Raw genomic sequence first — 144,179 nt, forward strand, 5'->3', positions numbered from 1 at the left:
GGGTATGTATTTCCAAGTGAAAATGGTTAGCTGGCTCTGGATATTAGGTGCCCCAGTAGATGAGACAAGTCCACAAGCCCGGGTCTTCCTGCTTAAGGGAACTGCCTGGCCTGGGTAGGCAGCTGAGTTCAGGCCCTGAAGCAAATGAAGAGTACTCCAACTAGCAAGTAGCTACTGAGCATCCTCTACCTATGTGCAGATTCTAGTATGGAACTTTCCAGTGAAATCTTTCCATAGCTGTTGCCAACACAATAAGGTTCAAATTCTTTGGCTTGGAATGAAATCTGCCAACTTTTTGCTCTCATTCACTAACTCTGGGTTCTCTTCCTACACTCTTCTCACACACAGGAGAGTGCCCCGTCTTCTCACCTTGCTGCTTTGTTATTCCTCATTGGCCCGCTGCACCCTTTCCTCTGAGCTGATGCTGCTGATCATCTGTGATCCTCCCACCTTCCACGTACTTGGCTGTGGAAATCCTCCCTGTCTGCAAGGCCCAACTTAAGCCTCCTTCATCTAAGACAGTGCTTCTCAAATTCTTTGTGAGGAAAGGCCTGTTTCCTTCTCTCTTCCGTCTTTCATTTCCTTTTTTGATTTCCCATTTGTGGAAAGACATATAAAACACAAGTTGTAATTTTTTTATTAGACTCAGCAGACATAATTTTTACTTTGTCAATTGCTATAAGCTTTTCTGCATGCTTACTCTCAATTTCTGAATTTATCTCTTATGTAACCAGCACCAGTCCTTGAGCTACCCATTTTCTTAGAGCTTTTGGGTGAATTCATCTCTTCATTACCTGCATTCACAAAGAACTGTGTCTACACCTTTATCACAGCTGGCAGTATCAGAGCTGTTGAGCTCTCTCTGCTTCTTCCATTTTAAACTTCAGGAGATTAAGAGCTCTGTTGAACCTGTCCCTCTTATTTCCACCCCTCTGGGCCTATTTGCAAATGGAAGGAGCTCAGTAAATGTTGAATTTCAGAGGTGTTGTCTAGAGGTGTTCTAGGTAGAGAGAGAGGATTCAGAATTGTGGAGCCTTCAAGGAGCTTATGACAATATGAATAGAGGACTAGCCTGCATGAAGCCATAATAAGTAATATACAGTAAATAAGTTCTGAAGTTTGTGATACATCTTATGAAAATGGTATACGTAAATAGAAAACAAGGTGCTCAGTGAAAGCTGGACTGATCTTAAAAGATTTCAACTAGAACTTGAGAGAGATCTTCCCATTTAGATGGCAGCCCTGAGTGACGGCTCATCTGGGCAAGGTGCTTTGTGCTTCCGATTGCTTCTCTTTAAAGCAAGGGGTTGGGTTAGAGGATCACTCTGATCTCTGTTTTTGTATGATTCCCAAACACTGGTGCCAGCACGGTCTATCTACAAGGCACAGGGTTGGTAGACAATATAATGCACGTATCCTTTCAGTTTTTTCTCCCAGTCTGCCATTAGGTGAAAATCCAACTGTGACCTATTTCTTTATAACAAATCTTGAAATAACACCAGTGACAATGCAGACCCTAATTTATCACCCACTCATGTTAACTAATGTTCACTCTAATCAACTGTAGTGGAAATGTCATAGGCATTAAATTCCTGAGAGGTTGTGATGATGACATGTGACTCGTTATGTCTTTGGTCATTCCTATATTTCTCTTCATTTTATGCCTAAGAGATAGGGGGTTTTGTACATAGGCCTGAAGGTTTCTTGCAGGCTCTGTATAGCACCAATCAACCTAGAGAGTCTTTTGTTTTGTCCCTCGTTTGACCTCCTTCCAGGTCCGGTGAACCCAGTTCCCTGCAATGGCTGTGTGCCATACCTCCTTTTCTCCTTTGGCTGCTGCAGCCCGGGAAAATGGGGCCACACTCCCACTTCACACCAACCACTTCATTATCATATTTTTGAGGATGTTGGCCAGAGGAATAGGCAGGCCAGTCAGTAGACTGGGAAGTGAGAAATGTGTGTTTATTTTTCTCTTCCCTCTCCTCCCCGTGAGCTATTAGAGCTGGTGTAGAAAGGAAGAGTAACACACAGCTGCCCTTTTTGGGAGACTAAAGAGCATGCGAGGGGTGAGAGTCGGAGGAAGAAATGTTTGTATAGGCATTTGATAATCATAATAAAGAGACCATTAGAAGCTCATTGATTAAAAAGCCACTGCAGATTTCAGTGACAACTTAGATACTTAGGTATTTTTGAAGGGAGAGCCAAAACAGACAAATACATTAAGTGCTTATCACTTATGACGGGCATTGCAACTGAAGTACTTAGTGTGAAAGGAAATCAAATTAATTTCTACACTGTCAATGTGTGTTGTAAAGCTACAAAATGCTATGTAAATAAGTTTTTGCACCATTTTCAATGCATAAAGATTTATCTTAGACTTAATAAATGTTTAACACACGAAGTATGACTGCACATCATTCTATCAAAGCGGCTAATATACCCTGGGATACATACATTCTCACATATCTATGAAACAAGGTATGTGCTTCATTTAATGGTCCTGGTCCTATATGGTGACCTAATATATGGCAATCACTTGAGTCAATAATTATAGTGTAATCAATAATGACTTAAAAAAATTTTTTTTATTGTTATTCAATTACACAATAATGACTTTTTTGACACCATGGTTCACATGCTGTTCTTATGTGGCATTAATTTATTTTACCTTTATAAGTAGTATTTGTTATAGTCCCCATTTTACAGATGAGGAAACTAAGGTATAGGTTAGTGGTATCTCAGACATGGTTGAGTAGTGGAGCTATACGTTTCAACAAAACTGTGTGAAAGTGTAGAAGGGAATCTAGCAGTACTTTACTAAAGAAGCGATATCCGACTTGGGTTGTGAAAACTGAGTAGGAGTTTTCTAGACACAGGATGTAATAAAGTATATTGAAATGACGTCACTGTCATTAACATTTCTGGTCACTTTTCCAATATATACTTTAAAATTGCCTTCAATGTATGTGGCATATTTTTTAAATATTCCCAGTTTTGTCAAATCTTTGAATTTAAAGGTATATCTGAATATTAGAAACCATGAAATATCATTCAGATATAAGTTTGGTAAATGAAACTAATCATTTTTTCAGTATTGGCAAATGACTTTAAAAATACTAAGTTCTTACATGTGATTTACATGTAAATAGGCCCTAATAAAAATTCCCAAATGTTTAAAAATCATGTTAACCCTATCGTATAATTAGAAGCCTAAATACTAGGAATATGAATCTACATGTGCAGAGAGGAAACCAACTTCATTTCTTAAATAGGATGTGTCGGACAGACGTGTGTGAATTCTATCATTTCACTCCGCGTTAGAGGTGCCGTGGGTTCCCCTCCAAGCTGTGAGGTCCCTCTACGTAGTCACCCTATATCCTCAGAACCTGGCTCAGTGCCTTTGAAGAAGTAATTTCCCATCAAATGCTTACTTAAATGAAATGAATTAAGTAAGTGGATTGTGATCTCGATGCAATGAGATTAATATAATAGTAGCAAAGAGACGATTGCTTTTTATAAACACCCTTCACAGGCAAAATGGGAATGTGTTTACCAGGCTGAATAATTCAGAGTCTCGTTCCCACATTGGTTTTGATTAGTGGATAGCTCTACTACACTACTAGATTTCATGGGTTTAACCTGTTCCTGGTAAAGTTAACTTAAGGAGAAGTTGCCTTGAGACGATTCAGATGGAAATGATTAATTATAGCATATGAAGTGAACTGACTCTACAGAGATGTGAGATTATATTCAACTCAATTTTGCCATGTGGCCAAGAAATGTGTTCTCATGATCAGTTTTGGTTTTAGGGTTCAAGTGGATTTTAACATGACCCAGGATGGAAATGAGCAGGTAGAGCATTTCAGGCAATAAGGCAGTAAATGAAGCACCATGATATCCAACAATTTTCTCCACTTTGTCCAAATCCCATGTATCCTTTCAGACATAGGTAGCTGTCATTCTGCCTTCTCCCTGAAATCTGTCCTCACCTCTTGCTTGTGGGCAGAGTACTTACTTTATTTCACCTTTCCTATAGCATATAACGTTTTCCATCTTAACATTTTTTGCATGTGTCTCTTCTCCCTGCCTACCACCATATATTATGCCCCATGAGAGTAGAGTCTATGTATCTTCGTCTTCGCTTTTTCATATGGTGACTGACAAAGCACCTTCTTCAGAGTAGGTTTTCAATACACAGTTGTTGAAAAACAAATGAATGATGTAACCATGACAAAGCAAAGGGGTAATATCTCCCTCCTAAGATATAACAGACAGATTTTTGCTTCATGAACACACAGCCATGCACGTCTATAACTAGAAAGAAATATAGGTTCATTTTTGTTGTGTTTGTTTTTATTTAGTCGAGGCTTCTAATCCACCACATTGATTCCTCGTGCACAGATGGAACCTTATGATGCACACAAGTCTCTGGAGGAAATAATTTTTGCTTAAACTTTGCCTTAGAAACTTCAAGGGAATCCACAACAGTATTTCTTTAATGATCTGGCTGTATTATATTACCAATTGCCAAGCCTAAAAATGTTTGGCAGTACTTTTGGCTTCTGAGGTTTTGGATGTCTTCCAGGTAATCTGCCTCAGAATTTTGAAATACAAATAAATGAGTTTCAGTTCAAACTTTTTTTTTGAATTTGAGCTGCCAGACCTTTATTCCCCTCCCATCTGAACATTTTGGTACAGAAATACCAACCATGCAGAAAGAAGATAGTCAACATTTTCAGAGGTTATTAATGGCCTTGGTGTTTAGAAGGACAACATGAAAGTGAATAGTTTAAAACTTTATGTTTCTTAATAGTAACTGACTTTTGGCTCTTGGCATTTATTTCCCAGGATGTTTTCCCTGATTTTTATTTGATCCTGCCAGAAGGAAGACTCTGAATGTTCCTTTGTTAGAAATGTTACACACTTAGCTTTGTTTTACTTTTCTTGTGTGGGAGCCAAGTATTTTTCAAGTCACTCAACATCCTACTGAGGCATGCTAGTCACTGAATGTGGTTATAAAGCAAAGTTTAACATGCATTAAAGAGACATGACTGGAAGTTTCGGGTGCCCTGAGCACCACGCCTAATAATGAAGGCAGGGGGGTAATTTGGATGGGTGATATAACTTCAGTCATCTCTATAAACCCCAGAGCTAGTTCCTGGTGAGTTCTGAGGGAAACAAAAATTTTATTAAGGGGAAGATAAAGCATCCACTCCCACCCACTCCATTCTCTCTCTCTCCACATGTGTGCCCATACTCAGTAGTGGACGCGGTCTGTATGACTCCTTAGTTATAACCCATTTTTCATGTCTGGGGATGCCTGGTGACCTAGCAAGTGCTCTGAAGGGTAGAGGCCAGGTGGGAGGCACAACAGCTTTAATTTTAGGAAATTCCTCTTTCCAATCCTTCTATTAATGTTTTTTTTATGATTACTATGCATTTACAATAGAAATACAGCCCCAAAATAAAATGTACACTGTGGCATTGAAGGCAAATAATATCAACTTCAAAATGTTCCTTCCAAGTTTCAAATTCAGTGAAGGTTTTTTTTTTCCCCCCTTAACTTTCTTTGGTTTGGGGGAAGACCAGCATTACTCACCATAGAATACAAAGAAATTAGATTTAAATAATCTTTCTCACTTCGATACAATTTTGAATTACATGCTTTACTTAAAAACACTTGTCAGTCCATGTGGGAGGTTTTCATAGGAAAATACATATTTTTAGAGTTTCATATAACCTTTGTCCTTTAGGGTGATGTTGAGCCCATCTCTTCTATAAGCTCTCTTACAGGCTCGTGTGAGCAGAGCAGCTTCGTCTCTCAGCCACACACTGAACGGGGCCTGTGCTGGCAGGATAGGTGGGCAAGTGCCCTGCTGCCTGGAAGTGGCCCTGGCCTTTCCACTCTGACAGGTCTGAGACCCACTCAGCTTGGTTTCACCAGCATTTCCTCTGACACCTCAGGATACAGTAACCCCTGGGAAAACTACATAAAGCACAAAAATATTTCTTTGAGGGACTTATTCTCTCTTCTGTCTTCTTCCTGCCACCAAGCTCCCCTTAGCCCCCCTGAAAGGCACCATTGTTCTGGGCAAGAGCCTTCTCTCTAGGAAATTCATGACTCTCCCTCTTCCCTTTGCCCGCTGTCCCCACACCCAGCCCATTCCTCAGTGTAGACTTAGTGTTAGATGGTGAAGTCACTGGTGTGAAAACAGGGAGCGCTCACACGCATCCCATTCTTCCTGTGTGCCACACCCTTTGCTAAACCCGGTGGTGGACCTGTCTCATTTAATTACTACCTTGAAAGCTATATAGGGTTTTTTATTCCAATTTTATTCATGAAGAGATGGAAGCACAGAGAGACAAAGGCCATCCAATGGCTACATGGGACCCGGATTCGAATTTAGGCCCTAATCCAGATTTAGTAGTATTACAGCTGAGAGTGTATAGTGGCCAAATTGGGGAGAATTTGAGCATTAAAAAAGTGGCTGTGAATGTATGAAATGCCACAGTCCATAATTACACTGAAAAGGAGAACAAAACTCATCTCCCTAAACAAAACTCATTTTCCACCATTGGAGGTAATTATTTTATCAATTCCTTACTGTGATAATTGGCAATTAAAAGTAATTAAATATTTAACATGTCTTACCAGAAGAAACTATATTTCAGCACAACGTAACAGTCCCAACTGACAAAGGAAAACTTTGCCTTAGAGAAGGATGTCGGCTCTGAATGTCAGTGGAATAATATGGTTGGAAAGTCACCATTTAGCAGCCCTGGTGGGATGATAATGTAAGCCAAACATTTTAATAGATACTGAAACCACTGAGTAAAGGTTTGACAGGGACCATCGGCAACACAATTCCTCAGGTTACTTGCTGATTGACGGGGGAGGAACAAGGCCTTGCAGTAGAAGTACCTGGCTGTCATCACCTTGGCTCCGTGGGTGTACTTGACCTCACTGTTGATGGAATGGCTGGTTACTGTGAAGGTCCAGATGTGGTGGAATATGAAACTGCAGTATCATCTATGAAGTATTCTTGGCACCAGTGAAGCTATTCAAGGTTTAGGTATAACTTCTACTTCACAGGGAATCCAAAAGCTAGAGGAACAACTCAACTGGCACCACAAGGAAACAAACAAGTTAAGGAGGCAAACCATTCTGTAAAGACACTGGTCTGGACTTCTCCACGGTCAGCACTGTGGTGTAAAAAGAGAGTGGGGAGGTTTAGAGTTGCGTAGTTAGAGAATGCCATCCCTGATACTTCAAAGGGTACACGTTTGAGCAAAACAACTGTGAGAAAGAGATTTGTGGAACAATTGGGGCATTCTGAATATTTTATATTGGCAAATTACTATTAAGTTTTGTCAGGTGTGATAATGGTGTTGCAATTATATAAGAAAATAGCCTTATTTAGATATTCATTTTGAAGTACTACGGAGTGAGATATTATGAAGCCTGCAACTTAATTTAAAATATTTCAACAAAAAACTTGAAGCAAATATTATGAAATGCTAATAATTGTTAAATCTATAGATGTACATGCTCTTTCTACTTTTAGTATTTTTGAAATTTTTTATAATTAAAAAACTATACAAATTTTAGAAAAACTGGGTTAGTCTTGAGTTTGAGTGCCCAGGGTTCCAGTCCCAATTCTCCCACTTTTTGTAGGTTTCAGGCAAGTCATTCACTCTGTGCTCCGACATCTTCATTGGCAAGACAGCAACAATAACAGCATCAGCTTCGTAGGATTGTTATGGGGGCAAAATGAATTAACACAGGTGAAGCGCTGAGAACAACAACTGGCATGTAGTAAACTCTCAACAAATATTAGCTATAATTGCTCTGTGTAGGAGGAGTCGGACAAATTCGGTTTCACTCCTGGCTCTTTTATTAGCTGTGTGGCCCAAGGCTGTTTGCTTAACCTCAGTAAAATTCAGTTTTCATTTTTAAAATGGAGGTAATAATACTGCTAAGATTGTGATGGGATTAATCACGTAATACGTATAAAATGGGCAGCAAGTAGTGACCACTTCATACATAGTTGCTTGGACTATTAGTGCTGGCAGATAATAGCCATTCTTTTTCAGAGGTCTCCAGTGCCTTACCCCAATGCACGACTAATCCTGGAATGTCCTGGCACTGTAGTTACAAGGGTAGAAAGCTGACCACTGGGCACGGGGAGTGTGGGGAAGTCGTTTTAGTCTCCATTCATCTCAAGACAAATGCTGTGTCATGTGGGTGCTGCCACTCCGTGTCTCGGGTGGGGGTCTTGCAGCAGATAAGCATCTCTGCTCGGACAGGGTGGGATGAAGCACCTAGGGCAGGCGAGTAGAAGGTCAGGGCTTTTTCATGGACACAGAATGTGGCTAAGATCCAAAAGCAGGAAAAGAAAATGAACTAGGGAGTTTGGCTCATCTTTGTTGATACCTTAACCTCTTTTAAGACATTGAAGTAGTCCAGGAAAGTGAAAGCACTTTCGACACACTCATCACCGACTGTAGGCATTTGTGGCATACAGAGAAACAAATTTCTGTAGATGTTCTGTGAGGTTTTGGTCAGCACTAGTGGTTTTCAATGTGGAACTTAATAAGCTCAGAGGATTTAGGGACTATCAGGCCTTTAATGTCACCCTAGAAGGTAGCATTTCTAATGCTTAATTCTTAGAGTTTTATAGATTTTTGATGACCTCCTTAGGGTAATAAGAAATTTATAATTTTCTTTTGTACTCTGAGAGTCTCTATCTTTTCTTCTTCCTTCTAAGCAGCTATCTTTTATTCCTATGTTACATACCAAGGGACTTATGGCCTGCCTCTTTCCCCATTATTAAATTCTGCTCATAAGAGAAATGTACTCCTAAGAATTTAAGTACGAGGCAAAGGCCTGAAAACACATTTAAGCATATGCACAAGCAATGGGAAGTTAACAGTTAAGGGGAAAGAAACTTGAAAAAATGAATCTCGTGCATTTTTATGGCTCCCGAGACAGAAATGTATGCCCGGGTTCATCAACATCTTTGTTTTCATCTCCCCGGGCATGCGACAGCACTGCATTTTCTAGGTAAGGCTGTTCAATGGAGTTTTGGCCAATTGAGTGGGAACCGAAGTGACATGTGCCACTTCTAGGAATGGCTCATAAAGCTGCCGTGTGTGATCATCACTCTGTTTTTTCTCTGCCTTTTTTTTTCCCCCTCATCAGCTGGCTTGAAAGAGAGAACTTTAAGAGTCAATAGGATGGTGAAACCACGAGATCAAAAGTCTGGGGGTCCATGATTGGTCCTGTGGAATTGAGCCCCCCAATTATCAAACATTGGGTTGTGGTGTGAGCAAAAAGTAAAATTGTATTGTGTTAAGATGCTATGATTTGGGGGTTGATCACTATAGAAGTTAAGCAACCTTGAATAATATAGTCCTTTTGGCTTTTTTCTCCAGCTATTAAGTATGACAGACATTATTTACTTCCTAAATTACATATGTATGGGTATTTTTTTTTTTAAATCAGGGAAATTTTAAGTGAGAAAACCAAGAAGCAACTTTCTTGGTAGTCAATCCTTCCCCATGTAAATGGTACAATCAAGGCATTTGTTACCTCATTTAATCTGCATGTTGACTGTGAAGGTCTTGAGAGATAAGGGAACCCGGACTCAGAGAGGCTGAGTAATTGGACAAGATCACTCAACTAGTTTGCTTTGATTCCAGGATTTAGACTCACAATTTTCTGATCTTGAAGTTCTTGTTCTTTTCACTACAGTGTACTCCTTTTCAAGAGCAGCCATGAAGGATAGTGTATACAGAAGGAGTGTATAAGGCTTTCTAGAAAGGTAGCAAAAGCTTGACAAAAATATAATAACTGGGTACCAGGTCATACTTCAGAAAGTTCATAAGATGTTAGGCCATAAAATGAAACAATGGCGGGGGGGGGGAGGAAAGAGGGTAATTATGCATCTAGACCACAACATTGCGTTTCTGGGATCCTAGGTTACTATTAGATATCAGTGACTCACTGGTTGTTTTCACAGAGCAGTTTTCGGAGCCCAAGATTAGTGCAAGAAATATCGGTGGGGAATTCTTTTCTAATTATAACTATACAGATCTCAAGAAATAAGCTTCAGACAGAGGACTTACAGTCATTCTAGTTTTTCAGAAAAAACTGAGAACACCTCAAGACTTAAATGCTTGCCCATAATTTTATAACAGGTGAGAACAGAGGCCTGCCCCAGGGCTCCTTCTTTCCCAGGGCAGCGTTTATTCTCTTACTCTGGACTCAGTGGGTAGTGATGCCGCTGCCACAGTTCTCTTGAGTGGGGCACCATGGACCAGTGTCTATCAGGGGTATCAGCAATAACCAAGGTGTCTCTACTGAGGATCCAGGGCGGCAGAAGCAATGAAAACCACCCCAGAGAAGGGGAAAAGAAAAAAAAAATAGAAAAGTAAAAGAAAGAGCAGGAGGAACAAAGAGGGAGAAAGAAGAAGATACACAGATAAAATGTTAATTTATCTAGAATGTTTGGAAATGTTTATGTTGGTTCATAGAAAGGAATCCTTCCTTTCATTCATTATCAAAAAAATGCTTAAAATATCACGTAACACTAAAATTAAACTGAACATAATTAATTTTTTATGTGATGGTTAAAGTCTTATGACTTTCAATTCTAATTATTGTTGTGGATCTTTAAAAAATCTAGTTCTCTTGAGTCCGGATAGATGGACTTAACAATGTATATACCTAGCATACCAAGGACAATTATTCTAGATGCCATTTGTTGCCACCCATTGTCATGCCCTATCCTGTCCCACTTACTCCAATGTTTTACTTCAACATTAAAAAAAACACATTTAAGTGAAAGAGAAAGCAGGAAATTCCAATGGATCAGCAACAGTTGAATGCTAACCTGTCATTGGGATGGGAAAAATGCTGTTGTTGATACATCTTTCCCTTGTTCTTGACACAAATTAGGTAACTCCCTGACTTACTGTCTCTTTGTAAAATTTGGTGGGTGTGTGATAAATGTCTATGCAGTATATGAAGACATTTGTAACAAAGAGTTATGATATGAAAAATGTCCTTTTCTCACAATAGAAAGAATAACTCATGTTCTACATAATTTGCACCTATATATTTTGTTGTAAATCCTGGTTTGCTCAATACACTGAAGTTCATTTCTTCGCCATGAATCTTGAGCCCAACACTCCGATGAATCAAAAAGGATCAGATAGAAGCAAAACTTCCACACTTTGTATCTGGTAGACAGTTCCACCTCAGTGGGTCTGTATTAAAGCCACCACTTTAATTAAGGGAATTGTTTCTTCCTTTTAAGAATGGTTCGGGAATTGTTTTGATACTTAGGAGTGTATGACTCAAAGGGACTTTTTATTTGTGGTTTCCTGAAAAATATCATTCTAGATATACAGATAATAAATAACCTCATTTTTAATTACTCATTCAAAAATATTTACTTTTCATTTCATAATTGTATTGGTGCTCTAAGATGTTAACATTAGGGAAAGCTTGGTGAAGAGAATAAAAAATTAAAAAGAAAAAGTTTATTGAACTCCCACTCTGTGCCAGACACTGTGTGAAGCACTTGGTATACAGTGGTGATTAAGCAGGCAGAATCCATTCTCTCCTCAGTTAGTTACAAAGTTATCGCTTAATCATGCCCAAGTCTTTTTCACTGCAGCTGAAAAAGCCTGAGTACTCCCTGAGCACTTACCATGGAGTGAAGCACTCATTCCTAGGCGTCTTCCCCTTTCCATCGCTTTGTGCTTACCATGCACCCACAGTGTAATTACTCACAACTTGCAGATGTGGAAACTGACATGAGAATAAGTTCAAAGTTGCCCCGTATTAGAGTGGCCAAACTGAAAATTCCACTTGCATTTCTCTAACTCCATTAGGTGTTCTTATCCCAACTCACAGCCCTCCTTAATAATCCCCTCCACGCCATGTCCTTTTAGACTCAAATTTCCTCTCAGGATAAGGCCCGTCAGACCCTTTTCTCATAGCCAATTCTTACAACATTTGTTACATACCTGAGAGCTGTTCTCCGTCCTCTTACCAGGGTTAACTTAGCAGAACAAAAGACTGTGCGTGTGCCTTAATCATGATTCGGCTGACGTAGAAGGGGTTACAAGAGCGATACAGATCCAACATTAAAGATTAAGCAAGGCCAGTGCCTTCTGATGGAAACTATGGTGAGTGATGACAAAGGCTCTTTGCGCCTGTGAACTGTCTCTACTTTTCTGAAACTTCCAGCATCTCTTGATAACTTCTTCTCAAGTCACGGTGATGTAGTTTCCAGTTACCATTTAAAGTCAGAAAATAAACAAATCCTTGAAGATTCTTCATCAGTTAAAAATTTAACTTCTTAACTTTAACATGCAATGGTCTGACCTAGAGCTTCCTAGGTTGTGTGGGCCGAGGATACATTGGTTCTTTTTCCTCTACAAGTTGGAAATTTGGAAATACCAAAGGGACCGAGAGAAGACAAGGCACTTTATTTCCAAGGAACGCAAAGATCTGACAATGCTCCACTCTTGGCCTCTGCATGGAGGTGGCACTCTCAAGGCTCCTGGGCCCTGGAGTGGTTGTTGCTCATTCAGTGATTGGGGCAGGTATTGCCAGAGGGGTGCCTGTTGGTGGTACAGTCCAGTCTCTGGGCCTAGTAGGAGGGTGGACAGATTTTGTTCTGAACGCCGTATCAGGCAAGGTATGGTTCTTCCGGTAAAGGAGAACTTCTCCTGATGCTTCTCTCAAAGACATTGTGAATATTTTCTCCTTTTACATGGCTGCTAAGGAGCTTTGCTCCAAGATTAAGCTGTCCTCAACTTATTCTGGCTTCATCTTACTTTCCCATCCTTAGTTTTCATTAATCATGATCTCTTTCTTTTAAAAATGCTTTCTGTATTTTACACATCTCTGAAAGCAGCCTCAGATCCTTTTGAGAGGAAGGCTGAATGTAAATAATAAATGCTACCAAGAAATATTTCAACAGCTTTATTCTAATCTATTGAGCAAAGTCTCTGTTTTCCTCCAACTAATTATACTGTAACAATTCAATGAGAGGTTTTGTTGTGTGGACAAAGCCAGGGTCCACCATGGTAAAATCTGAATTCAGTGATCCTAATAAAAATTTTGCAGGTTAATTTTACATTTGAGAAACAGAACCTACAGCTATTTTAGACATTTTTATTGATATCCAATGTTTTTTCCAAATCAATTATAACTGCTGCCAACGATAAATGAGACGGCCAGAATCATTACATCTTTGCCAGAACTGAGGCTTATAACTTCACTTCTCTCTACATTAAGAATACATGCCAGTCATTTCTCAGATTGGTTTCTCAAATCAGGGACCATAAATTTCTGGAAAACTCCATAGATCCTGAGAAAGTTCTTGGTTTCAAAAATGATTTTCCTGGAAAAGAGTCAGGTCACTATTATGGTATCAGACTTTAGCTATACAGTTTAAACATGGATACCCCAATTTAGAAATGAAAACAATAATTAAAGAGATGCAAATGAATGCTAAGAAGAAAGGCTAATTCTTCCTAGTTAGGAGACAAGGCTAAGGTGTAATATATGACAAAGTTTTATGTAAGACATTTGATACTGGGTAAATCAATAAATTTAATAATCAACTAACTTATGCTATTAAAGATTGAGTGCAAAAAAATGTTTCTGATGAAAGTAGGTAAGACCAGCCCTGGCCGGGCAGCTCGGTTGGTTACAGTGTCATCCTGATACACCAAGGTCACATGTTCGAGCGCCGGTCAGGGCACATACAAGAATCAACCAGTGAATGCATAAATAAGTGGAACAACAAATTGATATTTCTCTCTCTCTTTCTCTCTTCCTTCCTCTCTCTCTCTGAAATCAAAAATTTTAAAAAAAGGTGAGACCAAGTGAATCTTGTTTTGCACAGAATGCCTTAACATTTAATATTTAGCTGCTTTGCTTGCAATGGGAAGGTCGTTGCACAATAATACAGGACCATGACATTTCAAACCCTTACGCATGAATACTTATTTTTAAAAATTCACTTTCACCTAAATCATTGCAGTGTTGCACAGTAAAAACTATTTGATTTCTAAAGAAGAGTCTGGATTTGTTTTCAACAATTATTTCTGAGTTTCTGCTAAATGAGTTAGTGAAGCAGAGGTTTTACAAAGGGGAGCCAAGCTTTTCGAACCGGTTGTACATTTGGTGTAGTAAACCCATGTTTACCAAGGTGCATCTCTGCAAATGAAAATACAGGCTACTTAAGACATGACAGCACAATGGAAAGAGAAGAGGAGGCCCTGGGGCTGGGGTTTTCATCCTGTCATCACTTCTCAAAAAAAACACCAATGTATCTTCTCATCTTTCTTCTGCACTTTCTCACAGAAGGATTCTACTTGTGAAAAGGTTGACTGAGCTCAATTGAATATGAGCAGGAATGTGTGTCTACTGCCAAAGAAAACTTGTACCTGGTAGGGAAGACAAACCAGAGTCAATACATTGTGAATAAGTACAGTATTAACTCAAGTGTAGGCTAGAGCATCAGAGTGCTGTGGGCTATGGACAGGGAAAAGATTGATTTGACAGAGAACAGAAAAGGTGAAGTCATTAAGATCTTACCAATTTTAACACCTTAGCTGAAATAGTTAAGTGCACAGCTTTACCGTTCACTCAGTGACCCAGGAACATGAAGTACTATGGACCGAGTTTGGGCTTCTGCCTGGAACAGGCAGTGGAATGAAGACACACACATACATATATGCTTCTGGCAGGTGATAAGAGGGATTAAGGACAAGCAAAATGGGGACAAAAAGGAGCTAAGAGAATGGTCAAGGCAGGTTTCTTTTCTCTGATTTTCTCTCTTTAGCAAAGAAGAATATCTTTGTGCTTTTTCCCCAGTCCTTCTGCCACCAGTAACAATTTTCTCCCTCACCCACCTGAATCCTCTGAGACTCATTCCTTTAAGGCTAAGTTCAAAGACTGCGTATCCTATGAAGGCTTCTCTTACCCTCCAGGCAGAATTTTCTGCTGGCTCCTTGGTGGTTTTAATAGCACTGTAGATTTTTGTTTTTAAGATCAAAAGCATCCAAATCTTGGAATTATTCCAAAAGGATTTAAAAAATAAACATGATTTTTTCAAATATGGCACTGTAATAAATGAAGACTCATTATGCCAGAATTTCCAGCACACAGTAGCGGTGATCCTGTGGGCTGCCATAAATACTGGGTGATGGGGGTCCAAATCCAGCTGTACAAGAGGGTGGGGAACCTCAGCAAGGCCTTGGCAGTCTCCCTGATGATGCTTGATGAGTAAGGTTCATGGTCATTCTCAATTATAGTGTCCCTTTGGAATTGAGATATCTCAACTCATTCATCCAGAGCAGGTTAACTCCTGCATATACCATTAAACCATCTTCTACAATATTTTACTTCAACTTTTATTCCGTCATAGCAGTTATTAGATTGTTTACAGTAAGGTCTAGAATAGTCGCCTTTTATATGTGTTCAACTCATGCAATGTGACCTGTACACCAAGGACAAAGAGGGAGGTGCTGAGAAGGCACGGAGAAAGAGCAGATCAAAAGACCAAGAAAGGGGAAAGCAAGACAAACGGAGACAACACTACAGAAAAGGCAATATATCTATGGAAAAAAGAGTGGGTTTAGGTTGGGAGACATAAATCTCAGGCTATGTTATCTGATCTCAGTTTCTTAGGTGGGTATCCATGTTGAAGAAGAATCTAGCACTTAAATATTTCACTTTTTCACACAACATGAATCTGAACATAACAGGAACCTTGTGTACTTTGCAGCATGACAACTACTTTACCAGGGACCCAGTCAAAGAATAATCACTTCTCACACAGGAGGAAAACCTAGCCCTTTCTTAAAGGATCATGGGAAAATTTTCATCAAATTTGTTCCGATTTTTGTCGTAAGGGTTGACTCTAGAGTACAACCCCAAGTTAAATGCAGTTCCACTCCATGACGTTATCCATTTGGCCATGAGTGCTTCAAAGGCAGGGCCCAGAGCTTGTTATTGGGCATTGTTGTCTTTGGTGTTCCCAGAACATAAAAGTGCTTAATAAACACTGGCTGGATTAACAAACTCATCTTTTCTGCAACTTCAGAACAGCCATTCCCCCGCCCACCCTGCTCTAAGACTTATGATAGATGTTGACCCAAATTGCCTTTTATCGGTGCATTGGACCCCGTGCCCTCTAAGAGGGCAATTTTCTCCCCATAGACTCACCCACAGGAAATGAATAACCCCTTTCCATTAGTGTCTTCAATATGCACGGCTATACATGCTGCTTGCTTGGACCACACCTGGTCCTCTCCTATTTGCTTTGGTAAGAGTGACACTCTGCTTTCCAAAGACCTAGGGTCCACAGCCTTTCCTTCCAAATGAGCTGAGAGAGCAGGTGAGTACAAGGCAGGAGGGTGTATTTGGAAGGACTGGGGAACTTCTTTTATCTCTTCCTGGATCTCAGCTGAAATAAAGCTGTTGTCTGGGGTATGGAAATGGTTAACTGGCTTTCTGCCCCCCTCCCTCCCCTCTCACTGTGAGATGATGATTGCTGTGGGTGCACGCTCAGCCTGGGAGAGCTTCGTGCTCCTGCTTAATTGTATGGGAGCTAAAAACACACCTGGAACAGTGAGAGGCAAATTGGATCCTGGGTGCATGTTGAGTGGACTGCTTAAATCACTCCAAGCCTCCCCCAGTTGTTTTCGAAGCGAGGTGGGGCTGAAGTAATTAAGTAAATAAATGAAATCAGGCAATTCAGAGGAAAGAAAACAGCTTTTCCTCACAATTCAAATTCTTTTCATACAGCTTATGCATGAAATGTGAGGCAGTCACTCCTTTTTTAGCTTCTTTCCTCTTTAGTGCGTCAGTCCCCAGGCTGTGGGGCATGAGGTGCTCCAGTCCTATGCTCTTCATAAGGGTGATTCGGTCTGTTGAGCCTAATCCCCTCCACTGCCTGCCTTCACCCACCCCCTGTGCCCCTTCCCCCAGTGCCAGCAAGAGCACGGGCTGAGCCTAGCAACCCAAACAAGAGCGCTGGCACAGGGACTCAGACAACTGCTGGGGTGGGGGTGCGGGGTTAGGGAGGGCCACAAACATCCACTTTGGGTTTGTCTAGAGCTGCAGTTTTCGGAGGCTCTTCAGCCCAGCAACACCTATCAGAGATAATTTCCGAAAACAACTTCCCACAAAAGGTTCCCACTGTAACATTACCGGCGGTCTCTGTACATCCGGTTTGAGAACGGTACTTTGTGCCATAATGTACCTTGATGGCAGGGGCTCACGTTGTCGCATCCCGTAGGAGCCAGATAAGGAACGCTAGTACTTGCTGTGAGGATGGTTTTGAAACAGGAAATGCTTTGGCCATACGAGGAGATGAAATGTATGCTAAAAATCAAAACCATTGCAGATCTCAGTTATTAAAGCCAATATTATATTTTTTAAAAGCTACACAAACCCAAATAACAGACTTTAAGAAGACCAAGTGTTTCTTAATGTCCTTAGATACAAAGAACAATGTAACCGTGAGTTAGCATGATGTTAACGAACCAGGGTTGCTCATTTTCTGTCTGTACTTTTCGCATGTTGGTTAGGGGATAAAACTTTCACTTATTTAATGTTTAACATGGGGAAAAACAATAGGCTCAAAGTATATGGAAAAATCAGGTGATAGTCATTAATATCTATACCACTATTCATTTTCATTAGACAGCACAATAAAACTCCACAAGAAATGAAGCAAAAGTTTTATGTTCTTTCATAAAGAGAAAAGAACATAAATGTTTTGTTTTGAGAAAATGTTTCATAATTCAGTCTTTTTTTTTTTTTGTATTGGTTTTCACATCTTTCAGAAGCCACGATCGAGCGAACCTGTACCAAGCATCTGCTTTTGGTGCGCGTTTATTGCACAGGGTGAGAAAGCCATTAGTGTAAGAACTCGCAGGACTGAACAAGAGGGGTGACTCCAGATCCCACCCCGACAGGGCTGAAAGGAGCATTCGGATTTGGTTTTAAATATGTCCTCCATGGGTTCAAAGGGACAGGAATTCCTTCACAACTTGGAAGACATTTCTATGATTTTTTTTTTTTTTTTTTGCCTTGGGATGATATCCAGTGGTAAAAACGAAGTAGCCAAGAGGAGAAGATACGTATCTGCTTTCCTTCTGCTCCAGGCATAGATATTCTCTCGTATGTGTAGTCGTTGTCTTCGATCCCGGAAACACGAGTGTACAAGTCTGTCCAGCGCTGCTCTAACTGATACTGCCGTCACAAGATGGGGAAAGGCGAGGAAAGACACATTGAAAAAAATTAGTGCTCCAACAATGGTCTTAAAATCCAGCAGCAAGACAGGGTACAGTGAAGGATTACACTAAATTAGCAAGTGCCAAGAATGGCCAAGTATAATTACTAAAAGTTAAAACATGACTTCCATGCAAATATAGAATAAACGCATGCCAAAGATTTTTATCAAACTCATTAATTAATGAGGAAAACAGTAACATCATAAAGCTGGTTCAAAGAGCATTTGAAGAGCTGAGTATTTATAGGCAATGTAATAAAGGACTGTAATAAATTAGATTGCTACATTAACAACAAACTGTTTTATCTGCAACAGTACAACAAACCATAACATTTGGGCTAATTTTTTTCTCTTGGACAGAAATATTGCTTCTGTACCAAACACAAGTCTCTAAGACAACGTGTAACTTCACAGAACCCAAGCCTTTAATTTAGATTTCAAACAGCGAAGTCAAGCTTTGGCACAATAGATTATTTTAGAAAATTAAGTAATCCTGGAATGGTCCTGTTAGACCCTGTTTCAGTGTGACATTGAAACAATGTGCACCTACCCTGTTGTCCTGGTTTATAAGTTATGGATAACTTTCTTAAGTGACATCAGGAAACCTGGATTTACCACCTAATCATCTTACATTTTTTTTTGACAACCCGATGCTTGGTAAAAATGAAATTTTAATCAAGTCTCCTGCTATAACAGGGAAATAGGAAGAGGTGACCTCTAAGGTTCCGTTCCATACAGAGCCTGTAGTCTATTACCTACCTAATCAAGAAACTCAAAGGAAGGTAGCTTTGTCAAGCCTTTGTCACTTCCGTGACACTTTCAATACTGGTAATTAGAGCTTGTGTACTTTGCAGCTTATGAATTAGGCTCACTGACGGTTTCCATTCTTAGCAGCCTGGCTTGCCGAGCAGGTAGGTCAGTGACAGTGAGAACCTAGTCTACTGTGACGTGCAAAGTAATAGGATATAGTGATGTTAGCTCCAGCCACTATCCCAAATTCATTCATATCTCTCCCCCGCACTCCTCTTTCTCACACACAACAATGAAAATGATGAGTCCAGACAATTTTATGAGGAAAGGAAAAGTGCAAGTCCTACCAGAAGAAGCTACCTTCGTTTGAGTTTCTTGATTAGGTAATAGACTACAGACTCTGTGTGGAACGGAACCTTCGAGGTCAACTCTTCCTATTTCCCTGTTACAGCAGGAGTACCCAGGACAGTCTTGCCTGTGATCTTTGTAAATCCAACTTCAATTCTGTCACTCTTCTGTGACACCAGCCAATGGCTCTCCATGGCCCTCAGCATAAAGTCCAAACTTCCCTAGTATGATCGAGAAGGTCTACCCCTCTTCATCTCTGCAGCCTCAAATCTCTCCCCTCTTCTCCCCTTGCATTTTTCCTTCCAGTGTAGGGTTTTTAGTTTTTCAAATGTGTCCTGTTCTCATTAGCTTCTGTGCACAGGCTTTGTCTTCTCTCTGGGTAATTCACAGTCATCAGGGCTGGTCTGAAAAACCAAAGGTTCTTGGTTGCCTCTTAGCACATTATTCAGTATCATTTACCCTTGAAGTGGAACTATATGTGAAACAGCACAGTGAGGCTGGTAGATCAAGAGATTCCAGGGGTCACAGAAATGAAGCACACTGAGATTTTGGGCAGCATCTCAAATTTAAGGTCCCTCACAGTATCTACGAGACCAATGTGGAAGTAGGCATCCTGGGTTATAGTGCTGAACACGATGGTAACTGGTTGAACACAGAACCTCAGGGGGACATAACGGAGAGGTAATAGAATGCTTGAGGGAGTCTCCATCATTGCAGGCCATTATTTCATAAAGGCTTTGGAGGTAGACCTCAATAGCATGCTGATAAAATTTTCAAATGGATCCTAGTTGGAAGAAGTTAATGTTTCAGGTGATGAGTTGACAACATATTCCTGACATATTGACAATAATGGGTTATATCTAACCAGAAACATTTTAAATGGCTAGTCATAATGAAACAGCTCAATGGTAGGGTAGCATGGCAAGGGGAAAGGAGGTTTGGAATAAATAATTGGTGAGTCTAGTTGAGAGTAAGTTCCACATGAGTTCACAGGGTAACATGACTTCCATACAAAGGCAGGATTTCGTGGCTAAATTAATGAAAGCCTAGTATTTATATCAATGAGGGTTTTTGTGTCATTTTTCCCCTGACTTGCCCAATTCAGAGATCAGAATTTGGGTTTAGATTCAGGTATTATATTTCAGGAGGCTGGCAAGCTGGAGCGTGTCCAGAGGAACACACACGCAGGATGGAGAGGTGACTGAAAGCTTGGGGATGGCGGGGTTGGTGGAAGACAGCTGCATTATTTAGCTTGGAAACAAGGATGGGAATATAATAACTCATTTCAAATATTTGGAGGGCTAGCATATGGATGAAGGATTTATTTTATTTGGTGTGGCTCCACAAACACAACTGGGCCCATAGGAGAAAGTAGTAGTTAGGAAAAGTGGCTTGCTATATCTCCCTTCTGAGGGGGAGAGCTTCACAACAACACGTTGCTTCAGGAAGCTGTGAGTCCCTTGTCCCTGAGAGCAATGAGAGGAGAGACAGCCAATGACTTGTGGGAAATGTGGAAGTATTAGGGAGAGGGTGTTGAACTGTCACCCTTTAATATTTTTTCAACTTGTATATAATTACTGCCTCTTTATTAGCACCTGTATTTTACATAGTGCATAAACTTAAATAAATAAATATGTACAAGGAGCAGCTTTCTCAACAGCTCTTTGTGTAACTGGTGTGATGTAATGGGAAAAGCCCAGGCTCTGAGAACAAGCCGCATGACACTGTCTGGCTGTGTGATCTCGGGCAAATCTTGTCATTTCTCTGAATCCCTATTGTGTAAACTGAATGAAATAGGACTAATATTGACTTCTAGCTGAGATAAGGCAACAGAAAAACACATAAAGAGGTTAAGACCATGATGTTGTGAAATAGGCTAAGTGAAAGGGAGTGGTCAGACAGTGAGGGCCAGAGAAATTCAGATGGAGGCTGGATCACTGTGAGCTGGGTAGTAACAGCCATGAACAATTCACAGTGTTTGCTGTATGCCAGGTTCCGCATAAAGTGCTTTTGCACTTATTAGCTCATTTTATCCTTGCCAGAACCCTATGAGGCATTCTATCCACAGACTAGGTAAGTGACTTCCAAAATCCCATGGCCACAGCCAAGCCAGGAAATGAGCCCAGGTGGTCTGGCCCCGGGCGCCTGCACTTATTTTCTTTACTGCCTGTGAAGGAGACGCCCCAGGTGAGCAGTGTTTGACGGACACTGGCTGCAGTTGAACCCGAAACCAATCCTACCCGACGTTCTGCAGCTGGAATAGCCCTGCATGGTTGTCCCACATTTGGGCAAGGGGGCTGGGCTTTTTTCTCCTCACCAACCCAAGGTTGCACCTAGAGGCTACCAATAGCCGATGACTGGCTGAGCGGGAGGGTAATTCCCAGTGAGGAAAGAGTTGGGAAAATCCAGCAGCTGATCTTCCTAGCGTCTGTGGGTGGGCACATGGGGGAACAGGGGATCGGGGCAGAGAATCACAGAATTCACCGCACCTGGCATAGGCCAGGCATGATGGTGGTGATGATGGTGACAGTGATGATGATGACTATTATTTATTGAGGCCTTCCGCTGTGGCGGACTCTCTTCTAAGTGCCTTATTTGCAACAATTCATTTAATCCTACTAATAGTCCTATGGAAATGGTGCTTTTATTTCTTTGAAGTAAAGAATCTGAAGCACGAAAAAATTTAGTAAGTAGGGTAAGGTCATTTAGCCATTAAGTGGCAAAATGAGGATTTAAAAAAAAATAGATTATTTTAGTATATGTCCAGTAAAAGTCACTATTTTTGCTGTATGTTTCTATGAGTTTTGACAAGTGACTAGTGACAAGTAAATATTGAGCAGTTCTATCACCTGCCTCCTGTGAACTCTCTGGGCCACTTCCTAGTCCACCCCTTCTCCTGCCCCCAGGTCCAGCAACCACTGGTCTGTTTTTGCTGCTATAAATTTGTCTTTTTTCACCCTGGCTGGTGTGGCTCAGTGAGTTGAGCAACAGCCAGAGAACCAAAAAGTTGCCAGTTGGATTCCTGGTCAGGGCACATGCCCAGGTTGTGGGCTAGGTCCCCAGTTTGGGGTGTATGAGAGGCAACTGATTGATGTTTTTCTCCCTCTCTTTCTCCTTCCTTTACCCTCTCTCTAAAAAAATAAAATCTTTAAAAAATTGCCTTTTTCAGGATGTTGTATAAACGGAATCACACGTTATGTCGTCTTTTGAGTGCCGGCTTCTTTTACTTCTCACAGTTAACGCGGCCGAGGCTCGCACATGTGGTTCTGGTATCAGTGCAGAACTGGACTTGGAGCTCAGAACCCACCCCCAGGGTTCTGACCACTACATTCTGTAGACTCTCTGTGGCAAGTTCAGTGAGTAGACTGTGATATTGCCTCGTCTGATGTGGACACAACTGTTATTTAGCTTCTAACACTTCTATTACTAATTCTACCAGAAATTTCTGTAAATTACTCATTTGTAACAAAAAGTTGCAGTGAGGAAACCCTGCAATAGGCTTTGACTGAATTAATTAATCACTTTAGTTTCTTATTATGAACAGCTTGAGTTGCTGGCCATTCCTATTTTTGTATGTAAGGTACCATGATTTTGCCAAAGTACTATTGAGAAAGGAGATAATTTGAATTTATGGTATGTCTCTTAGAATTTAGTCTGATCCTGCCATGTGCTGTTAATACATTTTTTGGGGAATATGTGTTCTTTGGTGCCAGTTAAAAAAGATTGCAGTTTTATAAGAATGATAGTCCCTACACTTGGATGTGCAAAACTGAAACTTTGAATTTAACTCTCTGGTCCCTATTTTTGACTTTAGTGAAAAACTTTGTTGTCACTTCTACAACTTTCACTTGTAGTTCACTAAACTACACTTGTAGTTTAAACCATAGTCTCTTTTGGTCTAAAATTCCATCTAATCAGAATTTTCCTCCCTTTCACTGAGTCGCTGGCAGATCCCTTCGGCGTAGGGAAAGGGCGTGGCTTTGCCTGTCCTCCTCTGACCTCTCCGATTCCCACAGTGCGGTCTCCTTCTATTTGCTCTTCCGCCTCCTGAAGAACCACACTCTACACACTCCCTGTGGCAACTCCCTTGAGTAGACATGGGAGTGGTGTGGACACAGTTATTTAATTCTAACACTCCTATTACCAACTCTCTTAGAAATTGTTATTGATTACTCATTTGTAACAAATGAAGACGGGGGTATGCCATCTGTATCCTCTGCCCAGAACCATAGGTGATGACTCCCTTCTCAACCCCGTCTGTGGCTTTTTTCGGTGGGGGGATGTACCTCCGGAGAAACTCCTGACTGTTTTCCATGTACCACTCTGTGGAAGCCAGGACCTTGAGGACTGTCCCAGGGCTCTGCTGCATACATTCTTTCTTCTTCCCTTTGGACCTACAACTTGGCATGTCTCAGGGCCTTCCTCTCCCTGAGGACCTCACTTCCTATCAGAGCTTACCAGGGTCTTTCATTGTGCGATGTGTTCTTAAAGGTGCCGTCTCGTACCAAGAATTGATCAGGGGTCATATCTCCCTACATTCCAGGGCACTCATTCTTTCCTTTTGTCCTTAATGAATATGAGGACCATGTCTGCCTTGTTTAGCATTTCGTCTTCCAAACCTGGCACAGTGAGTCCCAAGGTAGTGTTCTGGAAATTTTTGTTGTATGAATGATTGTGAATGCTGAGGACAGCTAGGATTGGCTTTGGCAAAAACCAAAAACATAAAACAAAAACCCCCAAAACCTGTATACAAAACAATTGAGGAAGTGATGCCATTATGATTGGGAATAATTCTGGGTTAGGAAAGGGAAGGGGAAAGCGGGGAACAGCTTCTACTCAGAGAAGCTCATATTTTGAAACTCAGGAAGGCCCAGTGTATTAAATTGTGTTTCCTTGGGGATGGGAAGTTTCCAGGATCTGATGTCTAGTACTTTGCTGCTACCTTCCTGTCTTAGCCTTGGTGCAATAAGGTACGTCCTGGTGGATCTTTGGATCACTGAGCAGAAATTTTCTGAGCAATCCAATCCTACATCAGCAGTGTTCATTGGCCATCAAATTGGAGACTAGATGGGCGTTTGTACAACAGCCTTTCTTGCGCCCAGGGTCAGCTTCCCCAGGTGAGTCTCCTTCATACAGGAGACACCCACACATCTCAGACAGGTGATGTCACATAACCTTACTCCATGGAGACAGCCACAGAAGGAGGAAATGATTCCAAATAAGGAGTTTATTTTCCCAACATAAGGAGTTTGTTTCTCTTACTGATTTTCCCAATATTTTCTACTCTTTTAAAAACCGTGATAACCACGGAGCTAAAATGTCTGCCTGGTCAATTTAAAATCAGTTACAGGACGTTGAGGGCCACTGTCCACATTAGAGGAATAAGGTGAAATTCAGAGCACATTAATTTAAATTGTGTAATATTCTATCTTACATTGTCTCTGTACTTCTTGGTTTTTGAAAGCAGCAAGGTGGTGACTTATTGGCTGTAACATCTTAATCCTATGTCAGACTTTCTTGAATTTTCCAGTCAGGAAGTAATAGAGCATGTGCCACTGGTTAATGCCAGATTGGGCAAAAATGGAAATTTAGTCCAGTTTTTAAATGTTTTATCTACTTGATACCTTTAAATATTATTCTTTTTTATATTTTGATTACATAAGCAAAGATACTTTCCAATCTTCCATTTTTACTTATTTATAACAAAGTGTTTGAATATAATCTTTTCTTTCCATTTATGGTTTTATGGGAAAATGTGTTACTCCTTAAGATCATTGGTGCTTAAAATATTAGCTTGAAACTACATATCAATGAGCTGTAATATTTTGTCAAAAGCTTTTTTAGTATTAGGAACCAAAAATTCAAGAACGTGTAGTGAAAAATACATTTCCTCGTTATGATAAAAAATAGTTGTAAAATTAATGATATTCTAATTTGGAGCTTAATTTGATAGAAAGTACACACTCAAATCTTCTTAACAAGTATTTAGTGAATGCTTACTGTAGAGCAAAGCTAAACTGTACAGAATAAACTCAAGAGAATAAATAAACCGTTTATTCTCCACAATCTGTTTCCTGCCGTCAATGAAAGTACAGTTTAAAGGGAGACAAGGCATAAAAGTAACTAATCAAAAGCAAGGTGGGACATGGAAAATACCTTAAGGAATTTGGAGAAAGCATGTACGACTTCTAGCAAGAGATGAAGAAGAACCTGGGAAGTGTTTGTGGCCTTTGAGTTATTTCTGGGAGGCTGACGTTCAAAGAGAAATCCTTCTATGTAGAAGAAGAGCATAGTATGTGAAGTCTATGTAATTTAGAGACTGCTTGTACTACACCTGTACATGAAATCAGAACATTTTGAGGTTCATCCTAGGGACTTAACACAAGGTAAACCCATTTAACAACAAAATCCCCTTTAACATTTTGTCCCATTCTGGCTCAAGGTATTTATGCCTTCTACTCCCTCTGCCTAAAATGCTTTTCCTCAGAAGTCTGCATGGCTTGTCCCCCACCTGCTTTAAGGTCTCAGGGAGAACTATGACCACACTATTGAAATTTTTAGCTGCCACTCCCATCCCTCTTCCCTGCTTTGTCCCTGCCTTACTTAGGACTGTACAATTTACTATATATTATTTTTATTTTGGCTGTTGCCTTCACTGTAATATATGCTCAGGCAGAGATGGATTTTTGTATTTGCAAATCCTGCATAGTGTGCATTCAACAGTATTGGTGACTCGGTTGAGAGAGAGAACAAATAGGGAGAAACAAAGGGGTTCCGCACAGTTTAAGATAATTTATAGCCCGACACATTTCTGAGCTGAATATGCATATTCTTTCCTGGTGGCAAACAGCTTTTGTGTGACATAAATAGGCACCTAGTGGCTAAGGGCACACCTCTTTACTGAGCAACTTTGGGCAAGTCACTTGACCTCTTTGTGCCTCAGTTTTCTCATCTATAAAATAGGGACAATAACTTCCTACCTCGTGAGATTATTGTATGTGTCGAGCTAATATATTTCTATGTGTCTGGCATATAGCAATCACTATGTGTGTTTCCTATAATCTTCTCTCTGTTTATAGATTTGAGTTTGGCTTTGTTGTCCAATATGTCACCGAAGACTCTGAGGACAGAAATACTTTGGGCTTTTCTTCAAACTTGGATAGCTCCGGTTTGACTCTTTCCTTCTGCATTGGCTGTCAACTGCCTCCTTTGTCAGGCCCTTCCCTAGGGCCTGCCTTGAAGCCTCCCTGACTTTAGCACCTTTCTCTGGCCGCCTTTAAGGTGAACTTTTCTCACCTTAACTTCCCTCTTCTATCCTTTGGGCCTACAGTTCTAGGCATGGAGTACATACTCAGTCAGATATCCGTTCATCATTATCTTAATTAGCTTTGGTATTTCCCCTGGTGTTCCTATTCCAAGGCATGATTTATTCCTTCTGTTTTTCACAGTGCCACGCACAACTGTATTATCTGAATTTCATCATTTTGTAATATCCAACATTGCCGTATTCTTTTCTGCTCCTGACTGTGCAATTCATTCTTTATCTGTCATGCAAACAACAACAAAAGGGGGGGGAGCCTTATTTAAGTGCTTTTCATGGACATTTTACCCACTTATTCTGAGGATGAGAAAATGCTGCTCTGGGGAGTTGGGGTCAGGGGACTGGATGAAAAAGGTAAAGGGATTGAGAAGTGGAGAGTGGTAGTTACAAAATAATCACGGGAATGTAAAGTACAGCATAGGAAATATTGTCAATAGTATTGTAATGACTATGTGTGGGGCCAGGAGGGTACTGGAAATACCGGAGGGAATCTGTAAAGTATATTGCCCTCTAACCACTATGCTGTAAAACTGAAACTAATACAAAATAATATTGAACGTGAACTGTGATTGGAAAAATTCTAAAAACTAAAAAAAAAAAAAAGGCACTCTCTTTTTATTTGATCCACTGCTTTGGCCTCCCTGCTTGGCCGTTTTCTCACTTTAGACCAAAGAACCTAATGGAATCTGACAGAGCCTTTTAGGTGTCGGAAGAAACTGTTTCCATGAAGTTTAGTTGCTTGAGTATAGGGGTGTCTGGTGGCTCTGAAACAGCAGTTTAAGCTTTGTCTCTTTCCTGTCCCGGGTCCTTGAGGTCTAGCACAACAGGTCCACAGAGGCTCGCCTTCGGGTCAGGTCCTTCCGGTGGAGGGAGCTGGACGTGTGCCTAGGACCCTTCTCTCTTTGGACCCCCCTTGGGGAACTCAAGGCTGCTGCTGCCCACTTTCTGTCCTTAGGGCAGCGGAGAGAAGCCCCGTCCAGGGAGGAAGCAGCCAGTCTCTATTTAGTAGCAGAGACTCACTTTGGGCATTTTGCAAAATGGAGAAAAATGTTAAAGTAACCAATATTATTTTTACATTGCTGTAATGCATTTCTGAATTCAGCAGTCAAAAGCAGAAAAGTGAAAAATGGGCTCTTTTTTCCTTATAGACTCTATGTTCACTCCGTAGCTGACAGTAAGTTAAAAATACTTGGCTGGTGAGAAAGGTGAGAAATGGATGATTCAGTCTCTCCAAATAAAGAATCTGCTGCTGAAACAGAAGGCTGGGCAGATCCAGCATTGCAAGGAGGTGTTTTTAGGTAAAATTTTAGGCAAAGTTTAAGCTAGTGAGAAGCAGGGGCAGCCTGTATTGAGACACAGAAACCTTTATAAAAGTGACAAAAATATCAACATGACAATTTTGTAGAAAAAAAAAATGTAGCTTTCCCTCCTAATTAGAAACACCAAGGAGAACACATAACACAGAGATCTTGTTAGAAACCTGGACTCTGTTTTCTAACCCTTTCCTCTCCTTGGTCACCTTGCCTGCTTTAAGATGCCCTGGCAGGACCTGTTTAGGACCTGGCCTGAGCCTCTCCTACAGCCTGCGTATTCTCGGCTCCCAGTCAGTCAAGGTGCTAATTGTGCTTATGAATACCTCCCAGCTATTCTTAGCACATTGTTTCAGTCTCCCTGGCATTTAGAGATGAGTTTTGACTTTCATTTTTCCCTCAGTATTGACTCTCCAGGCTCTACTGGGTTGAGAGATTCTACTTCTGATTATTAACTTCTAGCTCATATATATATTGGGCCACAGCCAACTTTTTATTTTTTAAAAGGAATTTTAATTTTAGAGTAGTTTTTTTTAAAAATACAGGAAAAAAAAATATAGTAGTATGAGAGTTCCCATAAATCTTCCAGTTTTGCCTCATATTAGAATCTGAAATTAGTATGGCATATTTGAACAAGTATTGATATGTTACTTTCAACTAAAGTCCATCCTTTATTCAATTCTCCTAGTTTTTTTCTTAATGACTATTTTCCTTTCCAGAGTGCCATCCAGGATGCCACATGATGTTCAGTACTCATGTCCCCTTAGGCTCCTCTCCACTGTGACCGTCTCTTATACTTTCTTAGTTTGCGAAGATCTTGACAGTTCTGGGGAGTCCTGGTCAGGTATTTTGTAGAAGATCCCTAAATGAGGATATCACTGATATTTTCCTCACTAGTAGACTAGGGTGATGGGTTTTGGGAAGAAAGCCACAGAAGTTAAGTACCATACTCATCACATCTTATCAAGGATACCCGCTATCAGTGTGACTTACCACTGTTGATGTTTGCCTAATGACCCGGCAGAGGGAGTGTCCGATGGATTTCTCCACTGCCAACTTATTTTTTCTCCTGTTTTTATACTGTACTCTTTGGAAGGAAGGTACTGTACACAGCTCATATTCAGTGAGTGGGGAATTTGCTCCACCTCCTTAAGGGTAAATTATCTACATGAGTTATTTAGAATTCTTCCACAAGAGAAATTTTTTTTTGATTTTTTTAATTTTAATTTTTTTGAAATCCTGATAAAATAGCAAATGTTTAACCTGGTATTAAACATTTTCACAAGAAAATCTCTTCTAAACCGCCTCATGGAATGTTTATAATAACTAATAGTGATTAATTATGTGCCAGGCATTATTTCAATCACATTAATTTTATAATTTGAATTAAATTATTTGTCATAATAATAACTTCACATGGTAAGCACAATTATTATCATCACTATTCATTTGACACACTGTTATGATCAGACTGATGGTTTGAATTCAGGCTTCCTGGGTCAAGTGTGTCCTTTATCTGCACTATAGTGCCACCCACCTTAGGGTTTTTTTGGTTTTTTTTCTTCTCTAATTTTATTGTTATTCAAGTACAGTTCTCTGCCTTCCCCCCCCCCAGCCTAACCCCCAGCCCTCCCCACCTCCCTCCCATTTCCACCCCACCCCCCACCATTGTCCATGTGTCCTTTATAATTGTTCCTACAAACTCTTCACCATAGATTTTTTTTTGATCTCTGAATGCTTATTTGTCTCGGTATGTCCTGCATTTAACATGCATTCCTTGCAAGTTTCCCCCTATCCAAGTATATCTATCTCTGAAAAACAAGTTGAGGAATCTTTGTAAAGTCTGATCTTACTACTTTGCCCACAGTGTTCTCTTCCCTTTTTTAAGTTGTGCCTATTGTCTGTAGTAGTCCCTTGTTATCATTCTGATGCTATCTTTTGTAGGAATGCAAATTAGCACAAGAGAAATTTGTCAATTCTTCTCCATTTATTTATTCATTCAACCTTTTAAAATGGAATATCCATGTGTACTCATGTGTTTTGTATTTTGGGTTATAATCCAATACTGCATTGTTTATTTTGTTGCTCAAATTGGGAACTGATTTTATTTTTAAGAAGTTTACTCCTCCCACTCTGGCCCTTAACATTCTTGATTATTGTAAGATGAATAATAGGGTTTCGAAAGTTTAAACCATATTACTCAATTGTAGACAGCTATTTACAAAGGTTTCTTCCAGATCCTCCCTTTCTTTCCTCTTCTGTGACCTGGAGATGTTTGTGCTTCCTTCTGATGGGATGCTTCCAGTTTTAGAAAGCTGCCCGGCTCACGGGATGCCTGCACTGGTCTCTGCTCCACTCTGCCGATTTCAGCAGTCGCCATCACATCCCTGTGTAGCATCTTGAGCACTGGTACTTGATAACTGTGACCCATGCTCAGGACAAGGCACTAAGTATTCTCAGTTGAGAAGAGAGTGAATTGAAACACAAAGGTATCAGGCTGTAATAAAATTATCTTTTTCTTCATAGTTGGTTGTCCACTTGGAACTTCCTCGTTATAGAAGATAGAACATCATGTTGTCTAAAATACAATAAAAATCTATTTCTGGTAGGCTTTTTGAAGGCAAATAGACATTATAAGTTCATAAATCTATTGCTCATTGTGTATTTTTCTTTATTATATTTTAAAGTTCATCCTGAGCCAGAAATGCCTGTGTAACTATGTGATTCAGGTTCTGAATTTTCACTTTTGCGCCACCTTCAGCCAGTTGGCTCCTTTTGCCTAAGGAAGGAATGACTTGTTATTTGACTAAAATTCTCCATCTATTATAATGGGCTTTTGGCTACACGTGCCATCCCAATCATGAGAAATGGAGCTTAGAAAATCTGTGACTAGCCTCCTCCCCCAGACAAAATGCCCTTTTAAATGCTGGCTTACTGGCTCACTCGAATCCAGTGTTCCTTAGAAACAGTCTCCACTTTGTTCAGCAGCCCTCCCTGGAATGCCTTCTGTAAGAGAGGAGGTGATGAATAAGCACTTCTTGATTATTCTTGTTTCTGCCTGGCTGCCGTATACAGGGTCTCCTCGGTGTGACTGACGTATGATGTGTGCAAAGCCAGAACACCCTTCTGTGACTCCACGGGGGCTTCTGGGTGCTCTGATGCTCTGGCCTAGGCCTCGCAAAGTTCAAGGATGATGTATGACTCATTAACCTGCTCTGTGGTCTTGCAATAATCTTTTATTCATTTTTACTCTGTGGCTCATTTCACAAAGTCTTTGAAAGTAACAGGCTTCTAGTAGGTGTGTTCATATATGTAAATGTTATGGGACTGATATCTGGTTACCCATTGATGAGTCTAGCACTGTGTGGTCAAGTACACGAGTATACAGGTGCTGTGTTTATTGTGTGTCGCGAAGTGGGAACCAATTTTATTTTTAAAGATAAAATGCTAATTTTCTCATAACATTTCTGATTATTCTGAATCGTACGGTGTAGAGAGATGTGGTAGCGCCAGAGATAGCCCTGGAAAAATGGCAGTGGTGCTTGCAGAGGGCACAGGTGTGGTGTGAGACCGTCCCACGCACAAGAGGCTAGCGGCACCCCCAGTGGGATGGCCTCTGTGTTAGAGGTGCATGGACCTGCTCTCAGTCCTGGGAGCACTGGGGAAAGACTGAGCTTTGGGGGCTGATGTTCTGAGCTTCGGTTCTAGCTTTGCCTCCCACTGGGCGTGTGACCCATTACAAGTCACTTAAACTCTCTGGACCTACAACCTAGACTCTGTCCAGCAAAGCTATCATTTAGAATGGAAGGGCAGATAAAGTGCTCCCCAGACAAGGTAAAGCTAAAGGAGTTCATCCTCACCAAGCTATTATTATACAAAACGTTAAAGGGGCTTATTTAAGAAAAGAAGATCAAAACCATGAACTTTAAAATGGCAATAAATTCACAACTACGAATCTAAAAACAATGGAATCTAAAAACCAAACTAAGTAAACAAGCAGAACAGAAACAGAGCCATAGATATGGAGATCATTTGGAGTGTTACCAGTTGGGAGGAGGAAGGGGGGGAGAATAGGGGGAAAGGTGCAAGGATTAAGAAGTACAAATTAGTAGTTACAGAATAGCTAGGGGGATGTTAAGAATAGTATAGGAAATGGAGAAGCCAAAGGACTGATATGCATGACCAATGGACATGAACTAAGGGGGATTGATGGAGGGAATGGGGGTACCAGATAGAGGGAGGCAAAGGGGGAAAAATAGGACAACTGCAATAGCATAATCAATAAAATATATTTAAAAAATAAGCTCTTTAGACCCCTGTTGCCTTATTTGCAACTAAGGTTGATAGATTTTGAAAAATGTTTACAAAAATGCTTTATTTGCCAAGATTTGATTTTGTGGATATAAAAAATACAGATAGGTTTAACCATCTCTCTTTTATTGAAAACACAAGCAGGATGCAAGGATAAAATGGATTTGAATGCACTTTTTTCCACACAGCTTTATTGAGTTCATGGCACTAAGAATATAATAGTGAATAAGACACAGTCCCTGCACTCAAACTTGCTAAAATTTAGACACAAAACAGCCCCCCCCCCCACCTCCTCTCTACACTCCTACCCTATCCTGAAGGAAACCCAAGTCTGGCATCAAATCTCTGCTCATCTTTCCCCCAAAGCTCCAGTATGCCAGGGTTGCACCTGGGTGGGGCAGAGACTCTGTAGAGGCCAAAGTGAATTCAAGAGACTTTGTAAAAGTGACAGTCCTTCTAGTCTCAGCATTGTCAGGTTTTTGGACTACGAATCATTATCCAACCTAGTTATGACCCAGCTTTCAATCTGTTGGCATATGTGGTACTTTTTGCAGATAAGGAAATGTATCCCCTTTAGAAAAATTGCCTAAATATGGGCCCTCTGTGCACTAATTAGGGAAAGGCCCCGCCTTCCTGCAGACTGATTCGGCCCCTCGCCAGGATATCCTGTGCCTCCAGCACGCAGAGGGATCTCAGCCCCCGGTCCTGCTCATCAGTGGATCCCTGTAGAACTGAGCACGCTGTCTGCTGCAACCTTGCCAAGGAATCCATTAGAGCCTTCCTCAGAGCAATGTTTCTCTCCCAGCATGCAGCGGGAAAGAAGGGCTCTCCTGGAGCGGCTACTCGAACAGGACCTGGCTGCTAAGACAGCGTCTATTTCTTCATGTTTAAAATACAGCATCATATGTGTGAGCTGCCTCAGGGCTTGGGTGACAAGCCATCCTATTTTTGTCAGATTGCCCTGTTTTTTGCTATTTTTCACCCCCACTGTGGTCTTGATAAGTCCTTCCACTTGATAAGTGGAAGGACTATTTTGAATGTGTCCCCTTCAAAAATTCAGACCTCCCATGCAAGATCCCAGCGCTTGCCATTGCAAGCGCTGGGATCTTGCATGGGAGGTCTGAACGTGTACAAGCCCACTTGGGGACGGCCCTGTCAGAGCACAGTGGGCCTCATCCTCGACCACATCAGTCTAATTTAATTGGCCTAATGAGTTCAGGCTGATGTGACCAAGCGATCAATCAGGTTCAAGTTATGAGATATTGAAATATGGGATTAGAGAAGAAAAAAGGCATTTGGCAAATTGACTGAAGGACAGGGAAGCTGAGAAGCTTGCTTTAACAATTGGATCCTTTTTATTTTTTTCCCCCGTCCCTTGAATGCTAAGTCATAACAAAACCTACTTAGACTTGCTTGCTTGCTCATATTTCATTGAAATTCATTTTGTAGTTTCCTCTTTGTTTTGATTCCAAAATGCTTTTCTTTCTGTCAAACACAACGAGCCAGACATTCTGCCTTGTATGAAGAACCAAAGAATGCCTGTTATCTAGAAAAGTGAGACGCCCCCATCAAATTTTTGCTACCCTTTGACATTAATATAGTCTTTGAAAAATGCAAAAGAAAACCTGAGGTTTAATATAGACATGTAACATTAGTTCTATTTAAACATTAGCCACTCTATTTATTTTGTGAAGTGGGTGATTGGCCCCAAGGGAATTTTAGTGTGTAGATTTCCCCCCTCTGTTCAAATGGTTACTAAAGGGTCATCACAGGCCAGTGGGTGAAACTGCTCGAGACAGACATTCTTCTAGCTCTGGGCAGGTTAGCAGTTGGGTGAACTTAACAAGCTCGGCTGGTTTTCCAGTTGACTTGCTGTGTCTGAGGTAAATATGGGTGCCCTGGAGCATTTGGAGTTCTGATGTGCATTTCCAGAGATCTAGGGCTTATGTAAGAATATTCATGTATTTCTATTTGAATTTTTTTTAAGTAGCATCACAACGGCAGCCACTTATTTACTCACAGGCATTAGTAAAGCTGAGAGTCAAGTATTTGGAGGTATTTGCAAAGAGGCACTTGCGTCCTTCAGGAGTACTGAGCACTCAGGCAGATACAGGGACCATACAGTGTTGGGTGAGAGGCAAAGGGTGGAGGCAAAGCCAGGGCCCTGTTCTCTCTCCGCCTGGCTGGCGCCCTGGAGTATCTGGTCTCACTGAGCTGGGAGCTGTTGTAAGTCAAGGGGAACCCAAAGAGAACATAAGCTCTTAACTTGTTTCCTATTATCCTTTCCCTCCCCTACCTTATTCTCAACCTTAAGAGAATCATTTTTTTATTTCCTTAGCTTTAAAATACTTGTACTCTCGGCTGCCTTGTATACATTTTTATTCTGATTTGGGTTGCTTAATTCTTCTATTGGACCTGTGTTCTGTATAACGTTCTCCATTGTTTTCAAATTTGCTGTGATGATAAACGTTTTCTGATTTGTACCGTTTTTCCATTTATTAAGATACCGTAGGTTAGATCATTGCCTCGAGTTTCATCTTATCTTCTAGAAACTGTCCCTCGCTAAGGCTATGCCAGGTCAGAAAATACGGCTACCTGACATTTTATTAAAATATAAACACCTTGTGGGGCATTGCGTCCTTGAGAGATTCCAGGTCCGGAAGTCCTGAGAGGCTCCCACTGTCTTAGAGAGGAGAGAGGGTATTTTGAAAACAATGTCATTCTATGCCAGTGTGGTATCAGTTGGAAGACTGGGGATAACTACAGAGCATGATAGCCTGCGTTTGGTCAAGAGGTGGCAGGCGGATTCTGTACACATTTACAGCGTTTTAACCATAGGAGCTGTAGCTGAGTTCTCTGAAAGTGAGGAGCTCATGGCTTCCTCAGAAGCCATGGTAAATATTCAGGAATGGATGATCTGTCTCTGTAGTTCATTTGGGAGAGACGGAAGAAATGCAGGAAAGGCTGTGACCCAAGTTCATGGAGAGACATGATTCTGCACATTTTTCCTGCACAGTCTTGCGTGTGAGCTTCTGCTCATTTTTTTTAGGGTCAGTGTTAAAAGTGACATTTGGGAGATGTTCCTGACTTCTGTCTGGCTCTCAACAGACCTGGAATCTTTTGTCTTTCAGATGGGTTCAAACCCTTTGGTTACTGACAATCACAGGCCCATAGCAGACGCTGGCAAAATTTTTGCAAACATGGGCCAAATTTTAGTTTCATTGTAAAATGTAAAGTCCGAGATGGCTTTGAGTTTTGCACTAACATTTCATATGAAACTAATTTGCAAAGTTCTCCCAGATGGGTTCAGTGTCTACAGCATACTGTCTGCTACTCGAAAATGAACTTGGTGTAGAGGATGACGGTGAGAGAGGGAATAACGTTTGCTCCTATGTGGGGAAATATAAGGCCTTTGGGATTTATGGCAAGAATGAGTTGGATTTCGGAAAAGATTACCGCCGTAACAGCAGCAGCTTTATCTAAATAGTTTCAGTGTTGCAGGGGAAAATGGCAGAAAACCAACGTCTTACTGAATGATTCATGCTAGGCATTGTGCTCTGAGCTTGACATGTGTGATCTTTTTCCATCATTACAGTGCTCCATGGGTAGTATCCATTTCTTTTTCATGAGGGAAATAATTCCTTTACCTCTGGACTTTAGAAATCATCTCTTTGTCTCTGTTATATGCCAGAGGTGTGTGTATGTGAATCTATTAACCAAAGGATACTTTGCTGGCAAGGAGTCAAAAATACCTTCCAGTTAGAGGCACGCCCGGCTTGACTATTTTCCAGTTCACGGACAGGGCTGCGGTGTGCAGCTGTGCAGGTTGCTTACTGCAGGGGAGTCCCTGGTCAGGGATCCAGTGCGGGTGTGAATCCAGCCCCTGTCCATTACCACGCTGCACGCTCTGGTGCGAGACTGTGTCTGCTGGGAGGAAGAGGCACCTTTATCTAATTTACTCATTTATGTTTGCATTGACTCTGCTGAGGTAGATTTCTTTCAATATCAATAAAAGAGTCACCCTGGAAAGAAACTTTGAAACTCTAGGTAATTTCCTTTCCATCCTGGATCTTGGGATGTTCATTTCCTCACCTTCCCTCTTCTCTATTGTGCATCTGGGGACTGTCCCTTGAACTCCATTTGTCCTGACGGCTGATCTCACTCTGGGACTAGACTGGGAAGGTGGCTGGGTTGGGAAATACCTGCCTCACTCCCTTCTCTCCAGTTCCTGCTGGGCCTAGCCAGCCAGCACAGGTGTGATGCCTCTGCCCCTTTCTAGATCTCGCTCTTTAAAAACTGCTTAGATGAATATTCATGTTATTCTTTTATGTCCTTTCCCCCAAAACTACACGGATGGCTAGAAAAGGCTACATATATTTAAAAAGCCCAGAGTTTCAAACTTTGGGAAATGATTTAAAGGAAAAATTGATTGAGGTGTTGTCAGTTCTTTAGCAACCATGTTTGGCTACACAGATAAATGAGTTTAAAAAACACAGGAAAGGATTGTTGTAAATTAACAAATATTTATGAAACGTACGCTTGATTCTTAGCAGTGTGCTACACACAGGAACAGAAGATAAAAGATCAAGATATGAAAATGAACTTACAACTTAGTTTAAAAGGATGGGAAAACCTCCGTAGGATACAGCTCATCTACAACAAAGCATGAAGAGACGAGGACCCCAGGACACCAGCTGCGTCCTCCCAGCCCAGCCCGTGACGCCCTTTGCCGCCCTGCAGAGTTAGCTGACCTCTGGCCTTCATTTCCCTTATCTGTAAGTGAGACTCCACTCTCTGCAACATCGTCCTCCCAGGCAGTTGTGTGCCTGGAATGAGATAATGGCTACATAACACTAAATTGTGTAAGGCTCTTTGTTACATATTTAAGGTTTAATTGTTCTTGCAAAGAAAGAGTAAAGGAGCAATGACAGTTTCTTTCACAAAATAATCTTTCCTTTTTAATAACGCATATGTTGAGTGAAAAATGTGGAGAGTGAGATATAAATTAAATGAATAAACCCACAAAAATCAACTATGAGCCCATGTAGATAATCATGGTTAATAATTTGATATATAATTTTTAAATCTTTTATAATTTTACATTAATTTATCACAGCGGAGATACTGCTCTGCATACATTTTTAAAGCCCACCCTATTATATGAGTTTGAAGATTTATAGGAAGCTCGTGGACAGCTATCTTTCTGGGCTAGCAGCAAATATCAGCTGTAGATGCATTCCTGGGATTTTGCCAATAGCACTGTCTACCATGATTTTCATAGAATTTATACACAAAGTCAAAACATCTCTACACAGTCACTTATATGTTAGCTCAAAGTATAGTAATTTCCCCTTATCATTTTTAGGGTTTTAACCTAAACTTGTATGTGTAGGTTTTCAAATTGTATATTCCACTGGGAGCTGAGAAACTCAATCTCAAATAAGACATTCAAATAAGAATATTCTGTCCTGGAAGGTGTGGGTCAGTGGATTGAGCACTGGCCTGTGAACCAAAGTGTTGCCGGTTCAATTCCCAGTCAGGGCACATGCCTAGGTTGTGGGCCAGGTCCCCAGTAGGGGGTGTGTGAGAAGCAACCACACACTGATGTTTCTCTCCCTCTCTTTCTCCCTTACTTCCCCTTTGTCTAAAAACAAAATAAATAAAATCTTAAAAAAAGAAGAATATCCCAGGTGAAAGTTAGCAGTGAAACAGCACCAGAATGTTACTGATGATTGGCCCTTAGTTCAGGAACCTCTCTCTGTACTGGAATTCTGGCTAAAAAGCATTCAAATACAAGCAAAAGTTTAGTGCAGTGGTGTCCGACCTGGGGCCCATGGGCCGCATGGGGCTCAGGATGTCTATAAATGCAGCCCAACACAAGATTATAATTCGCTGAAAACATGATGAGATTCTTTTTGTGATTACGTGTCACAATGTGTTTAATGTGTGGCCCAAGACAATCTGTCTTCCAGTGTGTCCCAGAGATGCCAAAAGGTTGGACACCCCCGATTTAGAAAGTGACAGGTGGAAGAAGTGAGCCAGGTGAGTTCGGGAAACAAGTTACAGAAGCAAAAGAAGAGCCCTTGGAGCTTAGGAGAAAGAAAGGCAAGGGGAATATACCTGGGGGAAGGAGACGGAGAATGGGGTGCCAGGTCCTCAGTCCTAAGGCTTTTTATCCCTTCTCTAAAGGTGTGGATCTTAGGGGAGGTCCCAGGGGAGGATCAGAATAGAATATTCATCAGTTTTCCAGGTGTGTCCTTTTAGGGTTGTGGTCTCCACTGATTGGTCGGCAGTATGGTATGTGGGTGGGGTGTTTAGCCATTAGTCATTGCCGCTGGTCTTGATGTCAGCTGTGGCGTCACCTCATCTGGCTTTGTTGCTTTTCTGGGCCTGGAGCTGAAACACATGCTTTCATCTCTTGTTTGAACAAAACTCTGACTCTACAGTTAGCAGACCTGAGGTTTTTTTCTTAAGGGTATTTGATGTGGGCCAGAACCTCATTGTCTTGGAGGCTTAATGCTTAAGGGAGTGGTTGTGCAAGGGCTTGTATGGGCTTTTCTCCAGACCTCTTGTTCCTCCCCTAAGGGGGTCTGTCACATGGGCCGGCAGCATGCCAGGGGAGGAGAGATCAGGGAGGATCCCAACTGCTTGAGCAGCAATATGAAAGGTCAGGGGTTCCAAACTACATGGCCAGCTATATGCTGGGGGGAGAAATGTCACCCTGGGGGCCCGGTCCCACCCTGCAATATTTGTGTTCCCCGTTTTTTTTCCATTGCTAGGCACCCCGGGCTTTCCACCCTGGTGACGTTCTTCTGTACCTGACCTAGTGTTCCTACTCTGCTCATATCTTTTAACTGCCTACCATACCAGATTGATAATATATACAAATATTAAAACCCTGCCTGCTTTTCAGTACTGTTACCCCTATTAAGTGGTGGATTTGCTCATGATATGGTGTAAGTAAAACTTTAAATACACAGGGGGAGTTCTCAAGTATCCAGGCAATGTAGAGGTTTTAGAAAAAAATAGTTACCTTGAAATTTAACCCTTTTACAAATTGATACTTTTTATATAAGTGCTTTTCTTAATTCAAGGCACACTGGGGGTTTGAAATCATATACTAAAAAAAAACCCAAAAACTAACCCTCAATTTCCCAGGACACTGGTAAATACACTGTATCCTCTGGGTCACTTAATTTGTATCACCTTCAGCTCGTTTCGCGTGGTTAGCCACACCAGCATGCTCATTCATGGCTACCTCAGTTGTCTTAGGTGGGTGATGCTTTCTCTTTTAATCATGATTAAAAGTAAAATGGCATTACATTTCGTCTGGGAGATCACATTTCTCTTTCTAAACCAGTTCTATCTTGAAACAAAACAAATGAAATGGAGGCCATTGCTATTGTTAAGTACGATAAGGTTTTATCTTCTCACACCTTCAAGGTTTTATTCCCCGTCCTCCCCCCGCCTGTTTCTCTGTATGTCAGTTTTTAACAAGGAAAAAAAGGCTCACAAGGATATTTAGAGGGTGAGAAAATGTTAGGATGGATCTGAATCTCTTTATTAATAGTCAGTTGCATAACAAATGCCACGGGGTTGGTAGGTTTTACTGCATCTGTTAAATATTAACAGTACTTGTACTTTCTGGGGTATTGTAGATGTGCCTGGATACTGCTCAGCCAATCACCGAGAAACAGGTTGCCATGGAAGCAATATCATGGATTCATTTCATTCTCAATGAAATCCACACAGCAAGACAGATCTGTAAAAATAACCCATGTAAAACTGAAGCAAAATATTTCTGGGTGTTTGTTCTATGCCTTTTGGTGCATGTGTCTGTTTTCCATTTTAAAAATAATCTAAAAATATCTGGGTACTCAGGAGAGCTTTCAGAAAAGCTGGAGCTCTTACCCTTGCCGAGTGTTTGTTCTTCTTTGGGGCGTGCTTAATGGTGTGTTTGAAGGGCTCAACCTCTTCCTTGTTTACATTCTTGATCACAACACTTTAGGCCAAATTTTAAAATGAAAAATAGGCTACTCCGAACATCTGGCAAGTATGGAAAATTTTAAAGAATATTTGCATACCAATAATAAACATAACTAATGATTTTTATTTTCTGTGAAGGACTTTAATAACTCTCTAGATTAGGTACTACAATTACCTTATTTTATAGGTAAAAATGAAAGCTCAGAGAGGTCAAGTAACCTCTTCAAGGCTGCACAGCTAATTAGTGGCACAATCAGGTTTCTAGTCCAGATTCTTCTGGTGGTAGATGCCACAATCCCAAATTACTATGGTGTGTTTTTATTTTCATGGAGGAGAGCATCAATATTATTTAAATGTCACTAGAGTCAAAACATATCATGTATCTATGCACCTATCTCCATTCATACATACACACATGCACACTCATAAGTAAACACACCAAGCCCTGCTCACTTCTTTTGTCATTGCTTTTATAACAAGCACTGTGTTTACTTATTCCACTGAAGGGATCATGTGTTTACCTGGTTCCTCATAGCTAGGCTCTGAGTCCTGGTCATTATGAATATGTTTGGGAAGATGCACAGCAAGACAGCGACTGGCACTCCCACATTTGCATTCGGATAAACTGGGAGGAACTACTGGGGAGAGAGACATACCACCCAACCCAGGATTCCAGTTCGGGGAAAGAAAGCCTCAAAACATCTGGCTGTAAAAATCTGTGGGGGATGCAGCAGTGGGAGAATCTCCCAGCCTCACAGGAGAGTTTGTTGGAGAGGCCCACAGGGTCCTGGGGCATACACAAAACCACCCACCTGGGAATCAGCACCAGAAGGGCCCAATTTGCTTGTGGGTAGTGAGGGGAGCAACTGAAAGCCGGCAGAGAGCTGAGCCAGTGGAATTGTTCCCTCTCAGACCACTTCCCCACATACAACACCACAAAACAGTGGCGTGGGTTGCCCCACCCTGGCAAATACTTAAGGCTCTGCCCCTTACTATGTAACAGGCATGTGGAGACAAAGAAATGTGGCCCACATGAAAGAACAGATCAAAGCTCCAAAAACAGAATTAAGTGATGAAGAGATAATCAACCTATCAGATGCACAGTTCAAAATACTGGTACTCAGGATGCTCACAGAAATGGTTGAGTATGGTCACAAAATAGAGGAAAAAGTGAAGGCTATGCAAAGTGAAGTAAAGAAAAATATACAGGAGACCAACAGTGAAGGGAAGGAAACTGGGACTCAAATCAACCATTTGGAGCAGGAGGAAGAAATAAACATTCAACCAGGGCAGAATGAAGAAGCAAGAGTTCAAGAAAATGAGGCTGAGGAACCTCTGGGACAATTTTAAACATTTCAACATCTGAATCATAGGGATGCCAGGAAGAGAAAAGGAAGAGCAAGAAATTGAACACTTATTTGAAAAAATAATGAATGAAAATTTCCCTAATCTGGCAAACAAAGGAAATAGACTTCCAGGAAGTTCAGGGAGCTCAGAGAGTCCCAAAGAAGTTGGACCCATGGAAGCACACACCAAGACACATCATAATTACATTACCCAAGATTAAAGAGAAGGAGAGAATATTAAATGCAGCAAGAGAAAAGGACACAGTTACCTACAAAGGCGTGCCCATAAGACTGTCAGCTGATTTCTTCAAAGAAACCTTACAGGCAAGAAGGGGCTAGAAAGAAGTAATTGAAGTCATGAAAGGCAAGGACCTACATCCAAGATTACTCTATCCAACAAAGCAATCATTTAGAATGGAAGGGTAGATAAAGCGTGTCCCAGATAAGGTAAAGTTAAAGGAGCTTATCATTATATGAAATGTTAAAGGAACTTATCTAAGAAAAAGAAAATATGAACAGTAAAATGACAACAAACTCACAACTATCAACAACTGAACATAAAAGCACAAACAAAAACAAACTAAGCAAACTACTAAAACAGGAATAAAATCACAGAAATGGAGATCACATGGAGAGTTATCAGTGGGGATGAGGAGTGGGGAGAATGGGGAAAAAGGTACAAGGAATAAGAAACATAATTGGTAGGTACAAAATAGACAGGGGGAGGTTAAGAATATTATAGGAACTGGAAAAACCAAAGAACTTATATGCAGGACCCATGGACATGAACTAAAGGGGTGGGAATGCTAGTTGGGGGGTGGTGCAGGGCAGAGGTGAATAAAGGGGGAAAATGGGATGACTGTAATAACATAATCAAAAAATATATTAAAAAATGAGTAGGTTTGGGTTGATCTAGATATTTCTTAAGGCTAGGACTCTGCTTGGTACAATTGCTACTTTATATAAACATAGTTTATTTAGATCTACAAGAGTTTAAATGATAATCAAGAGATTTTTTTTTCATAGACCCTTAGCAAAAGCAAATTTGTTTAGGAGCTAGGGGGATGTCGTTTGGATAAATGAGAGCTTTGTCACCACTCTATCTGTGAACCACTTCATCCCTGAACCAAGAAATATGCCTGGTATGCTTGAATAAATGACTGAAATAAACACCTTAAAGAATTTTAGAAGCATTATTCTTCAACTGTAAATATATTAATTTGAAAACTTGCTTATCTAATATTTATTAAAACAGATCCTCTAAAATTAAAAATAGTCTAAGTACTTTAAAGTAACAAAAGTAGACAATAGAGTAGCCTTTTGACAGTTTCTCTATTCCCAATTCTTGAACTTGCTTGGCTGACACAGTAACACTTCATACATTGGTTAACATTGAGGAATAAAGTGCTTTCAATGTTTAGATTTTTAAAGACACATTTCATGTATCAACACTTCCTGAAAAACCATTTGTAATGAATGATTATCAGGGATGCATTTCTTCACCTCATCTGAACAAATCAAGTCTGTGAGAAGTGTCCTAACCTTTCCTTTCTGACTCAGCCCAGCACACCGAGGGTTTTTGTAAACTGTGTGGCTCACAGAGGGCTGTGCCTGTCGGCTTGATTTCTCTTCTGATCCCCTCTGCCCTCTCCTGTCATTTCAACTGGTTTCCCTGGGTCTGCTTCATAAACACAGCCCATTTTCTGTCTAATTCATGATCTGTTTCTAAGGCTGGTCTGTGGGTTTCGTGAAGTACCAGAGAAGTAAGTAAGTTTAATCAGCTAGTGCAGGGCAACCCCTAAAAGTGTTCATTAGCTCTCGCCTCTAGGCTCCAGGGTGACCTCATTTGTCTTCCTCCGAAAAGTGCCTGAGTTTGGTTTGAGTAAGTCCCTCATCATGGCTAGTGTCTTTTTGTTATTACTGTTGTTCAATTAAAAAAGGAAAATGCACTTGTTTAAGTTTCTAGAGACCTGTCTGCTGAATATGTGATACTGTTATAATTTGCAACAAAGACTCTAACCTACTCTTTATTTTGAAGAGAAGACATTCAAAAGGCAATTTCCTTTGGGAATATTTCTAGGAATTGTAAGTTTACATATACATGAATGTGTGTGAATATATTATGGATATATGTAGTTCTATGAGTTCAGTATACTCTATATTGTTTCTGAAAAGATTTAAAATAGCAGCAGTGACAACAGGAAAGGAAAAATGGACATACTTTGTGGGCTTACATAATAGTCACTGAGGCCTTTTATCAACTTGCAAGCCTGGTAACGTGTGGCGCTTTGTGGACATAACCGTGTTCAAAGTGTTCATGGGGTTGAGGCAAGGTGCCCCTCCTTTGGCCACAGGCAGCCACGGATGCTGCTGGGGCTTGGTCACAGTTATAACCTTGTAGAAGTTCAATTGGGTTCTTTAAACTAGGTAAAAATTTTCCAGAGGAGTGTGTAAGAGACCCACAGACCACTGTTGTGTGTTTTCAGCCGTGACATTTATTTCTGAGATAACCAGAAATAAAGGAGTCAGATGGTCTAAAGGGAAACGACTCAGGCACCCTTTTGAGAAAATAGCAATGGACACAATCGCTATCTTTCTGACTGGTCTGGGGCTAAGGTTTTGCCAGGAGAGGTCTTGCAGTGTTGATTCAACCAGGGCTGTGGCTGTTTTAAAAGGGTTTGATAGCCAGGTCTCCAGAGCTGATGAAACAGGGGCCGCCTCTCCCGGGGTGATTTGAAGGGCAGCAGCAGTTCAGCCTGCCCTTCAAATCTTGTGATCTTGTGCCCTTGTGATCTTGTCCTCAGTGGCTTTACTTCATTTGAAAATGTTCATGATTAGAGGTACTCCTTTGGGTGAAGTTGGGTAAGGGCCTTGTTTCCAGAAGGCTCCAGTAAACAAGACTATATTTTTATCTGAATTTACCATTAATGACCTCTCTGAACACAAGAGCAGATTAGCAAATTCGGCAGCTCCCTCCCGCCAGGAGCAAAGTGTGGGTGACTGAGACACGAGACAAGTACAGTTAGGATGGGAAAGTCTGAAGCAAGAGGTGTTGTCCCAGGAAGACCTGGGAAGTAAGGGGTGGGTGAGTGGGATGAATACAAAGCCAACGGATACCTGGAGGTGCATTTGCTGACTATAGGAGATTACAAAAGGGGGAATGAGGTCTGTACCACAGTTTCTCTGCAGGTTGCCTCTGCCTCTTGGAATAGCACAGATAAGCTATGAGGAAAGAAATCAGATCTTCTACTACTATTGACCTTTGCCAATTAGGTTGAACAATAATTTAAGAGTAATAACTTCCTTGGCTTCCTGACTCAAAAAAACCCACCTAATTAGCTAAAAGATTTTGGGCTCTGCTTGATGACTCACCTTTTCTCCTGACTCAGAGACTACACAGGTTCCCAACTAAAAACATCTAAAGAAACTTAGCATCAAATGCCTCTTGCTTTACTTGCTCCAATCTGGTACCCTAGTTCTAGATTTTTTCTTTATTATTGAGGCCAAATGCTCACTTTGCTTCCAAGATATAATAGATAGATCCCAGCTCCATTCATTTATTCAGTCACCAAATATTTATTGAATACTTGCTGGGTGTCAGATACCATGCAAGGCACCAAGAACACCAAAACAAATTAAACATGGTGCTGTCCTTGAGAAGTTGTCTTTAGAACCAGAGAACTTGCCTTGATGCCTGGGGTGGGGGGTGTTCCCAGGGTCTCCCCTCCATGACCGGGGTCTGGCCTTGTTTAAGGAGCTTCTACTTCCGCCACTCTCTCCCTCCTGAGCAGGGGCAGCTGCTCCAGAATCTCACTTCCTGACCAAAACCCAACTCTCACACCATAAGGTTTGTACTGAGAATATTTTGGAGAGAAAAAATTAATTTACAAATATTTGAAAACTCCTCAGAAAGGCTTTGGACTGTTTTCTTTTTGCTCTAAGGGTTGTAAAATTTCCTTTACTGTCCTCATGGGGAAAGGAAGTGGGATTCAATTTAACAGAAGAAACAGCCGTTTTAAGAGATCTGCATCCTTGGAATGATGGCCTTTAAGAGAAGCTTTTTGGAAGATTGCATTGTGCTTTTACCTGGTAGCTGATTCCTGTGAAGAGAATTTGACAATGAAAGCTGTTGAAGACATGAGCCTTGACTTACGCAGTTCAGACCCCAAGGTTAATGATTTGGAAGAATATATAAAAATGTATGTTAGAAGTATTGTCATTTCACTTTGGTAGTCAGCAGAGTTCCTCTATATTTTTACTTGTGATCTATGATGTTTTCTAGTTTTGTGCAATTAAGAAAATGTAAGAAAAATGCTCAATTCTTGGTCCCCATTTAACTCACAGCGAATATTTTTTTCACTTTGCTCTAGAGGGTTTCTTTCTTTTTCTCTCTTCTCTCTTTTTCTATTTCCCTTCTTCCCTCTTGCCCTCCATTCCCTCCCTCCCTCCCTCCCTTGTTCTCTCCCTCTCTTCTTCCCTTTCTTCCTTTTTTCTGTAGTAATGTATGTCCAATCGACATTACTTGAACGTGTTTGTGGAAGAAATGGCACCTTTTTCATCAAAGATCGTGGCCTCTTTTCCTCGGGTACAGCTGTTGTCAGAAGCTGGCTTTGCAGCTAGGGATTGCATTTCCCAGCCTTCATGTCTAGTGGCTGCTCCTAGTCCAATGAGAGCAGAAGACCTGTAGTCATTTCCGTCCCAGGTGGTTAAGAAGTAGGAGGCCCTTTGTGTGTTCTTCTCCTGATCATAGAGGATTCAGCACAGGAAGCAATGGTTGTGGGGGATGGAGACACCAGAAGAAAGGGACTGCCCCAGGAACACCACCCAGAGGACGGCCATCTTCCCTTCAGGAACACCTGTTTATGAGAGTTTGAAATAAACTTGTCAGGTGTCAAGCAACTGAGAGTTGGGAGCTTGTCTGTCACTGCACCTAATATTATTCACCTCATTCTGTCTGCTTCATACCAGGTACGGACCTCAGCAGTTTAGGGGACACAAAGATGAGTGAGGAATCATCCACACGTTTAATGGAAAGAAGGCAAACCTGGAAGTTTAAAGAAAGGAAAGCAAACAATTACAATTCAAGGTAGATTTTAGTCACTTGGAAGTTTAATAAGACGCTTTGAATTGCAAGTGACAGGTATCCAATTTCAATTAGCTTATCAAAGGGGGACTTTATAAACAGAATGCTCATATTATTTATAAAAAGATTGAAAAACCAAGCAAGGATGTAGCTGGTTCCTGAAAGAAACTGGGACCAGGTTGTTCATGCTGCCAGGACTCACTTCTTACCTGTTGATATGGCCACTGGGGTCTCCTGAGGCAGCTCCTGTGGACACCACAGGGTTAGTTGGGGGGTGGGGGGCTGGGAGGAACAATGATACTCAGAAGTAAAGGAAGTCTCTTTTATTCTCAGAAGAAAGGAAAAGGTTTTTAGCAGACAAAATAATTGGTTTCCTCTACAGATGTAGTAATTATTTGCCAATTCGCATTCCTTTTTTTTCTGGTTTTGTTTAGTATATTTTGCATTGTTAACATATCCTGTTTTTATGTCTACCTTCTGAGCTCAAATTAGATCTTTCCTTTTTGTTTCTCTGCCTTTCCCCATTCCCAACAGCGCCTCATTATATAATGGGAGCTTAACAAATATTTATTTTTAATCGGCTGAGAGAATGTAATTAGAGTTATTTGATGGACTTGGGGTTCTTTAAATCATCTTAAACTGGGACTCTTTTTTCATCACTGTCTCCTCCTCTACATCAGCCTTCAACGCCAGCCAACCTGTGGCTTATGAAAATGCCTTGCAAGTAGCTACCTCTGATATTTCCCTGATATTCTCCCTATCTTGGGAGTCTGTTCTCTCTGCCAGAACAAAGTCTATCATCCAAGCATTTCAGGCCCAGGGCAAATCCCACCTCTGCCAGGAAGCCTTCCCAGCCCACCACATGCACAGTGGCTTTACTTCCTCTGAACTCTTATCACTCTGTACCATCTGTTGACAAGTAAACATTTTGTTGCATTGTTCTTATATAGTTATACACTGTTACATTATTAATAAAAAATTTAAATTTTGATTTTTTTCCCAATTAAGTTGTAAATTCTTTTGAAGAACAGTAACAGTCTCTCAGACCCTCCATAGTGGCTGAAGAAATAGCTTGAATATACTCTCCTAATTACTCTTTGCTGATAGATTGAATTCATCTTTTGTTTTCAGTTTCCAGAGAGTTATCCCATATATAGGATAGAGAGCTAAGAATTTCCAAACATTCACAGTGCTGCCTTAAATACATATGTTTCCTTTCATTTTTAAATAAAAGGGATCTACGAAATGGTTGAGTGGAACATAGCAGAACTTCTTTTATTTTTAATATACACCCTCAGGGATAATGAAATGGATTGCGTAAAGGGGAACCAGAGTCAGGCTGCCTAGTGCCTGTGCAGAGAAGCAGGCTCCATAGAAACATAATTGGTCATCACTAATCGGATTGCTTTTTCTACACTGCTCTGCATAGAGGTGGATTCTCCAAATGGTGATCTGAAAGTGATGTGTATGAAAAGCACAGGATGTGTGAAAGGAGGTGAGAAAAAGCTGGGCTGGGGAAGATGAAGAGCTGCCACAGTTTCTGACAGGGCGAAGGGTGTGAAGATTAGAAAATACCTAGACTCTGAACAGCGAGGCTTTAAATATTTGAAAACAATTTCTTCTCTCTCCTTATTCTCCACTGTACCACCCCCCACCTGTTTCCAGGATTCTGCTCCATACCTTGTGCTTTCTGGAATCTTACTGCTGACCTCACTGGCTTTTTAAAATCATGCTTGTCCCCGATTTGCGAATGACACAGAGGGTACAAAATTATGAAAAGACTCCTCCTACAGTGGAAATAGATAACTTTGGCATTAGAGACATAGCTCCTCTTAATGTCCTCTTCTCAAAAATTGTTATCATTATTTGCTAAAAATGGAACATGGATTTAGATATTTGCAGAATTCATAGAATCATAAGAGGCTAAAATTTAAGTAATAGCTTCAGAGTATAGCTTTTTCAGGCCCCCATTTTATAAATTTAAAAAATCCCCAGTGAACACATAGCAAAGGAGCAAAAAAATGAGAAATCCAAATTTAACACTGATGACCATAATTTTATAACTAAAGTGTACATCTTAAATTTTGAAATTTAATTTACAATTAGTATTACATACCCAGCAGGTAAAATAGCGCCCTGGATGCAGAAATGGTACTCTTTAGTTTACTGGCCTCGTTAGTCACAAAACAAATGAACAATGTAAATCTCCACATTTTAGGAGCCGAGAGTTGAGAGGATTCCACTTGGGGTGTGGTTGTCAACACAGAAAATTACCCGTAGGCCTAGATCAAGGGAGGAATGCCCAGAGCACTCTCTCTCTGGCTTTCTGTCCCACTGAAAACCAGCCCACTAACTTACTTTAAAAATTTATGTTTCTGTATTTCCTGTCCTAAGATATTAAAGTGACTTACTATTAGGAAAAGTACTCTATATTTTTATTCTTCTCCAAGTCCATAGGATAGGACTGGAAGACTGTTAATTGCTTAGAGTTGATGCTGATATGCTGATAGTTCCCACATTATTTTCCTTGTCTAGAAACAACAGTTAACATTCATTTAGTTCTGAGCACAAACCGGGTTCTTTGCTTATGTCACCATAGCTATTCCAATGAGTGGAGCGCTGGTTATTATTTCTACATTATTGATGCTAAAATAGGCTGAGAGAGCTTATCCAGATGATAAGTGAGGAAGTTAAGATTGGGATCTGGGTAGCCTGACTCCAGACCACCTACCATGATGCTAGACTGACTCTCAAGGGGAGTATCGTTTCTTCCAGTTCTTGTCTCTAATCCAGGAGCACACTGAATAGATCACGGTGCTCAGGGGGTACTTTGTCCTCTTGAATGACCTGGGATCAAAAAGAGAATATAGTCAGGTCCATAGATGGTTGCCTTTTTCGAGGGACAGAAGAGGGATAGGATCAGGGAGTGGTGACTTTGGAAATTCTACTCACCATGACTAGTGCTTGGAAGTCACCATAGGGACTCAGGGTCGGGTTCTGATTTCTCTCTGCAAGTCAGACCAAGGTAAGGACAACAGGGTAACTCCTACACATGGTACCTATGGGTTTCTACTCGAGAAGTATTTCCCTCTTTGCTGCCTTTTACTTCCTGACAAATAAATGAATACGTTAAGTGCCTGCAGTTTGCAAATTAGTTCTGTCCTGTTTCCCTCATAATCCCCAAAGGCCAATATTTTGGCATTCAAACTGTTACCTTTAAGATTGCCTAAGAGCAGGTGCAGAAGCCACACAGAAATCCTCCGTGACTTACTAGGTTTTTGATTTGTGGTTTGGAAAGTACAGGGTCTGGCAGAAGTAGCGCCTGCTTCAGTGTGGTTGGTAAGGTAATAATACGGATGTAATCAATTATAGTTTTATTTTGAACATTTTACCTATAATGTCATACTGTGTGCTTGAGTGTGATATTGTTATGTTATAGAATTATATGATTATGACTTTGTAATTAAAAGGCATTATTTGTGCTGGACCCTGTGTAAGTGTCAGGTAGAGAAACGGCTTTCGCACATGCTTCTCTAGACTGAAAGGGGTAGTCTTAGCTATAAAAGCACACAGTTCATTGCGTTTTCAGATCCGCACTCCGGTGCCCTGGTCAGCTGCCCTGCAATCGTGGTGCATGGCAAGCCGTTTGCAGATGATTGGAGAGTCTCTCTAGGGAGGGGGTGCTTTATATGTAGGCAATAGGAACTCAAGATAGAATAAAGAACACAGTCTCAATGGTTCCATTTTCTCCTTCATGTTGTTAATAATAAATATGGCCCAGCATTCCATTCAAACAGCTCTCCAGAACCTACCCTCCTGTACTCAGTACTCACTAAGTGGGCCAGGCTCTTCCTCCGTGCCAGAGCCTCCTTGTACAGACCCTCTTAATTAGGTTATTTTAGGGTAATGAGGCCATCTGTGCCTTTCAGCTGAGTCAGCCAACAACTCTGCTTCCACTCAGCCCGGAGAAATGCAGGGGCAGCTGGGGGTGGAATCCGAAGGCAGGGCTGGCCCCACCCAGCCTGGACCACCAGGGCCCGCAGGTGGGGGCATGAGCGCAGTAGCCTGGCCCTCCTTTGTTCTTCCTTCCAAGTCCAAGAGCATGCCAATGGGAAATCAGGTGGGAGAGGTATTTACTGGGTTCCAGGCACTTTTTCTTAGCCCTTTGGAAATGTGTCTTCATTTAATCCTCCTAAGTACCTAGTGAGGTAGGGACTGTTACTATACCAATTTGTAGATGAGAAAATTGAAGCACAGAGAGATTCTGTGACCTGCTCCGGGTCACAAAGCTGGAAAGTGACAGCACATCTGAGATTTGAACCCAGTTGGTCTAAGAGAGAGAAGGTATAGAACTCCCTCTTTTGCTACCTGAGACCTGGGGAACTCTGCTGTGTCCTACTCACTGGGCAGTGGCACCCCCATGCTCCTCCAAAGGGCAGTGTGACCTAGGCCGGGAAGACAGAAGTGGGGCTGTCCCCTTCACGGCGCTCTTTGGCATGAATTCTAGTCCCAAACACTCCAACAGTGCAGGGGTGCCCTCCTCCTGGCTGCTCTGGGCCAGGAGACAGCTCCCAGCAGAGAGCTGGAACCAGGCTGTCTCTGAAAAGAGAGGACTTGGGCAGAGAGGCGGCTGATTCCTTTCCATGCCAAGCAGGCACAGTGCCAAACTCTCATGAAAGAACTCTGCCCACCTTCCTTTCTCCTTGACCCAGTGGGAGCAGGACGCTGAGTCTGTAGGCAATTTTTTCTTGCCTTTGAACAGGGAGGCCCCTTCCAGGGGGCTGAGAGCCTGGGCATGTGTGCTGGGGCGTGTCTCTAATGAACTCCGAAAGGTCAGCCTGCCTTTCCAAGAATAAAGGTCTTCTTTCTTACCTTAGGCGTAGTCCCGCTGGCAGTGTGTGTGAGTGTGTGTGCGTGAGCACGTGTGCATCTGTGTGCATGTGCACCTGTGTGTGCATGTGTGTGTGTGTGTGAATAGTGGCTGAAAGAAGAAAAAGAAAAGCCAGCACCTCACTGCGAACACTAAAAGAGTCCTTGAAGTGGGGCTTGTCTGTTGTCTGGGGGGAAGAGCACTTGACGTGGAACGCTCCAAACCACAGTGAGTGTCCTGTTCCGAACGCGAGGTCACCTTTTCGTAGGGACTGAAGCAAGCGCAGCACCTGCATTTCTCCGGGTGTCCTGAGGGCGGAGCCTCCCTTTTGCAAGGTTTGCTTCCTCACCTGGCAGACAAGCCACAGTCTCAGCAGGCCTGGGTAAAAGACACAAATGTACAAAAGATGTATCTTACATGGGGGAAAGACAGTGACTGCTTCCTCCACTCTAAAAAACTCTAACGCTCTTGGCAGCCACCCTGCCCTGCTCCATCAGAGCAGAGCTGAAGTCAGCCCTCAGAGTCAGGGTCACGGCAAAGCCTTACCTCAGAGAGACCCTCTACCCTGGCAGCCACGGCCCAGGGCTTGTCCTGTTGATGATACATACTCATACACAGGTTTATTTAGATAAACACATGCGTATACACAGTGTCTTATATAAGTATATGAAAGAACTAAGTTCCATGTTTCTGCAAATAGTACCAGCGTGAGTTCTAGATATTTTCCATTATAAATGGATAGTATGAATAAAAACTATTGCACTTAATGACAGTAATCAAAGAAGGACTGAGAATGGTGTTTCCAATTTCCTCCCATAAAGTCATTCTCCCCAGGTTAGATGGAGTGTCACTGCCTTCCTGGCAGGTCTCCCTTGGATTAGAATGCTTGGAGTGCCCTGGACCCCGTGTCTGTGTTTGGATGCTTTATTAACTGTATGTGGGTGGCACAATTCTCTTCCTAGAATTTGATAAACATTCACAGATTCCCCACTTCCCTTTCCTCTTTCCCATCCATGGACCTCATCCCACATGACTCCTCTCTGCTCTCCCCACCTTGGCTCCAGAGACAAGAACATTTATTGCTTTGTTTTATGGTTGTCCTGAAAATAGACATTGGCTCCTGCATCGTGTAGCATACAGAATTTTAATGAGCACCAAGCAAGCAGCGTGGTCCCTTACTCTGATTATGAGTGGGGTGACGTCAACCTATCCAGGAAATACTGAATTGATTTTAAAATTGCTTTGAAGTCAAGTAAACGTGGGCCGTGCATTACCTCCGGACTGCTCTGCACCCACGCACACACCCCTTTTCATTCACCTCAGCACCAGGAGTGTTAGAAACCACCTGAATCTGTGCCCTTAAAAATATAGGTTGAGGGATTGGGGAATGTTGATTTTTTTTAAAGCCTCAATTTTATAAATTGCCATTATCCTAGATTTAAAGTTGTCAGACATTTTCAGCTTCCATTTTGAGAATCTTCTTTCTAATTCTAGGATTTGATTCATTTACTAAAACTGGGAATTGCTCTTTTGCATCATCCCTTCTGCCCCTCCCTCCTCCCGTTTTCCTCCCACACGTTTCTTCAAGTACATTTTGGTGCTTCCACATAAAGGGCACTATATTTCTCATCCTGCTGTATGAAATGAAAACCCCTAGCATCCAGTATGTCAAAAGCTGGCATTGTGAGCTCTTGGTAAGAGCAGGCAGCATTCAGCAAGACACTGTCTAATATCAAAGCCAGATGAACTCTCTCCATACCCAAACACTCACACAATGAACCCCACCTCTGCCACGGATCGCCCCATGAACAACAGCCCCTCTCTCAACTCTCTACAATGTGGTTAAGTTTTTAGATTGCCACCTTCACAACCATTTGCCTTTTCTTTTGCAAGCTTTGTTTCAGTTTGTTGGTTTCAGTAGTGATTAATGAGTTAATCACGAAAGATTTCTGAAGGGTTTTTTGTTGTTGCTATTTTTATTTATTTTTTTATTGTTGTTCAAATACAGTTGTCTCCATTTTCCCACCACCACTTTCTACCACCCCATTTACCCCCATCTCCCACCCTCAATCCTACCCCCTTCGGCTTTCTCCATGTGTCCTTTATACGTGCTCCTTGATGACCCTTCCCTTTCTTTCCCCCCTTAGATTTCTAAAGTTCTGTAGAACAAACATACTACTTACTGCAAGGGTGCCTTATGCAGCATTAGGAAGATCAGTTAATTCTCCAAGCTTCACACAAAGCAGCAGCAACAACAACAAACTTTTAAATTCAACTGCAGTGGCTTCAGAAATGTTAACATTTTTAGTAACTACCTTTAGTGCCTTAAGGTTTGTTTATTTATTTATTTATTTATTTATTTTGCTTTTTAGTTGATTCCCTGGTCATGTTTCTATTGGAGAAAATCCCCAGTGTTCTCTAAGAGCGATCATTACTATAAGCATCCCTGGGACTTCCCTCATCCCATTCAAACAGATCTGACCACTTAATAATTAAAGTACAACCACACAGAAGTTACAACTAAAGTGCAGAACAACCATCATTCAGAATCTAGCTGAATGGAAGTCCTACAACTAGGGATTTAAAGAAGACACACTGAGGCTGAGCCAGCAGGCACCATGTCTAAGTCTTTATCAACCTGGCTCCCACTGTTTGCTCCACCCTGGTGATTCCCTGATACCCCCACCACCTAACTTGTGGGCCCACCCAAGCTGTTTCCAGTGGTTTTTCTGTACAAATTGCCTGTCTTGGCTCATACCTCAGGCTTTCCTAAAATCTCTCAAACAAACAGCATCTGGCCTCAGCATGTCCCATACCTCTCACTGAGTGGCCCCAGGCATGGCACTAGCAGCAGGCAGCCTTAGTTCATAGCTTGTCCTCTCCTGGGCACCTCTAAGCCCAGCACAAGTAGCAGCCATCTGCAGATCACTTTGTAGCTCATGCCAAGTGGCCACAGGCAGAACACAGGTGGTTGCTAATCTTAGTGTGGGGCTCATGGAAAGCCCCACAGCCAGTGCACCCAGTAGACAGCTTCAGACCACATCCAAACACCACCCAACCACCTCCACAAGTAACACACTCAAAGGACGGACTCAGCAGGCACCAGAACCCTGCCAAGTAAGTCCTGCTCTGTGGGGTGGGCCCCTGCACAATTTATTCTCCATGGTGGTCAGTAGTTTCAGCCAGACCTTGAAGCCTATTGGCCTGGGGGTAAATCCTTCCCATTTGTGTGCCAATAGCAATCAAGTATTAACTATAACAAGAGAGTGTAAACAGCCCACATTTGAGGAAGGAGCTGGAGTGCCCAGCTTGGGTGATTAGGGAGGCTTTGCCACTAGACCCTATAGAATGTCTGCTACATAAGGCCACTCTACCAAGCCTGAGAGATGTAGCAGCTCTACTTATTACATAGAAACAAACACAGGGAGGCTGCTAAAATGAAGAGACAAAGAAACATGTTGTAAGTGAAAGAACAAAACAAAACTCCAGAAAAAAGAACTAAACAAAATGGAGATAAGCCATTGACTAGATGCAGAGTTCAAAACACTGGTTATATGGATACTTGATGAACTTAGTGAGAACTTAGTAAGTATAAGAAAGGGACATGGAAAACATAATAAAGAACCAGTCAGAAAAGGATAGAATAACTGAAATGAAGAATAATTTACAAGGAATCAACAGTAGAGTAGATGAAGCTGAGAATCCAAGCAGAGATTTGGTATATAAGGAAGCAGAAAATACCCAATCAGAACAGCACCAAAAAAGAAAAGAGAGAAAGAAAGAAAGAAAAGAAAAAAAAAAGAATCCTCCTAAATGAAGACAGTTTAAAGAACCTCTCGGGCAACATCAAGTGTACCAACAATGGGGGTACCAGAAGGAGGCTAGAGAGCAAGAAATTGAAAATCTATTTGAAAAAGTAATGACAGAAAGCTTCCCTAAACTGGTGAAAGAAATAGACATAGAAGTCCAGAAAGCTCAGAGTCCCAAACAAAGAGGGCCCATAGTAAGACATATCATAATTGAAATGCAAAAGGTTAAACACAAAAAGAGAATCTTAAAAGCAAGAGAAAAGTAGTTACCTACAAGGGAGCTGATTTCTCAACAGAAACTTTGCAGGCCAGAAGGGAGTGTCAAGAAATATTCAAAGGATACAACCAAGGTTACTCTAACCAGCAAAGCTATCATTTAGAATTGAAGGACAGATAAAGAGCCTCCCAGACAAGAAAGAGTTAAATGAGTTCACCACCATGAAAACAGTATTACATGAAATGTTAGAGGGTTTTCTTTAATAATAAGAAGAAAAAAGGTAAATATGAACAATAAAGTGGCAATAAATACATATTTATCAATAATTGAATCTAAAAAACAAATGAACAAGCAGAGCAGGAAAAAAAAGAATAGAACTACTGTATGACCCAGCAACCCCCTTCTCAGTGTCTACCGAAAATTTTGAAAACGTTTATTTGTTGGGAACCATCCTGCCTGGTTTCAGGAGCTGTAACCCCGTTGACAGGTGAAAAGGCCTCATGGCTAGGGGACCTGAGGACCATAAGCCACTAAGGAGACAAAACTTATCCTCCTGGCAGGGGTGTAGCCTCTGCCCCCTTTACTTCATCCTGCTTGGCCTCTGGAGGATGGCTGGATAGTCAATGATGGGTAAGATTCCTCAAGGAAGGAACAACCCAAGACAGGCGCAGTCGTGAAGGGGACATTAGGGAAGGACTTAGGAGATAGTGGAGAAGGGACAAAAAACCCTCACCCCTTGGCTTTATCATAGCCTGAGTCCTCATTTTATATGTAAAAAATCTCCTAATCTCTTGGTTGCCTTGCTTCCCCTGCCTGATTCAAGCCAGAAACAATGCCAAAGGGGGATGCATCCCTGTGCCAATCAACAAAGATCAGCAACTGACAGTGGGAGAAGTTTTTGGAATCCCCCGATCAACCTCTACTTCCCCCACTGTCAGTTGCTGATCTTTGTTGATTGCAACCTGTACAACATGTTCAACATTCTCAGGTGTTCTGCTTGTTGCAGGCCTTCCAGCACATGGATTACTTTCAACAGATTCTCAACCATCTTTGAAGTGTTTGAGCCACATTTTTATTTGCAATGCACTCACTGTATCATCCCTGAAAGCCTTCTGAATCATCCAAATAGTTTCCATGGAGGAATGTTCAAACTTAATGCAAAATTTGATGCAGATTCGTTACTCGACTTGCTCAGTCATTTTGAATGCAACAGCCACACAGTACACGTGCTCACTCAATGGCGTCTACCATTCCCACTGACAAGTACAGTGAAGTTGTCATTGTTCACGCATATGCATTCCAGTTCACTCTCCTTGGTTGACAGGTTACATCAATGTTGTGCAAACTGTTCTCATTGTATGAACAATGGCTGGACATTTTCTGGACAGACCTCATATGTACCCCCATTCAGCATTATGCTAGGTAGCCAAGACACAGAAACAACCTAAGTATTTTTCGATGGACGACTGGATAAAGAAGATGTGGTACATATACACAAGGGGATACTACTCAGCTATAGGAAAGGATGAAATACTGCCATTTGCAACAAGATCGATAGGTTTTGATAGTATCATGCTCAGCAAAACAAGATGGAAAAGAACAAGAACCAGGTGACTTCACTCATATGTAGGATATAAAACAGATAGCAACAAACAAACTCAGACACGGACAATGGAAGAGTGGTCACCAGAGGAGGAGAGGGCAGATAAAGAGGGTACAGGGGCAAAATATGGTGATGGAGGGAGACGAGACTTTGGGTAGTGAGCACAGAATGCAATATACAATGATGTATTATTATAGAATTGTACACTTTCAACTATGTAATGTTACTAACCACTGTCACCCTAATACACTTAGTTAAAAATACATTAAAAAACAAAAAAGAAATGTGAAATTAAAGACTTTGGCCTTCTAGAAGCCAAGTTAGTAATAAGCATTGCATGCTCATCTTTTTAAAAAAATTTATTCTAACCCGAGGACATTTTTTTAAAAATTGCTTTTAGAGAGAGAGAGGAAGGGAGAGAGGAAAGGAGAGTGAGAAACATGAATGCTAGAGAGAAGCATGGATTGGTTGCCTCCTGTGTGAGCCTGGACCAGGGATTGTATGTACCTGGACCAGGGAATGAACCGGCAACCCAAGCATATTCCCTGACCAGGAATTGAGCCCACAACCCTTTGGTTAGGGGACGATGCTCCAATCAACTGAGCCACACTGGCTAGGGTCATGCTGATGTTTTAATACAGAAATTCTACCTCTAGCAATTTATCCTAAAAAATGAAAATGGCCATGCGTACATTTTATCTGCTAGGTTCACTGAAGTACTGCATTTTAAAGCAGTTCCTTGGAAAATCTCTGCATTGTATTGTAATTCAATTAAGTTAGGAGATGGATTAATAGGCAGCCACTATACATAATATTTTAAAATATTATTTCAGGACATGAAAAATTATTGCAGTATACAGAGTGGAAAAGGAGATCACCACACAGCATTTGCAGTATTCTATTAGAAAAATGTTGAGTGTTAACTGGTTATATGTGCATTTGTATATTTATGTGGGCACAAGGTGCACACACAACGAATGGGTACTATATGTTGTCTTCCCACTAATGCATGTACATTTATACATTTTACATGTTGTTAAACAAGAGCATTCTTCCTGTGTAAGGTTTATAGTTATTTTCTTGTTTTTCTGTGTTTTCCAAATATTCTACATCTCTTCGTAACCTATCAAGTATTTTGTACCTTTTAAAAAAATTTTCAATTACAGTTTGCATTCAACACTATTTTGTACTAGTTTCGCATATTGTGATTCTGATCTGACATAATTCTGACACGCAGAATGTGGGAAAAAACCCTAGTTCTGCTCAAGGATATTGTGTAATGTACTTTTAAATTCTGAGGCTATTAAATGCAGCTAGTGACAGATATTTCATCAGTTAGCAACAATATAAAAACAAAGAATACAAAACAGAAAAATGTTTAAAAACTACTCATACATAGCCAACTACTATTTATGTTTCCTTAAATTATATATTCTCCTAACATTCATTTTTATTATACTGATTTATTTGAATAAAGAAAATATGTATATGAAAAAAATTAGTTAAATTCTATGTGGTACACAAAGAAATGTGTGCCCTATTATTTGTTCTCAAAGAGCATATAGTACACCTATTTCAAACAGTAATCCATAACATAAGGCAAAATTTGATGTGTTGAGTGAGGGATTTAGACACATTGGTGTCCCAAAAGTCCAAAGACAGGTCTCATTGTGGTGGTGTGGTTCCCAAAGGAGCCCAACAGGGGAGGTGAACTTCAACTTGGTCTTCAAGGAATTCCTAGTCTTTGTGGAAGTGGAGTTTATTCAGGCTGAAGGAGAGCAGGCGGACGCCAAGGTGGGCTCCTGGACACCTCTGTAGGAGTTTGTGCTTAAACAGGCCTGACTTGGATACTGGCTTCATTCAAGATTAGGCTAAGTTTGGAAAGAACATCTCAAACTACCAGGCTGAGAAAATTGTGTTTAACTTATAAAGAATAGAATATTTCATAATACCTAGACTTTTCAAGCAAAGAAATCATCACATCCTTCATTTCACCACTTTAGAAATGATGGAAGAGTGATCTTGTTTGTGAACTAATTAACCGGCCCAGAGTGCGGGAACTACACCCTGAGGGAACAAAGGGAAGTTAGAGCTCGGAAGGTGCCTAGTGTGGGAGCAGTATTCCTTTGCTGATGCTGCTCTTCAAATCATTAACAATGTTGGGGGGGACTCAAACTGGTCAAAATGGCTTCCACATAGTCGTGTTTGATATATGATGGATGGATATATGAATAAATAACCATTTGGTTGATGAACCCAATAAAATGAACAAGAGCCATCATCTAAAGCCTGGAAGGAAATTGACTTTATATAGCTCACTTTCTGCTTCATTAAAGATTAGCTCATTTTTATCTACATATGACATGAGGCTGGACAAGGAAACTGATCCTTTCTGTTCTACGTTTTAGAGATGAATGAAGAGCAAACAGCAAACGAACGAGAGCAAATTGAAAACAAAACAAGACAAAACAAAAGCCCGACACATCCCACATGTCAACAAACTAAAATAATGTATTGTTGATTGGTTGTCCCTCGAGGAAAGAGTAGCTAAACCACCTCTTGAAGAAGGATGCTTAAATGTTTCCAGGTGGCTTTTACTCTGTCAGAACTCATTATGTGAATGTGGACACATATTTATAGGCTGCTAATACCCAGCTGATGAGAAACCATATCTGAATTACTTCTAAGTGTCCTGGGAGCCCAGAAGTAGCTAAAGCTTTTCTGCTTAGATGTCACTCTCAATCAATTGCAGCTGTTACCTGAGTTGTCATTTACCCATAATCTGGAACTAGGACTTGAACTCGAATCAAGCTTCAATTTCCTTACACTCGAAATTCAGCAAAACAGTCAAGAATTAAATACAGTAGAGTCAATATTAGTCGCATGATGTTTTACTCTTTAAAGCCATAAGGTAATAAATGAATAAATTTGGGACCAGTTACTCAAGATTCAAAGTCGATTTCTAATCTTGATTAATTTTATTGGTGGTTGTTTCTGCCAGTGTGGGACTCCCTTCAATGAGGATTTCATTTCTGGTATAATTACTAAAATGAGTTCATATATTATTGCCATCTGTCAGCTATTTAGTAAACCAAGGGGGCATGGACTCAGTCCTAGTTTATTTTCTCAATATTGAATACCACCCATTTTTATTATGCAGGTTCCTTCTGAAGAACTAAACCCTTGGGTAGCTATTAGAAACTGGATACAGTCAAACCATGTAACATTTTGATTTTTGTTTCTCCATCTAGTCTCTCAAATAAAAGGTTGACTAAAGGATCTCCAAGGCCTATTCTGTTGTTTGTTCTATTATTATTTATGATTCTGTAATCTTAGCTTGGCTTCTATCCAAACTGGTAAGAAACTCTAAAAGTCCGAATCTAAAGGACTATAGTGCATTTATCTCAGTTTATCAGTTGTAGAAATTGAGTGCGCTTCAGCGTGACCAATCCTATTTACAGGCACACTCTGTGACTCTCTTTTCCAGACATCGTTATCATTTGATTAGAGTGGTAGTTCTCACAGGTGGTCCTTGGACCAGCACCATCAGCATCATCAGGGGACTTGTTAGGAATACAGATTCGCAGGTCTGGCCCCCAACCTACTGAACCAGAACCTCTGGACAGCACACCTAGCTTTCTAAGTTTTAGCAAGCCTGGTCTATGTTGCTGATGCATGTTAAAGTTTGAGGACATTGCTTATGAGGTTAGAGTTGCAGGTTCTAACTCTGAAGTAACTACTGATTTAATTCTGTCTCCTAGCCTCACCTGTAATATTTCAAATGACCCCCGTTGTTCATCAGAGAGATGGGGATACACTGCTTGGCTGGGTCAGCTCCACTGCAACTCACAGATCTCACGCAATTAATTTAGACTGAAGTGTTTTCAATAAGCGTTCAAGGGCGTCTATTGCTCTGATCAGCAACTCCATATACATGAGCCATTTTCGCTCATGAACGCTGAGTGACATTCTGTCTTCGGTTAGACTGGTTTTTGTACTGTACCCTTTCACTCATTCTCGTTCCTTCCCATCTCCACATCTTAGCTCACAGCTGTTTTCCCTACTGCCTGAAATAAGCTTTGGATTTTCTAACAATCTAAATCTATCAAAACTTGAAGATAACTATCATCTCTTTGAAGCCTTTTCTTAATGTTATCTCGTGGAAATGCCTCCCGTAAAGAAACAAAAACAAACAAGCAAAAAACCTGTCTCTTGAAGAGTCTTAAATTGTATCACCTGGACAGCATTCCTCAAATGGCGTTCTACAACCCAATCACCTAAAACAGGTTTTAAAAAAATACAGATTTCTGCGTGCCTTTCCCGCTGACTACTGAATCAGAATCTTCTGGGTGCGGGATCTGTGTCTTTAATCGGATTCTCGGGAGATCCATGTGCAGCTAGACGAGGTGCTTAGAAATCACTGAGCTAGAATAGGGTTGGCAAATTTTTTCTGTAAAGGGCCACATGGTAAACATTTTGGTCTGGTGGGTTGTATAATCTCCCTCCCAACTCCCGAAGCAAGCTTCAATGACAAAAGCAGCCACAGAGAGTATCTAAACAAATGGGTATGGCTGTGTTCCAATAAAACGTTATTCATAGACATAGGGGCCAGGGGCCATAGTTTTCTGACCCTTGAGTTAGATTATTATTTAATTTGGTAGAGATGAACTACAGTGTCTAAAATCTTACTCTGCACTCTGTAGGTGCTTTTGGAATGAACTAGTAAATAAAGGAACCTGAAGAAAAGTAGATGGTGGAACATTTTAAATTCTAAATAAATAACTATCACAAAGATCTTGGCCGAAGTCACGCTGCCACATGAAAACTCTTGGTGGTTGGGGGAGCATGATGATGGGAAGGAGGAGTATGCATCTGAATGCTAATTAAGTCAGCTCATTTCTTGGTTTTCCATCTATAAATTATATTCTACCTAATTGACTTCCTGACAAAGGGTTGGTAGAGGAGTAATTTGTTTAATGTTTTAAAAATGCTACAGAGATGCTAAGTGTTATTGCAGAAAGAGGTTTCTAAGGAAGAACCAAGAATAAGTAGCACTAAAACTGTGCTTTTTGATTCCTGAGCAAAACCTTTAGTTAAATGTCTCCTGGAAAGTGGCAGTTTGCCCCCAACTCAAATGTCACTCCACCTCCCATTTTACTCAGGAAAACCTCACATACGCTGTGTGGGTGATATTGAAAGACGTCAGGACCAAAGTGTACTTAAAGCTGCTAAGAGGAAGCAGATGTTCTCCTTAGCCGGGCAAAAGATGCTCCGAGTTTCCAGTGAAATATGAACTTCTTGAAGTCCCCATGGGATCATGCCTTAAAATGTCCTCCTCTTGTTTATGCCTCGAATATGCAAAACAGTGGTGAAATGTGTTGTTCTGGGCGAGACAGAGGAAAGTTAATGAGCTAGAAACAATAAGGATCTCTATACTTGGAGAAAAATTGGAACAGATATTATCTTAAAGCTAGGACAAGATTAGAATAGTTATTTCCCTGAATTCTGATTTTTATATATATATATCTCTAAACATCTATCTCTGAATTATCCTGGTGGTTGGCTGGATTAACAATTAGATTTCTTTTAGTCTCTCTGTTCTCATGCTTTTCCAAGTAGAAATAAGTTGATGTTTTTTTCTTATCCCCTGTAGATGGTACTTTTTTCACCATAGTTGGTAACCAAGAAATAGTTGCAAGGGAAAGAGTAATTGGTGGCTTTTAAACTTAAGTGAAATCAAATGTAAAACTAATGCTTTCTGGACTGATTTGAATGCAGACAATTATAATTTTCAGCCAGAAAAAAATGTAGAGACTTGTATTTCTCCCTAATCAGAATGGCATCAAGTAGTTCACCCTGTAGAGAAAAGCTTAACAAGTATAATTTTTTTGTTTCTTTGTTTTCATTAAATACAAACTTGAGAAGAAGGCAAGTCCAGGGAAACTTGAGGAATCCTACAAGATTCAAGCCAGCCTAACGCTGAAAAGGGAAGTGGGGAGGCAACTGGAATGTTGATGGTTCCTGATTTACTGTAGAACAATTTATATTTAACAGTTAAGGCCACAGCCTTGAGTGGTGAACTTGTTTTTTGTTTTTGTTTTTGTTTTCTGTTTACCCTTCCTGGATAAATTAATGAAGGATTAATTGGAAAAACTTGAAATACAACTATAGTGACTACGACTACTTAAGGGCACAGCCAATGAATTTTGTTTTGCAGACATTTTGTTGAGGTGTACTTACGAATTGATCCAGGTGCTGTCATTGGGAACTAAGGCAGATATGAAGAGGTCTAGAGGAGGAGGATAGAACTTCTCTGGAAAGCAATAGGGCATTTATCTGAGAGATAGTGAGGAAGGCTGGCTGGTGTTCAAGGTGAGGGAGGAAAGTTTGTTTAGGATATGCAGAATATAAGTTTTATCTAAGTAATGCAAAGTCATCTCAGACTCTAGCTCATCCTAAAAGACCACGTCTTAGTCACATTCTCATGTCCAGACTTGGCATAGAGAGAAAGTGCACAGTAAAGATGCTTTGCGTAGTACAAATGCCTGCCTACTACCCATTTGGGCATAGGACAGAATTAAAGGCTCGCCTTTGAGATTGTAGTGGTGGTACGGGCTTGTCTTTCCCTCTCATCTCAAGGAATTGGATGAATTACTCCAAATTGTCAAGAAAAGTCTCATAGCCAAGGAATGTTAGAGCCAGAAAGCAACCTCATTGTTCCATTTGTGTAGACAAAGAAATTGAGATCCAAAGAAGAGAATTTTCTCCCCTAACACCTTTTTTGTTGTTGTTTTAAACAGCAATGGAGTGATTCTACTTTTATTGCTTTCATTTGATCCCTGCAACCTGAACTGCAAATATTATTATGATAATAAATTCATTGTATGTATGAAAATTGGGGTTCAGGGAGATGAAGTGAAACATCATCCTTGCCTCCTCCCTCTCTATGTCCATAAGTGACTCCATCAGTGAGCCCGTTGGAGGCTCTTAAATATCACTTAAGTCTTCTCATGTCTGGATATTTCCAGCACCCCGGTTATAGACAAAACTGCCTTGCACGTGTCTCTTGATCACAGCAGCAGATCATTACTAAGCCACTTGCCACGTACTGCCAGTTTGACCGTGACCTCAATCCTGTCTCCAAATATGCTCAGACAAGGATATGACTACATTAATGCTCCATTTCAAACCTTAATAAATTCCAGAGTGCATGTCGTCTGTGCGTGGAGTAAAAGGCTCCTTTAGGTCATCCGCCTGTGGATTTAGCCTCAGCAGTCTCCTCCTCTACCACAGCCCTAGGCTGTTTTCCACTTTACAGTTCTCAATGGGTTGACTGATAATGGGAGAGCAACTCATAGCAGCGATGGGGAACATCTTTTGCAACTTGAAGACTTCTCATCAGTTCATTTGAATCTCTATTAGCTAGCAGAATGCAAAATATTTGGTAGACATTCAACAGAGGTTTGCAGAATGAATGAATTATAGAAAGACGGGTCCTTTAGTTCCATTCAAAACAATGTTGTATTTTCTCACAACCGATGGTAATGGGTATGATTTACTCTCCCCCAAATTCTTGATATATAATAGGGTCAAAATGGAGGTTTCATTTAGACATTTCTTTTCCCTCCACACCTCTTCTTCAATTGGTTTAAACTTTGTAGATATTGGTTGGCCTTAACGATAATAGTTATAGCCCTCAAATAACTTGACTTTTTAGAGTATTTAATGAATATACTATTAATTATTCAAATCCAGTATAAATTGTGAAGCTTGCATGAATAAGTAGTTGAAAGCTTTTTCCCTGAGTTTGACAGGTATTACTTTTCTTTTCAAGCATGGAACATTTTAACATATATCTGTTGTTATGTTGCAGATGAAGATTCCATTTCATCCATTATTTGAGGTGTGAAAAGAAGGAAAACTTTTTCATTAGCCTTCCATCTCGTCATGTTAACGTGGACACTTACCTTCAGCAATGATGGCTGAGTTCTAATTTCTGGTGAGCATATTAATGATGTGTTAATATTTTTCCTTTAATCTTTTCAGGAAAGTTTTTTTCAATTTCTTAATTGGTGTCCAATATGCTTGAAAATAAGAGTGATAGACACATGCAAATGAATGCCTGTTTATATTGAACAGAAAATATTTGGGTTGAGTAGATTTTTAGCTTACACACTGCCCATATCATTTGTTCCATTTTCTTTTTGTATTAACTTTTTTTTTGTCAAAGGCATGAGAAATTTGCATCTGCAAATTATAACAGTAGTTTTTCCCATTTGATGATCTTATACCTTTGATTTTATTTTATTTAATGTTTGGTTTGCATTGATATGCCTCTCATAACCATTTTTATTTTCACCCCCAAAATGTTGACCAGCTAGGCTAGGCTTGAATATTCCCTTGACAGGGAAGAAGGAAAAGAAAGGTACCCTCGGAGGGTTAGCTTGGAGGGCATGGCCCAGCCAGCTGAGTTGAATGCAGAGCTCTGTTACAACCCTGCACATCAGCCTGGGCCCTCCTGATTCCTTCGGAGGACTCTCTGACTGGAATGGTGATGTGAAGGATAGAAGGTGACAAGTCTGGGTGTGGAGCCTACAACTGGTGCAGATGGTGTGTTTTATGATGTAGCCTGGATTATTACAGCAGAGTCCCTGTGTCAAGAAGTGTGGTTCTGTTTTCTTTTTTAAAATATTTTATTTATTTTGAGAGAGAGTGGTGGTGGGAGAAGGAGAGGGAGAGAAACATCAGTGTGTGGTTGCCTCTCAGGCACCCCCAACTGGGGACCTGGCTGACAACCCAGGTATGTGCCTTGACTGGGAATCGAACTGGTGACCCTTTGGTTTGCAGGCTGGTGCTCAATCCACTGAGCTACACCAGCCAGGGCTGGTTGTGTTTTCCTAATGAGTAATAGCACGGAAGGTACAACATAACTACTACTCCTACTCCTGTCATGCTAGTTCCCGGGCTAATTCTGACAGAGCAAAGAAGTATTTTGTTATAGCCACCTGGCCATTGTTGTCTATCTGCCTAAATTTCCATTTCTGAATCCAAACTTACTGCCTTGCTTCAAACCAAGCCATGACCATACTGTATTCTACAACATGCCATTAGCCCCAGATTTCCATTTGGATCCTAACGTATGTACCTCCCCAGGATGACTGCTGTAGCTTGGGTCTCTCACCATTGTGCTCTTCAAACAAATACTGATACCAACACTCAAATACCGGGTCTTGTCCCATTGAATCTTCTTATCTACCTCCCAGTGCTTGTTGCTGCGTTGGGTCAGTTATCCCAGTCCCTGCTCTTCCTCAGTAATTAGAAGTTTCTGCCAGCTCCATCTAGCCTCCCTCCTCCTATATTCCTGAACATCCATCATGACTCCTGCCCAAATTAGCCTAAATTCCAAAGGTCCTAGAATCCTGTTCGTGTGCTTTGTTCATTGATTTGTAGATGACAAGTATGTGTCAAAGGGATTTGTCCCCAGAGGGCAGAAAATAATATGTTCTAGAAGCAAGGAACCTCTGGGAGCCTTACGCAGGAATGAAGGTTCCAGGAACCCATGAGCTTTCTAATCTTTTAATGCACAAGTTTTTCTCACTCACCACAGACTTGCTGCTATCAAAAGCCTTGTTGTTATATGTCAGAGCTTTAAACACCCAAGGTTAGCAGTAGAAGTAGAATCATAATTCAGATAGATAAATTAAGCGTGGGCCCCTTGGATGTGAGGAAAAGCTAGGGCACGAGGTGTCACAGGCTGTCTGCAAAGCCCCCAGCTACAGAGGGGTGGAGGTGGTCTGAGAAGCAGTGACTGATGCCTGTGCACAATGGGCCCTGCAAATGACACTGGGGTAGGCGGTCACCAGGTGGCTGGATTGTGGTGTGGTATGGCATTGTTCTGAGTAGAACAGTTTCTGAGGTGGGTTCAAGAGGTCCTTTGACTTCGATTCCTGGGAAAGAGGCAAGCACATCACTGCAGGATGTAACTGATCTGAAAGTTTCGGGAGAAAAGTAAAGACCGGCGAACATGCCTTTTATTATTGGAAGGTGCATTAGGATGCATTGTTCATTTTGCTCTTCTTTGCCACCAAATTATACAGATTCCACAGATGGAATTAAGAAACTTCAGTTATTTTTTTCTAGTTTAGGTTTTCTGAAACTGAACTCCCAGAATTATCAGAATTGCCTGCATTAGTATGCCTTGGGGTGTTTGCAAAAATGCAAATTTCTGTGTCTCACCTGAGACCTACTAAATGGGAATATGAAGAGCACAGCTGTGTATCTGTCCTGGTCTTATGTACTGTGAAATTTGAGAATAGATTTTGAAGACCATTTAGTTTTGTTCCACCAGGGCAAGCTTCTGAAAACCTTAAATATATAGCATGTAGAATGGGCTCTGTCCAGAACAACAAAGAAAATAATGACAACGTTTTAAAACATTTTTGGGTGTGGGGAAATATACTTTTGGCCTTCAGGGGTTAGAAGTCTCCTGGGGGGGAGGGTGTGAACAGACAGGTAGGCAGAGTGGATGACAGAAGGAGATCCATTGGGAGCATCTTGGGCAAAAAAGGAGGCTCAGAAGGTCTTTAGGAATTGGAGAGACAGCCCAACTGGTATTTATCTTTTGGGTCTCATTGTGAGGGTTTGTAAGTGATGAACCTCAAAACAACTTCCCTAAGATTAAATTTATAACTGGCTGTCTCGGGATTATTTGAGGGTTGTATGGAACTACTTCTGTCAGATATTATCGTACATAAATTTCCTCACTGAGGAATTCAAATTCATTAAAATTTGAAGCTTACAAAGAGAATGGACCACATTGTTGGGATCCAGGGCCCTGAAAATAGGGTTATAGATCCATTGGATGACAGAGAGTGTCTCATGTGGCTGAGGACTGATTATCTAGGTACGCATGGGACAGTGTGGCAGACACTAGCTACCAGCAGCAATTTAAACTACTTAATAATATTAAAAATTTGGTTCTTTAGTCACCCTAGCACATTTCAAGTGTTCAATAGCTTGAAATGTATGGTTATCATATTGGATAGAGCAGATATAAAACCTTTCCATTATTGCAGAAAATTTAATAGGACAGCATTAATCTAGAAGAACTATCTTTGGTGGGGACGGAAAGCAGAGATGTTTGTATCCACTGAAAGACACTGGCCGGTACAGGGTGGGGAATATTGACCAGAGAAACAAAGTTAGCTTCAGTGCTGAAAGGATAATGTCTAATTAGTCTGTAAAACTCATGCATGTCTGCAGCGTATGTCTGGGCCAATTCCCAAGGTGGATTCCTGAGGCTGTCCTCATTCCACTGAGTATCAACTTCCTTGTTGAGAGGGGTACTGTAGGGGAATAAATTGACGTAGTGGCCCACCTGGGACTGTGTCTGTCAATATAACAGGTGGCTTGCCCTGTTATGTTACTCATCAGGAACTGAACTTTCATATTTTGGTTAGAAACCTAAGTCTCACTGGAGGTTCTTGTAAATGCTCATCTATCCAGAGAATGCAAATTTGGGAAAGACAGAAAGGAAGCCCAGTGCTTACTTCATTCAAGAAACCCAAGCAGAGAATCCAGGTACTAGGACTGAGTTAGGCTTGGTGAGCCAGACCCACCCGTCCAGGAGAAGGCAGTCCCAGGGCAGGTGGGGCAGCCAGAATTCTCCCCAGTGACTATGAGTGTGTGGAAAAAAGAGTGGAGGAAATACAGAGCATGAGCCAGATGTTTTTTAGAAGAAATAGCTCTCTTTGTTTTTGTTCAGTCTCCTTTCTTCCCAGGACTGCGATATGAGCACATCTGGAAGGGACCGAGCTGGGGGAGGGGCGCAGTACCAGATAGTCGAAGCCTGCCTTTCCCCAGCTCACTAAGGCTTTTTCTTCTCGGGCCAAGCTCATCTGACAGTCTCATTCTGTATGAGTTCTTTCCCAGGAGGCTCTTCATTTCCTGAAGCAATGAGTCTCCTGGCAGCCCCACCTACCAGGCTGCCAGACACAGCTAAATATCAGTAGCAAACCATGCAGCTGGGACAACTGCTAGGGTAAGACTCATTGGCAGCCTACCCTGTGCCAGGAACTGTCAGGGATATTATTCAGTTGATTTCTCATAATGAACCTATGAGAGAGAAATTATAATCTCTGCTCTGCGAAGAACCAAACTGAGATTCTGAGAAGTTAAATTACTTGAGGTCCCTGAGCTGAACTCGAGAATAGAGGATTGACCCAGGTATATTTGATACCAAAGCACACTTGCATTTCTGCTACTAAACTGCATGGTCAATTGAGCCTAACGGTTCTTGAATTTCAAAACCTAACTCTTTCCATAGTAGGATTTTGTGCTTGTAGGAAGGAGGGGATAATGGATGGCTGGATATGATGGTTATCCACTATTCTGACCATTTCTGCCAAGGTGTTTTTGGATTAGATTAACATTTTAATCCGTAGAACAAAACATACTGTTCTCCATAAAGTGGTGGGCCTCATCGAATCAATTGAAGGTTTGAGTAGAAGAAAAAGACTGGCTTCTCTGAGTAAGAGAAAACTCACCAGCAGACTGCCTTCAGGCTTCATCTGTAACATTGGCTCTCCTGGGCCTCTAGCCTGCAGATTTGGGCTTGCCAACCTCTATCATGTGAGCCAATTCTTTACAATAAATCTCCTTGCATATAAACCTGTATATCCTATTGGTACTCTTTCTCCGGAGAACCCTTATACACAGGGGCAGAGGGAGAGTGATGCTGTGCCACAGTGAACAAGATCGAGGAGGCTGGGTCTTGACTGGCACCTCTACCTTAGTTGTAATTGTTATTAATATTCCTCAAACTGCTTACAATTAAGTTGTTAGACATTTAGAAATTAAAATTTAGAAATTAAAAGGAGTGAGAGGAAATAATTTTAAATGGGAACCAATAATCAATCTCTTCTGCTCAAGCATCTGTCTATTCCCATGTAGAATACTAAGCATTTCATGAGTCTGACCTAGATTTATACAGATAAAATTCACAATGATCCTACAAGTCAAAGAACAGTCTTACTTTGTGTGTATAAAAGCTCATAGAAATTCAACAGATGAGCAAGTGAGTGGAGCAATATGGAGAAAATCATCCAATCTTCACATGGGTCAGTAGAGCATCAAATGGGAACCAGGCCTTTGGTGAGAGCCATAGGCAAAGCTCTCACACTGACTCCTTTCCTAGTAGTTTTCTTCTGCTCGTGACGCTGTCTGGGGTCAGTGTACTGGGTCACTGACGTCTTTGGGTCTCTTTGTAAGTTATCTGTAAAGTATGCTACAATGATCTGCTGTTGGCCATTCCACATGCTCCCGTGCTCAGGTGCATCTCTTGGAAAATATTGGGAGAAAACCTACAGTTTGTACTCCCATAATATCTAGACAGTTGACATGAGCTGATAACTGTAGCAGAGGAAAAGATTGGTACTAGAAACTGATAGGTTTATATGAGCTTCAGGATGTGGTTTGTAAGCTTTGGAAACTAAAATTCTAAGTATTTTTCAATAATGAAAGCCAATGAACTTGACACCTCAAAGCATTCTGAGCAATTTTTAATGTCTTTTTTTCCTTCCTAAATCTTAAAGTCTCAAGTTAGTGCAGCAGTTTAGTCACTCGTCTCATGGTATGTGCATGTTGAATTCTGTCCTACTTGCTCTTCTGTTTCCTCTATTTGTGAAAGTTTATGTTTCTAGGTCACTCTTGTTATTCCAGCCATTCTCTCTTCATTTGGATCCACAGCTCAGATTTAGGTAGAGTACTCAAATGCCCCAGACAGCAGTGGCTCAGTTAAATTAATTCCTTCGATCATTTCTAGTTAACTGGTGAGGATTTAAGTTAGCTTTATAAAACAACAACAACAACAACAACAACAATGATGGAGGCTATTAACATTTTTAAGAGGAAAAAAAGGAAATAAAGGCTCACTTTAAATTATGAAGGGAAGAGATAATTGCAGATTTTCCTGTTTGTCTCAATATCTTCCCTCCCCTCCCCCCAAAATTTAGTTATAGATGGTACAGACGATCTGTGTTTGAAAAACTTAAATGAATTCTTGTCAAAGCAGAATGCATTTTCAGAAGCAGTGGGCTAGTGCATACTTTTAGAACAGAATTCTTATATTAAATCAGAAGAGTTTATATAAAGATCTAGATTGTATATATAACTGTGAGACATCTTTCACCCAAGCTTCTTCATCAAGCCCCACACTCAATCCATCAACAAGCCCTGTTGCTTCTATTGTCAAGTCTACTGACCTATTTCTGTTTCCAGTACAATCACTTAGTCCGGTTACAGTCATCTTCCCAGCTATGCAATAGCCCCCTGACATGTGGCTTGGCTTCCATTCATCTTCAATCAATTGTCTGCATGATAGCATGAGTGATTGTTCACAGACATGGATTGGATTACGCTCCAATCTCCTTTCACAGCCTCAGCCTATGTAACCCCTTCTCTGACCCTTCCCCTCCTTCCTAAACATTGTCCAGCCGTCCTCCTTCACCCCTCAGGCCTTTAAATGTGATTTCTGCTACCAAAAATGCACCCAACAAAACACATACATTCTTGTTCTCTTTCTCTCTGAGTGATGGGTGAGCTCCTTCTTATCTTTCATATCTTAGCCAACTTGTGATCTCCTTAGAGAAGTCTTCCCTGATTATTCAGTCTAAAATAGGCCCCCAGCTATTCTCTATCACACGCCATGTTTATTGCATGGATGACACTCAGCACACTTTGCACTTATTCTATGAAATTGTCTATGCACTTGTCTGCCTGTGTATGCTCTAAGTTCCTTGACTACGGGACTATGCTGCCTAGGTGCCTGGAACATACTTGGTACCCCGTAAGTATTTATTGAATGAAAAATTTACAACACAGATAAATGAGGAAATAGTTAATTGTTTCAAATAAAGAACTTACCAGAGGTTTTCTTTAAGTGATGACCATACTTTGGGTCATTCAGAATATTTCACATAAATTGATTCACATAAATATAATTTTTGTGAAAAATTTCAAGTCTGTGATATAAGGTGAAGTGTACCTAAAACTATTTTTGTGTTGAGTTGAATTCCAATTTTTATTTGTTTCAAATACTAGGTACCTATTATATTTTTCCTGATTTGAGAAGGAAAAAATATACTTGTATGTATCTATAGTGTATCGATCTACCTACCTACCTACTTACCAACCTATCAAACTACATCTTATTTACACCCAGAAATACCTTCATTTATGTTATACAGATATTTGTTAAAGTTTCTTGAGCACTGGAAATTTCTAAATGAAATTAAATTTCTTATAATTTGTACTGTTTTATAGATACTTTAACTTAATTTCTGGTTGATTTCTATTGTGTGACTTCTAGTGACTATCCTTTATCCGAATCTAGTCTATAAATATTGTATATTCATAATTAAATGCACTAAAGGAAATGCTCCTTAAAAAAACTTAGAGAATTATTTTGCAAGTAGAATGGTACTAGGCGGTGAGAACAGTTTTCACCTCCCGCATCTGCTGACGTTTGTTTGCACCATCTTGGGTTTCTGTGGGCAACAAGCATGACAAAGGCAGGTTGAGATGGAATAATGAATAAAATGATTCTGAGGGTTGTGTTTTTTATTACTTAGACTTAAAAGAAAAACCCAAACTATTATGTATGCTTAAATCCTCAACTTAGGGATTTGTTTGAAGTCTAATTCCCAACCCAGTCTCAGGGTGCTCTGGCTTCTGTTGTGGGTACTGAACTGGCACAGTTTCTGTGTGTATTACTAATGCCATCCCGGGGATCTGAGCTGAAAGCCTCATGGATTTAGAGATAGATTAATGCTGGCATTGGGGTATTACAGATGGAACACCGAAGAACTTTAATTCAAATAAGAACAATGTATGTATTTTATTTATCTTCTTTTCTGTGGTTCATGAAGGTAAAAAGGAAAAAAAAATATCTTGCAGCTTCTGTTTAAATTAAATTGCAGAAATTATATGGTCAAGATTTTAAGTGTTTAGGTTCAAACATTCACATTAATAGAGTTCTCATAATCAACTAAACTAATTTTAATTCTTTTGGCTAAAATGTTTCAATGTTTTTCCCCCCAAAATCTTTCACTCAGCAGATAGAGTATCAGTTAATTGTGTTTCTTCACAGGTTTGGCTGAGCTATTCAAATGAGCTATAGGCCTACTTATTTTATTAGCCTAAGTATTCAAATCTGATTAATATTTGGACAGTATTTAGTTAGCAGTGAGAAAAAGAAGTTTGGAAAATTAGCCCTGTCACATTTCAGGAAGCAGTTTAAAAATGTGAAGTAGAATAATCTCCAAGCTGTCTTCATAGAGCAACTAGAGAATTAGCTAAATTTAAAATATACCACAAGTCAATTAGGAAGGAACTGTTGAAATACATGCACGTGCTATGGTGTTGTGGAAAAAACATAGCCACTGAAATCAAGAGATGGAGATTCAGATGCTGGCTCCACTATCATTACTAGCTGTTCAACCTTGGGAGAGTTGTATGACTTCTCTGAGTTTCCCTTTCTCAGTTGTAAAAGGAGGATAATCATGCTGATCTCACAGACTCATTACAATGAAGTAAAGTATTTATGTGTCGGTGCCTAACAAAGTGAATTGCAAGATAGAAAGGAGGGAATGAAACAGGAAGTAAAGGGATGGAGAAGTGCAGCCAGAGAAAATGTTTTATTCAGAGGGCAGAGCTCTGGTTGACCACCCAGGTCCTTCTCTCTTCCCCACCACCTCAAGGTCCCCTAACATGCTTTTTCAACTCCAGGCTGCTCCAGCTCATTTTTTTTCTCCCAGGCCCTTTTCCCTTTCAGCGACTCATACTTCTTTCCTGCCGCCTTTTAAAATATAAAGCCAGTGGGTCTTGCCATTGATCTAGTTCTCAGGTGTGTTCATAGTCTAATCTGCACAGCAAAGGTCCTGAGCCATGAGGACAAGCAGAAGGTCCCAATGGCTTTCAGGGGACACAGTGAATCCCCTATGGACAAAGCTTGCTTCCTTACTTTCCTTGTCTTCCTGCTTTTTAAAAACATTCAGACCAGAACAATATGACCTACTTCAGTCCACAGGCTGATGGCTTTTCAGTAAGTGGGTAATTGAGAAGGTTGAGACTAGAGCTGACCGAGAGAAACACAATGAGAGCCACAAATGAAAACCGTACATGTAATTTAAAATTTTCCAGTAACCATATGAAAATAAAAAGTAAAAAGGGACAAGTAAAATGAACTTTAATAATATATTGTATTTAACCCAGTATATCCAAAATATTTATCATTTTATTATATAATGCATATTATAAATTATTGAGATATTTTACTTTTTTTTTCTTTTTGCACATCTTGGTTTGAGACAAATTCTCCGATTTGTAGGAGAATTTTAGGAATTAGCTAAATCATTGATTCCAAAATCTTCATATCAGGAAAGTGGAACCCGGACAGAGTCTGGAAGAATTGAAATATTCCTCAAGGAGTAAAACACCAAATTCCTGGCAGGATTATGTGACCTGGCTGGGGGGTGGTGGTATAATGCACTGGCCCCATTAATGCCATAAGAAAATAATCTGAATTTTATGGAAAAAGAAACCTGCAAGCCTGGTTAGTAATGAAAAAATAAAAGAACTTTGTAAAAATCTTTTAGTATTTCATTTTCAAATTAATTTTAATGACTCTTGCAGTGCATAGCACTGTGCCTGACCCATAAAATCTCCCCAAAAGATTTGCTAAATCAACTTATGTAATAAATAGAATAGAACATTAAAACCAGAAGAAATATTGAAAACCATTTAGTATAAACCTACATAAGGTAATGACGGTAAAGTTCCCAATAACTCAACAAATTTTAATACCTTCCCTTTCTTTTTAATGTTTCCAATGAGAAAAGAAGTAACTTGTCCAAGGTCACACAGCTACTCACTTGTAGAATCCAAGTCTTTGTATACTTGTCTAACAATTTTTTAAAAACATGATTTTAACTCTGATTAAATACAGTTGAACTTATAGCTAAGCCATATCTTGTGGATGGAAGGAATTTGAAACCTTGAGAATTGACATCTAAATATGAAATTTGGGAAAGTACTTACTAAGACTGAGAGAATTATCTATTTCTTGAGTGTGCTGTTAAAGAGCTGTGGGTACTCAATTATTTTGGATTTGCTTTAGTGCGCTGGTATTTTTAGAACTTTCCCATAAACACTTCCCTTGAGGAATATAAAGCACTTGGCATTCTGAGGTACCTCAGGATGTCTTCAGCAAACACAGTTGACAACTTGACAAGACATCTGGGAGTGCGTGTCTGAGAGAGCCCAGGTGCTTATTCAAGATTTCCTTGCTTTTTAACTCTTTATTTGACTAGTTCTTCCCCTCTTTCTTGCACCTAAACCCCTTCCTACCACTGAAGGAGGACAACTGTCAGGATGGAATTATTTCTGCTCAAACACACTGCCGGGCCCCAGACGGCCAGTTGTTTGGTGCTGACCCCGAGTTCCAGATATCTAAAGAGTGTCTTTGTAGAAGTGAGGACTATGGAGTGAGGGGCACACCTGCTGAGAAATTTGATGAAATCAAGACACCCTATAACTTGGTCTAGTGCAGTGATGTTGCCCTGAGAAGTGAGGTGGAAAAAAACATCCCCAGGATAAAAAAGAACAGGATGAAAAATCCTGGTTAAAAAACAAGATATGGATTTTTCCTTCTGAGACAGATTGTTAAATAGGCTTTACTTGTTCAGTGGGGTCTGATAATGCAAGTTGACAGGATATTAAGGTTATTTCAGGTTCTGCTGTCTCCCAGGGTCATATAAGCCTTCTGTTATGCATGTTAATCCATCTCAGCATTCCTGCCAGAAGCTGCCTAAGTAGGGCAATGGGTTTAGTATGCACCCTCCTCCTTTACAGTTTAGTTGGGAGGCAAAGCCTACCAATTAGCAGAATATGCATTGAAAGTCAAGTGATGCTTCTCTACCCTAAGATATAGCACCAAAATCTGTGATTAATAAATCATGAATCCAACTGCCATTTCCTCACAAATGCAACCTCAAAAGAAGAAAGCAATACCTCCCTCCTCTCCCTATTCCATTTTTTGGTGTGTGCATACACATGTGTATGTCTGTGTTTATATAGAAAACTATATGGTGAATTTAGCATCATGGAGTGGAAATACTGGTTGGCTCCTTGCCAAGCCCTGTTTATATTCTGTCTCTTCCCACTTCAGGCATACATACAGCCTGCTTGTCTGCAAACTCCACACCGACTATCTAATTAGCTATGGGAAGGGGAAAACGTCACAAAGAAAACACTGGAAATGTAACTGAATTTTGGTGAAGAGGAGATCACAGAGGTGTGGTTCTGGAACCAATTTATTAGTAATGGTGGGATGTCCCCTGGATATTCCTCAAAGGAGACTTTTCTTGTGCCTATAAAATACTTAGAATAACCTATTCTAGGGGTGGTGATTTCAGTTTCAGGCTGATTGTGTTTTGTACGACTGATGACAGTAGTGGCAAAAGCAAGGACACCAGAATTCAACAGACTGGGTTAGAATCCCAGCTTTGCCATTTACTAAATGTGTGACCACAAGGAAGGGACTTAACCTCTCCAAGCCCTGATTTCCTCGTGGTGTAAAATGGGCATACTTGTACCTATGTCTTAGAATACTTACAAAGATTAAATGAGATAGGGCACAATGTTTGGGTCTGTAATTTGTGATTTATTAATGGTCACTATGGTAACAAAGAGGATAACAAAAATCAAGATTAGTTCTAGTGAATTGCTGCCACTTTTGCCTGCTTCTTGAGGCTTGGTGACATTATACCACAGCAAGGATGCTATGTGCCCAAATCTAAGTGGTCAGTAACGAAGAAAAAAAATCTTTCTACTCAATTTATCTTTGAGCAAAGCTACAGAAGCTAGCTCCATTCTCTTCTATTTTGATAAAAGCAAAATATATTCACTCTAAGTGGCTATTAGGGGGCCAATCTCTGTACAGCCTATTCTATATAATAGGTACTCAAAACTCATTCACTCTGTAATGGCTTAATATTTTCTGTACAGTGACTAGTGGGGGTATAGGCTCCTAATAAAGCATTATATCAACTCCTGAAGCTCGGAATCTTTGAAGCAGATGTTTTCCTAACATCCTGTAAATACTCCAATCATCTCAAACTGCTGGGATTTCACCTTTGTACTGTTTTTAGAAATGTGCCCATTGAGTAATGGGCCTGTCTAATCTGTTTGACATTTATTGGTACTCAAAGTGTAGCAAGGTTCGGAGATGTAGCAGAGCACATTCTAAATAAATCAACGGAAGAAAGCAAGCTAAATCGCAGGGGGAAATTACAGTGTCCAAATCATTTATACACTGGTGATTACCATTTCACCTGGGCCCAGCTGATGTCACGTGAGAGTCTCTGAAGCCCTAGGATTCATTTATCAAGCTGACTAAACCCTCTCATCCCTAGTTCCTCACTGAAATCAACCACTGTGGGAGAGACTTATGTATTCTCGGACAGGAAGACTAATTAGTGATGAAAAAGAACATGTGGTGAAGAAAATGAACTGGATTTGGAGGATTCTGGTGCCATATCTGTTATAAGCCAACTGTGTGACCTTAGGGGAGGCACTTTACACTGTGCCTCAGGTTCCTTAATAAGAATATGCATGTGTATCCATGTATATGGGTGTGTGTTTTTGGAAGTGTGTGTGTATATGTGATGGATTGGTTGTGATTTTCATAGTTTTGAAAGGATCAGAATTTCTATTTCAAATGACATCTGATTCAGAATTCAATATAGAAATAGAAGTGAATTTATATGTTTGAGGAAAAGGACCCAAGACTTCCACTAAAATCCTGTGGCAGCTCTTAATAGGCTTATGTAGATACCTAGCGTTCTCTGAACTGTTTGATTACATGATTTGTAGGGTTTCACAAATTCTGATTTTATTATTTGAGTCTGTGGAAAATTACCCACTGAAGATAAAACATTGAACCTATGCAAAAAAATTAATTTATTATTCTAATTAATTTGCAAGTTTTACAAATAAGTTATCAAATAATCTATTAAAGTAGTTTGGTTTCAAGTTTCATGATTTAGTGGATTAAAGTCCTGTATTCTTTACGCACTTGAAGTCTGAATTAATACAAATAGCTCTTGTGTTTTGCTTCTACCCCTTTATTATTCTTGTAACGAGTGGCCAAATTGTGTTGTTCATTTTATACTGTAAGCTCCTTAGAGTACTTCCCATTAGGATGGAGAAAGTCCCAAGAGATCATTGCTTTCATCCTAACAATGGGAGTAAGTTGGATCATCTACAAAACCATAATAGATTTGTTTTTAACTCATGAGGGATTGGAGGCATTCAAAGAAACCTAAATGAATCAAATTCCAGGAAAGACAAGTTCTTCTTAGGTAAGTAGAGAGAGACTCAGAGATGCCTTCATTCTGGTGGAGGAGCAGGAGAGGAATGAATCTGACATAGATTGGTAATCTTCTTGATGGCTAAGGCATGATTTGTTTCAGTGTTTTAATCTAGCATATAGTATGGGGCATATGAATGTTTGGAAAGCTTCCTAGAAGATTCTAATATGCAACTAGGTGATTTCAATATGCCCGCATGCTGACTATAATGCTAATTGAAGAAACATCTCATGGAAGAGATTCTCCATTTCAAACTAGCAATAAAAAACATTATTTTTCCTCTAGTAAGTATTTACACAAGACTTGCTTGTAGTCAGCACTGAACAGGTGACTGATAGGTATAGAATAAATATAAGGCATGGCCACTGTCCTCAAAATGCTCACCAGTTGTTGGGGAAACAAACCAAACATATGTAAAACAATTGAGCAAAAACACAAGCTGTGGATAATTAGCTCCTGAATGGAGTGAACTAACTATATATGTGTTCTGCAAAAATTCAGTAAAGCAGAAAATCAGTGCAGGCTGGAATAGTCAGGCAGGCTCTCTCAGTAGAATTGATATTTTTCTAAAGTAAATATCCTGTAAGTACTAAGAGAATTCTTACTAGAAGCTTTTATTCCTCATTTTAAGATGGATCAATGGAAAACTTGAGAACTAGTTTACATAGTACACTCAGTGTTAATGATTTTCTAAAAAGTGTTTCAATACCCTACTTTTTAACATTTGGAAATTCTGTTGTTAGCAATTAAAACTTTTCCTCTCCTAAAAATGCCTTTCTGATACTATAGTTATTATTTTATTAGAGATAAAAAGGGAGGAGTATCTAACATCTGAAATTTTTAAGTGTTTTATTTTTTGAAACCTAAGAAAATATTGCCAGAAACACCTCTCCTTATTTTCGACATGTGCCTTTATTAAGGGGAAATATTTAGTCTACATTTTCCTGATTTATTTTACCTATGTAGTGCTTTGTGGAAAGCTCTTCAATTTTTGAGACATGTAGCCTTTCAATAAACTTTCAAAGGCTGTCTGTCTGTCTGTCTGTCTATCTATCTATCTATCTACCTACCTACCTATCTATCTGAAAACCAAGAAATCATTTTGCTTGGGGTAGGAGCAGTTAGAGACCCAGTAGGTCTCCAGATAAGAAATGTGGGCAGAGCCCTCCTCCTCCCCCATTCCCACCTCCCTCCCTAAATGCCATTTGTAAGGCTTGCACACAGGGTTGGTGGCCCCTGCCTTCTCTGACAATGGCAGATGGAGGCCTTTTAAAAATAGAAGCAGAGGTGCAGCACATCCTGTCCAAGGAGCAGCAGTGTCTGTGCTTAGTGCCTCATGCCCCAAGCAGCTGCCTGAGCTGCTTGTCCCCAAATTTCCTTTGGATGGAAGTAAACAAATGTGAACATCCAATGGAGTATATTTGAATTTGACCTCTAAGGCCATCTATTTTAAGCAAATTGTAATTTTGCAAAAGGCATGGGCTTATTCCAAATGTTTATTTAGTGTTGAATGGTTTCCAGTTGGCTGGCTGGTCCACTTTTTTTGATGGTGTTGAAAACGTTAAGAAAGCTACCAATAATAAATTCTGATTTGCACTCATCTCTTTGTTTAGAGATTCATTTCGTTGGGTGCCAGGACAAGTGTTCACTTTAGCCAGAGATGGGCAAATAAGTCTGGTTATATGGCTGTTTTTGTGGCAACCACTACTGCTTGCAGCCCTCACACCGGAACATTAACCTTGTTTAGTAAAGAGCTTTCCTATGGCTTTCTGAGTTTCTGCTAGCACAGTTCTCTTTCACAGAATGCCTGCTACCTGGACTAAGCTTTCTGCAGGTCGTCGCCTTTTTTTCCTCGCAGTGACTATAAGAAGCAGGTATCATTACTCTCATTTTAAAGAGGAGGCAACTGCAGTTCAGAGACCTCTAATTACAAGTTTGGAGTGAGGATTCAACCCAAAGTCTGATTCCAGAAGTTACTCTCATTTCATTTCAGGAACTTTTCATATTAAACAGATTTCCCCTTTTCTCATGTATATGTTTATGCTATAGCAATCCTTTTTCATTCCCCCTATCCCTGATATGAATTTTGGCTCCAGGATATCAAAATGAATACTTGGGGATGAATCTTCTCTTCTTTTGTAAGTGGTAGCAATGTATCACCCAAGTGCAAAAAAAAAAAAAAAAAAAAAGCCCTTCAGGGGGTCATCCATGTGGTCCCACGTTCCTACCCACATTTAGAAAGAAAACTGAAAAAAAAATACTGGTCTTGCATATCATTCGGCCTCAGCTCACTTGCCTTTGTGCTCCAAATGTCAGTTTTCTCCTAGAGACTTCTCTGAATAGAACCTTGGGTTAAAAAAAGCCATGGGTTAGATTAATGGCACAGTTGGCTACTGAAACTGGTCCTGGTGTGGAGAAGAGAGAATTATTCAGCCTTGTTCTCTCACCCAGTTTTGGGTCTGTTTCACTGAGGGAGATGAATAGTCAGCTCTGAGACAGCTCCAGGGACCTGCTGTCCCTGACATCCAGAGTCACCCCTAAATAGCAAACCATTGTAAATGAAAGCACCAAGTGTTCCTGTACTTACAAGTCACATCCTTCTCTGTGTAATCATTTTGGAATGACTTTCACAGCCACATAGTTCTGCCTCAGTGCAAACCTTTTCCTCTAAGCAGCACTTTTCGGAACTTAAGGAATTGCTGAAGGTAGGGAGAAATTTGAGGAGATCTAGATTCTAATTAACTTTTTCTCTAATTAACTGTGTCATCATTGTGTTGTGAATGCAACCGAGACTCTCCAAGATAAAGGGAGGCACTGAGGACGGAAGCAGCCAAGTTCATGAAGCTCAGAGAATTCTTCTTCCCAAGATTTTAATGCAAAAATCATCCTAAAAATATGGGTGGCTTGAGAGGGAAGAAGGGAAGTAGTGATATTCTCAAACATCAACTGGATGTTATCTTTCTTCACAGAACCAAATAAATTGTTCTTATATTAGTGAAAATATTTTGTCAACATCCCCATGAAATCTGTGCCTTTTTTTCCCAGGATATTTAATGATTGGCCACTGGATAGATGACGATTAAATTTTCCAGTGCTGCCAGTCAACTCTTCCTGCTTCTCCTCTCTCTCCTCCATTCTCTCTTTTGTCCAGGAGACTTGTCTTCCCAATATCCCTGGAATATACTTTCTTGGTTCTAGGCTGTTATTGATGATTTCTATACTATCTAGGAATGCTAAGTTCTTTCCTCTTTACCTCCTGAAAGCTTTCCTGTCCTTTGAGGAATATTTCAAATGTCACCTCCTCTAATAAGATGCTTCATACAAAATACTCCTCTAATAAATAACCATTGATGAGTTTGGGGGAGGGTTGATTTGCCATAGTTAATGCTTTTTACTTTTCCAAAATAGATGGATTTTCCACTTAATTTCATTCTCTTCCTACTCTTATTTCAACTCTTCCCCCTATTCATGGGTTATACCATTCAAGTGTGATCTTTCCAGTTAAGGGATCTCTCTATACTTTGCCCAATCTTTCTAATTGACTATTTTCTCCACTTTAGGAAAACTCTGTATTTTTGAGATCTCAGTGCCTTTGCCTTTGAAATTCTCTTTCTGGCACATTTTTAAATTTTCTTCTCTCTCTTCCCATAGTTTCAGTCCTAGCACAGAGCACAGTTGTTTTCACTATGTGTTTTAACATTTTAAACAACATCTGTTGTTTAACATTTCTCCCCTCCCTTTCTTTCTGCAAAATTCATTTTCAAGTGCTGTTTCTCTTCCCCAAAGTTACTTTTCTTCCCAACTGTCAATCATGTTTGCAACTTACCTTAGTTGAGTGTGCTTCTGAAACATTGTCTTTCTTCCTCTCTCACACACAGCCATTCCCTTCAAACAGCTAGACAGTTAATGTTCCTACCCCCTCTGGCTTTACCTTCTAAACATTTCTGCTGCCTCTTGTGAATACACAGCCTGTCCCCGCCTGCAGGGCTCATACTAATGGAGTTACAATTGACGCCCACAGTCAGAGGAACCACACAAGAGCTCAGCGCCTGGGGCAAAACATGAGTTCAGCTGGGTCTCAGTTCCATTGTCATGCAGCTGCTCCCCTTCATCTGTGAACCCTTGGGTACAGCCTGCCAAGACCATGGCCCACCCAGGCTCTTAGCCACTTGATAAGATCATTTTTAATTCTCAATTGTCCTTTTGTTTCCCAAGGCCTCTTAGAGCTGCTGCTCACTGGTGGCTCGTTTGCCCTGACCAAGGGGCCTAGAGCTCTTGCTGCCTTGCCTTGCATCTGAACTGCCGCTGCTGCTCCTCAGACTGCTTGTCTGGGCCGCAGGTTCTCTCACCCTGGGCAGTCTTCCCCTGTCTGAGAATACAGCTTGCTCTGGTCTTTCCTGCCCACTTCGTCCTTCAGGCTCTGCCTGACTCCCCGGGGCTCTGGCTTTCATTGCCAGTACAGAGCCTCATCCAAAGTCAATTTCATGACTACCTATTGAGCACTTATTGTATACAAAGCATTTTATAACTTGTGCCAGGAGTATAAAAATGAGTCATATACAGTATTTCCCTCTTATCCATGGGAAATATATTCCAAGATCCCCAGTGCATGCCTGAAACTGCAGATAGTATCAAACCCTACATATACTACATTTTTTCCCATACATATATACATACACACCTTTTCACTTAAAGGAAGCACTTTACGGTTTCCCTTTGGCATATCAGAATTGCCAGCATCATTACTTTTGCATTTGGTGGCCATTATTTAGTAAAATAAGGGCCACTTGAACACAAGCACTATGATACTTTTGCAGTAGATCTGAAAACTGAGGTGGCTCAGTGACAACAGGCAGTCAGTGTATACAGTGGGGATTCTCTGTTCTAGGTGACAGGAGCCCGACAAAGCAGCATGGAAGGAAATTTCATCAGGCTGCTCAGAATGGTGCCCGATTTGGAACATAGGAATTGTTTATTTCTGGAGTTTTTCATTTAATATTTTTAGACCAAGGTTGACCATAAGTCAATGAAACTGCAGTGAGCAAAACCAGGGATAATGGGGGACCATGGTAAGCACTTTCTCTCACAGAGCCTGCAGTCTGTTGGAGGGATTGCCAGGCCAATTAGTTTGTAAAAGGCGAACTGTGATGTGTTCCCTAAGTGAGGTTCAGGAAAGGGAAAGACAGAGCCCTGTGTGTGTGTGCGCGCGCATGCATGCACACACACACACTGAGGACAGGGCACTGATCAGGGCAGTTTGCTCAGCAGATGTGGCACACTGGGCTGATTCGAAGGCGGAGAGGGTCATCATCAGGGGGATACATGTTTGAGGAAGTGTGAAGCGAAGTTTGGCCAGACTTGTAATGTTTCTCAGCATGGTTCTGTGGCATGTGGCGCCTAAGATGTTAAATGTTCTACTTAGTAAATGACATTGTGACCTCCAGTCACGGAGACAAACAGGCACAACTCTGACAGAATTTCCAGATGTCCAGGAGACGCTACCATCCTGCCGTGCAAACTACTGGACCATGGGTGTCATAAGAACACCTAGACACATCTGCCGATCTGAGGAGCTTACGCCTGAGTAACGTTCAGTGCGGGGCCACGGAAAGTCTCTGAGCATGGAATGACAGAATCCAACATACTCTTGGAAAGGAATTAGGATATTACACAGCAGTGTAATGCTGTGATATTAGGATAATGCACAGCAGTGAAAGAGCGGACAGCAAGCAGGAGACTGTATTCAAGGCAAAGAGTTAGGAGGCTGTTGCAATAATCCAGATAAGGGATGACAACAAATTATGCTGGATACAACTAGAGAGCTTCTTCACAGACTAAGGCAACTAATCGGATGTGGGGATCGGGAGAGCACTGAGTTGATAGTGATCCTCAGGTTTTGAACCTGATGACCAGGAGCAGAGAGGAGCCACATGAAGAAATAAGGAGGTCAGAAAGAGGGCATAGTTTCCGGGAAAGAAGGTGAGTGCAGTTTGGAACATGTTGTGTTTGTGCAGCCCAGGGGGATGTGAGTGACTGGAGCCGTTCCAACAAACACCAGACGCTACTTAATTAATACAAATGATGCTCCTTGAATGGCTACTTTTTAAAGTTTTTTTTTTTAAACAAATTGTTTCTTGAATAAGCCTGTCACACACAGCTACCCCCTAGTCACTTTGCCTCAGCCACTCTCATTTTTCTCTATTTTTTCTTTTCTGTTTTCTTTTCTTTCTTTTTCTTTTTCTTTCCCTCTTTCCCCATCTCTCTCCTCTCTCCCCCACCCTTCTCCACCCTCCTTCCCTTCCTCCCTCCCTTCCCTTCCCTTCCTTCCTTCCTTCATTTGTTCCTTCCTTCCTTCCTTCTTTCCATCTCAGTTCAGGTCACCAATGCTCCCCAAATAAAAATTAACATTTTGAATTAGTGAAAAACCTGCCTTTGAAATAAAATATTAGGTAATGGATGTATCAGGAATGAACTAAAAAAATGCAAGCTTCTCTACTGCTCTCGGCCTTATTCCCCAGTGTCTCTCACTGAAGGGAGGTCAGGGCAACAAGGCACAAGCATGTTGGATCCGGAATCGCTAAAGTAAGTTTTCTCCTCCAGCCGAGTCCCTAAGGATGCTGAATCCAGCTGAGCTGTTCAGGGTTTCAAATTCTTCCCCTAAGTAAATTAACGCACAAGCACATCTCATCACCAAGGCCCATACAAAAGCCTGCTATACCATTTTGGCAAGCAATGCTCGAAATGGAGCTTTTAGAAATGCTAGAAGCCTGCCGCCTCTAGCCATCTGCGTAGGCTGGTCCAGCTGCGTCCACGGCTGGGCCTGTGGCGGTGTGGGGGCGGGTGGTGGTGGTGTGGGACGCTGGGCCATGGTGGCAAATTTCATCCATGTGTGAGCTGAATCGAGTCCAAATGGACTCCTGTCAGCGTTTCTCTCTTTTGCTCAATAACTTGACGTAATTCTTCCCTGAAGCAGCCAATGATTCTGTGGGATATTTGTGTAGAGAGAGCAGCTTTCTAATCTTTTTTTTCTCCCAATTTTGAAAGTGCTCTAAATGTGAGAGCAAGCTGATACAAATAGAAGAGTGTTGGGAAGGTACAGTAAGGAAGCCTTCTGTGGCTCTGCAAGCAGATCCAAATGCCGACTTAATTAGAAAATCAATCTTGCTGTCCGGCTGATTGATTGCCGTCCTCCGCTGGGGGTGAGGGAGAGAGTTGAGTCATGACGAGATAATTTTTTCCTATTACTAAAAAAAGGCCTAATGTACATTTCTGCGCAAATCAGCGTGAAGAACTTGTTAAAAACACGCCACCTTTTCCCTCTTGTTAATTGAATCTTTGATGGAGGGAGGAGGAATAACATAGTTTGTGTTTGTGGAACTCTTACTATTTTTTTTCCCTAGGGATATTCAAGTTCTGAGCGGTGATTTAATAACTTTTATCAAAGAAATGCAAATGTTTTTATAGGGAGGCAAAGAGATACCTGCTCACTGTATCCACAGAATAGTGCCTTAAGAAAGAGGGTTTATGTTGCTGGAGGAAAGAATTCACATTGTTGACAATCAGTTCACACTGTTGGAGTGAGGATAAAGGTCACATATTATCTCCTTTGCTCAGATGAGGAAACAGGCTCTGAGAGTTTAACCTGATCGAGGCCACTTGGAGAGCAAATGGAAGAGCCTGGAAGAATGGCAGTCTGTCCCCCTAACATTTTTCTCTCTCACCACACCACTTGGCTGCTTATGAAAGATGAGGATGGTAGCTGATCTGTCTGGTTTCTCTCTTTCATCACATGGGTTCTGTGTCCGACCTGCTTTGTGTGCCCCATCCTGTACACATTCTTACTCCACACTCCATCCTGACTGAACAGAGTTCTCACGCTTCTGTGGTTGCCACCTCCAGTCTGGAGGTGCACAGCACTTCCGGCTCAGCGATGGCGTGCCATCCACAGTTTATGGCTTTAACTCAGGTTTGTCATTTCACAAATCTGTATAATGATGCAACTGTAGCTCTGTAGCTCTCTTCTAGGATGAGCTCCCTGACTTTTTTTATACCAATAAAGCCTCTAGCCTGCTGCGATAAGAAGTTGAGAAATCTTCCTAGTTTAAAGGACACCAAGAAACAATAATCCGGGCCTAAGGGATCCTGAAATAGTCTCTCCCGTTACATAGAAACCCTACCCTTGGGCTCCTTTCCTGTTTCCCGATATCCCAGTCATTCCCTATGCTTTCACCCCAGTTTCTCCCCCCACCCTATACTGACCCTTGATCTTGAGATAAAAAAGTTTTCTCTTTTCTTGTTTCAGTGAAATTTTGCTATTCAACCATTTAATATGCTCCTACATGTGGGTTACATTTGTAATATTTGATCATTTCCAAAAAGTCTATAGCTAAGACCCAGCTTCTTAGTGAAATGGAACCTGCATTCTTTGTGTGGTGTTCATCACACACTTCATTTTATGAGAAACACAGTGAGCCCAGCTTATTATAATCAAGAGAGATTATTTGTCACAATAGTCAAAGATGGTAAGAATAATTAAAGTATGCAGATAGTTTTAAGGTCTCATTTTCTCATTTTGGGTATTCACTTGAGTATAATGAGTTTATTTATTGCATAATGCCACAGTTATTAAAATTAATCCTTGAAGACAGACCCGGAGAAGACATCAGCCTTAATTCCATCAAACCCACCTAACTAAAAAAAGAAAGAAAGATCCAGAGAGGAGAGTGTGACTTTCTAAGGTCATGTGTATGAAAACCTCTGACTTACCAAGAAAACACATATTCTGTAAGGAGCGTTCAGGAAGCACCACGTGTTCTCCACTCTGTGAAGCTGTAGGTGTGGTGCCACAAGCCAGGGAATGGCTTCAGTGCTGGAAGCAGAAGAAGGAACGGCTAACCCCAGAGCCTTTGAGAATCGTGTGTGTGTGTGTGTGTGTGTGTGTATATGTATGTATCTGTGTTTTAAAGGCAAAGAGCCAAGGAGAACAGAAACATTTCTGTGTAAATATTCTATACATTGTAAACTTTTACCACTGCTGTGTGGAATACAGTTCACATATTTTTGAGTACAGTATAGTTGTTATGTCTTTATTTCCTGGCCAAAGTTCATATTATTCCACCCAATTTATAAACGTGGAGGCTGAAGGTCAGAGGCCATTTCCCCAAGGTCACAGAAGTGACCCATGGCAAATCCAGGAAATCATTCCATCCCACTCCAAAGCCACCCTCATAACCTGCAAAGCACAGTATACCCTATGAACATGTGAAGGTAGAAATAAACTTGTGGAAGGAAAAAGAAACAAGGTATTGATTTGACGTTGTTATAGAAAATACGCTATGATTTTCTGGATAAGAGCTATAAATAAGGAACCAATTAAAGAAGACTGATGATTGTTTGGGTTTCATTTACTCTGAGGCTTGGTAAAGGTCATGAAATAGTTAATTCTTAGAAAAATTTCTGTTTTAAGTATTGAAATGTAAAAATGTTTGAAATGTACTAAAATTCTTAGATAAATTAGGCATGGATTTATGACACAGTAATACTTTCAAATGCTCCAAAATTTTATGGAAAACTTCACACTATTGTGGTAATTCTTTAAATATGAAGAATTCCATAGCAAGTCTTGAGGTAAGGATTCCTATGCTACTCCTTCATCTTTTCTGTCTTGGTTTTGAGAGATATTTGGGGTTCACTGGCTTTGCATTATTAGTGACCTTGTAGGGGATTAGTCAAAGAACATATGTGAAGGACCCATGGACATGGACAACAGTGTGGGGATTGCCTATGGAAATGGGGAGTGGGCTGTGGGGATTGCCTATGGAAGTGGGGAGAAGGGGGAAAATTGGGACAACTGCAATAGCATTAATAATAAAACATTAAAAATGAACAGATTCCTTTAAAATAAGCCATATTACCATTGTATTAATAAAACGATATAAAAGCTAATTCGCATTTTCTGCTTCCTGAGTGTACTTCATCCCAAGTGTTATTTCTCTGAAATTGTAAGCCCACAAATTAAACTGACTTGGAAATATAATGCCTCTATTTTAAAAAAAAGGTAAAACTTATGACAAAATTGATTTAGAGTATTTGAATTTTAGAAGGTGGGGTTTAGTAAAACACAGCCTACTGGAGAGCAAAACTGGATTGCTTCAGGAATCGCTGGTAATCCCCTGCCTGGTCTGCTGGCTGAAAGGAGGAGTCTGAAGCCGTCCTTGCTTAGGAAATATTTTTGAATGTTTTTGGAACCAGAAGAGTCCCTTTTTGGTGGACTGGAATTTTCTCCATTTGTGGTTTTCTGTTTACTTATTTATTTATCTATTTAGTGCAACAGGTGGCATCCCCATGTAATTTTTTATTCTCTCAATAGAGCCATGTGGAGGTCAGGCATGGAAAATACCGCACTACGGCTGCTGCGCCAGCACGACAGGAAGCACGGTGCCACCTGATGAAGACAACTGGGCTGGGAACATGTTTCCACCTGTCACAGCACCAAATGCACTGAAAATCCTGATAAATATATCGCTGTGCTGCATCCAGCCTGGATGTTTGTGTCCAAGTAATTTCAGATAACAATTGGTAAAAAAAAAAAAAAAAGAAAGAAAAAATCAGGCAACATACACTTTGAGTATCCTAGTTTTATGCAAATATAGTTGGTATCATGTTCAAAGAATGTAGATTACTCTTGAAAAATAAAACGAAGTTTAAACATTCCCACAACGTCTTTAATCTCATTACAACTTAGTCCCTGCTCCTCTCCCCAGTCCCATTTGTAATGCTTTGTTGTGTGACTTGGAACATCGCCAGGAGGGCCTATGGAAATGTCATGCACTGAATAACTGCTATGGATGACCAGACACTTGCGCTAATTTTCTCAGTGACATCCCCACCACCCGTGAATGAGGCAGAGACACAATGCTGCCCCATTTCACAGATAAGAAAACTGAAGCATGGAGATGTTACTAACAAATCCAACACTGAAGCAGGATTTGACCTGAAGATTGCTTGATCCCAAAGCCCAGCCTCTTTCCACTTTTCTCCGCAAGACTCTACATTTAATGAACATTTTTAGTAGCAATTCTACATTTGCCTTTTTCTCCAAGAAGAATGTGTAGGATTCCATAAAATACTGGATAAGAGGGTAACATTGACTAGGCTAGGTAAGATCGAGCCATTTATAGGCTCCACTAGAGATTTCATAACTAGCCACAATTGACAGATTTCACTGTGGACAGATGGCACTTTTGGCTGGGATCATCTTGATTCCTCGAAGGTAATTCTGTGCTACCAGTGTTGGTCTCTCCTACACACATTTGGGGTGGCTCAGCGTGGAGTGGGCTGGGAGGATGCATCTGGCTTGATGGGAATCTTAATATTTCACATGTCTGAACTGAAATAAAAGGAAAAGTAATATACTTTTTGTGTGTGCTTCCCTCTTTCTAAAAATGCTGCCACAAAGGGATATGTAATGTAGCTTCAAGAGAAATACACCTGGGATTCTCACCTTCGCTCATGAATTATTGATACTTGTGGCCAGTGGAGACCCAACTTATTTGGAGATCATATATACAGTTGGTAGACAAATTATATTTTAGGCTCAAATTAAAGTATTTTTCCTTCCAAACTGTTCCAAATCTAATTGACCAGGTACCTTTCCACTTTATATACTTATTTATTCAAAGGAAATGTAGTCCATATGTTTCACATTCATTTACGCTTAAATCATCAAAATGCTGTTTGGCAATAGACATTCAATGTCCCCTAGAAGATTCTTGAGGTGCTTTTGATAAAATTTAGTTCTTACAATCAAATAATATTGCATCTGGAAAGAAACAAAGTTCCCCGAAGTTTCTAGACAAGTTCAAAACTCCATCCAAAAATGGGTTATGACAGGCAGACTTTGGCAATGTGTTTGTGTATGCTGCACTGCTCTGCAAAATTGCCGGTGGAGGTTGCTGGTAAGGGGTTACCGAACCCCTCAAACCTCTTGGCTTAATGGCTACTGCCCAAATGAACAGACTGTAGGTAAATGATTCTACTTACCAAAATGTGTAATGATATGTTTAAGACATTATGAGCTCTGAATACACAGTAGAGCATTGAAGACGTGGCTACTAAAAATGAAAACCCTATGACTTACTGCTAAATAACATTGGCAAGAAATGTGCCAAGGCTTCTGTATTTAACAAATGGAAATATATATTTGAAGATAATATAAATATCTCACTAGAAGAAAGGATACAAGACAGAAGAAAAAACATGTAAACACACATAAATGGGAAATTATAATATGCAAACATATTTGGTAATTATATATATAAAAACATATTTGGTATTATAGTCAAATGCATGCAAATTAAAACAATGAGATAATTTTTAAATTAGAAAATTGGCAAAATTATGTTAAAATATTAAAAGCTGCCAAGACTTTTTTGATAATACGCTTGGTAAAGTGTAAACTGGTACAGTTTTCCTAGAAATGCATTTAACAATATGAATTTTCATTCTTAAAAGAGTTCATTTCTTTCATGGAATAAACTTCTAGGAACCTATCCAAAGTTATGGACAAAGATTTATATGTAAAACTATTTATTGCATTGCTATTTTTAGTAGTGAAAATATAGCCAACATTTCTAATAATAGTTAAATAAATTACGGTTAAATAAATTAGGTACATTGCATAGATTGTTATTCATCTGCTAATGTCACATTATAGAGTTTAATGGAAAATGCTATTGTACAAATGGAAAGAGCTGAAACTAAAACTCTGCTATTTGATGCCAATTTTGAACAAAAACAAAACCAGACACACAAATGCATGAAAAAGCATTTAAGGGAAACCACTTGTTATCACTTGGTAATAAGAATATGTGCTTTAATTTTCTTCTTTATAACTTTTTGCATTTTAAAACAATGAGCATGTGTTAATTTTATAGTCATAAAACACAATAAACATTGCCTATATTAATGGATTCTTACTGGAACTGATAGATAAATTCAGTAAAGTAGTAGGATACAAAGAAAATATCCAGAACTGGCTGCATTTTTATACACCAATAATGGACTATCAGAATGGGAAACTAAGAAAACAACTCAATTTACAATTGCACTGAGGAACTCCCTAGGAACAAATTTAACAAAGCAGGTAAATGACCTGTACTCAAGAAATTATAAGACATTGAAGAAAGAAATTAAAGAAGATACAAATAAGTGCAAGCATATACCATGTTCACGGATAGGAAGAATTAACATTGTTAAATTGTCCACACTACCAAAAGAAATCTATAGATTTAACACAATTTCTATCAAAATAGCAATAGTGTGGTTCACAGAACTAGAAAAAATAATCCAAAAATTTATATGGATCCACAAAAGACCCCAAATAGTCAAGCAATCTTGAGAACAAAGAACAAAATTGATATCACATGCTATTTGACATCAAACTATACACTACAAGTGGTAGAAACTATATACCACAATGCTATACACCTGAAACTAACACAAAATGATGTTGAATTTAAACTGTAATTGAAAGACTTTAATAATTAAAAAAATAAAAAATGGAATTTTTTGAATTTTCATTAAAGTGCTGAAGTAATATATTCATCAAAAACTGAAAAAGTGGTTGTTGGGCTTTGCAATGACTGTTAAGTAACTGACTCCTTTTTTCCCATCCTATAGCTTTATGACTATAGCATAGCATGTTTGAAAAATAGTCTTTAAATAAAATTAATATCCTGTCTTCATATAAAAATAACCTGAAGAAGAAGCACTCTGCTTTGTCAGTTAAAAACATGACCATAATTAATATTAGAAGAGTATTCTGATTTCTGAATATAATATAGTTCTGAATTTCTTAAAGATACCTTGCTCTTCAGCTTGAAAGGAAAACTGTTTTCTGAGTAAGCTAGTTATCTTAAGGAAAACATGTTTTCAGAAGGTGTTTTCCCCATGAGTTTAGACTTGATTGGCTTGACTTACCTAGCTCATCAGATAGAAAGGATGCACAGCATACGGTGTGGTGGAGGAACTGGAAAGCTATTACAAACATAATCTGGTCCGGAGAGGCAGCACCATGCATGGGGTGAGTGAAGACCTGAGTTAGCACTTGAGCTCTGCCACCTTGAAGGTGTGCGAGCTTGTGCGATCATGTTGTAGCTCTTATCATGTCTGTCTCAAAGGGTTCTTGTGAAGAATACATGTAATAACACCTGCGAGTTTTTACCGTTACCACAATCTACGGTTGATGGTAATAGACATTAGAGTCTTGTCTTACCTTACTATTGAGTTGGAGCTGCAAATTTTTGAAAGAAGTTATTCAATAGTCAAATTTTCAATCCAGGCCTTCACAAAAGTATATAGAAGTTTTAATTTAAGCACAAGGAATATGGATTCTATACCTTTGTTTTCTGGTAGCCATACTCTGTAATCTCTGTGGAAGCTCTAAAGAATGCATATTCTCTAAGATATATTTACAGTAAACTGTAGAAGCAATGAAACTATAAGCCACATATTTGTTTATTTTATAACCACATCATATCTGTGTGCACCTTAATTTGAAAATAAGCCAACTGAAATGTAATATTTGTGAAGAAAGCTATACATGACCTTTTATAATACATTTATAATTTTGAAAAGTTAGAAAGGAAAACTCTCCTGGATCAAGATGTGCAGTGGAGAAATGATGTTCTCAGACTGAGGAGGTCTTAGTGGGTGGGCTTGGACGGAGACCCTCGTAGGAGAAAGCAGCGAGCAATGATGTGTCACGGTCGCCCCATGGTAGGGTTCTAAACTCCAGGCAGCAGACTTCCGTCATCCTGGGCAGAGAAAAACTAAGAGCATTCAGTTCAGATTTCTGAAGGAACAAAGACATTTTTGGAAAAAACTTAAACCTTTTTTCTTTAGTTGCCTGGAAACAACAAAGGTTAGGAACTCTGTGGCCACAGGGGCAGGCCAGACACGGAGGGGAAGTGATGACCTTTTGTGGCTGCTTCGACTGTGCTTCCTAACAGTTAAATTTAGATTGCCGAAGAAGGACCGATGTCTTGTTTAAGGTTTGCTCTTACGGAGGCTTTGTCTTTTCATAATAAGTAAGTATAAACTATCTTGTTTTCTTAATAAATACTAATTTTTATGTAGAAAAGCCTTAAGTGGACAAGTGTTTATTTTTATTCTATCAAAAAATGTGAATTGAGTACCCAAGCCCAGTCAGCAAAGAGCATTTTGCTAGTCCAGAAATTCATTATAAAATCAAGAGGTTCCTGAGTAATTCAATCCATAGGTCATTAGACAGGAGGAGTAAGACAGGCTGCTGTGTGGGGCGGTGAGGTCATGGGGGTGGGGACAGGCCGGCAGAGGGAATCGGAGCCTGAGTAGGGTAAGAAAGGCAGCCAGGTGAGGGTGGGGGGCTGTGGCAGCATCAGGAGATTGGGTTCATATGGGGAGATGGATGCAATCAGTAAATAAATTGAGGGCAGTGGTTTTATACTATTTAATAAGAGAGTTATACAGTTGGAAAAGAAGAAAATGGGATGTTAGATTGGAATTGCAGGTATGGATGCAAACTCATTGTCTTATACACACACACACACACACACACATTTCATAGTTCTCCAGCTCTGGCCACCGAGAGAGCCCTGGAGCAGTGACACCCTAGTCACAACAAGCCACCTAGAGGCTGGGTCTTTAATTCTAAATCCCAGTTGCTACTAAAAGGGACCATAATGGCTTGGGGGATGTACTGATTCTGTGACTGGGTCAGGGAAAGCGTAAGGAAAACCTGGACTATCTCTTGTCCTAAAATGTCAGGGAGTACTCAAGGGATGGTGAGAAGATAATAAAATGGCACAGAAGGCTCAATGAAGGACAAAAAGCCTGGCATAATTTGAGCTTCAAAATAGATGAGCTTCAAAAGGTTATAACCCACTGAGTAAAATAGTATCATATCCATGAACCCATACTAATATAAATAAATCAATGGATAAATAAATTGAGAGACATGAATGCTGACTAATAAGTGTAGAAGACATAATTGCATTAGAAAATCACCACTTAGCAACCATTACAGTAGTAATTAAGCCAAGAAACATCTATGAATATTAAAAATACATGTGTGAACGTTTGATGAGGAGAAAATATATATCTCAGAGAAGGACTTTCATCCAATATTTATGAATTTAGGAAAAAAGAGTAACTTGAAGAAGCCTGGAAGACACCATCTTAATCCAGGGATCAGAATTAACCTTAACCAGAAAAGGGACAAAAAGAAATTGTGAGCACTTGTTAGGGAGACAGAAGAACCGAGTGGCGCTGCTGAGACACTGTGGCTGAAGATGTGTGACCTGAATCTAGTCATGACAAAACATCAGGCAGCCCCAGATTGAGAGACATTCTACTAATAACTGGCCCAAAGTTTTCAACAGTGTCAAGGACAGGGATGTTGAGGAAAGACTGGGCAACTGTTTCAGATTGAAGGAGACCAAAGACACAGGCAACCCAATGTTATAGTCGCCTTTAGATTTTTTTGCTAAAAAGGACATCATTGGGACAATTGTTAAAAGTCGAATGGGGTCTCAAATTAGATAGTAATGGTATATCAATGTTAATGTCCTCATGTTTTTATTGTAGTTTTGTAGAAGAATGTCCTTGTCCAGAGGACATTTACACTAAATTGTTCTGGGGCAACATATTGGTAACTTACTCTGAAATGCTTCAGATAAAATATTTTTGTCCTGTATTTGCAATGTGGTATAATTATGAAATGATTTCAAAGTAAAAATCATCTTTAGTATGACAGAAAATGAATAAGAAGTGGCCCCTGCTTTCAGGGAGCCTACTTTAGAGTAGGACAGCCAAGACAACAAAGATGTAGTAAGCTGAGCAGAGAGGGAGGCAGTCTGGTGCCATGGTAACTAGCACAGGCTCTAGAGCCGATGGCCCATGCTTTGTGCTTCCGTCATAGTTCTGCCTCTACCAGCTGGGAAGCCTCAGGAGGATGACACACAGCTTCTGGGCCTCAGTTTTCTCCTCTATAAACAGGGAATAATAGTAGTAAAATCTCATAGGGCAATAGGAGGTTCATAGAGCACATGGCAAGTATATAATAATGTAGCTATTATTTTTATTAGTAGTAATTATTGGTGGTAAGCTCATGGTTATTTGTAGTCAGAGAGCTATATCTAAATTCTGGCTCTGCTGCTTTCTATGAGGCCTTGAGTAAGTTACTCCATTTTTCTAAGGCTCAGGTTTTTCACCGAAAATGGAAGTAATAATCATGTTAATAGTAGCCAGTAACAGAGTGGGTGTGAGAATTAAATGAGATAATGCAAAATGCTCAGCACATTGCAAACACTTGGTGTTAGTTATCTCTGTGTAAATACCATATGAAATACAATAATTCCTAGAAGAGAAATAAAAAGCATGTGACAGTTCTGAGGAAAAGGAAAAAAAAAAAGTCTGGGTGGAGGGAGGGGAAAAACATTAGGTTGTAGAATTCTCTGAAACAATTGGGAGGCTTTTACTGTCGTTAAGAGATGCTAAGGCTAGAGAATGGCAGTGGCTGTGGGAAGAGGGAGGAAGGAAGGTGGTGGTCAAAGGAGACATGGGGCCAGCAGTGGTCTCTGAGCATGAATAGACAAGGTGCAGCCAAGAAGGAAGAGCTGGTGTGGGGAATGGACACTGGATCAACGTGCTGGGGAGATGAGTGCAGGGTATGAAATGGGCTCTAGAGAGAAATTTCTTCTCTAGAGGAGGAGAGTGGATCAGGCATATGCACTGAGGGAATGACGGAAGTCTGGGAGTGAATGAGATTTCTGAGGATGAGTGCTCTACAGAGAGAAGGAAGGAGGAGTCAGGACAGAGCAGCCCTCTCCCTCTCCCTCTCCTTCTCCCTCTCCCTCTCACTCTCACTCTAAATGAGGACAGCTCCCTCATTTAGGGAGTGCAAAGGGCAGAAGGGACCATGGGGTCTATATGAGGTGCAGGAAGGTGCTAGGTGAGAGGTGTGGAAGTAGCTTGGTTCAGAGAGAAAAGGCAGAGGATAGAGAAGAATAAGGCTGGGAAAGACACTGTATTGGCCATTGGCTGGTCCTTGCTGAGTTACATGAAGGTCGAAGGTCAAGTAGAAGCCAAACTCCAAAGGGTTAAGTGGCAAAGAGGTGTATGCGAGTAAAGAGGGTAGGGCTTGGAGATTCTTCTTGAGGATACAGAACAGTCAGGGCTGTTGTACCAGGAAGCAAATGAGGCTTTTGTTTCAGGCCCCTCACCCCCCCACCCCAGACCTGTCCCAGACCCTAGGACGTGCGCCAGCAATGTGCTTCCATGGCTGTGTGACCTGTGAAACTTACACATGTAAGATATTTGACTCAGACTTTTGGGGCTGCTGTAATAAAATTCCTCAGGCTGGTTGGCGCAAACAACATCATTGTATTTCTCACAGGTCTGAATAAAGGCTGGAAAGTCTGACACACAAGGGTACCAATATGGTTGGGTTCTGATGAGAGCCCTCTTCCTGGTGTGCAGATGGTGTGTTCTTTCCCCATGTCCTCGCAAGGTGGGGGTTGGCGGGATGCACACACACGCACACACACACACAGATCTTCTTTTATAAAATAAAGGCATTAATTCCATCGTGTAGTTCCCACCCTCACGACCAATTCTGACACTTACTATCTCCCAAAGAACCCATTTCCAAGTACCATCACATGGGGGGGGGGATTCCACACATGAATTTTGGAGGAACACAAATGTTCAGCCTGTAGCAATTTTTAGCTGCAATCAGTTAAGGCTACTGTGTCTTTCTGTTCAAGCTCTTCTTCACTCACAACTTTCCTGCTGTCGAATGGCATTTCAGCATCAGCTTAGGGAACTAGAGTTAGGGTTTATGGGGATATACTGTGTGATTTGCATGTCATTAATACTCTAGTTAAGTTATTGCTGATAGTTTCAGGAATTTTCACCCCACCCCCTGGGCAGACTCAGCATTGACACAAGTGCCAGTGAAACCACGCGTGAAAGTGCCTTTGACATCTGGCATCAGGGAAAACGTGAAAGTAGAGGAGACAGGGTTTGAAATGTACAGAGCCAGCTCCTAGTGTGTAGACTGTCCTTCCAACTATGAGATGCGCAAAATCGCCAGAAGAGGATTCAGTTCTTGTCAAGGCCAAGTCAAAAAGCAAGTTCTCTCCTATCAGATAAGATAACCTAACATTTATAATATTCCACTGTGATGAGACATCAATGACAAACTGGTTAAGGGGTGTTGTCAGTACAAAGAAGGTTTAAGATTAGTCACAGCACAAAAAAATACCTTGAAATGTTCTGAAATCTTTCGACTCAGACATGAAAGAAACTTGATCAGAGATTTTTACAAATGTGAGGAAAAAATCCTACAAACGTACATATTACCAATAATGAATTAGTAAGCTAAAACTTTTTTCCAATTTTTATATTATTTTATTGTTGTTCAATTACAGTTGTCTGTATTTTCTCTGCATCTCTCTACCCCACCCCAACCAAACCCACCTCCCTCCCCTGCTTCCACCCTCCCTCTTGGTTTTGTCCATGTGTCCTTTATGGTAGTTCCTGAAAACCCTTCTCCCCACTATCCCTTCCCCCTCCCCTCTGGCTATTGTTAGATTGTTCTTAACTTCAATGTCTCTGGTTATATTTTATTTGCTTTTTTCTTCTGTTGATTGTGTTCCAGTTAAAGGTGAGATCATATGGTATTTGTCCTTCACTGCCTGGCTTATTTCACTTAGCATAATGCTCTCCAGTTCCATCCATGCTGTCGCAAAGGGTGTAAGCTCCCTCTTTCTCTCTGCTGCATTAAATTCTATTAAACTCTTCTAAACCATAAATAATAAGCAAACTTTTTTATTAACTATGCTGGAAGACAGATTGAATTCTTGCCAAGTAAAGTAGCAATCTGAAAGAATGTTTCTAAAAACAGGTAAGGGGAAATGTTATAGAGGCCAGACAGTTATTAAATAAAAATATTACATTATTTTTAGATTTTGTAGTGTTTGTAGATAGTGTAGTATTTGTTCATTGTTTAAAAACTGTAACTCATTGAATTTTCCTTCTATTCTAAATGTTTAGTTTTATACTGAATTTTTATTTATAAATAAAAACCTGGTCCCACTCTTGCATAACAGCAATACTTCTTTCCAGAGGTTTATTCATGCTTGAACAGAAAGAGCTAGGATGTGAGCTTTGGGCTAAGACAGGATATTAAATATTTTATCATTAGTATTTTTAGCTAGGGATGACCTGAGCATTTTGTGTGCAGAAGGGAAGTTTGCAAGGTGTAAGGGAAAGATGGGAATACTCGTGTAAAGGGATACTTGTTGGAACCAGTCTCATAGAGTGGAAAGGAAGGGGCTAAGACTGAGTGGAGAGACATACTTTCAAAAGTAGGTGCAGACAGAAGCAGGGAAGGAGGAAAGAGAGGGGTGGACTTTGAGTTAGTGTGGAGGAGCACCAAGGAGTTGTAGTCCTGTGACCTTAACCTCCTAGTTCATGTGGAGGCTGCGTTATCATCTCAAGTATCAGGGGTGGGTGGTGGTAGGGGCTTCCAAAGCCTCAGCATGTCACTAATAGCTGTTTCTGTGAAACAGCAGTGTCGAGTTGGCACTCATCTTCTCAAACTCTGTCTGTTGGTCCTAAGGCACTGCATTCAGAGACACTGTCCATGAACTTGACAGTAACCGTCTAAGAGGAAGATTGAGTTTGGGGATAACTCTATACTTTTCCCTATTCTAGTGTGTGTGTGTGTGTGTGTATATATATATGTGTGTGTGTGTGTGTGTGTGTGTGTATGTGTGTGTGTGTGTGTGTGTGTGTGTGTGTATATATATATATAGTTGTATGTTAGAGAATACAACTGGGAATAATGCCAGGTTGGTGAGGAAACTGTCAGGTGGAGCTGGAGTTGTTCTTTAAAAGCGAAGGTCCCCAATCTCTGGGCCACAGACAGGCATAGGTCGGACCTGTTAGGTACTGGGCTGCACAGCAGGCTTGAATCATCCCAAATCCATTCCCCACCCCCAGTCTGTGGAAAAAAAAATTGTCTTCCACAAAACCAGTCCCTGGTGCCAAAAAGATGGGGGACTGCTGGCCTAAAGGAACAAAAAAAAGATTTATTATATGAGTATATGGCCTTATTCCACAGGATTTAAGGCAGCTTAATGCATGCAAAAAATAGATGTGGTCCATAAATAAAAAAATCAAGGCTGGAAAAGGTATAAAATATAGAAGAGAAGGCTTCAGATGAGGCTTGTCAGTGGTCTTCAAATGACTGCAGGGTTGTCACGTGGACGAGCATCTAGGGTTATATGGAATGTGGGCCCAAGAACACAAGGGAGGGTGACAATGAGCACAACAAAAGGCAAAACTTTCTAACAAGTGCAGCTGCTCCGCTGTGGAACGAGGTCGGGAGCTCCTCCCCCATTACGGGAGGCATTGAAACCCAATGAGGTAGCCTCCTTCCTGGCCGACTCTGAGAGCCAGCTGCTGCGATGGGGAAAGACTGGCCCCTGACAGGCCCTTAGGGTCAGCATTCTGATGAGTATGACAGGAACTGTTCTGAACAGTGCCCTGTGAGGAGTGAACTATTCTGATATGCTCCACACAGTAATAAAAGCTTGTCAACCACCAAACTGAGTGGCTGTATGGTCTCCCATCTTCGAAATGTCACTGCAAATTGTAAACCCAAAATTTCTGAAACAGAAATGAAGCAACATTTCTGAAGCTTCCAATAGGAGGAGGGGTCAAGCGTGAGGTGCCTGGGTCATATCACCTCATCATTCCCCTGCTCCCTGAGTCCTCAGTGGCAGTTAGAAGGGCTAGTGGTGTCCAGTCACTCAACATAGAGGGAAAAAATGGCTGTTGTTCCCTACGTCAGGCCCAGTGCTAGGCTCTGGGAGAAAATAATAAGCAGAAAAGACCTGGTCCTTTCTTTCATAGTGATTGTTGCTTAGTGGGAAAATGACATTAATAAAAAAAAAATGACACATCTATATACTTACCAATTGGGATATGCATTATGAGGGAAGGAAAAAGTATTTTAGGAGTGGACAGCTATAAGACTTGATTGAGCAGGAAGGAAGAACATGTTTACTAATATCAATTAGGTATTGGAGAGTGGGGTGCAGGGGTGGGGTTCAGATACAGAGCATTCAGGCTGAATGGACAATGCAGGGAAAGGCTCAGAAATATGCAGGAGCACAGAGCATTTGAGAAACTGCATGGCCTGAATGGCTGGGGACACCTAGAGACTAGTGGCCAGAGTGACGTGAGCAGTCCAGGAGAGAAAGTCCAGGATCATGAGCTACACCAAGGACTTCTATCTGCATTCTAATGGCACAGGGAAGCCCTATGGGTTTTACCAGGGGAGAAATAGGATCATTTGGTGTTTTCCTGCCTTTAAAAAAAATCATTCAAGCTTTGGAGGAGAGACTGTGTGAGGGGGTGGGGCATGCGTAGATATAGGGAGACTATTCAGTAGGCTGTATGAGTGATCAAATAAAGTTGAGAGATGGCGGTGGTTTGGACAAGGGTTGTGGTGGCAAAAATGGAGGGAAGTGAATTGAATGCCAGTTGCCAAGGTGAGCATGAGATACTAATAAGCAGGATTTGGTGATGGATTGTAGGGGAGGTAAAGGTGGTGGGAGAGGAAGTGATATCAAAGATGAGTTCCAGCACCTGGACAGATGAGTTTCATTCACTGATGGGGTGCACCAAGATAGGGTTGGCCTGACACAATGGCCAGAAGGACAAATAGACCCTCCCTCTCACCTTACCTGGTTCAGTGTTAGGAAAAGCAAAAACTCCACCTGACTCAAATTCAGTTCAACTCAGTGCAATTCCATCCTATCCAGTTCAATTAGATTCGCCTTACGGCTTGGTTGCCAAAGAAGGCCCTGTGAGTAACCCAGACCAATGTGAAAGGCCCTTGGGGTGCTTGCATGGTTATTTCCTGTCCTTGATGAGTGTCCAAATAACCAAAGTTCCCCATGGAATGTGCAAATTGCCTACAGAGACAAAATGCCACTGGACTACAGGGGTTAGGTGTGCCCCACAGGTGGCTTGACTGACTTGCAAAAGTATTAGATGGTCTTTGCCTAAAAGTGGAGGTAAGGCTCCACAGAGATCCTTTGAGGTCACTGGGCAGAGGGTGGTATGAACATGAAAGAATCGCAGTTCTCTGGTCTGCACTGACCCCATGCCCAGGACTGGAGTACGTGGTACAAGTACGTGTACTTGTACATGTGCTGGCTCCCTCACAGACTTCTCAGCTCCTCGTACAGGATCCTATGCTTGTATCCTCACCCTCGGGTTAATAACTACTCTCTAATTATCCCATTTGTGTTTTACAGGAGGTCATTGGAAAGTATATGATAGCCTGGGAATTTTATGACAAGAATAATATACAAATTGAGTATGTACAATATCTGGGGATGGTGGTTCTAGCCACACCCCTACCCCTGGGTACAAGTGCAGAGCAGGCATCCCAGCCATGTCAGGCTTCCCCTTCCTTATGACTTCTGCATGTCCCATATCCCAACCCCTCTCCAACTCTATTCAGAATTGCGGAGTAAATCTCATTGTCTACATGCACGAACTTCTGGAAGAAAGCATGTACTTTATCTAGTTCTGGATCATAATAATAGTAACTAACCCTTGCACACTCCATTCTGTTCTCAAAATGTGCTTCTCTGTTTCATTTGATACCCACACAATCTTGGGGGGTAGGTATCATTACAGTTATCACCACGGATGCTGAGCTACTTACCCAAAGTCAGACTGCTAAGAAGGGGCCAAGAGGGGACTCTGCAGTTCATGCTGCTCCACTCTACCAAGTGTTCCCTTCTGGTTAAAGTAAACAGATTTGTGTTGGGAGGGGGAGCTTGAAGATGTTACTTGCAGAGAGGATCTTCCCATTATCCCTTGAAGCCACACAGCATAAGCAGTTGTCGATTTCTCCCCCTTAATGGTGGTCCAGCTGTCAGTGCTGTGGCTCAGAGCACAGGATGTAAAGGGAGACAGGCCTGTATTTGAATGCTGACCTTCAACCTCATTGTATATGACTTTGAACACATTGGGGCAGTATTAGCACCTACATTATAGGACTCTTGTGAGAAATAAATAAATATACATATATATAAACCGTAGTTTCTGAAACACAGTAAATCCTTTAAAATATTATTTTGGTGTCAGTGTTGTTGTAGGCCCAATTTGAACAGGGACCATATGAACTTTGAAGTGACTCCCTGATCCTGACGGATTGGAAATGAAATATTGTGTTGAGAAGGATTCTGAGGTTTACTGTGCGATCTGCTGAAATCAGTTAGCATTCGTATAGGTAGGCAGGAAAAGAGTTGCATTCTTTTCTCAAGAGCCATTAGCAGGGCCTATCACAGTCCATGGGGCTGCCTCTCAGCCTCATTGCCTGCCTTCGGCATTCACTCAGCTGCTTTTGTCAGGACCAGTGCAGCTATGTTAAGACTAAGTGCAGTTTCCAGCCCACAGGGTCACCGCCTGCTTGGGTGAGAGCAAAGGACTTAGGGCTTAATGAGTAGGAGCTGTGTATGGATGGATTCTAACGAGAGAGGTTAGCAGGCTGGGGATTCAAAAATAGCTCCATTGCAGCAGCTCTGGGTGAGCCAACACATGCTGTACATTTCCTTCCAAATAAAAGACATTCATTTTGAAGACCCTGGAATAGCTGTAACTTGAGATTCCCACAAATGCTTGGAAAACTGTCAGTCCTTTCTGAGTGGCAGCAGATATAGAAGCAAGAATGCCAGGAAGAATGTGAGACTAATTCTGAGAAACAGGGCCTGGATCAGCCTTCCAAGAAGCCAGCATTCTTTTGTGCAGATCTAGCCTTCCAGTGTTTTGGGGACAGTATTTTTATGAAGCATACTGATTAAACATTTGCTGCTCTCATTCCTGAAAGAATTACAGAAATACAATAATTGTTATGAATGGTCTCTTAGAGAAGGACTTATCAAAGATTCCATTCTGTGATCTGCAGAGAATTTTAACAGTGTGCTATGTTTTTCTTTTGCTTCTACCAAATTTATCAATGTCTCAGGTCATTATATGCCTGATCACAACAACATGAGTTCATGAATATGTAGCAGTTAAAATCCTGCAATTTTATGTGTTAATTTGCTCATGTCTTTAGGTGTTTATAGCAATTAAATAAGACCTTGACAAATTTAGGGGAAATAAAAAAACCTTTGATATTATGAGTGTTTATGTGGTTGAATTGTAGGCTCTGAGATAAATCATGTTTTGAGCAACGATTAATGTGTTTATTGGTTTTGTAGGTATAGTCCCATTTAGTTACATTTCTTCTTAAGAAATAAGTAGTCTCTTCTTGACTGCATAGTTTGGCCTTCTGCTAATGTTCATTTTAGCTTGCAAAGGAAACTAATCCTTATCTCAGTTAATGGGAATATAGGCGTGCTGCTCTATGGGATGCACTAGGAGGTCTGGAAATGAATTTGCAGTGAGTCGGGGTAGCCACAGGGCAGGCTGCACAGGGGTCAGGGTTCTGTCAGTTTCATCAGGTGGGACGGAACCCAGGTCGGGAAGAGATCCAGTAACAGAGGTCGCTAATGGAGAGGAGACCAGTGACCCAGAGCTCTGGCTGCACAGGAAAGAAAAGCTGGGAGTCACAATACCTCTGCAGGACACAGTGGCAGGTAATTCCAGTGGGTGGTGCACCAAAGGCAGGGCTTAGTGGAGTGGGGATTTGGAGTGGGGTCCAGCGAAGGAGTGTCCTCCCGGGAACTGGGACGTGCCAGGGTGGTAATGACCCTGAGGCCCGAAGGAGTGAGAATGGCAGGAACTTGGTCACAGGCCGCAGGTGGGGTACGGTTGCCAGATTTAACAAATAAAATATTGGACGTATAGTTAAATTTGAACTTCAGATAAACAAAGGAAAATTTTAGTATCAATATGTCCATGCAATATCTGGACATACTTACACTAAACATTTATTTGTTGATTATCTGAAGTTCAGATTTAACTGTGCATCCTGTATTTAACCTGGCAACCCTTGGTGCATGTGGTGGACACACTGGTCAGCGCTTGTGCACTTGAGGAAGCCTCACTAATCTGGGAATGATGGGGGTGCTGGACGTGGGGGGCAGGAGGCAGAGGGAGACGAAGCAGGGCTAATGCATGTGTGTGTTTGTGTGTGTGTGTACGTTTGGCTTTAAGACCCACTTATTTTCATAATTTTTCCTTTTTTTGGTTTGGTTTTGCTTTGCAAGCACAAGTTACATTTGGTCTGTGTCAGAGACAGGATATTTGTTGGTTTGTAACATGAACTGACAAAGCTGTGTGTACCCAAAGCAATGCCATCTCATTGAAAATAAAAATTTCAGTCTTCCAAAAGTGGTTGTCTAGATAACAGTGGACATGAAATATTTGGAAACATCTGGATGATTGCTATCCTCTGCATAAAAAGCCACATGACTGACTAAGTTTTTCCATTTTTATCCAGATATTTTGAAATATGTAGACAGCCTAAGAGGCTCATCTCCAAGAGAGAATACATAATCATAATAAGATGGGAACTTTTCAAAAGGACTTCTTGACTTTTTTAAGTTTATTGATTTGTCTTTACTCTTAATTATTTTTTTGATCTTTGCCACCTTACCCTCACCCAGTTCCTAGCACAGTGTCTGGCACATAGCAGATGTTGAATAAAATTTTAAAATGAATAAATGGGTGAATGAATACAATATTCTTAAACAGCTGAACCTTTAGTACAGAGATTATACCAAGCAATGAAAAGCTATTTATCTAGAAGGGAAGAGGACAAATATGTATTGAGTATGCTCTATGAGACAGGAACTGGGCCGGACACTATACATTTTATATATATATATATGTAAATATCTGTACTTTGACAGCCACCTTGTGAGTAAGCATGAGTCCCACTGTGCAGTTGAGTAAACTGAAAGAGGCTGAGTAAATTGTGAAGACCTACTAAGAAGCAGGGCTGGGATAGGAACCTTGATCTGTCTGGGCTGTTGGGACATCTGCATTGATTCCATGCAGCCCTCTTGGACTCATCTGCAGTAATTGTTCACGTTTTAGGAAGGCTACATCACTTTGAGAATTTGATGAAAGTCAAATTCCTCTCCCAAAGATATGACCATAGAACAAAAATCCCCAATATTACAAGCAGTGTGGGTTCATCAAGGCTCCCTGATTAAGAACCCCAAGATTAGAGAGTCAGATTCCTTCCATGGAGTCAGGGCTAAAGATTCTGATCAGCCTGACCCTGCACCCCCTCTGACAGTCCCATGTGGGAACTGTCTCTCCTGGAAATGAAGGGATCAGGTATCTTCTCGTACAAGATCTGCTCAACCCTCTGAGGGCCAATCTGCCTCTTTCATTCCTGGTCGGATTGTGTAGTTCTACCCATAAATATGTACTGGTTTGATTAAAAAAATAGATGTTCCAGTTCCTCCTTTTCCTCACCCAGTGATTACAAAATTAATAGACAATAATAACCTGAATAAAATTGTGTCTGGTGCCTGGAGCACAGCCGTAAACAAGACAAATATAGTTGCTGCCCAGAAACAGAATTACCACCACGCTAAATAAAGTAGCGTAAGCTTCAGGTTCCCTCAAGAGCACAGCCTCGATTGCGGCCCTGGAGAGGCCTTAAAAAAGCATTCACATGATCAATCATATGTTTTTCCTAAAATATGCAAAGCAAGGTATTTTTATATTGTTTTTCTTAAAGAGCCTGTCTCTTCCCCCACTGTAGAAGCCCAGGCACCACAAAATCTGCATCTGCTTCTGTCACTGTTCCCATGGAACTGAGTGAGGAAAGAGTAACTTTGAGAGCAGAATTCCAAGAGTGACGAGCCCTGGGTTTGGGGAAGGTCTTGGGTAGCTGCTTCAAGGGGATTTGGTCTTTTGGGGGTGGTCAGGAAAGTTTTCTGTGAGCAATTGACATTTCAGCTGAGATCAGAAGGATGAGTGTTTTGTTTCCATTTGTTTGTTTGTCAAGGAAGCAGGTGTACTAAAGGGTGCAGGGAATAGTGGGTGTTGATGCTCTGGGCTAGGGGAGGGCAGGGCTGGTGAGAGGGCTGGGACTGAGTACCCCCTGGCTGGTGAGTGTAGAGAGTGAGGGAGACTGATGGGAGAGGAGGCTGAAGAGAAGAGGGAGAGGGTTCCTTAGGGCCCAAACTGGGCTGTTAAGCATTTTGAACTTGACTCGGAGGACAATGAGAAGCTGCTGAAGGGGAGTGACAGGATCAGATTTGCATGTGAAAAAACCACCCTGGCTGTGGAGTGGAGAATAGGTTTGTTTTATTTTGTTTTGTTTTAAACCTCTAGAAGCATCACCTGGAATTTAGCTGTGACTTGATAAAAAAAATGAAATATTCTTTGGTGCAGTGGGAGAAAATAATTCTTTCCAAGGCCATGTCCCTTGATATATGAGGGGACAGAGTTGCCCAGCCAGCTTCTGACACACTGAATTAGAAGTGCAGGCAAAATCAGGGCTCTGGGATGCTGTATTGGTGCTGGTGGTGGGCGTGGGAAGTGAGAGAGCTTTTCTGGCACCTTTCATTCTTTCTCCATCACAGTTGACGTCAGGTCAGAAGCAGTGAGGATTGAGGGAGACTCTAGTGGACCCAACATCACAAATCAACCACCTGTGATGGGATAAAGATCATGTCAGTGTCAATGTCAAAAAATCATGTGACCCTTTAAGAAGACTTAGGGGTCAAAGTGATCTTGGATGTGGAAGGGCCAGTGAAAACTGTTTAAGCCAGCAGATGGCATGCCATGGACTTCCAAATTTCACCGGACATGTTACTCTCACCTCCTCCCAAGAGCTTCCTCCATTCCTTACCTGGTGAGGATGGTTGTGCCCCAGACTTTGCTCTCTTACTCTTTCCCTAGAATGGTTCATAGTTTATTATCAGAAAGGAAGCTGATATTGTCTTGGCCCAGTGGAGATTCTGTCTGTGTGACCCTATAACCTGGGAAGTGATGGGTGTCTCCCAGATTAGACCTGAGTAAGGGTCTGAAGACACTGTAGGGGGACCTATGGCCCAGCCCTCCCCAACTGCGCAAGATTAGTTCAGCAATACTCAGTGGCCCTGGCTGACCCAAAAGTATGGTGATAGTTCTTAACAAGGGTATTTATCAGGTGAAGGAATAATAGAATACATTTTAGATTAAAAAGAAGTATTCATACTTAAAGGGCAAAGATCAATTATCTGTAACCTGAACTCATATACATTTCATTTGTGATAATGCTAGATAAATAAGGAGTGAAGACATTTTCAAATTATAATAACATCTCCTATCTGCCTACATTAAATCAAGCTCAAAATATGAACACAGACTCCACATTGCCTATCGCCTAATACAAAACCTTGGCATCTAGTGCTAAAGAAATCAAATTCGGACAAGTCTGGAATAAAGCTTCCGATGTTCTCACCATTGATCTGCATGGAAAGTCTTTCTAGTTGGGGAGCCATTTGAGATTTGTGTTCCTGTCAACTTTAGGGACAGATTGAGGAAGTCAAAGAGAGAGAGAGGAGCTGACCTCACCATCTGAGGCGACTGAGCAAAGGTTGGGGCCAGGAGTGCATGGGGAAGGGAGACTGGTGTGGGAAGGACAAAGCCTACCCCCTGCCGCTGTCAGCCCCAACCTGTTTCTTCAAACACCCAGAGCTGTCCCAGTCCCTGCTCGCAGCAACTGTGACACTGCCTGGGGGTGACTCTGCAGCCAAGCCACACTGAATGATACTTGTCCCCGCCAGTTTCTTAAATGTCACCAGAGAGAGACACTTTCTCTTCCCTAGAGGACACACATTCTACTTGTAGATAAGTGGATACTTGGTTCCATTGTCATGCCTTTCAAAAACTGGTCACAGATAAGTCACAATTTTTTTAACTTCTCTGGTATGAGAAGCCATAGATGGAGGTATATAGAAATGATTTTTTTAAATGTGATGTTCTTTCTATGTGGCAGTAAAATGACTTTCCTGCCATCAGGAGAAACATGTGCTTTGAATTATTTTTATAGCCATAAAGGCAGATCTGTAAGAGGCTACCCATTCCTGATGGCTCTGCTTCCACTGATTCCGTTCAGAATGATATCCATTCCTTGAAATGTTGAGGAATGGAAAAAGAGTGAGAGAACAAATATATGTTGAGTGTCTATGAGTGCTTTAAATATTCATTGGTGTGAATTATAACTCCTAAACTCCATTGGCCAAGCAATGTAACCTTTCACATGCTCTAAAATAACTTAATTCCTATTTTGAACCCCTGGCTGGTGCTAGAACTCACCCTCAGTTAATTCAGGGTCTCTTCTCCATTTTCCTTGGAGGGACGGCTAAGCTCTTGAGCGGCGATTGCTGGCCTGTTGCCAGCATGGAGCTGTTGGAGGAAGGGGAGGGGTTCGGGATCCGGTTTTCAGCACCGCAGAGTCCAACCAGACTTCAAAGCAAAATGGGAAAGACTATGGATCCACCCACCAATCAGATTGTCCCTTACTCCCTTTCACAGATCTCTTCTTGTCACTCCTGGTCATTTTGCTCCTCCGGAGCCACTCTGCCATGTGAGGACTGCTTTGGGGCTGTTGGAACCTAGAACTACTTTTTAAATTTCATTTGACCCAACCCTGGGTATTTGGAATATTATTTTCCATTTACAAAGGAGATAAAATGAGATTCAGAGAGGCTAAGACCTCACCCCAAACCTCATAACTAGTGAGTGCAGTGCTGGAGCCCAATCTGCTTTTCATACCCACGTGGTTCCCTTCATCATAGAGACCACCCACCCAGCTTTGTCACCCCACGTCTGAGAAAGCTCTTCTAACCACCCAAGAATAATGGCTGCCTCCCTAGAAATTTCACAACCTTCTTGTGGAAACCTTTGGGTGACATTTAACCATCACACACTGCTTGATATGCTAGCTGCCTGTGCATACATAGAAACGGTGCTAATTAGGCTGTGGCTGCTAAAAGGCAAAGACCACTTCTTGTGTTTTTCTCCATTTCCTTTATTAGCACCACACCATAATTATGGCAAATGCTCCATATGGGATTGATTATAGTAAAAATAATGAGTTCATAAATAAACGAGTAAACAGATGGATGTTTATTCCCTGACACATAGCCTGTAGATATCTGCTCTCACCCTGGCCTTTTCACTCCACTGTCCTTAATCCCTACAGTAAGTTGGAGAGCACAGAGATCCAGGGATGATACGGCTTGATTGCCAGCTTCCCCTCCTTCTCTCCCTGCAGAATCTACTGGTCCCCTAATCTCTAACTTTTTGATTTTCCAATTTCCTATTTTCATGCCCAGGCTCTAGATGTAGGCTTCTACCTCCTTCTTTGTTAAGACAAGTTATTTGTAGCCCAACTTCGCTCATTGACTTTGGGAGGCCCTGCTCCGCTGTCACAAGCTTGTTCCCCTGTTCCATCAGCCCTGTTCCCCTGATTGATGCAGGAGACTCTGGGAACAGACACTGCCTGCGGCCACATCAGCCTGTGGTATTCTCACTGGCTGGGAGAGGACCCATCCTTCTGCCAGTGCCCTCGTCTTCCCACCTGGACGGAAAGGTGATTGTGCTGGGAACATCTGAAAACAATCCTAATAATTGGTCTAATGATTCAAACTCAGAAATGCTCAATTTAATTTTAATTATCTTGATTTTAAAAAATAGATTAATATCTATAGTGAGAGGAAAATGACATGTTTTTTTATATATTCTATGGCAAAATTTAATTGCCAAGGATAAAATTTAATTGCCAAGGATAATCCCCACAATGTTGTCAGGTCTATCAATTGTAAGGAATAGAAATCCCATTCAAATTCCTTTTAGTTAAAGAAGAGCTCTAATTGTCTTATGTAACTGAAAAGTCTGGGACTTCAGGCACAATAGGATCCAGGTGCTATCCATCTCTTTTTTAATATGTTGACCCTGATTTCCTTAGTTTTAGTCCCCAACTGCTTTTGGTTCAGGTGAGCCACTCAGCTTGCAATCTCAGAAGCAGAGAGGTCTTTTTCTCTCTCATCATCCAATTAATTCCTTAAAGAGTACTCTGATTGGCCATGTTTGGGATGTGTCCACAGTTTGTTCAGTTTGGACTATGTGTCTTCCCCTGTGGTTGGTGATACAGGACCCTATGCTTGTGAACCCCTCCAGAGGGACATGGAGTGAGGAAAGGCAGATTCCAAAAGGAAACATTGGAGGGAAGATTAGAAAACCCAACCAATGCCCACTATGTGTGTCAAGTAGGAGTTGGTAAGTTAGGTCCTCCATGATGTTTTCTTTGACTTGGTGAGATGGGTCCATGCCCTAAAAAGGACTAAAGGGAACTAACATGTATTGATCTCATATTAGGTTCGGGCACTGTGCTGGGAACTTTGAATGCGCAGTATCCTTTAGCTGTTAAAATTGCCTGCCCCAGTTCAGCCCCTCTGAGGGCGGAGCAGGGTGAGCTAGTTCTCCTGTGAAAGGAGAGGCCTTCACACCCTCATCATTCACAGCTCCCATTTCTCCCTCTGCTACCTGGCACCGTTCTCGGTCTCTTTCTTCTGATGTGCCCCAGTCTCTATTCCACCACTGATCAGTCCAGTTGTGTTGTACCAACTGGCCATGTCCAAAGACTTTCCGAACTGCTCTCCTTTTCTGCCTGATAGTTGCAGACATTCCGGATCCACTCTGCCTCTGTTGACATACTCTGTGAGCCATTCACACCAAACGCTCAGGGTGACCCTGCCACGGTGTATTGGTTAGGTCCACACAACTGACGTTCTCAGAGGTAAGTAGAGTTGTCCCAGCTTTTAACCCAAAGACACAGGTTCCAAGAAGTAAAGGAACTTCCCAAAGACATACCTCTAGATATAATTAACTGAATATGGACTTAAACCCAAAGCCTGATCATAAATTTACCAGTCACTAACTATCTTAAATCAATATGCACAATGCCCTTGCAAGTCCTTGCAAATTTGGCAAATTAAGATAGAATTTTTGGCATAGTCAATCAAGATACTGCAGCTTGGTGATATCCCTAGTTGATTCTTTTTCCTGAAGTTTGAGTTGCAAAAAACCAAGATTTAAGAATGCAAGGAAGCAGAGTCACTGTGAAGGCTGTACTTTGAGAATGGTACTTCCCAGAATTGTGCAATATACAATTTGAACAACATTGCATAGTGGCCCTGCAAGGCGAGGAATAATTAGGAATTTCATTTAAAATAAGTCGTCATTTAAATTGTATGATATGCTTGAAGAAACTTTGTTTAAAACCTGTGTTACCTACGCCTGTATATTAAAATTCAAGGTAACAGCACTATAGTTATGAGGCACCTGAGCCGTGCGATTTCTTGTATTTGATGCACGTGCCTACAGAGTATCAGACTGTTGATTCTCTGCAAAAGCACAGCAGCTTTCGGATTCTAGGGGTAAAAAGTATATAAGCACAGGGCTCCAAAGGCTTCTTTTATTTCAAACAGCTTTTACCATTTTGACAAGTTAAGCACAAGTGACTCATAAATGTACAGATTAAATTTCTCTCGGAATACAAATGGGTTTCAATTGGAGGAAGAAAAGATGGTTGGTCAAATGCATCCCTATTTTGCTGAGTTAAGAACTGAAAAAAAAATAGCCCAGTGTTTGAAAAATCTAAATATGTTCTAATAAAGCCACAAATGTGAAAATGTCCATATTCTAGTGTTCTGTTTCCATTTTAGAGTCAAAGTGGTTTAACAAGCATGTTTAAAAAAAAAAAAGACACCTCACCTCCCGTCCCCTAATTAATGGTTTTTCTTATCTGGTAGCCTATCTAGTTTTACTGAAATGTCCCTCCTTTATCATTTGTAGTTGGATAGAGACACAAGCTGGCTGCTCGAAGGAGCCGTGACTGCTTCTGTGCGCGCTCCGTGGTTTACCTGAGGAGACCTTCTCTGCTTGTGGCATCCACAGCATCATAGGAACTTCTTATTTGGGTCACTGAGTGAAACCATCAACAATACACACTTCCCAAGGGTGAGAAAAATAAATTGCTGCTTACCAGCTACACATCTCAGATTCTTTAATAACATGATCGGACTTTGGCTGGACGTATTGAGAGAGCAATTAAAAAGGTGAAAGAAAAGGGAAGTAAGTAATCCTAAGGAAAGTAAGTTACCCACCTAAGGAAAAGGGAGTAACCCTTGCAGAGCCAGTGAGCACCGATCCCAGAGGTAGACACTGTGCTGTGTTTACAGCGCTCCATCACTGCAGGGAAAGGGCAGACGCGCCTCTTCCTGGAAGACGAGCAGAACTAGAGCTGGCATGTGGGCGAAGGAGAGAGGTGCCAGAGACAGCAAGAAAGAAATAGATGAGGATTTGTGATGTCACATATGCAGGCATTTAGCCTAGGAAGAGCCAAGTGGTAGAATAGGGTAGAGAAGGAAGATGCCTATGAATAAGAGGATAACTAAACAAGATAAATCTTTCTTGGTAGCTACAATAATTTTTCACTGAACACAGAACACAATCTATTGCGGGTATTGCAGGGCCTGTACTGTTAAGGACCATGCTGTTAAGAGCCATGAGGTTTGACTTTGTCTTACTAGATCAATAAGCTTAAAGAAATATTGAGACGAAGTGCCTGTCTGACAAAGAATATTGGAACAGAATTCATATTCAATGACATCAACCTTACTACTAACGTTTGATTTTCAGAATCACCTTGGAGACCAGCTATGTTATTTTCAACATCTGGGCTGACTACTCTTTACATTTTCCAAGCAGCTTTCTGCACCTAACCTTGTGGTCTTGGTTGTGACAATGAGAGAGAAGTGGGTCAAAAACAAATGAGGTTGAATCCAATCTAAACAAAACTGCAAGCAATCATGAGAATTTTAGAGGACTAGAAGAAAATGCAGAGATATTTATTATTTATTTCTGGGTTCTGGGTCCAGAAAGGGGAAATTCCAGTAACTTTGCTTTCTCTCCCCCACCCCCCGCAGCATATTGGAGACAGGTGGAGGGGAGAAGGTCACTGTTTCTTTTTGTCCTCTGAGTAAATTGGAGCTGACAAATGGCTGGACTGTGTTGACTGCTGATTTCAGAGTTATCTTGAACTTCAAGGAAAAAGCTGTTCCTGTGTTTGGGTGGTCCGAAAGCCCTCTAAGCCCTCAAACTGCCTACCTGCATCAAAGGCCTTGTTATTAGATGTCTTTGTGAAAACTCAGCATCTGCCCTTGGTCTTGTTCCTTGAACTTTTACAGTCTGCAGGTAGAGTCTTCAGCAGAAAGCGTCAGTAGACAGCTGCTGAATGGTAAGTGTTGCTATCCGAGATGAAGGAACCGTTGCACAAGGCACAGCAAGTTCTAGTTATCATGCAGGCAAACCGAAGGTAATACAAGTCCCTTTCCTTGAGAGTTTTGAACATGCTGCTTTGAAGATTCGCCTGTGGGGAAGTGTCTACCATGCCCATGTGACCATGTGGAGGCTCACAAAGTGCTTTACATTTAGATGTTTGAGTAAAACTCAGGGGAAACAGTTGGGGCTAGTAAATAGAACATGTTATCTACGCAGCCTGATACACATGAGTTTAAATGTTTTAAATCCCAGCTTTGTCACTCATGAACTCTGAGGCATTGAACAAGTTACTTTGAACCTCTTTGGGTCTCAGTTTCTTCATCTATAAAATGGAGACAATAGCAATCTTTGAAGGCGAATTTCAAAATAGATGGTGTAATTCGGTCACCTGGCCCCTATTGGGACCTCTACAAAGGTTGGTTTCCTTTCCTTCCTCCCCTTCCCATATCCTCACTTGCAGAGAATAATTTCTTGATCAGTGTTTATCAAAAGGCTCAAAAAGTCACCCAATTTTATGAGTGTAAAGGAACTCCACCAAACAACTCTTTAACAAGCTGCCCATTTCTGTCAAAGAGCATAAAGGTTTAGCAACAGAAAAGTTACAGAACACAATTTTTTTTTCAAATAATGGCTTTAAAGTGGCAAGGAGGTCAAGTCACGAGTAATCCGAAGTCCCTTCCAGCTCTAAAATTCTATGGTTCTCAGAAATTGTGGCAGTAGCTGCAAACCATGATTGACCTTTATGACGCAGAAAGGATTGCAAGCACTGGGCTGGCTACTGGGAGCACTGAAGATTGGATTAAAAAACCTAGTTCCCTCAAATGGTAGCTTTGCGACTACCAGATTAAAGAAATGCGTGCTACAGCTTCATCAGATGTAGCAAAGTCATTTTTGTCTGCCGTATATTTCAATGGCGGGAGTACCTAGTAGCTAAACAAAGTAGCAAACAATCAGTCCCTGAGGATGGGAGCAGGAGTCCCAGGCTGCAAATCTCACTGATTGCCTTGATCTGTGTGATGAAATTTAGCTATATGTAAATTTAGAGATCTTTGGGGAAATCTATAAAGGTATATAGTGCTGAAATGAAGAATGCTCAAGAAATACAAAGAAAAATGCAGAGCTAACCATGATTTTAATTTCTTTTGAAAATGAAGTTAATTTTCATTTGGATAAAATTTTTTAAGAGTGTTCTAGAAAACTTGGTTTTACAATGCCAAGTACTGTTTGGAACAATTCATGTTCAGTGGTTGTTTCAACACGAGAAAGGAAAGCGAACACAGGAAAGGGCCACACCTCCTACAATGTCTTTTGTTTGTTTGTTTGGGAAGATCAACTTTCTTTCCCTCTTCTTTGGGAGTTTATTCGATTGTTGGAAAGTGCTGCTACTTTTAAATATCTTTTCATTCAGTGGAAACGTGGATTCGGAAGTCACCTTTATTTTCCGCACTGGGAGCCAGGAGAGTCTGAGTAATTAAGGAACAAGAGTACAGTTCCCAAAGACACTTCAAAATCAAGGTGTTCTCACTCAGGGATGAACCGTCTGTGACAGCAGACAGCTGCAAAGACGAACACGTTTTAAGCACCTACTGCATGCCAGGTTCTACTGCGATCCTTGTGAAGGGCTGACACCCTGGAGCTGTGTCAGAGCCCCAGACGGCTTTCACATTTACAGAAAAGCAAAAGACCATTAGGTTGAAATAGAGACTTCTACTCAAACCTGAGCAGATAAGAGATCTAGTTTAGGCTAAGCAATATTACAAAGTATTTCTAATTAGTGAGGAAGGAATTTACTTAATTGTATCTGTTTTTTATAGTTTGAAATATCCACTCAGTAAATTTCTATTCAGCGCCTACCCACAGATGGCAAACACAAGGCCCGCAGGCCACATCCGGCCCTCCACCTTGTTCTATCCCCCGGCACCTCGTTTGTACCCAGCGGCAGTGCCGAGCCCTCACTTAACTGTTAAGGAGTAGTTCCATTTATACGGTGCTAAAATTACATTCGGCTGTTTGAAGGCGACTGCAAGGCTGATGTGGCCACTGGTGAAAATGAGTTTGACACCCCTGGACTCTATTAAAAAAAATGGGAAAGTAAAAACAAAATGGCTAAAAATATCTCTACCTTTTATTATAGTCTAGGAGGGAAGACTATCTATTCTTGCTTTAAATGAATGCTATATATAATTATTAATGGTATAATTTTTAGGGATAATTTCCACAGGTAGATAAGAAAATTACTTGATGCTTTTAACTTTACAAAAGTAAGCAAACCCACCAAAACTTTTTTAAAAAAGCCAACCAATAAACAAAACTGGAAATAGGAAAAATAAAAATAAAACCTGGGAGGGAGTATACCAAAATGTTGACTGTGATGTTTTTGTAGTAGTGAATACATGGGCAATTTTGGTTTTCATTCTTCTCATTTATTTTTTAGAATAAGCCTACATTTCCTGTATACTTTTAAGTGTTTAAAATTTGAACATTCCTTTGAAGAAGCAGATGAAGAAGACAAGGAAGACATGGAGTTAGGGTGGGTGGGAAGGAGGAAGGAAGGAAGGAAATTAGGCTTGAGAAAGGATATTTCTCTATCTGCCAATTTTACTTCAAAGTATGCTGGCTATTTAGGCCATAAGCCCATAGCTGCTCTTTTTGGCTTGTGAAGTTTGTCAAGTGTTTGTCAGCTGTGGCAGAGATTACGCACCAGGAGTGAAGTCAGACTAAGATCTGGAGGGAATCGACAGATGCCTAACCTGAGATACTATAACAAAAATTAGACTGAAGGAATGGTTAAAGAAAATGAGGGCCAAAGTTCACAACTCTTGGTCCAGATAAACTAGAAGCAAGTGCAAGTCCAAGTAGAAAAGGGTCGGAGCCAGGAAATGATAAAAAGAGGCACTTAGTAGCAACACTCCTTCTTCCTCCTTTGGAAATCATGTTTGCCTATGGCTCCTGAAACTCTGCATCATCTAGGCCCATCAAGGCAGCGACCTGAGCACAAGATATTGAATACTGTACTGAAGACGCTTGAGTGGAAAGTGGAGTCTGGGTCCCTGACGACATCGCTGAGCCACCAAATTAATCTGCCCTAGAGCTATCACGTCTTCAGAGTTCTTGTTGAGTAAGATAATGTTTTTTTGTTGATTCTAAGTTGCACTTTCTTTTCATTGCTCAGCATCTTTGAAATGAGAGTGTATTTTGTCATGATAATATCGTACAATCACTGCTGGCCTGGGGCGGTCCTGACATTGTCATCATTGCCTGTTCGTCCCAGTGACAGGACTGACAGCTGCGGCCCCTCAACAGTGCAGTCAACGAACCACTGAAGCACGTTAGGGTTAGGGATCTGGTTTGCTGTCTGAACACCTGCCAGTGACACCTTCTGGAAGGACAAAGAGAGCACCATCATCAAAACTTCCATGGAAGTGTCAATGCTTGGAGGGAAGTTCAAGGGCCAATAGTGGAGCCGTCTTTTCAGAAATGCTGCATTACCAACACTGTGCTATCACAAAGGATTAATATTGGGTAGAAAAGGTGTAGGGCTGATGCTGTGAATTTAAAAAAAATGTCAGGACATTTAAACTCACTGTGAAGATGCTTTAAGAATGTGAACCAATATATTTAATTTATAGTTGTATATATACACATACAACCTACACATATACACATACAACCTACACATATACACATACACATTTTTTCTATAGAGCATATCGTATATTTGTGATATATGTTAAAATAAATGCCTAAATGAATTTTACAATTCTCTCTCAACAGGTAGAAAATAAAAGTTTTAATCATTAGAGAGCATTGTGTTAATGCTAATTGGTAGGTTCTTTTCTTTCTCAGTGGCTTATAAAATAAAGGTGTGTGTTACAATCGGTGTTTTCCATTTGACAAAATCAGTAATAAATTCTTTAAGTTGGGGCTTTCTGTTTCTTACAATCAACAGCTTCTGCAATGATATAGCATACGGTTTATGAATATCTTACAGTCAATGACTTTTTTTTAGCTCCCCAAAGGAAAGGAGATGGAATAGGTAAAAAAAAATCTATGAAGTATGGGAATCTGAGTTCTCTATCTGGTCTCTTCCGAGGTCGACAATAGACACAGTAGTGACGGGCTACTTTCTTGTTAGTATGATAATATGGTGGGTAGGGTGAGCAAGAGGAGACTTGTTCTCCAGGAGCTAAGAAGACATCTCTTAATCCTCCTTTCTTCAAAAGCTTGTCACTATTCAACAACTATTAGTTATGCTCATGTGTTAACGAGCAGTATTTTCTGGAAATGAAAATGTGCCAGCCTCCTCATTAACAGATTTCTTAATCAACCTGCTGATGCTTTTAGCAACAGAGTTAGATGTTGTCTTAGAAATGAATCATTTGGGTTCCTTTGTGCTACACTGCTGCCTTTATTCTCTCTGACTATTATAGGATCAGGGTGCTCTTTGATTAGCCCATCATAATTTCCAAAAGTGAGTAAGAATTTGAGAAGCTGCCCATGGCACATTACTTCATTGCTAAAACTGACTGCTGACTCTTTTAGCTTTTGATAACTAAGTCCTTCCTAAACAATATGTTCATTATACCAGTCATTTATTCTATAAATGTGCCTTTTCTCTTGATGGGTTTTATCCTCTCAGACAAGATTAGTGACCTCCCTCCAGAGAAGACTCACCAGGGGTATGACTTGCTGGGAAAAGGAAGATGTGCATGCCCCAGTCGTTCACGCCTGAAAAATACTTGCTGCAATGTGGGTCTTGCTTCTTTAAGAGTAACCCAAACCAGGAGTTCCATCCCTGTGATAAAGTGCACATTTCCCATTAACTGCAAATTCTTTATTTGAAAAGGTTGATTAGAATGCTACTTTTAGAAAGAATTCCAGTTGGTTAAATTTAGTGTCATAAAAAATTCAATCCAGGAATAGTTTCTGGCTTTGGGCCCACAGCGTTTCTTTGGTTGTGAATTGGATGTATTTTCATTTACTGAGAGCGTTTCCCACAGTGTTTGCCCTTCCGAGCACACGCACTGATGGCCCTGTTGGCTTGAGTAGTGCCTGTCTTCCCTTCTAACGTGACTTGTCTGCATTCTGTTATCCTGAAACCAGTAGGACTTTGGTTTTATTTTAATTTTTATGAGTCCTTCAGCTATTTTGCCTATTCTGTCATAAATTTGAAATGCCTCATTCCCTGCCACCACCCTCATCTCTGTTTTTAATTAAAAATTGTTTGTTAATCAGAACTGACAGTTAATATTAGATTGGTTTCAGGTGTACCGCATAGCGGTTAGCTAATCAGATACTTTACAAAGTGTTTCGCTCAATATTTCAAGTCCCCGCCTGACACCATGCAGAGTTATTACAACAGTATTGACTATATTCCCTGTGCTTTCATACCCACGACTTTACATCCCCTTGTCTGTTCTGTAACTGCCAATTTGTACTTCTTAATCCCTTCACCTTTCCACCAAGTCCCCAACCCACCTCCCGTCTGGCAACCATCAGTCTGTTCCCTGTATCTATGAATTTGCCTCTGTTTTGTCTGTTTATTTTGTCTTTTTAGAAGCTTATCTGGCAGGGGAGATACTGTGCTCACTCTCATCTCTTATTAGACGCCACATTTGCTCCTCCCCACAGTACCTCAAAGGACACAGCCTTGAAAGACAAGTCTCTGTTTTTATTTCTGTTTTTGCTAACACTTGATTTGGTTTTGAAGACTGGTCAGCCCACCAATGTCCTGTCAGTCCCTGTTTTCCTTTTCCTTCTGTTCGGCTCTCTGTCGGTCCCCTGGTGATTGTAAGAGGCAACTTCTGTTTACTGAATGAATATTTGGTGCTCCTGGGCCCTGTCCTAAGTGCCGTATAGATGTAATCCTGCTAACTCCTTCCTACTGCCTTCAGTGTATAACTATTATCACCCTTGTAAAGGTAAGGAAACCAGAGGCCAAAGTAACTAGGCGGCTGGCCTGAGGTTACACAGTCAATTGGTAGCAAAGCTAAAATTCATGATTTCATTTACCTGACTATGAAAAACTCCCTCTTGCTATGAAAGTAATAGTCAAGGCCTCCTCAAGAATGTGTTAATTAATTTTTTTATTTCTAGTCTACTTCAGGTTTATTATATTTTGGACGTAGACACACAAGAATGACCATATCCATGAACTCCATTCTCCACGCATTTGATGTATGATATTTCGGCATGTTTTACTTCAAACTGTACCACATCTGAGACAGAATCACCAGTTTCTTTTTTTTGTTCAGTCCTAAATTACACGTTCTCCTAAATTTGTGGTCAGTATATTTCTTGTTAGAATCCTGCCAAAGTGTCAGGATTTAATGACAGACTCTGTTTCATAAACCCGATGGCAATATTGACTCTACATCAGGTTTCCTTCACACACAATGAAACACAACAAACATCCTAAGAAGGCCGTGTGGGGTAAGATGTGGTCTTTTAGGTTTCTGGGGACTGAAACTACAGGCAAAATAAACCAAACTGAGTACGTGACATGGAAATGCTAACATCAGTGTTTGTCCAGGAATCCCTAAATCTGATAAGTTGGTGGACTTGCTGAGAAATACCTTGAAAATAACAAGAGCAACATAAATAGCCAACATTTCCCAAATCCAGCAGCACCCTCTTCCTCCCACAGGACGGGCGGCAGCCAATTCCTCTTGTGATCCCACAGAGTCAGCTGAGTGTTCAGAGGTCCTTGGGATTCTATTCCAAGACAGCAAAATTGTGGGATAATTTAATCCTGGGATCAGTCAGCTTCAGGATAGGAAGGCCTGCTCCTGAGTATTCTGAACTCCCTCCATAAAGAGGCAGCTACACTAAAGAGAACTCTGTAACTCAGTCAACCAAAGGAATAAATCAACTACCAAAATTGGAAGAGAAAGGAGGACACTTTTATGTGGCTTTTAAAAAATTTGCTCATTATCTCTTTAATATATTCTGGGCTGTGAACAGTGATTAGTATATCACATTAGTTCTTGGAAGGCTTGCTTGACTGACTGAGCTGGGATATCTAGGAACAGTAAGCAAAGGATCATCTCATCCAATTGGATCAGTTTCTTCTCCCCCGCTCTTCGCATATCCCTGCCTATTCCCTCCCTTCATCTCTGGTAATTAAACAATCCTTGTTTCTTGGCACTGCATGGACCAGAGGGGATCTTACCCTGAGGTCTGCCACCAGCCTGAGGGATTTAGGGGAGCCTGAGATTGTATTGGAAGTGTAGTGTTCATGAGCAGCCAAGCATCCTTCTGGAGAGAGAGAGAGAGGTTGTAGCCTTCATCAGATTTTCAAAGGTCCATTACCCTAATGGTATTAAACATTGGTTAAACAAAGTAATTATTTAATGAATTTTTTTCTTTTTTCCCTCTTGTGAGGAAGTCAATCCATTGATAATATTAGGAGCTCAGACTCTATGCTACAGAAGTGTCACTGAATAAAACTAGAACCACAGCAGGCTTAAATTCAAATAAGGGAGTGAGAAAATTAGAAGCCATTCACAGGGGTGGGGGTGTCAAGAATGGTCTAATAATGACAAAGTGACCATTGCCCCTCTAGATTGGTACTTTGTGGGTTTTATTTTTGTTTTTTATTTGCATTTATTTTGTACAAATTTTTTGTAGGAGTTTCTTTCCCTTGAAGACAGCTGGGAAGTCCTGGGACATGTCTTTGTCATTCCATTTGCTGTACTTGTGCAGATGTCCCAGTCGTCCCCAGCTCACGTGCCAGTCTGTCAGGCGCCCAGCCGCGGCACACCCCACGGGAGCTCTCACCATCCATCCACACTGACACCAGAGGAAACGCGGGAGGCATGGGTTTGACAAGTTCTGCTGTACCCCAAAATGAAGTTGATTCAGGTCACTCAAAAACTCTAAGCTCTTTCAATAATAGGTCTTGGGAAACCACAATAAATCAGCCTATGAGGGTGCAACAGGGGTGCAAATTGGTGTCTCAGTTAACATAGATAAAGATTTCAGTTCACACTGCATATATCAAAAATTTAACACATGCTGCCTGCACAGTTTTAATGAATACAAAAAGCTCAATTGCTGAAAACCAACACAACCTCGGCATTACTTCATTTAGCTGTCAATAAAATTGTCTCATTTTATTTTCTAATGGCTTATCAATACTCGTAATTTGCCACTGGTTATAAAAAAGGAGGATGGGGGGAGGAAAAGGAATTGAAATAAATCCTGCTAACTAGAAAAAAACGTGGTGGGCCATTTTGTTCTGCTACATAAGTCAATGACCAGATGATGTGAGGGGGTGTGTTTGTTTTTTTCTTGTGTAATACAGCTGTGAAATTTGCCAGTGCAAGCCGAACGCAAGACCTCACCTGCCTTACGCACTTTCTATAAAACGCCAAGTGCACATAAAGCCCTTTTCTGAGGGAAAGCCGGTCACTGCAGCTGACACGAGCAAATCTTGTCTGTGTTCCCAGGGCAGTGAGGGAGAGGCTGCTCTCCCTTGTTCTCACCTGGCAATTATGTCAGTGCGAGGAGATGGACTCTGTTTATTTTCCCCTGAATGAAACTTATGTAGTTTTTATAAAAGATTTATGATAATGAACTAACCCTGAGAACTCATTCGTTGGTTCATTCAATGAACATTTGTGGCAGGCTAATATATTAATAAGTTAATGTAGAAATTAACCTGTGCCTTATTTTATTATTATTATTATTATTATTCTCTTGCTTGAGCAGACTCATTAGAAAATGGATGAAGAAGTATTGTATCCTTCACCCACAGTGAAAGGGGAACCAGGCTTCAGTGTTCTTGAGTTTTTGGGCTTCTTTGCCCAGGAACTTTTTTACTTTCTTTCCCCTTCCCTCCCCTCCCTTCTCCTCTTTTTCTTTTCTTCCTTCTTTTTTTCTTTCCTTTTTCCTCTGAGACTGATGGGGATGCACAAATTTGATGACTTCTTTACTCAACCCTTTTGGGGAGATTCTAGGCCCTTAAAGGAAATAAGTCTGGAATATTCTGCGGTTGGCACGGACCTGTCCCTGGCTCATGGTAGTACCTTCCTGAGGTGATAGCACCTCAGAAGGAAGATGGCCGCCTTGGTCACATAGGTGTTTGCTACCAAGTGCTGCCACCTTGAAAGCAGGGGGAAGGGGTCCCTGAGGGCCGGCCAAAGGTGAGTGGAGAGGACCACAGTTCTGTCACCTCTTGGAGCAGCAGAAGGGGAAACAGGGTCCAGGGTGACCACTGCTGACTCATGCTCAAGGATGAGTCCCCCCCTTTTCATGGGCTGCCTGAGCTCCAGGGAGGAACATGCCCCAAATAGGCTATTTTTATTACCAACTGAAAATATGAATTCAGAGAAGAATAAGTTTTGTTTTAGAGAGGTAAAGAACTGTGGCATTCCTGCAATTCGTGATGTAGAGCAATTTCTATTTGTGACACACTTATGAGCATCTTTTTTGAGCTAGGCCTTATGCTGGGCAGATGGAAGACCCATTGCCTTCCCTCAAGGGAATCTGAGTCTAGTGGGGAAGGCAGACAAATGAACAGAGAACTCTTAACAGTGCAGGAAGGGTTCTCTTCCAGCGGTGTGAGCCAAAGACAGGGACAATGCAGAGGGCAGGTGGCTGAATCTGCTTGAAGACGTGGGGAGACTTCAAAGTGAGGGATCAACATTTGCAAAGCCACAGAGTTGTGAAGGTTATCTTGTTTCAGGGACCCCTGAGAAGTTCCATTGTATGAGGGTGGGGCTGCAGGGTACCTGGTAAGAAGTTATTAGAGCAGAGGCCTTCCCAAGCCCCAGGGGAATGTTATACCAATACAAAGAATATTTCAGATTAGTGTCTGCCAAAGGAAACACGAATGCTTGAAATCATACGGCTGACATATAAAAGACACATGAGAGAGGATTTTCCAAGTTTGAAAAAAATACTAAAAATATATATGACCATGCCAATGATGAGTTGTGAAGCTGTAATGTTCTAAATGATCATAATAAATAAATTTTGATAACCATGTTGCAGAAAAAATGGAATTATCTTTCTTGTCTCTCTGTAGAAAGCCTATTACAGAATTTTGTCATAAGAAAAGACAATCAAAGATTATGCCACCAAAAATGTATTCTACAAGCATTTATACAGTTGTCAAACACACAATTAACACAGATCTTGGTTTTTTCCCCTGGGTTTTATAGTATATCTGATACTTGTTGGCTTTTAAAAGTTGATATTTTTGTTCTTTTATCTTCATTTTTAGTAAATACTGTTGATGTACTTGTATATTTATGATTTTGCATTAGTTTTCTTAAAGAAGGTTCCCTAAATTGTATAAGCTTCACGTGCCCCCAAACCTAGATCAGCCTCTGGGTAGGATCAGATACTGGAGAGGTAGGTTGGGACCACTCTGGAACCTGAGCCTCAGGAAGTGGTGGAGGACCTTCATGTTCACCTGAAACTTCATGTCCTTATCTTATTGAAGAGGAAACTGGGCCCAGAGAATTCAAGTGACTTTTAACTTTCTCAGAGCCTGTTGGTGGCAGGGCTGAGAATCGAACCCCATTTCTTGCTTTTCTGGCACATCTTCTTCTTCCTGTTAAGGTCTGCAAAGAGCAAGCACTGGCTTCAGGTAAGGGTGGGGCTCACAACAAACTGTTTCATTTATTTTGGCCAGTACAGTGTTTAAAAAAATAACCCAATGTCAAGGCCTTTAGGTGGGGCAGGCTTTCTATTGTTCACGTACTCCCTTCCGCTCCCATCCCCTTGCACCTGGGTAACAGATGTACCTGTCCTATGTAGTTCGTGAAGGCATCTGGGTTAGAGCAACCCTGCTGGGACAGCAGAGAACTTCTGGGGCTGCTGGCTTGAGACATCCCCTTCCTGTGTGGCAGTGAAAGGAGATGTGTGCCCATATGAATCTTCATGACAATATCCATCCACAGCACAGCCCTGGTCTTTGAGTTACTGGGTAGAAAAAGAACAAAAGTCACATTTTACCTGCCCGATATCCTCAGGCAGTGGTGGGAGCCAGCCATGCTGGGGGGTCTGTGGACGCGCAATCCTGGGCAGGGAAGTCGGAGAAATGCACTGTTTGAGCAAGCATGCTGCCTGCAAGGACAGCAGCCCAGTCAGAGAGGACCTCACAAGGGACTTCTTGAATTGAGTTTTCACCCTTGCCCACATAATATCTGGCCATTTAAGTTCCAAAGAAAATATAATATTGCAGGTGTTCTCAGGATGATAATGGCCTAAGAGCCGGTATATTTTCAGTTATGAAAGTAGCAAAAAAATTCAATAACAAAGGACATGAATCCAAACCATTATATCACTGTAAAATTCTAGCTGATACACATGGGAAAGTCTTGTTAACTGTTAGCCAATCCACACTGGGAGATAACCTAAAAAGAATGCTGATGGATTTGGCCCCGCTCAGTTCTCGCATGGTATCAGGCTCCAGGCTTTTCTGAAAGACACTTCTGACTATTTTGCTAAGGACATATGCAAGGACTTTGCATATATAGGTATTATGATCCCCTGTATTGTTCTTAAGAAAGTCTACATTTATCTAAGACTTAACTATGTGCCATGGTTTTATGATTCTTGCCTCAAATTCACGTAACAGTCTTGTGGCCTCTCCATGTTATAAGTGAAGAACTTAAGGCTTGGAGAGGCTATTACAATCCAAGAACACACACTTATTAATAACGGTGGACCTAGGACTAGCACCAGTTCTGTCTGGTTCCAAAGCAAGCATATACTCCTACCTCAACACAACTGCCATAAAGGGAAGCCAGAGCTAATGAGTACTAGTAAGCAGAACTCCTCTGAAAAACTGTGCTGTACTAAGTAGAGTCTATGGGAATCAGGTCATCTCAATTCTAGGCCCTGAGTGGGCTTGCAAGGATGGGCTAGGGGCTGCCTTAATGTTGGAGAACTACTCCCCACCCCCAGCGAGATCTGGGCCACTGGGGAGCAAGTCACTGAGCTACCTTGCATCCTCCTCTAGGGACTGCATCTCCCCCACTCCAACATCTAGAGATTTGGCAGACCCCATCCTTCTTTCTCACCACCATTCTTGTATCCCCATCCAGAAGAAGGTTTGCCTACAAGTCTTTAACTTCCTTTGTCAACCTTTGAGAAGAGGAATTGCCTATGGTGGTCAGACAAGCTGCTGTCTTAGTATTTGATGTATTTCATGTGAATGACCTGAAAGTATTTAAAAGAGTTGATAGTCATAAATTCTAAATTCTTGGAGAAACTCAAGGCTCCATCCATCACAGGCCCCTACTACAGTCTTTTCAAGGAAAAGGAGCTCAGATATAGATCAAAGGCAAAATTGAATTTTCAAGGACATACGACGTTGACCCTGGAATAGGGGATGAAATTTTAAGCAGGAGGTGTAAAGCTATTATAGATAAAACAGAGGCAATATTCGCTAAGTCACTTTGGATTATGTCTTGCATTTCTTTTTCTTTCTTTCTATCTTTCTTTCTTTCTTTCTTTCTTTCTTTCTTTCTTTCTTTCTTTCTTTCTTTCTTTCATTCTTTCTTTCATTCATTCTTTCTTTCTTACTTAACCATGTGGAAGTACAGGACAAAGGCTGTGTAATGATTAAGAGGTGTGCTCCAAATGAGAGACATCAGTGTGTGAACTCATGATTTCTAAAATATTGATTGTGTATATGCATGCACATGTGGTCACATATGTGTATGTACATATGCATACACGTGCTTGCATACATGTAAGTGTGTGTGTGTTTGTGTATATACATGCATATATTTCCTGGCCTGTGTGCTGAAATGAGGTAGAAGCAAAAACCACCCCAATAACAATGAGCATACTCAGTGTTCAGATCTTGGTTCTCAATGTCATTTTCTACTAAAAGAACAAGGACTCCTCAGAGAAATAGATGAATCTAGGCTGGGGCAGAGAAAGTTGTAGAACTTCCCAGAATACTGGAACATCTTGTTTATGTCAGAAAATAAGAAAATGTTGTTTTAAAAGTGATAAGGGTATGTCATAAGGATAAGAGAAAGTTTGAAGTAGCTCCCACTCCTCAAAGCTGGAACAATTTGAATGCCAAAATAAATAAGTGTAAATATAAACCACAGAAAAAATAGAAACCCATAGCACTATACTGATAATAAATAGATAAATAAGTAAGTATATAAGTGGAGAAGTGAGGCCTCTTACTGTAGAATACCAAGAACTGATTGGTAAATGTTCAGGGAACCGTAAGAGTTAGAAAATCATTTCATAAACATCTTAGTTAAGAATGATTCAGGCAAAAATCGTCACTGGGTACTGAATCCAGGTGAGAAATTTTGTCGAGGAGCAGGATATTTTCATAGTCTTAAACTGACTCTCCACGGGTTGCTTCTTCGTTCAAAGAAGGGTGATTGTAACTGTACAATGTGGAAGTCAAACAACCCCTTGATTAGGTAAACAAAGTGGAATCACCAGTGAAGGGCAAATAAACACTGTGTACTCCCAGAACGTGATACTATGAGAACGTAATATTACTTTTGGGTATTCTGGCTGGAAATGCATAACTTAAAAGTAATTATGAGAAATTCACAGAAAAATCTCAAATCAGAGAAAAAAGGAGGAATGAACCGTATTTTTGAAGATGTCAATGTCGTGTAAAAATAGAGAAAGGCTGTGGAGATGTTCTGGAGTGGAGGACACCAAGGAAACATGACAACTGAATGCAATACCCAATCCTGGACTGAATCTTGTATTAGAGAGGGGGAAAAAAATGCAATAGAAGACATTTTGCGGTCAATTGGAAAAATTTTATTGTAGGTGTAGATTATATTAAAATTTTATATTAATGTTAAATTTTCTGAATTAGATAACTCTGCTGTGGTTATGTAAAAGAATATTCCTCTTCCTAGGATATATACAATGAATTATTTAAGAGTAAAGGGTTGTGATGTATTCAACTTTCTTGCAAGTGATTCAGGGAAAAGTAGCATATATAATGTAATACCTGTTGTACATAATCTATAACAACTATATCTATGTAGACAGAAATGAGAGAGAGAAAGAGATCCAGCAGTAACAGTTACAGTTCCAAATCTGGCTATTTAATAGCTGTGTGATCTTAAGCAAGTTATATAATCTCTCTGTGCCTCAACTGGAAAGTTAAAATAATACCTATCCCATTGGACCTTTGTGGGAAATAAAGGAGATAATAAAAGTGTTTATTACCACTTGGATGTCTTTTCATTAAGGGATGTCCTAGCCCTGGGAGATAAATTAGGGACTTGGATGAGGCCTGGTGTTTGAGGCGCAAAGCAAGATACTGAGGCAGGCCTCTAGCCTAGGATTTAAGCTGAAGGTGCACGAGGTACCTCTCCTTCTGACAGCATCATTCAAATCATCTACATCCCAAATTCAAAGACTGGGTCTACCGCTGGAGGTACCAGTAAAGAATGAGCTTTAGAACCAGCAGAAGTGATGGTGACGCTGGTTGTCAGCTGGTCAGATCCTGAGATTTAGAAGCCTGGTGATCTTTCTAGAAACTAAAGTCCAAGAGGACCAGAGTCTTGGGGGAGGGGGTTGGGGGATGGGCAGGGGTCATTGTTGTGGTGAATGTTTCCCAGTAACAAAAAGCTGCAGTAAAAATAACAAAGTTGATGTTTGGAAATAGGACAATTATAAATAAACCTGATATAAGTTCTCTCAAAACAAAGATTGCCTTGTAAAAAATCCTGTCAGTTACAAGGGGCTGCTTAAATGACAGTATCGGGCAAGAGGAGAAAAATGTTGGCAGTGTGTGGGAGAGACTGAGCCGATTCTGTTGTGCCCACGTTGGTTTCCTAATTTGGGTAGTTTTTCTCTCACAAGCTCCTTATTTGAAGACGGCTTTGGCAGTGTTATGATTAGAAACATAATGCATTCCACATGCGCCTGGAGGCCTACAAGGCCAAATTTCAGGGGTTTTCATGATGACTGCTGAGGTGGCCCCCTGGAAAGCCACTTTGCTGTGACACTGGATCAAGTCAGTTTCCCTGGCTGGGCCACTTGCAAATTTTGACTCTTAATCGGGGCCAGGACAAGGATGTGACACATGTCATTTTACTTCTCTATTCTCACCCTCCGGGGCTGTGGGAGAGGGAAGGAGGAAGAAGGAGGGCATTGGTTTGTGATGGAGGTGTAGGGAATCAGGGAGCAGAGAGAGGCTTCGTGGTTCCTCTCTCTCCCTCCTTGCCTTCTCACCTCACCCCTTCACTTTCTGGCTGATGCGTTACATTGCATGGGGGAACCAACCTGCCTCACCTGGTCAGAGCAGTGTGGTGAGGAAGAGGCCCAGCCCCATAGTGAAATTGCCCAGCTCAGCTGCTTACAGGCTTGGGACTTGGGAAAAATTAGCCTCTCTAAACCTGTTTACTCAGCTGCAAAACAGGGTCTTTCCTCCGGGGTCATTGTGAGGATGAGTGGAGGTGAAGGGTATTACGGGTCTGGGATAGGCCTGGCTCTGGTTGTCAGCGTCATGGTTGCTGGTGCTTGAGTAGAGGCATGGCCTGTCCTTCCTCGCTCAATGTCTGGTGGCCAGCCCCAGGTCCTAACAAAGCTCTAATTGTAAGTCCATTCTGAGAGATCCATCAGCTGGATGGCTTATACTTACTCCTTTTCCTTATGGCTTTAATGGTCCTAATGTCAAAACTTGCCTTCCTTGAGACCCTCTGGAACAGTGAACCGAGTTGACCTGCTTATTCCTAACATAATTAATATTTAGCGTTTTGCCAGTAAGTTTCTGTTCAAATCATTATCATTGTCTAGTTAAATCATGCTCGTACCTGATTTTCATTTTTTTTATTCCTCAGCCTTGGAAACAGCCTCACATTTTTTCAGGGGTTAGATTAACTCAGATATTTTCAGGGTCCATTAAGACTGATGTTTATGTGTATATATATGTATATATGTATGTGTGTGTGTATATATTTAAATATATATTTATTTATTTATAAAATTTCAGTAAAACCAGACCTTGTTGTGGTAGTTGTTTTTAAGTTTCCAGTTGAGCCTAAAGCCTTAATGGTTTGAATGAATTATTTTCTATCTTCTTCGTATACTATACAACAATATGAAGTCCTGTGAGTCCCTGTCTGATCAGAAATGTGGATAAAATTCCCTCTTATCAACAGCTAGTCAGAAGTCTAGCAACAAAATAACTTGGTTTAGAGTCAGGTGATCTTGATTTGAGTCTTGACTTCATCACTTACTAGTTCCACAATCTCGGGCAAGTAAATTCACCATTCTGAGCCTTAGTTTTCACCTAGAAAATGAAGATAAAAGTATCCTTGCCCAGGTAGTGTTAAGGATTAGAAATGGTAGTATATAAGGAATACTGGTAAGCTGTAAATTGCATGCCCATGTTAGTTTACTTTATTGTATTTGTTGATTATTTTTAACATTGTGCCACTGAGGATTTTCAAGAGAGAAAACAATTTCTGTCTCCAAAGTATAACAATGTTTAAGTTAGACCCTATGCATTTTCTTATTTAGTCCTACCTTCTCTTCTGATGACTGTGGCTTAAACCTTTATACTTCCTTACTGTCTTAGTAACAAGACAGTATCTGCCTCTTTTGAAAGGACAACTGAACCAACAGACTGGAGAGCAGTTACAGCTCCAGGGAGGAAATGTGTCCGGGACATCTAAGGTAGCACTCTTATTGTTAGTATTATTCCCCTGGATCATTTTTGTGCTGATCCAGTAACATCAGCACTGGCCAAAGTGGAAAAAAATAAATTATTGATGGCTTTGCATCCTCATGCTGGGCTCCAGTAAAGGTTTGTGAATAGTGAGGACTGGAGTTGAGCTCTTCAAAGGAACGATGCAGGGGGTGGGAGCACAGTGGAAAGGAGACCTGTGGGGATCGGATTCCAACTGCATTGTGGCAAAATGAATAATTCAAGAATATTGTTTTGGGTTAGATATCCTTTTCAGCATCTTTAAAAACCTCTTTTTGTACCATGGTGGGATGACATACTTATTCAATAGCATGTCAAGGATTCTTTCATGACTATGGGGATGGATAGTAGCAGAGTAAAGAATGAGATTGTTTCAAATAGATTTCAATACAATTATTGCATTAGAATATTTATTACAATTATGATCTCTAGATACAATACGTGAGAGGAGGGTTTTGGATTCTGAAATGGCTAGTGTTTTATTCAACTGACTTCGTATCGTGGATGTCAGTTTAGGAGAAGGGCAGGAAAGTGGGACCCGCGTGCGATCCACTGTTTTAATTAGCTACACACATTTTATAATTTTGAGCCTTTTGTTTTTATTTTTGTAGCCAATAACATCCTTTAAATATTTTTAATGAAGATTTACTAAACTTATTTACAGTTTGCCTTTCCCCCCCAAAAAAATTGGGTGGCTTTAAAAGAAAGACATATACAATAGGTTAATAAAATATATATGTTTAATAGAATGGAGACATGTTATCTGCCAGGCTTTCTCATGGGGGAGAACTGTATTCAGAGTATATGGACGAGCTTCCCAGAGTGAAAGGAGGAATCCCAAAGGCATATTTAAATAACCAGAGGTGATCCCTGAACTGCCTTGCACAGGCCAAGGGGAGAAATTTGTGTTGCTCCCAAAGAGATGTGAGGAATGTGAGGGGGGAACGAGAGTTGATGACACAGGTTTTTAAAAATTCCTAAGTGATGTACAGTGTCTGGCTTGGGCTTTCCCTCACTCCACCATCCTCTAGCCATTGGCAGTAGTAAGTGTCCCCAAATGCTGCATATTGCCAGTTTTGGGTGGCAGCTGGTGATGGAAATGAGCATGGGCGATGGAGGGTGAGGAGGATACTAAGCCAGAGAGACTTGGAGGCATCAGCTGCAGTCTCAGTTACAGAGACACAGAAACAGAAAATGAAATCTAAGATGGCAGGCAGGAAATAAATTTCCTAGTAATTTACAATTGTTTATAGAGGTCTGTGATTTACTTCCAACTCTGGCTTGGAGCTTCCCAACAGCCATTGTAGAAGGAGAAGCATGGCCAGTTCCATATTCCCTGTCCTCAGAGACAAGATGCATGCTCTCCTCAAGGGTTTGTTTGTTTTCTTCAACTTTAATTCTGGAAGCAGTTTCTTATGCAAGGCTTTCCATGAAAGACCTCAAGTGACATAAGAAAATGATGCCTTCAAACAGATTTACAGGCAATGCATGAGCACATTTTATGTGGCTGATCCTTGAACTGCCCTTGATTAAAGTCCAGGGCATGAAAGCTAAAGCACAAACCCGGGGAAAGAATTCTTGAAGGGGCTACACTGATCTAGTCTGAGTATGAAGCTGTCTGCAGTGGAAGTTTGTGACCGATGCCATCTCAGTTGATTAGTCTAAGCCGATCTAGGTAATTACTTTCCCGTCACCAATGACTCACTCAGTAATTAGGTTGTGACCTAATGCTGGGCACTGAGAAATGAGGGGAGAAAATCTAAAGAAGTTTTGGGAAAGGATTTCTCCAGCTCAAGTAGGAAATGCAGGAAGAGATTGTGTCTCTTCTTCCGTGGACTATTGTTATATGTGATATGGGAATAATCCTAAATCCCATGGGAATAATCCATGGGAATAAATCATAAATACTGAGGAGGGCAGACTGGACAACCTCAGAAATCTAGTCCTGTGAAAGTTAATGCATTTCCTCATTGGTTAAGTCAGTTTGAGTTGGGGATCTTTTTACTTGCAGTCAAAAACATTTTGACAGATATATCTTTCAATAACCTGTCATTATCCAATAATAAAACAATAGAAACCATTATAGGGAAACAAAGGCAAGAATGTGGGTGTGGTCATGACCCATCCTTTGCCTCCCCTCTGCAATCAGCCTCGTCTTGAGCCCTCTCCGCCTCCTACTGTATTTCCATGCTGCAGGAACATTAAGCCGGCTTTCTCTTCCATCACTCATTTGCACAGACTACTCTTTATGGAGAACAGCTCCCACCTTGCTGAGTGAGTAGGAACGCATACACACACACATGGACCAGTTTGGCCACTTCTGCTCAGCCTTTACTCCTTCAAGTTCATTCAGATGCCATTCCTCAGAATGGGAGAGTGAGGGATTCCTTTGCCACAAACCTCTAATCCCTGCCTGTTTAGGGTGACTGTGATAGGGAGTCTCTGAGTTGGCCCCAATGATCCCAACCTCTTGGCACTGATGCCCTTGTGCAACCTCTTTCCTTTGATATGAGCTGTACCTGTGACTCACTTGTAACAAATGGAATACAGTAAAAGGATGTGCATTTTCTACTTATGATGTCACTTCCAAAGTTTAGTTACAAAAAGACTGCGCTTTGTCTGCAGCCTCCTTTCTCACTCTCTGACTCTTTCCCTCTGATCATCAATTGCCAGAGGGCCCTCAAACATCTATAGAGAAGCCCACATGCTGAGGACTAGCCTGCCAGCAGCCATGTCAGTGAACTCGGAAACAAATCTTTTGAGGCTGGTAAACAGTCACATTAGAGTCTGGAAACAGATGACATGCCATCCCCAGCTGAACCGTCAGATTAGACCATAACCTTAGCTGCCAGCTTGGTTGTGACCTTTTTTGAGACCTTGAATCAGAGGTACCCAGTTAAGCCATGCCTGAATTCCTGATTTATGTGATTTATGAGATGAGACATGTTTGGTATTTTGAGCCTTTGAGAGTCTTTTTTTTTAAAGATTTATTTATTTATTTGTTTTTAGACAGAGGGGAAGGGATAGAGGGAGAGAGAGAAGGAGAGAAACATCTATGTGTGATGGCCCCTGGGGACTTGGCCCACAACCCAGGCATGTGCCCTGACTGGGAATCTAACCGGCGACCCTTTGATTTGCAGGCTGGCACTCAATCCACTGAGTCACACCAGCCAGGGCTTGAGCCGCTAAGTTTTGAGATAATTCGCTATACAGCATGGGTGATGAATACAGTGTCCCTTCTCTGAACTCCCATAGGAATCTATAGTTCTCCCATCATGGCAATTATCACTCTGTGTTGTAATTATCTGGTTATTTGGCAGTTGTGCTAGATTGTAAATTCTGTGAGAATAAGGACATCTTGTGTGCTACCAGATCTTCAGCACGTAACACTGTTCTTGGTACATTAAACATGCTAACACTGAATAATGAGAGAAGGTTGGGACTCTATAAAACATGCAGTACAAACATGCTATGGAAATAGGAGGTTCGGTCAAGGGGATGAGTGCCTAGAGAAAGACAATAAATCTAACACCAGATTGTAAAATAATTACTAATCTAACGAATGTGTAAACAGACTGAGCACCAACTAAAATGGAACCAGCAGATGAAACAGGGTTTTGACTATCAGACCCTGGTAACTAGCCCTGCCATGTCTACTGTGGCAAAAGGATCAGCACGGAGAGAGGGCGTAAACATGTAAAAACAGGGACTGGGTGAGGGTGAGCCCTGATTCCCAGGGACTAGCACTGGACCTGGAAATGATGACCTGACCTCTCAGGGCCTTGGGGTCTCATTGGTAAGCAGAAGAAGATTTTACATTTTCTTGAGGATCCCTTTTAGCTCTAATATTCTACTTTACATATGACTCCATTCTATAAGCACTCACCTCAAACTATTTCAAATCAATGCTCCTCAATCTTTTGGTGTTTCTGTCCCTTCATATCTGTGGGACATAATGTGATTTTTGGCCTGTAAGGAGGAAAGGGGCACATCACATGGGGGGCCTGTTAGAAAACCTGGGTAATACAATGTATATATAGTGTGAAGAGATTTCCCAGATGATTCTTTCCTGCTTGATAGCTACTTTTGAGAATCTTTGAGGTAACACGTAATGACAGACCAGCAAATTGTGGTCAGCAGACCAGGCATTCTCCTGTTTGTTTTATAAAATGGATACAATAGAACTTAACTCTATGTTCAGTTGAACCTTAAAAGAAACAGCTGAAAAATAATCTAGGCAGAAAAATTTAATAAGAAACCCACTCCAGTAGCATTGCTTTCAGAATATGAATCTTAGAAACAGAATTATAAAATTTTTTATTTTCCCAGGGGCTGAGGTGCATTATACACATGAGCTTCTGAAATTGGTGATCGATCATGTTTTGATAATAATTTAGAAGGCTGTACTTCAAGGCATGTACCACATGGCCAGGAGAACTCTATATTTACAAGAGATTATTGTCAATATTCTTGACTGGAAAGCCCATACAGCTCTTGTCAGTATATAGCAGATTCTTTTGAGATATAATGATAATAGTAACAATGAGATAATAATAATATCCATCATTTGTTCACTTCTTTTGTTTTTCAAAATTCTCTCCATCTGCTATTGTGTTACTCTCACAATGTGTCTGTCCAGTAACACAGCAGCATAGTTGCCCTAAAAGTAACACCTTCCCTGCAAACCCACTCACTTCCTCACTCAGCACGCACATGGTCCCAGAACCCACCGTGTGTCATGAACTCGCCGGAGATGCAGTGAGGCTCTTGGGCGCTCAGAACCCAGAAGGAGAGGCCAACGTGTGAGCAGATAATTACAGGGTTGTCAGGTACGCGCTTTCTTTCACCACAGTGACATAGGCGTCTGCTCCACACCTGGCCCAGGTCTACCACCACACCGGAGTCATGGGCCAGCAGGGATTGTCCCAGGAGTAGAATTATTTAGTTCTTATTGTGTCAACAAATGTCCCTTCATTCGCACACCATTCCTTGAAGGAACATAATTGCTTTTCTGGACTTTTGGGCCTGGTTCTTTTCCCCGCAAGGGGCTCCAAGTTCTGGAAACTCAAAAGACACGTGACTCATGGTTCAGCAGTGCCACTTCTCCCAGTACATATGCTCCTCTCACCAACTAGAGGGCCATCTCTTAGAAGAAGCCCTTAAGCTTGGAAGCTCCCTCGGTGAGATGTGAGCAGTTGTAGTCTTCAGATAAAGGCTGTGATGTGTTGAACCCATGTACACTGGCTTCTGAAAGCCAAATGGACACATCTCTTCCCAAGTCAGTATTCTGTGATGGCAGAGAGGTAGTTTGAAATTGTCCATGGTGGGGTCATTTTCACCACAGCAAATGGCAAACCCTACACATTGTAACTGTGTTTACCCCAGAGAGCCGGTGTAATGTCTACCTGCACACCGCTGACGGCGGCTCTCTGTTCTTCACCTGGGGCTTAAATTGACGGATTTACTAAACTGTTCTGCATATGATATGCACAACAGCCTCTTAATTTGGGTTTGAATATAATTATACAGGCTGTATTAATTTTTCCCCGCCTCCCACTTACATTGGTTGAAACTCCTTTAATTTAGCATGGGAATTTATGCAGAACAGCAAACAATACAAGTTTTATGGTGAGAGCCTTGGAACACTAACAGCACTGTGATCTTGATTATGCAGCCACCATCCAATACGCATGCAAAACCATTCTCCTACGTTGCCACCTACAGAAAATCTGTATGGCTGAAGTGAGCTTTTCTTCTGTAATTGATAAATATATATCTTTTTATTGGAAGAAATAAACTAAAAATCAGATCAGACCCAAAAATGCAGATGTGTTCATCTCAGAGATTTTAGAAATCATCCATTTGAACATCCAATTCTTTTCTCTAAACACATCCCCGACCAGATCACTGCCCCAGAAGGACTTCCCTGCTGCTGCCAGTGGGCTTCCTGTTTTCCTTGTAACCATGCCGGAAGCTTCAGTGTCTTTCACAGGCTCACCGCAGTGCCAGGTACAAAGAAGGGGTTCAATAAATATATGTTGAATACATCACTTTAAAAATTCTTTCTTCTATAATCCATGCAAAAAATCATCTATAGATTTTTCTGCAAAATGCTCACATTTCTTTCACTGCAAATACTCACCTAGACCTTTATAACCACAACTTTTCCAGCAACTTGTCTTATGCTTGTCTCTCTCCACTTTCAGACATTTGTGCAACAGACTTTGACTGAGTGTGTGTTTCATATCAAGTACTAGGTTTGAGATGAAAATGAACCAGACATTTCCTACCCTCACAGTAGGAAAGACACAAATAGATGAAAAATGTTGTCTCTGCCTATGACAGTAGCTACAATCAGGGCAAACAAAGAATGCTATAAAAGTGGAGAGGCGGAATAGGGACTGTTTCAAGTGGTGGAGAGTCTTGAGCTAAATGTTGTGGTGTGCCTGGGATTTTGGTAGGGGTACAAGGCAGGGGAAAAATTACCTGAGAGGAGGGGAGGTAGTGTGGCATATTTGGTCTTGAGTAACAGCTGAGTCAGGAGGGAGATTTGGAATCCCTGGGCTAAATTCTGCTTTGCCACTCTCTGAATGACCGTAGGCAAATTACCCAAACTCAGTGAACCTGAGCTGCCTCGTGTGCAAAAGGGTACAATGTACCTTGTAAAATTGAGAGCATTAATGGTGCTGAGGAATGCAAATTTCTTAGGATGGAGCCTACACACCTCAAATGCTCAATGCGTGCTGCCTCTCTTTCTTCTTATTCTAGGCAAAGGGAATAGCCTTTGAGAAATTATGAAGGTAAGAAACAAGTATGCTCTGCTTCAGGAAGGGCAAGCTTCCGAGTACAGCGCTCAGGAAGGTATTGGCTGGGCGTGGTGAAAGATGAGGCTGGATGGTAGGAAACATCCAACTGAAGGGCCTCGTGTGCCCTGCTCAATTTGTGGGCTTTAACCTGGAGGTGCTGTGGATCTACTGAAGCATTTTAAAGGGGAGAGTGACTCATGCTGCTTCTTGCTGCTAAGGAGAACACTGCTTTTATTGTTCGTCTCCTTCCCAATACTGTCAAAGAGAAATAGAGCTGGATGTTTGTTGGAGGTGACAAGACATTTTCTTCAGGTTACTAACGTAGGGAAAGGGGATTCCATTAAAAACCAAACTCAACTGCAGTGAAACAAAAGGTGAGAGGCTCTTGAAGCACTACGTGTGCTAAAGGAAAAGTACTGAAAGGCAATGAGGGCGAGGCAGGTGTTGGTTAGTGGGCTGAGGCCCTGGGTGCTGATGCTTACAGATATTAGGCTCCCACCTTCCAGAGACTGGCACACAGGGGCCCTATCTTTCTTCATCATTACATTTCAAAGGGATGGCTCCTGGAGTAAGATATTGCTAGGCTGTAGAAGATACATCTCAGAGGGACACAGGGAAGATTTGTAATTGCAAGTTTTGTCAAGAAAATGCTCTAAGAAAACAGCGATAAGGAGACTCCAGTCAGGTTTTCGCTGAAACAAACAATACCTTTTTGTGGCAGTGTTGAGCTTTCTCAGCCAGGCGTTTTAAGGGGACTGGAGTCATTCTAAGGACATGGCCTCGGGTGGATAGAAGCCATGCTGGACTGTGTTTAAGTCTCATAGTGTGCGAGGTGGACAAAATTGTTTATTTTGAGAGTTTGCAGCTCAGAGAAGCCTGACTAAAATTTCGTCAAGAAAAAAATATTCTGCAGTTGCTTTCTTTCCTGTTGTATGATGCCTAATGACTTCTTGCTTAATTTTCTAGATGCTTCCAGATCTGGTCCCATCTGCCTGAGGAACCTAATCAATTATCCCTCCCCACCCCCACCAAACACATACAATTTATGTGGTCTACTAAGTTCAATTTGGAATAGCCTCGCCTATGTCTTCTCTCATCTTGATCTCTGGGCCTTGATTCTGGTTGCTTTATTATTTGTTTTTCTTTTCTCTACCCCTTGCATCTTTTTCGCCCTTTAAAGTCTCACAGTGAATGCCCTCTGTCTACAAAGACTTGTTTGATAACTGTGGGTGGGCCCTTTTCTCTGGACTCTCAAAACTCAGGCTTCTTACCATGCAAATTAGTGCTTCATTTTATCTCACATATTGTATTTGGAACATATGTGATTTTGGAAAGGGCACTTGGCTGGGAGTTCAGAGATGTTTGGGATGCAGTTCTTCTACTGAACAGCCGTTTGAATGCAACTAAGCCTCATCTCTGAGCTTCAAATTTGCATCTGTATAATGGTAATAAGACTCATCCCAAAGTATTGTTATGATTAAGTTAGATGACATAATGCTTGCAAAAGTGCCTAACAATGCATGGCCCAAGGCTTATGAACAATAGGTATTTACTGAACCTTTTTATGTTTCATTTTATGTGTATTGATTTGATTTTAACCACCTTCAGAGCCAAAAACATAGCTTATATTCTTCCTTTCCACCATTTTTTATCAGTGTTGAGCATGTAGTAGGCACTCAATAAACACTGGCTAAGGAATTGATTAATTGCTTTCTTAGAGGGAAGGGGCTGAGTGTATTTGTTGTACGTTCTGCAAAAAAAAAACTTTAGCAGATGCCCAAAAAGGAAATGAATCCTCCAGACACCTACCAAATAGAGGCTGAAATTTTACAGTTCTAGGAAGTACTATTTTAGACTAATGGACTTTTTGATCTTTAAAGACTCTCTAATAGCCTTTCAGACACGAGGACATTTTAAACAGAATTCTGAAAGAAAACTGGGAAATGGATATAACTATGGGAAACTCTGAAAAAAGTCTGGCTCAATGTCAGGCTCAGCATAAAAGAAAACGCAATCAGAGCTGGAATTTCTCCTCTCCTCACTCCTTCTTGCTGGGGAGGCTATCTCAGAGTAATTAGCTTCTAAACATCCTCATGTAATAAATGAATGGAACAGCAGACACTGAGAGTGATTTATTATTCATCACGAACAGCAAGTGAATGAAATAATTTAACAACCACTAATCTCTAAAAGGGACCCACTCATTTTTAATCATCTCATATGACATGTAATCACTCATTCACATACATCCCCCTGAGCTCTTCCTACTGCAAAGGAAGTCTTAACGGGCAGCAGAATGCTATTTAGGTACTTCTGTGACATGAGTGTATCATTAGATGGATATTACAGCCTGTGGGATTGGGACCATGTTTTTGTGCAGTGTGACAACTTGACACAATCCATACACATGTCACCTTTTGCATCCCATTAGTATCAACGGAAACCACTAATGCTAATAGGGCATAGTAATAATCATAGAACTCACAGTTCTGAAGCTAGGATTAGAAACGGCAACCGTGTTGACATACACAGATTGTGCTGGTTTGTCCCGTGAGAGAGAGAACGCTAAGGGAATGGCAACCTGATGATGATCTTTGTCATGAGAAGAAGTCTAACTGAAGGATTTCCTATTTGAACTACAATTGTGCTGTTTATTTTTGAGTCACAGGAGAATGCAAAATCAGTATTTTATGTCTGGCATATTTGGGGAATTTCCTTTACCTAGACTCATTAGCTACATATCTAGAAATTTAAAGAATGTAAAGCCAGGTTTTGTGATTACACAGATCTGCGCATCTCTGAAAGGACAGAGGAGAAGGTAAAGTTGATTAGGAGGCCAGGTAAATTGGCCAGTTAATCTACTGGGCTCTGGTACAGATATTAATACTGATGTAACTAACAGTGCCTGCTACTTTGGAGTGCCTACCATATGCTAAACACTATTCACACGTTATCTTATTTAATTCTCACTACAGCCCTGTGGATTAGGCAATATTATCCCTGTTTACACATGAACAAATACATTCACTCAACCTTTGGTTCTATCAATGTCAACAAAACAGCTTAGGAAAAAAATTGAATTCAATCATACAGCTTATTAGTTTTCAATTATCTCCATTCTATTTTTTAAAGATTAGTCTTTGTGTTTAGATATAACTTCAATGGAGTTATTATTTCAGTGAAGTTGTTATTTATAATATATTCTATTATTATTTCTATTCTTATTATTTTTAGTGAGATTATTTCTGGTATAGTCTCCAGGGAAAGGAGTATTTCTATGCTGTGACAAGGTTCAATAGATCAGTGTATAAATACAAATGTACATATTAATCAGCTGTTGGGAGAGGCCTTGTTAATATGCAGATTCTGATTCAGCAGGGCTGTGTTGGGGGCAGTATGAGATTCTGGACTTCCCACCAACTCCAAAGTGATGCTGATACTTAAGTGCAGTTGCTACACAGAGGTGGAAATGTTAAGTGAGAGAGACTGAAATCAGTCCCTTCTATGAAGGAGCCATCATTCTGGTTTTGAGATAAGAGAAGCCACAGTTTTTTGGAGGGGGACAGGGAGAGGGATGGTGAATAAATGCTTTCTCTTCCTCTTTTTTTCCCATGTGTTCTGCACATTAAGGTGGAATCAATGTTTTTTCTTATGGACATTCTGGTGGCTTTTACTGAGCCTTTTGAACAGCAGTTTGACGGAAGAGCAGTAAGGATTGTAAACTGTACTGTTGCAGGCAGAGTGTCTGGGTGTAGACTGTGTGTGGAAAACACTAAGCCATGTAAGGCTGTGCGGTTCACAGAACAGCTGTGTCTGACTCGAAAGTTTACCTTCAGTGTAATGAAGACTTGCTCTGTGTCAGAATGAACAGCAAGGGTCCTGGAAGGAAGGCACTTTTATCGGTACAGGCAACTCTCAGGAACTAAGGACCCTTAGCATGCCTCCTTCACGTGAAAACCTGTGTATTTTGTAAGAATTCTTGGTATTTTATTAGAATTTTTTTGGTTATGTAGCCAGTGGAGGAGGGCTGACCTTACCAAACCTTGGATGAAGTCAGGTCCCAAATGGAAGCCATTCTGGCCAGTGGAGGCAGCAGATGGTCAGCAAAAGAGAGGAAGCTCTGGGGTCAAACCTAATTGCATTTGCATTATGGCTCTGCCTCTACTTGTCTATGAGAACGTGGAGAATCACCGGCTCTGAGCGTCTGTGTCCCCTTCTTCAAAACAGTGACAATAACCACTGCCTCATAATGTTAGTGTAAGGGTAAATGCTGTCACCTGGGTGAAGGAACTTACTACCTGCCCCCCAAAGTTAAGTGCTCTACAAAGAGTAGTTTCCTGTGCCCCTCGTGTGCACCAAACATGTCGGCATTTTGAATATAACTACATGGTATCACCCTCTGGTTATATCACTGTCAATGAAAGTCAGATTAGGAAAGGAAAATGGAATTCAACCACATAGTCTGTTTTGAAAATAAGAAACTTTTATTCTTTCTCTTGTTCCTTCCTCTCCTCCCCCTTTTCCTTCCTCTTTCTTCTTTTTTTTTAGTCAATACTTATATTTAGATAAAACTTTGGTGGAATTATTTAATTTACAACTACAATCAATAAGAAAATAAATATTTTTCTTCTGTTTAAAAACTGAAGAAACCTGTACAACTTCATTGATTTCTTAATATGTTTAATTATCTATCTTCTTTTTCATTCACATATTATGCCCACACTCATGTAATCCCTCACAGCAGGCAAAGTCCAACCACCTGGTATACAACAGCACCCCTCTCACAGGCTTCTCTCAGATTTAAGAGGACAAATATGAAAAGCCAGTATGCTGGAATTAATCTTTTTCCTACTCCTTAAAAAATAGAATTTGTACCAGAGTATCCAAGATTATTCTTTCCATTTAAGGAACAACCATAAAATCTCAGTTTTTCCAAGATTAATGATTCAGAAACGCAAAAGAACTTAATCTGATTTCATTTTAGAATCTTTCCCATGCATTTGTCACAGTTTTTCCCTCTAGTAAAACTTAGTGGTTCTGAAAACAATTTTAATGTGTTTCCTCTTTGCTTAAAAATCTTTCAATTTGAGGATTGGAAATACTTGTTTAAAATGTGGACTATTTATGGAAATAGGAGATGATTAGTATTTGGAAAAGAGGTTAAAGGCTTAAGATTTGATTTCCTGAGGTTACTTTCAATGGTGGAGTCAGAGCAAGAATCTGACCCCTGTCTTTATTTCTTTAACTTGACATCCAAATCACATCACCTCTAACTGAACACTATAGTGTATTGGACCATTAAATGGGATAAAGTAATGAAATTTCATAGGTGAAGACTAAGATAAGAATGATAAAATTACTGTACCTGGGAGTTCAAAGAATACATAAAATCCCTACATATTTGGGAATGTTTTCATTCCCATGAGATAATGTGATTTTAAATTTCTAATGATCTAAACATTTTCAACTTTTTTCACCTCCTGGCACACATAAGCTAATTGCTAAAATTCTGTAGCACACCAACAATATATTTTTTGCGGACCTGACAAAAAGAATAGGTATAATTTTGATTCATTCACACTGGACAGCTATTGTTGTGTTGCCTGTTGTCATTTTCTTATTTGACAATCTAAGGGAAAAGAGGTCAGTGCCCCTGACTAAATAGTCAGCTATTGCATGTTTTAAAAATTCTTGTGGCACACCAGTTGAAAATCGCTGATCTGGGACACTTCCAATTTCTTACCCTTATTTGCATGACCAGGAAAAGTACTTTTCTCTGTAAGTAGCGCGCCATTGAGTACCACCTCTTAGTTTGAATGTACTCACTTGCATGTAGGACTCCTCCAGTATAGGTACAAACTTTGCCGTGTTTCATATTTTCCTATCTGATCAACTTCTACGCTTCCTCCTCCCCACTTCCCTACTAAGACTTGCCTTTATTGCCCCTATTGTGGACTTCCTTGACAGCTTTTGAGCTCCTAGCTGCCTCTTTAAGAGTGGCAATCTGCAGCTCTCCACCCAACTACTTATACTAATAGAAGCTCTCTTGGAGAGTTTTCCCTTTCTAATTCCATTTTATCCTACACCGTTTTTACTTCCTCCGGCTTTCTCCATCCACCCAGATCAGTGCAAGAGAGGAAATCTTTCTTTCCCAGAATTATTATGTAGCATTCTCAGGTCTTTTGTAGCTTCTTTTAGGCTGGGTTTTTTTTTTTTTTACTTGTTTTTTGTTTGTTTGTTTGTTTGTTTGTAAATCAAGACCAGAGTCTGAGACTTTTTAAAGGTTTTGATTGCTAGCATGTTAAAGTAACCTTGGTGCTTTACCCAAAGATAAATCCAAGCATGAAAGGCAGTCCTAACTCTGAAGTTGCCGTCCTGCTTATGACTTTGCCGCCTTTGCATCTGACTGCTACTTAATACTTTACTTTCCCAGTCTTGTTTGGCAAATCTAGTTAATTAATAGTCTTATCTTCATGGGAAACTAAAGTCTCTCCTCCTTAGGCTTTATTAAGAGACCAGTTGAGAAAAGAACAAAGAAGAAGCCTGCCTCAGGCACAGACAAGAGTAAAGGATGATGAGGTTGCTTTGAAGATGTTAAGTGGCCTTCTTTCCAGTTCCTA

At 40.9% G+C, this 144,179-nt stretch overlaps 1 long non-coding RNA gene across 1 annotated transcript; it reads left to right on the forward strand.

Annotated features, from left to right (window-relative positions):
- The first annotated feature begins 21,249 nt into the window (after positions 1-21,249).
- Positions 21,250-90,109, forward strand: LOC123480123 (uncharacterized). Its single transcript, XR_006655995.3, has 3 exons — positions 21,250-21,500; positions 65,157-65,282; positions 89,081-90,109. It is a non-coding gene; the product is annotated as an uncharacterized lncRNA (long non-coding RNA).
- The last annotated feature ends 54,070 nt before the right edge of the window (positions 90,110-144,179 follow it).

The sequence above is a fragment of the Desmodus rotundus genome, chromosome 2 (assembly GCF_022682495.2).
Source record: "Desmodus rotundus isolate HL8 chromosome 2, HLdesRot8A.1, whole genome shotgun sequence".
In the NCBI taxonomy this organism is placed as follows: Eukaryota; Metazoa; Chordata; class Mammalia; order Chiroptera; family Phyllostomidae; genus Desmodus; species Desmodus rotundus.